Source organism: Cornus florida, unplaced genomic scaffold (genome assembly GCF_030987335.1).
Source record: "Cornus florida cultivar Cherokee Brave unplaced genomic scaffold, ASM3098733v1 CherokeeBrave_3.0.0_Hap2_Chr09, whole genome shotgun sequence".
Classification (NCBI taxonomy): domain Eukaryota; kingdom Viridiplantae; phylum Streptophyta; class Magnoliopsida; order Cornales; family Cornaceae; genus Cornus; species Cornus florida.
The window spans coordinates 90,822,340-90,966,518 of record NW_026775579.1 but is presented as its reverse complement, the minus strand read 5'-3'; the positions used below and the strand labels follow the sequence as shown (position 1 = coordinate 90,966,518).

Here is a 144,179-nt window from a genome sequence, read left to right as displayed (position 1 = left end):
CTCCACCACCCTCTCAAACTGTATCAGACTCCACCCAACCTAAACAATAGTCACAAAACAATACCCTCCCGTCCTACACAAGAAAAAGTTGTCACCTATCTCAAAACCCTTAATACAGCCAAACCACCACTTCCACCCACAAAAAATATTGTGGACAAGAAAAATTCCTCCAACACATCAAGACATAATTATCCTAATCACCTACTTCCACGTTCACCTTCAGTTACAGGATTTATGAAAAAAAAGGTTAGGCGTGCATTGCAAAATGACAGGCTCTTAAACCCCTCTGGGCTTGAAGTTAGCAATGTGGTCCTACTTCCTGATGGCATTGATACGGCGGTTATGGATGCTGAAAAAATTGAGCTCATTGAAGAAATTGCAAGGCTCAAGTCTCTTCTTCAAGAAAAGGAACTGGAGCTGGTGAAGGTCCAAGGTATGTTAAAGGAGGCTTCTAGGTTCTTGACTCTGTTCCTTGAGCTGAAAAAGATAGTCGCTGAACTTAGGCAACCACGGGCTGGTGAGGATAGAGTAACCAAGCTTTTTACCGAGAATGAACCTCACGCACTAAATAACCCAACCCTCGGCGATCAAATCGTCACTACAAACCACATCACCTCCCCTCATGATGATGAATCCTTTCATCCACCTCCTCTACCGGAACAGCAGCAGCAAAACTGCACAACCCTCCACCACTACCCCAACCACCACGTCAGTCACACACCTCCACATGCAAATTCAAATTTGAATCAGAATTCAAACTCACCCACATGTCCCCCCATGTCACAGGTACATCATAGCCTCACCCTTATTGTATGCTCTGACAACTTACCAACTCACCAAAAGATTATTTGTTCTAACCCAAATGGCTGTTTAGTCAAAAGTATTGACTGTGACACTATCATTCCTACAGTGGCCCCCACAGTGAACCCCTCACCACATCTACCAACTCCCCATCACCATTACCACTGTTGCCTCTATCCACCAATTTAACAAAGCCTGGGTGGATATTGTTAGAACTCACAGTCCCATAGATGTAATGTCCCTTGAATTTATTGCACCCCCCTCAGTAGGTTACGTTGATCCTCCGCTGGAGATTGTGTAAGAAGGAAATTTCTTTTGGTCTTCCTACCATATTGTTGGTATATACCCCCACAAAAGACTCCCATTCAAAGCTATGCAAGCTGCAACACAAAGGCTCTGGAGCTGTAATACCCCTAATTTAAAAGGATAGACCTGGAAATTTATTTAATTGTTTAAGTTGAGTTTTATTTGTTTAAATGATGAATTGGTTGGCATTAATTAATTGTGATTTAATTGTAACTCTGTTTTATTTGTTTTGATTGTTTTTTTATTTATTTATTGTTTAACTGTTTGTTTGCAATTTGACTGGTTAATTGTTTAGTTATGGGAATTATTTGCTTTAATTGTTATTATTTGTTTCATTTGAATTAATTGATAGTTTTCATTATTAGTTTAAATTAGTTTCTGTTTTTAACGTGGCTGTAGGGAAGGTTGCATATGGATGGTTATAAATTAGAATCATAGCTCACAACCGACAGTGCATTTAACCTAATTTTCTCTATGGGCCGAGCAAATCCACTTAGGGTTTAAGAGAGTCTAGGATTAATGTGGCCTATAAATACTCCTCTAGGGTGTCTGCCTAGGGTTTTTAGAAGGATATTATGCCACAGTAAGATACAAAGAGTTTAGAGACGGCTGGGAGGAAAACAGAAAGTAAACAGAGGATTCGGTCGGACGATTTGGACGAACGTCGGTGTAAGGCAAGTTCTATCCTCACTCTCTCCCTTAGGTTTCATGTTCTTTGCATTCTTAAATAATTTTAGGATTAATCAGATCAATTAAAACATTCTTTGTTTGTGCTTAAACCGAAACTGGTCTACAAGTTTTCACGCTTTGTAAAACTGTTAAGAACCTGTTGTTTGCTTGCATGAATCTCTGTTTAAAGCAATGTGTGTAATGTTAACTGGACTTAAGCACGAACTGGGATGTACTGGGAGTGGGTTACAGTTTCCGAAAATCATGGCGTGAGGTAGCAAAGGCGTAAAAACGAAGATAGAGGGCGAAGAAACGAGACAAAGAGGGAGAGAGCCGGCTCTCCGTTGGAGAGATCCGGCTCCCTTTTTAGGTGGAGGCGGCTCCAAAAAGTGGAGCCGGCTCCAAGGTCTAAAGGAGGCGGCTCCACTTTTCGGAGACGTCTCCTTTGGTGAATTTTTATTTTTTTCCTTTGTTCTCCAGTAAGTTTTGCATGCAGTAGTTGTTTTTGGAGTATTCAATTGAATACAGGGTGATTATGGAGGGTTTAATTGATGTATATGGTTAGATTAAAGCTTCTGTTGTGGTGTTAATTAAGTCTGCTTACTTAGATTAGCTTGGACAGTAGGGACTTAATCAGGTATTTAAACTATGTTTAAATCTGTGAAGCTAGGAGTGTTTAACTCTCTCTGCAATAGAAATCTTGTGAGACGGATGATATAACTGGAACTTGTTAAACTCTATAACATGAGCATGTATCTGAATTATACTCTTCTGGGATGTGTTAGAGTTGAATGAGATTAAGTCTTAAACTTGGCACTAAAGGAAATTTTGTAAAACAACTTAAATTAAGCATGTTTATGTACATACTGTGGTTTCTGCTGTTGATGCTTATCTTACCACTGCTAGTATCACTTGTTGGAGGAATGGACATAGCTAATGGTTATCTTAACTGACTGTAATACCAACTGCTGGATGTTGGATACTAATAAGATTTAAACTTAGCACTAAATCAGATTTTGTGGAACACTATAAACTGAGCATGTGTAGAAAATATTTTGACTGTGCTTAATTGAGAGTATCAGTAATGGATATAAAACTGAGCCTGTTTATGGATATGGTTGACTGTGTTATTGATGCTTCCAATATGACTATTAGTATCAGAAAGGGAGATATGGATTGAGTTGATATTTATGGTAGTTGTCTGTATTATCAACTGCTGGATGATTGGATAATATACACCGGTATGGGACGGTGATATACTAGGGATGGTTTGGTTTCAAAATACCAAAACCAATCTACTCTGGATTAAGAATTGGATTAACTAAAAGTTAAGTCATATTAATTGTAGTGTCATGGCAACGACTAGTTGAGCGGCACTACCAGGATTCGGGATGGACTTTAAATATATTGTTATGGTACCTCGATATGAGCTTGAGTCTCAGGATCGACGGTTAGGAAGCGTATATGCATTGGGATGCATAGCTGGATATGATGGTTAGAGGTGTACCCTGTTTAGGTATAGGTACATATGCCAACTTCATATGCATTTTAGCATGTTACCTCTATTCAGGTTGAGACCGGCCTGTAGTCCAGTGAGAGTCCTTTAGTGCGACTATATATATATTTACGGACAATTAGCTATTGTTAAATTGTTTAGGATATACATGCGTATCGGGCCTCTGTTTGGATTGTAGTAGTATAGAACTTGCGCGTGGGCCTGATCCACTTCTATTTTTCAGGTACACGACAGTTCCAGGCTTAGACGTGTTTGTGTTGTGCAGAGGTCCCTATTCACTCTTCCGACGATGTAGGACTCACTCCATAGTTTATTTCTGGATGTTTATTACAGTTGCTTTATTTTCCGTTTGGATGTTTAATAGGGGTCCACTAGAGATGGATTCTCGAGTTGTAAACTGATGGAGTTTTGGAGTTTGGGTTTGATGGATTTTAATAATTATATTATTTTGCTGATTCTATTTTTAGCTTCCTTTCAGCTTTAATTTCATTTCTTAATTCGTTTTGTATTCCGTGTTCATTATAAAATATTAATTGTTTGATATTCCCTCAGGCTCGGGCCTGGGCCTGATCAACCCGTGTCTCGGATCCGAGGGGTATCACAGTTGGTATCAGAGCACTCCAGGTTCAAGTGTCTTTAGGATGTTTTCGCATTAAGTCTTCCGCGTAGTGTTCTCTTGAATAGAGCTTAAGTTAGGATTCATTGTATTCCTTATGGTTCGTATAGAAATGGTACTGACGTCTGTTTTTTCGTGTTAACAGATGGTTAACGCTAAAAATGGACAGAACATGCAAGGAACTAGGAAGGAAAGGAGAGCGGCACGTTGGCAACAATATCTCCTACGGCGTCAGCAAATGGAGGAAGAGCAGCAAAGGCTTAGGTTTCAAGATGACATGGATCAGTTTCAAGAGGAACAGGAGAATGTTCAACAGACTCTGGACCAGGTCAGAGATCCAGAGATTCCTCCTCACCTCAATGACCTCGTTGCTCGGGCTATAGAAGCTGGGGTAACAGCTGCACTTCGGAATCAACCTCAGGTACAGCCGGCACGGCTACCAGCACCGATTGTTCAGACGGATTCTTGGGGAAAAGCTAGGAGCTCTTTCACAAAGGGGAGTCCACCTGTGTTCTCAGGCTCAACCGATGCGAGAGCAGCTCACCAGTGGAAACAGGACATTGAGCGTCATCTTCGTTTGGTTCAGTGCACGGAGGTTCAGAAGCAGATGCTTACTACTTTCAAGTTAGTTGGGGATGCACTACGGTGGTGAGAGTCAGTTACCACCTCAGAGGAGAGGATGACAATGACTTATGATGAGTTTAGTGCTCGCTTTGACCAGAAATATTTTCCCTATGCGGTCAGGGCAACTATGAAGATCGAGTTTCTAAGTCTGTAGCAGGGAAATATGACAGTGGCGGAATATGAGCAGCAGTTCACACGCTTGTCTCTCTTTGCACCGGAGGAGGTGGATACAGAGGAGAAGAAGCGCAATAGTTTCGTCAAGGGACTGATGTAGTCTATCAAGAGAGCTATTACAGGTAGTCCAGCCTATACTACCTATGCTCAGGTGGTAGACGCCGCTCTACAACAGTATCAGTTGACTGTGGACATCAGACAGGCTCGTGGTGAGAAGCGGGGTGATAAAGACTCTACTAATCAGTCAGCTGAAAAGGGGAACGGCAATGGTCACCAGCAGAATGACAAAGGCAAGTTCCAGGGATAAGAGCCTTGGAAGAAGCACAAGGGTGGTTCAGATGCTCATCGGAATGGGGCACCTATTCAGAGACAACAGAATGGGGGACCACAGGCAGGACAGGGTCAGCCACAGGCTAACCGACAGAGGAGGCCATTTGGTACTTTCCAGGGTAATTGTTACACTTGTGGAGAGTATGGTCATAGCACCAGGCAGTGTCCTAAAGCAGGACAAGGACAGGGACAGAGACAGTATGTGCAGCAGGGACAGAAGGCGTCAGTGCCTCTACTAGCTCCACAGGTTCCACGGATTCAGGGACAGACATATCTGGCTTTACCGGCACCGCCGCAGACTCAGGGACAGGCACCATAGCAGTTGCACTATGGCAGGGTGTATAACCCCATGCCACAAGATGTTCAGGCACCTCAGACTATTGAGGGTAAGTTTCCTATTCATGGTTTGCATAGACGTGTTTTATTTGATACAGGTGCTACACACTCATTTGTAACTAGGACTTTTATTATTTTATCTGGGATGAGGACGAGGGTATGCACTAGACTTCAGGGTATTTCTACACCATTGAGTGATACAGCTATTATACATGAGAGTGATGGGCCTGTGACACTAGATATTGGCAGACTCAGATTTCTAGCCAATCTATTGGTCCTGGACATGCACACTTATGATGTGATACTTGGGATGGATTGGTTGTCTCACTACCATGCCCAAGTTGATTGTTTTGATAGATCTATTATTTTTACCATACCTGATCAAGATATGTATGTAGTAGCTATGCCACGTTCTAAAGGGGGCGGTAGTACCTATTTGTTCCATGTGGAGGAGGAAAATGAGGAGGGGATTACTGTGCCATTGGATAATATACCGATTGTACAGGATTTTCCGGATGTATTTCAGGAGATTCCAGGGTTGCCACCTAGTCGAAAGATTGATTTTGTGATAGACTTAGCTCCAGGCACTGCACCTATTGCTAGGGCACCCTATAGGATGGCACCGTTGGAGATGAGAGAGCTGAGGGATCAGATTCAGCAGTTACTCAGCCAGGGTTTTATTCGTAGAAGTACATCACCTTGGGGAGCACCGGTGCTATTTGTGAAGAAGAAGGATGGTTCGCTTCGTCTGTGTATAGATTACAGGGAGTTGAACAAGGTTACGATTCGTAACAAGTATCCTTTGCCCAGGATTGATGACTTGTTAGATCAGTTAAGGGGAGCCACATACTTCTCCAAGATTGATCTGCGTTCTGGGTATCATCAGCTGAGGGTTAGGGAGCAGGATGTTCCTAAGACAGCATTTCTCACGAGATATGGTTCTTATGAGTTTCGTGTTATGCCGTTTGGGACGACTGATGCACCTGCAGTATTCATGGACTTAATGAATAGAGTCTTCCGGGCTTATTTGGATCAGTTTGTTATTGTCTTTATTGATGACATCTTGATTTATTCTCGGTCGGAGGACGATCATGCTAGACATCTTCGCATAGTCTTGCAGATGCTTCGTGAGCACCAGTTATATGCCAAATTCGAGAAGTGTGAATTTTGGCAGCGAGAGATGAAATTTCTGGGTCACGTGGTGTCAGAAAAGGGGATAGCAGTGGATCCGACCAAGGTTTCAGCGGTGGTTGAGTGGGGACAGCCTACATCACCTACTGAGATTCGGAGTTTTCTCGGTCTGGCAGGATATTACAGGAGATTCATCCAGGGGTTCTCCAAGATAGCAGGACCACTCACTCATCTGACCAAGAAGGGTGTACAGTTCGTGTAGGATGAACACTGTCAGCAAGCTTTTGATGAGCTGAAAAGGAAGCTGACTTCTGTACAGGTTCTGGCTACTCCGCAGAGCGGGATAGAGTATCTTGTTTACACGGATGCTTCGTTGCAGGGTCTTGGATGTGTATTGATGCAGGAGGAGCGGCCGATTTCTTATGGATCTCGAAAACTTAAGCCTCATGAGCTTAATTATCAAACACATGATTTGGAGTTGACAGCAGTGGTCTTTGCCTTGCGTATTTGGAGGCATTATCTGTTGGGTGAGTCCTTCAGATTATTCAGTGATCACAAGAGTCTGCAGTACTTGTTCACTCAGCGGGAGCTGAATATGAAACAGCGTAGGTGGTTGGAGTTTGTAAAAGACTATCATTTTTCTATACAGTACCATCCAGGGAAAGCGAATGTAGTGGCGGATGCACTCAGTCGCCGACCTGTTGGTAGTCTTTCTGCTCTATTCACTACTAAGTGGAATGCTGTGAAGAATGTAGATGAGTTGTCGAATGCTTTTATGGCTTCTGCTTATTCAGGTTAAAGTTCAAAAGAGTTATTGATAATATCCTTGCTTATGGCCCATGGTCCATAGCAGGCAAGCCTCTCATTCTCAGAAAAACGGATCAATCTTCACCCTCTACTCTATCCTCTAACCCCAACACAACTTTACCAATATGGGTCAAGTTCTATAATATCCCAAAGAATTACTAGATTGGTAAAGGGCTCAGTATCATTGCAAGCAATATTGGCATCCCCCTTTATGCTGACAGAGCAATTAAAGATAGGGAAAAGCTAAAATTTCCACGAATTTGCATTGAAGTCAACATGGCTCAACCGTTGCCAAGCACTGTCAAGCTCAAGATGGACTGCAACTCCTTTATTGCCATTGGTGTTGAATATCAGTGGCTTCCTAAGTTCTGTAGGACCTGCAATACCCTTTTCCACAATGAGTCAACCTGCCATGCTACTACTCTGTACAATCCAAGCTCCACAGCACCAATCTTACCCAATAATCATCATGATAATTAGGAAATTGTTTATAAAAAGATGAAGGGGAAAACAATCACTTCTGATCCCTCCCCATCCAATGACTCACCGTCACACTCCATCCCACCATCTCCCTAACAAAACTCACTTCCCACCTCACCATTAAAACTCCTCACAAGGCCTCAAACACCACTCTCAACTCCCCTTTGGACCACTCCCATGGGGAAAACAAGATTATAATTGATCTCTCCTCCTTTAACATCCAAGTTATCACTAACCAAACCAATAACAAACAAGAAACCAGCATCCCAAATCCCACTGATTCAACCTTTGCTGCATTCAGGAATATGTTTTCTCCGCTCTAAAATGGATGCATGATTAAAGAAGCTGTGTCCACAGATAATTCACCTCCCTCCAGTGTTCAGGATGAGAATGTACCCCCAGGAAATCTAAATGAGGCAACACTTCGGCATGATGAACCTGCAGCTACAACAAAAAAAAAATGAACTATAGAAATTCAAAAGCAAAAAAGTTAAGTTCATCCAAGAGTAACCTTCCAGCTCCAATGGTCTAAGGTACCTGAGAGGTAACACTAAACCCCCTTCCCAATGATTTCCATCCTTAGTTGGAATATTAGAGGTCTAAATGGCTTATTAAAACAGTTGGAGATCAAAAAATTGATATCTGAGCACAAGATTGACATTCTCTCCATTATTGAAACCAAGGTTGCCTTGGCAAAAATCAATTCCATTCACAACATAATTGTTGCACACTGGTGAATCATTCACAACTATACTCACTCCCACTTAAGAAGGATATGGGTAATGTGGAATCCAAATTAGATCAATCTTATTGTTCTCTCTGAGTCAAGATAAGTTATTCATTGCACCACTTCCATCATTGGCTCATCTATCTCATTTAACATCTCATTTGTTTATGGCTCCAACTGTGCAATTGAAAGAAGGGCTCTTTGGCTGGACCTCACTTCACACTCCACCTTCTCCTCTTCATCCCCATGGCTTGTAATAGGGGATTTCAACACCATTACCAATACCAATGAGAAAAATGGAGGCTCCAACAGAATCATACCTGCAATAGCTGAATTCAGAGACTGCCTTATTGATGCCGAGCTTGAAGATCTGAGATACAAGGGAATCTTCTTCACATAGAATAACCAAAGTCATGGTGATGCCTACATTGCCAAAAAGTTTAACAAGGTGTTTATTAACCCCCTATGGCACATTATGTTTCCCCAATCAGAATGTACCTTTCTCCCACAAGGGGCTCATACCACTGCCCCACCATTGCACAAAACTTTCACAAAGCAATCCCATTTAAATTCTTCAATGCATGGTGCTCCCATCCCTTTTTTCCCCCCATTGTTGACAGAAAATGGAAGGTCTTCATTCATGGCACCTCAATGTTCCAAGCTGTCCAAAAACTTAAATCCTTAAAACAGCCTCTAAGAGAAGTATGTAGAGAAAAATTCACAAACCTACAGAAGGAATCTCCAAGATCAAGGTGGAACTTGACTACTGCCAATCAGAGCTTGACCACAATCCCTCAGATATAGTCCTCAGGAACCTTGAAAAAGCCCTCTCATTAGAACATTCCAAACTTCTGTTAGCTGAGGAAGATGTAATCAGACAAAAGTAAAAGGTCACTTGGCTGGAACTTGGCGATTCCAATACTAACAAAAACAGATCCTGAGTCTCACCTCAACCACTGGTGACCCTATAACCACTCAAGAAGGCATTAAAAATGAAGCACTCAATTACTTCAAGCACCTCCTAGGTGATAATGCACCTATTCACCATGGCCAAGAAGTCCTCAGACCATTCATAACCAAAACCATCCCTCCCCAGCACATCCCACTCCTTGAATCAATTCCCACAGACCTTGAAATTAAGCAATGCATCTTCTCTATCAGTAAAGACAAAGCACCTGGTCCAGATGGCTTTAATGCCTATTTTTTCCACAAAGCCTGGCCAATTATTGGTGGTATTATCACCAAGGCAGTCAAGGAGTTCTTTCAAAATGGTAAGCTTCTTAAAGAATACAATTCTACCTACTTATCCCTGGTTCCCAAGTGCCAAAATCCAACCACTCTCCATGACTTCAGACCAATCAGCTATTGCAATGTTATTTATAAATATATTGCAAAACTCATTGTAATGAAAATGCATCCATCTTTCCCATATATAATTAAGCCAACACAAACTGCCTTTGTCTAGGGAAGGAAAATCACAGATTTTGTTCTCCTTGCTCAATAACTGATGAGGGGATATCATGCCTCTACACCATCCCCTAGATGTGCTTGGAAAGTTGATCTTATGAAAGCATTTGACACAGTCAGTTGGAACTTCATCCTTGATTCCCTTACACTGTTTGGCTTCCCAGCCAAAACTATACAATGGATTAAGGCTGTATCACAACTCCTTCCTTTACCATAGCCATCAATGGAGAATTCCATGGTCACTTTAATAGTGTTAAGGGCTTAAGGTAAGGAGATCCATCGTCCCCTACACTGTTTTGTCATCTTCATGGAAATTCTTTCAGGTATCCTGATCAGTTGGTCAATTATACATCAACCTTCTTAATAGCACGAATCATTGTAAAATAGGGCTATTGGTCGGGTAAGTCGAACCACTGGGACTGTGCTAGTCTAAGGCAACCTAAATGTCTAGAATCGTTCTTAGAATGATGAAGGGGAAATAAGGAGTTGTTTGTTTGTCACTAAATTGAATATATGAAATGCATGAAATAGAAACTTGCAAGAATTGAAGCGAGATAAGATACGAGTAAGAAAAACTAAGGAAGTGAATCCGTCTCCATCCCTATACACATGCTAGGCAAAATTTAAATTCGGGAAATCAACATAAACGATGGTCATGATACATAACAACCCTTGGTTGCTATAATATCCTTAAGAGGTTCATTGAATCAAAAACAAGAATAATCCATCAAAGAAATACATGCTTAAACTACCTAAACTAGGGTGTAGTCTTCAACATGCTCCATAAGCCAAAGATTATCAAGCCCTTAATTGAATGATGAAAGCACATAAAGTTAGGAATCAAGAATAGACCATCAAAGGGGGAACCTAAGCAATGGACTATCAAAGTTCTCCAACTTCATGCCATTAAAACTATTCCATGATCTCACTACCATTGTCACCATGAGAGTGCAAGCACTATGATTAAAAGAATAAACCATCTAAGATAGATAATTAATTCAACAATAATCATTAAAATACATGAAGATCCATTACAAGAAGCAAAATGCTCTAGACCATGAAAAGACCATAGGTTATACATTGAAATCCCAAAATAAAATCTATACTAGAACATGCTTACAAGGGATGGACTTCATCACCTTTCTAGAAGAAGAGTTAGTTACCCATTGGAGCCTTAGAATGAAGAAGAAGCTTGAACTCCATCTCCAATTTTCGAGCTCCCTCCTTTAAGCTTTAAGAACATCTTCTTTTCTTGCTCTCTTCTCTCTACTCTATCTTGCAAAATGTAGCTTAATGATATGTGTGGCCTTGCTTCCCTTTATTAGATATCTTATCCACTCCAAGAGGCTACCAACCAACATCTCCAACCACTTCATTAAAGAGGAAAACAAAATGAAGAAACCAAGGTGCAAGTGGGCTGAAATGAACCATTTCTGAAGTGCAATCTGCCTGAATTTCGAGTGCTCAAAATAGGGCCTCGAGCACTCGAAAATGGAGCAAATTGCTCCATGCTTGCTTTGCTTCGCCCGGACCTACTTTGGTAAAACAGCCATAACTTTACGCTCCAAACTCCGAATGATAAACCGTTTGAAGATTTGGAAAACTGATTCAGAGCTCTAAATCTTTCATGTTATGAGGGAAGTCCAGTTCTCGAGTTTGGTAGGTCAAAAATGGTGAGCAAATCCGGATTTCACTACTGCCAGAATTCAGCATTGCACCTTCCTATGTTCAAAACTCCACAAAGCATCATTTTTTGCTTCCTTTTGCAATTTAACCTGAAAATGTGCAAAAATATACAATTGGAGATAATCTATATAAAATACACAAATAAAGAACTTAACTAATGCAATTTAGGGCGCTTGAATACAATATTCGGCGCTTATCACACCCCCAAACTTACATTTTGCTAGTCCCTTAGCAAAACCAAAATGCAAAACTCAATGGAATGACAAACATGGGACTGCTACTACAAAAATATCTACCATGGTAAAATAAAATAGATACATAGCTCAAATACAACTTGAAATAGACAAAAACTGGAGATGGGGTCATTGGGAAAACTACCTTGCATATATGAAGTATTGATACAAAAATTGGCTAAATACATTTCCACATACATGCATCAACATCAAAGTCTATATAAATAACTCAATTATCATCTCTTGAATGGAAATCAACTCTAGCTTCAATGAAAGTGAATTGGATTCTCAACATGCGGCTTTTACTTTCTTTTCCAATTCCAAAGCACAAGTTTTCAAATCATTGAATTCCCCTTTAAATGAGGTCCCTAAGGCATGATTTTATTTACAAGACAACTTTTGTTGCTTGTTGACAATTTATTGTAACTCATAAGCGAAACATAGAATGGTTGTGCAATGCTGAAGTTCCTTAAGCTTTCTAACCAACCTATGTAGCAAGTGTTAGGCCAACAACTCCCAAACCAGATGGCTTTAGGGTGTTAAGTATAGAGACACTCCATAGGGCTTAATAGCTCAAGTTGGAAAGGCTACGAACTCCAACGAACCATGTTTATTACCAGTTTATTTTTTGAATGACCGTGCAATGTTTAAGTCCCTTAAGCTTTCTAACCAACCCCTGTAGCAAACGTTTGGCCAACAACTCCCAAACCAGACGGTTTTAGGGTGCTAAGTGTAGAGACACTCCTAGGGCTTAATAACTCGAGTTGTGTGATACCCCTCGGATCCGAGACACGGGTTGATCAGGCCCAGGCCCAAACCCGAAGGAATATCAAACAATTAAAGTATTTTAAAACGAACACAGATGACAAAACCAATAAAGATAGAATAAAACTGAAAGAAATAATAATAGTAAAATTCTCCAAGTAACTGAAAATTTAAAACTCCAATCCTCCAAAACTTCAAAGTTACAAATTAGGAATCCACTGATGGACCCCTAACTAAAAATTCAACTGAAACTGAAACTGAAAATAGATAATACTAGAAACATCGGGGGAAGTCCTACGTAATCCGATGAAAGTGAGACTGTCCTCGACAAGCACGATCAAGCTCTAAGGCTGGAACCGTCCTGTACCTGAAAAGAATAATAAAGGAGTGGGTCAGACCCACGAGCAAGTTCTAATCTAACTGCAATCCATACAGTGACCCGATACGCAGATACACCGTAGACACCTCACAATATCTATCTAGTCCACACGTATAAATATATCCACACTAAGGGACATTCACTAGTCTATAATAGGGGTCTCAACCTGAATAGAAGGCAACATGCGAATACGCACCCAAAGGTGGGCATGAGTACCTAGACCTAACAGGGTACACCTCAACCTATTATAACCAGCTACGCATCCACTGCATATACGCACCCTAACCAACGAGTCTGAGACTCAAGCTTAACTCGTGGTACCATAAACATATATATAAAGTCCGTCCAAATCCAGGGTAAGCAGTTCAACTATTTATTAAACTGACCTACAATAAACCAACTAGTTAGTCACTCAACTTATTCAGTTGATATGACTTAACTACCATCCGTTAAACCAGGAAGTCATCCAACTTAGTTACAGCTGATCTGACTTAGTCACAATTAGGATTCGATATCTTACAATCCATTCCATTAATCCATTAGGTTAGGTCTTAGCGTTTTGAAGTTAAACCATCCCTAGTATGCCACCGTCCCATACCAGTGCATATAATCCTCCATATCAATGCCAATTACAATATAGAAATCATAATTTAGTAAATTACATTCCAAAACATTATCCAAATAATTGCAGGAAGATATTTGATGTTCTAGCAATTAAAAATCCAAACGATAATCCATATCATTGCAGAAAGTATTTACTATTTCAACAATTAGCCTCCAAAGCATGCGTAGGTCAACTTCAATACATCAATGACCCTATAATGTATTTAGAACAATTTATAAACATATTAGATCCCACTGGAATGCTCAAAAATAAGCTTGAGCAATTAAGTCTTCTTCCATCCCTTAATCGTGTACAATGTGCATAAATTTTATACAGTTTGTTCCATAATTTAGAGGTAAACTTTAATCAATTAAAAGTCCTATTAATACCCAAAGTTAACTTTTTAATCACTATGGTAAGTCCCAATATTTTTTTTAAAACAGTTCAAACACACAACAGCTTCAAACAGTGCATTAAACACCTTTCGGAAGCAAACTGAGCGAGAACAGGTTATGAACAAAGGTGGAGCCGGCTCCAATTTTTATTGGAGCCTGCTCTACTTAGGTAGAGCCGGTTCTACACCTCCTAGAGCCGGCTCTACACTAGGGGGGAGCCGGCTCCCTCCTCCATGGAGCCGGCTCTCTCCCTCTCTGAGAGCCGTCTGTCCGTATGTGACTTCTGCAACCTTCTTCTTCAACGCCGGCCGCTTCCCACCCATTCTATTTAGTTTTAGACTGTTCCCAAGGGTCCTAACTATGTCCAGTATAATCCCCATGGAGTGTTTACAACAGTTGAAATCAAAAACAAAAACTACAAGTTTCACAGACAAATCATGCTAAAAAAATAACTACTGTAATGAACTTTCAAAAACCCATCACCGAATTTATTCAAGGCAAAGATAAGGTTAAATTGACATATAAAAACATGCTTAATTCAATTATTGATCCATTAAAACCCTAGAGCATGTCTAGGTGCACAGAACACAGGCCAACGGGAAGGAGGAAGAAAAGAACTTGCCTGAAGTTTTAGACTCAAAACTTGTCGCCGTCTTCCCAACGTCCGGTAACCACTGCAACACTGTCTAGCCTCCTAATACCTCTGCCCTTCCCTTCTCCTAGGTCCAACCCTGAAATCCCCGTCGAATCCCACACCAAACAAAATCTGTTCTCTCAAAACCTCACTCTGTATCTCCCTGTTTTTATGTTACGCGAGTAGAGTCTTTTTTTTTTTTTCCAATCCTTAATACCAAGAAGCATGTATATATATATAGGCATACAAATCCCAAACCCTAATCCTTGTTTAATAGAGACAGAGCCCTCCTTGGCCCATAAACTGACCTATGATATATACATTGCCGGCTATAAACTGAAACCCTAATATAACTATATGTGTCCCATACAGTCCCGTGAAAACCAAATTAAACAAAACAAATAAATTTACCACTTAAATAATTAACTATAATTAAATAAATTAAATCAAAACAATTAACTCAATTAAATTAAAACAATTAAATCAATTTACTAATTACAACACTTAAACAATTAAATAATCAAATTAATTCAACTAATCACACATAATCAAATAAAATGCAATTAACTACTAAATTAAAATCCCCGGGATATCCTTTTTAAAATTAGGGGTATTATAAGTTGGAAAGGCTACGAACGTCAACTGATCATTATTTTCTTTCTTTCTCAGTTTTTTTTTTTTTTTTTTTAGATTCATGCCAAAAGTATTCATCCATTAGGTTCATCAAATCAGATTAACTAGGCCAAGGTCAAGGTCAATCAAGTTGCATGCCTCACAGTTAAGTTTCTAATATGCATCTGTGCATTGTGAAGCTTAAAAGAGTGTCAAATCCAGCGAGAATTTAATTGAGACATTTATACAGACTAATTTGAATCTACATGATCATTTCAACTCAAATTTTCTTTATTTTCAAAAATATCAGTTGCTTCTATACACAAAGTTTTAAACATATGCTTTCATCTCCAACAGGTTTCAAATTCCATTATCATTGCTTAGCAAAAATGTAAAACCAAAAATGCATAAATGCACCCCGAAACTTGCATGTCACATTGTCCTCAATGTGAGAAGACAAGTAAATCAAAATAAGCGCAAAAAGGGTAAAAGAACAATAATACCAAGTGGAGTGACGACGACGTAGATGTTCAGCTATGTGAGTGCGCAACGGCGTCCCCCAAACTTGGATATGAAGACCTATCCAAACACAACTAATGTACACAGGTAAAAGCACAGGTCTTTTAAGAAAAATCAAAATATAAATAAGAATACAAACATGAATGTTAATGTAAGATAGAGATCTATACAATTTCTTCTTCTTCTTTTTTTTTTTTTTTTTTTTTTGAAGCATGCATGAGGGTGGTTTGGTTCCGAGGGGGTTAGAGGAAGAGGGTGGTTTGTATTCTTTTTTTTTTTGATTCATGGTTTGCATGGCATGAGAGTGAGAGAGAGATGCCGAGAGGTGATGGTGTTGGTGGGTTTATGGGCATGCAGGGTGTGGGTTGAGGAGAGAAAGAGAGAAGGTGGTGGTTGGGTGAAGGGGTGGGAATGGGTGAAGCCAAGATGGTGGGGGTGTGTGGGGTTGGTGGGTGGCATGGTGAGGTGGGTTGGAGGTTGAGGAGATAGGTTGGTTAAGTGGTTGACATGGTGCATGGTGTGCATGGTTGCCGAGAGGAGGTGTGGTGTGCATGGTTGCAGGAGGTGAGGTTGTTTGGTTGGAGCCGAGAGGATGAGGAGTGGGACTTGAAGTGGTTCGAGCACTCGAGCTAGGCGCGACGTGTGCTCGAAAAACAAGCAAAGGGCTCGGCTGTTGGGTGATGGTGTTGGTTTGCATGGTGTTGGCATGGTTGTTGGGTTGATGAGTTGGGTTGGTTAAGTGGTTGGCATGGTTGGTTTGAGAGGGGTAAGAGGGGCATGCATGGGGTGGTGCCGAGAGGTAAGTTGGTTGTGAGATTGGGTTGTTGGTTTTGAGGTGGTTTGTGGGTTTGTGTTGCATGGGGGTGGTAGCCTAGGTTGGTGCCGAGAGTGGGTGAATGGGGGTGAGTTGCATGCAAGGTGGTGAGTGTGCAGAGAGAGGGGAGAAATGCCGAGAGCTAAAGAAGGTTGGTGCATGGAGTGAGTTTGCTTGGGTTAGGATGGTTTGGTTTTGTAAGTTACCGAGAGATAGAGAAAGGTTGGTTTGGTTGATTGCATGGTGGACATTTAGGTGTGGGTTTGCAGGTGGAGGGGTGGTTTGCTTGGATTTGCCGAGATGGGTGTGGTGATGGTGGTTGATTGTGGTGGTTGTTGGCTTGGGTGAGAAAGAGAGAGAGCATGGTGGAGGTTGGGGAGGTTAAAGGTGATGGAAGGTAATTGGGTTGGGTTGGTGAGATTCTGTGCATGGCTGTGGAGGTTGTGAGTTGGTATGGTGTGGCCGAGAGTGGGCATGCACGCAGGGAGTTGATGGATGAGAGTGTTGGTAGCAGATTCGAGTGCTCGAACTGAGCCGGCGAGCACTCGAATTGAAGGCAGTGGGTTTGCTTCGAAGTAGAGGTGTTGGGTTGAGGTGCTTCGAGCACTCGCAAGGGGGAGGTCGAGTGCTTGACATTGAGACAGTAGGCTCGGAATTTTGGTGTTGAATCTTGATTGCAGCTGCAAGGAATTTCGAGCACTCCACATGGAAATTGGATTGCTCGAAATTGAGGCAGTGAGCTTGGATTGATGCTTTGAAAGCTGCGAGCACTCAAATTGGAAATGTGATTGCTCAAAATGAAGACAATGAGCATAGCAATGAAGTTGTTCATCATGGAAATTGAATGTTTGCAATATGAAGGCAATGAGCTTGCATAGATGGCAGTGAGCTTGCATGGATGGATGGATGGGGAAATGTTTAAATTGCACAACATTACAAATGCATGGAAATTCATGGAAAAAATTTCATGGAAAATTTCATGGAAAATGTTTAAATTGCACAACATTACAAAAATTTCATGGAAAATTTTTCATGGAAATTTTTTTTTTTCTGTAATGATGCATGCATAAATTTCAATTGCATGGAAAAATTTCCAACTGTTACAACATCACACAGGGCATGGATAAATGAAATTTCTGGAGAAATTTTTTTTAACTTTGCAAATTCATTCTATTCCAATGCATGGGAAATTTTTCAAACTTTTGAACTTCAATCCATTCTAATGCAAGGAGGGAAAATTGTCAAACTTTACACTTCATTGCAATGCATGGAAAATTTAGGAAATTTTTCAAATTGTGCAAATTTTTTTTCAATGAGTGCATGGATGATTTCAAGAAGATTTCCCAACTTTTGCAACCTCACACAATGCATGGATGATTTTGAGAAAATTTTTAAACCTTGGAACATCTCTTCAATGCATGGATGGGATTTGGTCTCTTCAAATGCATGGATGAATGTAGGAATTTTTTTTTTAAACCTTGCACTTCATCTCCAATGTATGGAAAATTTTGGGGAACCATGATCCAACAATGCATTGAAAATGAGAGGTTGTGCACATGAGTTGCATGCCAAAGATCCTATGAAATTGCTAAAAAGCGATGGAAATTTTCAGGAATGAAAATTAGAGCTGAGAAGGTTTGAGGCCGGTCTAAAATTGCGGAACACAACTGAAGACCATTTTAGAAAAATCAAATTTTTGGCTTTTCTAAACCATTTCCCAGAAAATTTCAAGGCACGAGCAATTTGAGAAGGCATGGAAGCTTGGAACATCGAAAGAATTTCTTCCCTTACTTTGCTAAATTTAATGTCGATAGCTAGACGAACCAGGATCGAGATCCATTGGAGAGATGGATCCTTAACGCTCCGTATGCAACTTGCCTCCTTCATATGGTCTCAAACTTGGATCAATGAATGGTGAGGGATATTGATCCTTCCGAAGAGAAACAAGTTTGGCCTTAGAGGATTTGAGCATCGCTTTTAATCTCACTTCTTTTATTTTCAGATTTAAGCAAAGGTGTTGCTTGTTCGAGATTATGGAGGCTCGTTGAATGTCATTGTCTTGACTAACAATGGGAGGATCATGACCTTTCATATTTGCAATCTCCAAGTCATATACCTCATTGTACTTCAATGGTTTGTTCATAGGTTGAGTATCATGGACAATGATTCTAGATTGGGCCGGAATGATTGGAAGAATTTCCAGCAACTTGTCAACATTCTCCTTACCAAAATGTTAAGGTAACTCCGGTGAAGAAATGGAAGGAGATGGACATTCCCAAGATAGAGATGGGTTTGGTGCTACCCATAAAGGAGAGGAAAATGGTGATGGAATATCAAGTAAGGAGTTGACTTTCCGAATGGATTTTTCCTCATCAAAATCCTCAAAATCAGAGTGGACCAAGCAAGCTTATAGGGGATCCTCCGTTGAAGGAGATGGAATTGGATTTTCAATGAGTTCATCAGCAATAGTGATTGCAAAACACTCACTCTCATCCAGAGAAAGATGCACAACATTGAAAATATTGAGCTTAACATTCATATTCCCAAAAGAGATATCCATCAATCCGGTTCTACAGTTAATAGAAGCATTAGCTGTAGCTAGAAAAGGACGTCCGAGAATTATGGGAATGTGTTTTCTTGGGTCGTGGACTGGTTCCGTATTAAGAACCACGAAGTCTACCGGGAAGTAGAACCTATCCACCTTTATGGTAACATCTTCAATGATTCCCCGTGGTTGCTTAATAGATCTATCAGCAAGTTGCAATACTATCGGAATTGGTTTAAAATCTCCCAAACCAAGTTGTAGGTAAACCGAATATGGAATCAAATTCACACTAGCTCCTAAGTCAAGGAGGGCCCTCTCGATTTTGTTGTCACCGATGACACAAGAGATTGTGGGGGCACCCGGATCCTTATACTTCGGAGGAGTGCTGTACTGAATGATCGCACTAACATTTTCGGTTAACCTCACTTTCTTTGGTAAATGACTTCTGGAAGTGCGCTTTTGAGTGCACAAATCCTTAAGGAATTTTGCATAGGGAGGAATTTGCTTGATAGCATCCAGGAGAGGAAGATTGATCTTTACTTGCCTAAAGACCTCCCACATGTCTTGAATTTTGCAATTCTTATTCCCAAAATGTGTCGACTCTTGAAGACGTTGAGGGAATGGAGCTTTTGGCTCATAAGTAGTTTCCACATTTGGGGTGACATGCGTGGGATTTCCATGAATGGTATTTGGACAAGAAGAACTTGGATTTGGATTGGAAGAGCTTGAATTTGGATTTTTCAAAGGAGGATTTTGTTCACTTTTGTCTCCATCGACCTTGTTGTCAACCACTTTACCACTCCGAAGGGTGGTGATAGCTTGAACATGCTCAAGACTCGACCCACTCGGAAGAGGGGTTTCATTAATTGCATGTATCCCTCTAGGATTTTCAAATGGTTGAGCGGGAAGCTTAACCTTGTCTTTTTGAAGAAGTTGGTTCACTTGGTTAGCTATTTGTCCCATTTGATTTTTGAGCCTAGCTATGGATTGAGTATAGGAGTGAACCATTTAGAGAGTAGGTTGCAAGGATGTCAAGAGATGCTTGTTGGAATCCATGATTTGTTTGTTTAATGATTCCATCATTTGCACATTTAATGATTCCATCATTTGCTTGTTTGCAGCCACTATCTCATCAATTGGATTCACAGGAGGTTGAGTGGAGACATTTGGATTGTATGGAGGTTGGTAGCTTGAAGAGGCTTGGAAAGGCCTACCTTGATATTGAGAAGAGGGCTGATTTTGAGGCCCTTGATTTTGAAGTTGGGAATTTTGTGGGGCTTGTTGCCTCCACGAAAAATTCGGACGGTCCCTCCAACTTGGATTATATGTATTGGAATACGGGTTATGCTCGGGCCTTGAGAACATGGCATTAGCTTGCTCTTGGTTGGGATTGGGAAATTGCTCCGGTGTGGGGCAATCTTCCGAGAGATGGAATGGACTAGTACATGAAGCACAAACTGAACTTGCCGAATTTTGAGACAATGAAGGGGGAAGATGTGGTGCCATCAATTGGTAGAATTTATGAGCAATGGTATCCACTTGAGATGATTCCTCCCTTATTGATTTTTGTTGACAAGGATTGGTGTTCTTTGGAGTGATTGAGGTCGGAGCCCTACGAGAATTGTGTTGAAGTGAATTTTCACTCAAATTCTCAAGTAAGGTCCAAGCCTCATCCGCATTCTTGGACATGAACATCCCACCACAAGAAGAGTCAACCATGAATCTATGGGTGTCGGTCAAGCCGGCATAGAAAGCCTGCACTAATTGCCATTTTGGGATCAAATGATGAGGACACTTCCGAAGAAGATCTTGTAACCTTTCCCAAGTCTCGTGGAGTTGTTCTCCATCAACTTGAAAAAAGCTTAGAATGGAACGCCTCATTTGGTTGGTTTTACTCACCGGATAATACTTCTTAAGAAATTCTTGTTGCAGTTGAGCCCAAGAAGTAATAGAGTTGGGAGCGAGGGAGTTCAACCAATATTTTGCCCTATCATTTAGGGAGAATGGGAAAAGATGTAAGTGGAGTGCATTTTCAGGAAATCCTCTCAACCGGATGGTCGAACAGATTTCAAGGAACTCATCGAGATGCTTATATGGATCTTCATTATCAAAACCATGAAAAGATGGAAGCATTCGGACGGTACTAGATTTGATCTCATATTGAGCTGCATCGATGTTTGGCATCACTATGCAAGATGGAGAAGCATAGGTGGTAGGGATGAAATGATCTCTAAGAGTCATTGGCTCGATATTAGGAATTTCAGCCCTTTCATTCCCCGGATTTCCTATATTATCCCCCATTGTATTAAATTTAGTTTCAAGATCCCGTGTAAGAGTAGGTTCCCTAGGGTTCCGTCTAAGAGTTCTTTCAAGAGAGTTAATATCAATGGGATAATCGATTGTGGGTAAGGAAAGTGACCTACGACCGAACATCAACAACAAAGCATATACTCAACAAAGCAATTCATCAACCACAACTCCACATACGATATTCCCTTTCTCCTCAATTATCAAGACAGAAAATAAATGGCCACGATAAGGACCGATGCTTGAACACAAAATTAAAACAATAATATAGCCTCAACAAGGGCTTGCAAATAAATTAACTACTTCTAAGCTTAACACATGCACAAAATATAACAATGCGAAACTAAAAGGTCAAGAAGCTTACCTAGGGTCCTCTAGACTTACACTTTGCTAGCGTTCCCACGGCGAGAGTCGAGTCCCTAGAATCTTACAACATAAAAATGGTTAAACCACACGAGAAATATGCACAAAACACAATATTAACAATCACACTAAGTTTAACCCTAAAACTTTGGTTGCTAAACCGTATGCAAGTCTCCGGCAACGGCGCCAAAAATTGGTCGGTTGGTCAATTATACATCAACCTTCGCAACAGCATGAATCATTGTAAAATAGGGCTATTGGTCGGGTAAGTCGAACCACTGGGACTGCGCTAGTCTAAGGCAACCTAAATGTCTAGAATCGTTCTTAGAATGATGAAGGGGAAATAAGGAGTTGTTTGTTTGTCACTAAATTGAATATGTAAAGTGCATGAAATAGAAACTTGCAAGAATTGAAGCGAGATAAGATACGAGTAAGAAAAACTAAGGAAGTGAATTCGTCTCCATCCCTATGCACATGCTAGGCAAAATTTAAATTCGGGAAATCAACATAAACGATGGTCATGATACATAACAACCCTTGGTTGCTATAATATCCTCAAGAGGTTCATTGAATCAAAAACAAGAATAATCCATCAAAGAAATACATGCTTAAACTACCTAAACTAGGGTGTAGTCTTCAACATGCTCCCTAAGCCAAAGATTATCAAGCCCTTAATTGAATGATGAAAGTACATAAAGTTAGGAATAAAGAATAGACCATTAAAGGGGGAACCTAAGCAATGGACTATCAAAGTTCTCCAACTTCATGCCATTAAAACTATTCCATGATCTCACTACCATTGTCACCATGAGAGTGCAAGCACTATGATTAAAAGAATAAACCATCTAAGATAGATAATTAATTCAACAATAATCATTAAAATACATGAAGATCCATTACAAGAAGCAAAATGCTCTAGACCATGAAAAGACCATAGGTTATACATTGAAATCCCAAAATAAAATCTACACTAGAACATGCTTACAAGGGAGGGACTTCATCACCTCCCTAGAAGAAGAGTTAGTTACCCATTGGAGCCTTAGAATGAAGAAGAAGCTTGAACTCCATCTCCAATTTTCGAGCTCCCTCCTTTAAGCTTTAAGAACACCTTCTTTTCTTACTCTCTTCTCTCTCCTCTATCTTGCAAAATGTAGCTTAATGATATGTGTGGCCTTGCTTCCCTTTATTAGATATCTTATCCACTCCAAGAGGCTACCAACCAACATCTCCAACCACTTCATTAAAGAGGAAAACAAAATGAAGAAACCAAGGTGCAAGTGGGCTGAAATGAGCCATTTCCGAAGTGCAATCTGCCTGAATTTCGAGTGCTCGAAATAGGGCCTCGAGCACTCGAAAATGGAGCAGATTGCTCCATGCTTGCTTTGCTTCGCCCGGACCTACTTTGGTAAAACAGCCATAACTTTGCGCTCCAAACTCCGAATGATGAACCGTTTAAAGATTTGGAAAACTGATTCAGAGCTCTAAATCTTTCATGTTATGAGGGAAGTCCAATTATCGAGTTTGGTAGGTCAAAAATGATAAGAAAATCTAGATTTCACTGCTGCCAGAATTCAGCATTGCACCTTCCTATGTTCAAAACTCCACAAAGCATCATTTTTTGCTTCCTTTTTGCAATTTAACCTGAAAATGTGCAAAAACATACAATTGGAGATAATCTATATAAAATACACAAATAAAGAACTTAACTAATGCAATTTAGGGCGCTTGAATATACAATATTCGGCGCTTATCATATCCTCAAAAAGATTATCTCCCAAGCACCAAGATTCAAATACCATTGGAGATGTAAGGAGGTTAGAATCACACGTCTTACATTTGCCGATGACCTTCGTGTAATACCCCTAATTTCAAAAGAATAGTCCTGGTATTTATTTTGTTGGTTAAATTGCATTTGTTTTCTTTGGTGTGGTTTAATTGTGTTAAATTGTTTTAGTATATTTAATTACTTACTTGCTTTAATTTAATTATTTAATTGGTTTAATTGTTTTGGTACTTGAATTTAATTGATGGGCTTAATTGTTTCTATTTGGTGTAATTACTTATTTGAATTCTTTCACTGAGTTAAATTAAATTAATTGCTTATTATTGTGTCATTTGTTTGACTCACCTTAATTGGTTAACTAGGTTATTTAGTTTTTCACGGTGTAGTTATTTAATTTATCTGAATTTAGGGTTTTATGTTTTCAGTTTAGCCGACACTGTTTTAAACTTAGGTTGTTCAATGGGCCAAGTTATTTATGGATTAGGGTTAATGTTAAGTTTATAAATACATACACGTACTGGGGTTTAGGGTTTTAGACAAACATAAGGTTACGTCTGTAACACAAGGGGCTGCTAAGAAACAGAGCGTGAACTTGGGAAATTGGTAGAGCAGTTCAAGGGAGAATACAGAAACTGTGGAATTAGAGTTTCAAAGTCTGAAACTCAAGGCAAGTTCTGTTCTGCTCTATCTCTTTAATCTATGTTCTGTGCGTGTTTAGGAAGACTCCAGGAATTAAACTAAGGCTTAATTATAACCTTTATGCATGTTTAATCAATGTTTCAATTCATGGAATAAACCTGTTCTTGGTTGGTTTAAAAAGATAGTAATAAAAACTGTAACTTTGTAACCTTGCTCCGTTAGGTAACAATTTGTTTTTCAATTCAAGTCTTGATTAAATATCATTGTATATCCTTATTTTATAATAAATCTAGAATTGGAATAGACCTTAAAAACATGTAATAAAAGTACTACAGAGAACTTGTACTCACAGGAATCGGAGAAGACGAAGTTTAAACGGACAGAAGGCTGCTAAGGGAGGAAGAACTAGCTTCCAAAACCCTTAGAGCCGGCTCCCAAAGAGGAGGAGCCGGCTCTTGGTGTACTAGAGTAGGCTCTAAAAAGTCTAGAGCCGGCTCTAGATGGAAAGAGCAGGCTCAAATTTTTTCTAGAGCCTGCTCTCTTTTTACTTGCCCAAAACTTTGATTTTAAGGTCCGTTTGGACTGAAAATTGGTTTTCTAAAGTTGTTTAAAAGCTACTGGAGAGTGTAAATCATTGCCAAAGATTTATAAAAATGTTTGGAAGCATGGTTACAAGTAGGTATTGAGGATGGAATTAACTTTAGTTTAAACAGAGAATCGTAGGAGGATGATTGAAGAATTAATTTTCTTTTGTCTACTATCTTTGAAATTTTGATTTCTATGTATAATCTTAAACTGCTAGTTATATATTTTTTGTTATGGTATAAGCATATAGTAGTATAACTAGATGTAAATATGGATGGAATTAACTGATGATTAAAACTGAATATAAATTTCATCAGTTATGGCACTGTTTGGAGAAGTAAATTGTATACTTTTGTTTTGTCATTTAACGGACTGAAATTAGGATTTTTGTTTAATACTGTTTTAATTATATTTAGACAGTTTTATAAGCATAGTAAATTCTTGGAATTATCTATGTGTGGTTGGAAGTAAATTGATATAACAGTTCAGTTAATTTTATCAATTAGTGGATTTGATGCATGATGTAAATGCTATGTTTCATAATTAGCAAATTTAATGGTTGGAATATAATTTCTAGGCCTGAACTGAATGCCTAAGTATTATATTTATGGATTAATTTGGTTTGTGCATATTTTGGGAGTTGGGTTGATGACTATCTAGTATTGTTTTATCAACTCTGTTAACTGGAGGATGGTATGTACCGGTATGGGACGGTGACATACTAGGTATGGACTAGTTCAGACACTAGGCCTACCTAAATTTGGATTAAGGTATGGATTAATCATAAAGGTTAAGTCCATCACCTACATGTGTCATATCAATTGTGAATTGAATAACCTACTATGTTTCAGGATGGATTTGTTATACATATATCAGACCACTTCACAGATGGATGGTATACTGTATTAGGAGGAGTACGGACTTTATATATATATTATATGGTGCCGTGGTATGAGCTTGAGTCTCATGACCATGGTTAGAGCGCGTATATCGCCTGAGATGGATAACTGGACATAGGTGTGTTCCCTGGTAGGTCTAGGTACTCATGCCCACCTTAGGGTGCGTATTCGCATGTTGCCTTCTATTCAGGCTGAGACAGACCTACTGGACTAGCGAACGTCCTATAGGGTGTACTATATACTTATATGGACTACTCTAGATATTGTTGAGTCTTCTTATGATGTATCTGCATATCAGATTACTATTTGGATTGTAGTAGATCAGGACTTGCATGTGGGCCTGACCCACTTCTTTATTTTTCAGATGTTCGTTAGTTCCAGGGTTAGAGCTTGGACATGTAGAGCAGATACAGATATTCATTCCTTCGACTATGTAAGAATCTTCTTTATGTTAACTTTAGACTTTATTTCTATTATTTCAGTTTTGGTTTAAGAATCTTTAATAAGGGGTCCAATGGATGGATTCCCAAGTTGTAAACCTACGGAGTTTGGATTTAACGGATTTCAATAATTATATTATTTTGAGGATTTTCAATTAGCATTCTTTCAGCTTATTATTATTTTTTCTTATTTTATCTTGTATTTTGTGTTCGGTTACATATAAATTATTTGATATCCCTCGGGTTTGGGCCTGGGCCTGATCAACCCGTGTCTCGGATCCGAGGGGTATCACACTTCGTCTCTTTTGCCATGCTGATATCACATCCATATCCATCCTCAAGTTAGCCCTGGATCTTTTCTCCTCACTTTCTGGACTAACCATAAACCCAACAAAAAGTTCAGTCTTCTTTTCAGGCATTGACCACACAAATGAGCTTTTCTACTCTAATTTTCTTGGTGTTGGAATTGGCTTTCTCCCCATAAAGCACCTTGGTGTTCCTCTCATTTTTACAAGACTCAAAGTTGCAGATTGTAACATTTTGATTAAGAAAATCACAGCAAGAATTCACCATTGGTCCTATAAAAGCCTCTCATATGCTGGAAGACTTGTTCTCATCAAATCTGTGCTTGTATCCACATAACTGTGCTTGTATCCACACAACTGTACTGGTCTAGTATCTTCATACTGCCACAGAAGGTAATTAACGAGCTCACTGCACTACTTAGAAGATTTATATGGACTGGTCCAGACCTTAAGAAGACTGGTGCTAGGGTAAAATGGTGCAATGTTTATAAGTCTGTCACCAATGGAGGTCTAGGTCTTCCCAACCTTGAAGCCGCAAACAGAGCTGCAATCCTTAAACACATTTGGGAGCTTAAAACAGGTAGCAATCAAAGAATTTGGATTCTCTGGTGCAAGACTTATCTTATCAAGGATCAATGTTTTTGGGCACTCAAAATTCCACAATTATGCTCTTAGAGTTGGAGGAAGATACTACAACTGAGACCACTTACAAGGAAACTAATCAAGCACATGGTAGGCAATGGAGAATCCACCCACTCCTGGTATGATTTTTGGCTTGACAGGGGTCCCCTCTCCCTAAACTATCCCTCCTCCATCATCCAATTAGCAGATATCTCATCCAATGCAATGGTAGGAGACTTTATCAATGGTACTTCATGGAGCTTCCCTCCCACACTCAACTCCACCCTCCCTAAACTAAACAACATCCAACCTCCTAATCCCTTAACACCAGACCAATTCATTTGGACAACATGACCCACAGGGAAATACAGCCTTAAACATAACATAGCAACCATTTCCCAATCCCATAACCCAGCACCTTGGTCCAGGTTAGTTTGGAACTCCATTGCCATTCCTAAGCAAAAACTGATTTTGTGGATTACAGTCCAATCTAAACTTCCCACTCTAGACTCCAAATGCATGTCTTACCTTGAATCACCCAATGTATGCCATCTTTGCTCATCCCTTCCTGAATCACATTCCCATCTATTCTTTAATTGTGAATTCGTCTCCACTATTTGGAGGTTTATTCAAGACAAGTGCATGTTTTACACAAGAAGCAGTAATTGGCCGCAATTTGTTACTTGGGCTACGCATCACTGGAATCAATCTAATCCCAGAACCCATATGTGTCGACTAGCCTTAGCCTCTATGGTGTATCATATTTGGTAGGAAAATGAACAACAGGGTATTTAGAACTTCCTCTTCTTCACAATCATCAGTCTTGAAGCTCATATGTAATTCAATTGCAGATGCCTTTAGATCCCACAATAATGAAAACTTCTCTCAATTAGCTATAAAATGGGTCTACTCTCCAGCTGCAGTTTGTCCGCCACTTCCCCCTGACTTGTAGGAAGAGGCCAAGTCTCAGTTTAGCTGTAACCAGTCTTGTTACCAGAATTTGTTGTTGTTGGATTTGTTCGGACATCCATTCCTGACAGCTACAGTTGTTATCAATGGCTGTCTCTCTCAATTTGTTGGGCTTTTTCTAGCTCTTGATTTCTCCAATGCTCAGTTTGGGTTTGGGTTTGTGCTGCATCTTTTTTTCGGGCCTTTCTTAGGCCCATCTGTATATCTTATTTTTAATCAATATATTTGCTTTATCGTTCAAGGAAAAAAAAAAAAAAAAAAAAAGGAATACATGAAGGTCCTATATATATATATATATAAGAAAATTTGGAGACTAGGTATGTGGAGGTATACATGAGACTGGGTAGGTGTTGGTACAGGTGTGTAAACATTCATTTGTAAGTAAAAGATATTATAGTATTTATATATATATATATATAATTTTTTTTTTATTTAAAAAAATCCTATGAAACCAACTTAAGTTTGAAAATGAAATCATAAAAACAACGGTGGAGTGTAAAGACTACATGAGGCACATTAAACTGCGGTGGCGTATGGGTGACGAATTTGTAAAGATTCACCACGATGATAATGCTTTGGGAAAGGCACGATGACCACTGATGGCGTCGTCACGCGGTGACAGAGTTGTGAAGATCCGATACATTAAGGAACGCGTGAGTGCGTGATGACCATTGATGGCGCGTAACGGCGCCGTGAGGGAGCTGATCAGACATGTTAAGGTGTAGGATTACTGTTGTTGCGCGTGGAAGGAAAAATGCAATTACCATTTGAGGTGCATGGTGACGCGGTGACGGAGCTATGAAGATCTGGCACATTGAGGCGCGTGTGAGCGCATAATGACCAGTGATGGCGCGTGGCGCGTAGTGAGGGATTACCGCTATTGCTTGTGGAAACATACGGAAGAGCGGGATTACTATTTGAGGTGCATGATGTGCGGTGACGAAGCTGATTCGAAACATTTAGCATCTCTGAACGAGACATCTCGTTGGGTTCCTAAACAACGAGGCTTCCTTATACAAGGCATCCTTAGGTGGGGCTTCTCTAAACGAGGTAACTCATTGGTTCCCTAGAGGAATAATTAAACAATGAGGCTTCCTGGACGGGGCATATGAAGGCGTGTAGAAGCGTGAGTTTGCCAGTTGACTGCCGCGGGGGATGGGGTTGATGGTGTCATCCCCGCGGTGAAACTAATAAACTGTTTACCAGCGCTGGGATGGGCTTGATGGTGTCATAATTGATAAACTGTTTACAACAAATACCATGTTATATGTGGTAAATAGGTATGTGGAGTATACATGGTAACTGAGTAGTTGTGTAAACCTTAATTTATAAGTAAGAGATATTATAATATTTTTATAATCTAACAAATTAAATGAGCAAAAAAATAAAGCTCAAACTTTCCTTGTTTATTTGATATACAAAATTGTCTATACACTCTTGAGCCCCATAAAAAAACTAAAAAAAAAGCTTCAAATGTTTATTTCTAATGTGTTTTCAAAATAAGTTGTACGTATTTATTTCAACATTTAAAAAATTGCTCTTCGTTTCAAAAATGTTTACTCCCTCCGTCCCACATTAAAAGTCCATTTATAGAAATTGGAGTTTTTAAGGGGACATGCATTTAATGCATTGTCCCCTTTTAATATTACCAACTTGTCTCTTCTAATTTAAATATATATAGTTACAAAATTTGAAATTTTTTAAAATGATAAAAAGACAATAATAGAAATATAGAATTTAATTGTTTTGACCTTTTAAAGGGACAATAAATTTGAAATATGTAAAAAAAATTATTGAATTATTAATATGGGACAAAGGAATACTATTTTTTATTTTTGTTTGTGTGCGCGCGTGTGCGTGTGTTGTGGTTTTTGTTGAATAGGGCAAGCACATGCAAAGTGATACGAGAATGTCCTTAAATTGAAGTCCCAAGTGAACGCTTATTCTGGTGGCAAAATACCCTCCGTCTCCATCAACGTGATAATAGCGCCGTTGCTGAAACCCTAGTTCTTCTAAAACAATAGAGAGGATGGCCGGAGGCAACCATCACAAGGGCTCATCCCATAAGCCTTCTTCTTCTTCATCTCATCGGAAATCCCGGTGGGAGTCTGGCAATAATACTCCTGCCGACGAAAAACCCTCCGCCGGCAGCGATTCCAAGCCACCACCCAAATCCTCCTCAAACCCTAAAGCCAACCCAACCTCCAAACCTGGTCCCTCCCCTAGCCCCAGCCAACCCAAGCCGCCAGCCGATCCGGTTCCTCACCCAGGATTCGGCCCGACGTCTTCCGGATCTCCGTTCCGTTTCCCGTTCCCGGACGGTCTAGGGCCACCACCACCACCAGCATATGGGTTTCACATGCTCGAACGAAGGACCGTCGCCCTCGCTGACGGTAGCGTCAGATCTTACTTCGCTCTGCCGCCCGATTATCAAGACTTCACTCCTCCGACACGGCCGATGGACCCTTCCGGTCGAATGTTGCCTCACGGTCAGGAGTTAGGGTTCGATAAGCGATTTCCTCCTGCTGGGCCGATGAGTCCCGAATTCCGCGATCGTGAGCGCGAGGATCTATTCATGCGCGCTCGAAACCAAGATTATTGGAATTCTCTCGGCCCTGAAAATTTGCTAAAGAGGAAGTTTGGAGAGGAGGGTGAAAGGGGTCGGAGAGAAGAGAGGGAAGCAAAGGACGATTTTGTGAGACAACGGCAGCAGCTTTTGCAGTATGGGAATGCAGGCTTGAATCCGAGTGGGTTTCCTGGCGAAAGGGGTGATTTTATGGCGGGAACAAGTAGGGACTTGGCAGATATGGCTAGGGGTGACGAATTGAGAGCAGCGAAGTCTATGAGAATTGGTGGTGATTATGACAGTTTTCGCAGGCAAGGTGGTGTTGGTGGTGACAACGTGGGTCTGAAGCATAGTGCGGTTGATCAGGGTGCCTTGAAGAAGGCATTTTTGCATTTTGCGAAGTTGGTTAATGAGAGTGCGAATCAGAGGCGGAACTACTTGGAGGATGGAAAGCTGGGACCTCTTCAATGTGTTGCCTGCGGCAGGTTTGATAAAATTGGGTCAGACATGCATGTTTCTTTAGATACACATATATACACACTTACATATAGAATTTTGTTTGCCCTCGGGATTGTGTTGCTAATCATTTGCAATGCTACTTGGACTTTAAGTTATAAATACTGGGTTTGTGTCTAGGTGCTGATGTTTGACACAAACTTTTAGGGGACACTATTTTATTTATTTATTTTTTTGAAAAGTTTTAGGACACAGAGACGCTGAGCTGAAACTTTGAAGTTCGAGGTTTTGATACTCTGCTTCTTGGATAAAAATAAAGTTTCTACCTAAGATATCATGTTTGATATTAGTACATTATTCCTAAAAAAATAGAGAAGCTTTTTAGGCAATTTCTTGTAAAGTAAGTGTTGAAGTCAGGTTCCAGATAGATTATGAGTTAGTTTTACATCTGTTAGGAGTACATAGAGAAGGGTCTGAGTGGAGGCAAGCTAGCACAGAGGACACGCTCCTTAGGTAGGGGAGATAGGAAGAGAAGACAAGCTTGCTTAATACCCTTATAGTGAGTTCGAGTGTCTTTTTCTCTTCACTTCTTGTGCTTAATTACTAGGTATCAAGCTTTCTCCCTCCTTTGTGTAGCTCCTGGGCGTTGCCCTTGGCACCGATGACATCAACGGTGACCTCCCTTTGGGCAATTCTTGGAACTCAGCCAACCACCCAATACCTCTCAGACTCCTGAATTTGTAGTAAAGGGGGATGGGTAATTGGCCAGACCTTGCCTTCTGTGGTCCCAGTCATTCAAATCCCCTCCCCTCGATCGAGCTTCCCCGGTGGTCACTCGTCATTGTTATGGGCTTAATCCGTAGGGAGGAATTTCCCGAGCATCTTAAACACTTCAGGGCTTATCTGCAGAGAGGAGTATCTTGAAGGAGCGCAGAGCCACAGAAGGAGGCCCAGACAATGGCATAGGGGCCTCTATGCAAGAGTTGAGTAGTGTAATGAGGTTTTTTGTTAGAGAGGAGGCCCTTGACTTATAATGATACTATGGTGATAGGGGGCGCCCAACGTTGCACAACCCTCTACGGTTATCATATCTGACAATTATGTGTTGTTATAAAAAATTCCAGTGGACAAGGTAGATCCCTAGATGCTTCTTTCTTCCTTTTCTGACATTACCAGAACATTCTGGATAGGTGTTCAAGTACCTTGTCACTTGTGTCCTTTGTATTCAATTAGTCAGACTTAGAGATCTTTAGAAGTGTGTTATGATGTAGTTTGTATAGTGACTTTAGGAAGGTATGCGTATAAAGATGCTTTTGCTCTAAAGCTTTTTAGTAATAGTCCTAAAGAATTCCCGAGGGTCTTGAAGTAGAGACAAACATATTAGTCCATAGGTGGGTATAAAGTGGGGGGAATACTGATAAGAGATTCAGAGTTGATGAGGTATTACCAAGTTTGAATTGCAATATATTTGAAACCTGATCATTTTGATTTTATTGAATTTAAACACTGTATGTTAGTAGTTTTTATTTCTTAGTCAAAGCGCAAAGCTGATCTAGAAATACTCGGTTTGATGACGATGATCAAATTCTATTATAGTACCGTGAAACTTGGTTGATGTTTTCCTTTTTTTTTTTATTTTATATATATGCCGAGGAGCAATTATCGAGTAACATTTCATTTTCTTCTCAACGAGGCAGAAATTGTGCTGAGTTTTACATTTTATGCAAGTGCAATAAATAGCAAAAAGATTTTTTTTTGGAGGGTGGAGGGGGTGGCGTGGAATTGTTGAAGGTTTCCTTTACCAAAATAGATGGTGCCTTCCATTCACTTCTATTTTATTTGCTGATTTGGAGTCTTGTTTTTTCCGGGTTGCAAGGTCGGTAGGTTACTATTCTCAATAAAGCTCTTTTAGTTCCGCTTTTCCAAATTAGGTGCAACCACCGTGTGTGGTGATCTTAGCTTTATTTATGGATGGTGGCACCATATGTAATTGCAGATTGAGTGGCTGTATACTATGTTATGTGGACTGGGTATGTGTATATAGTATGGGTATGTATTCATGCATTAGACGTGTTGAATCTCTAAACAAAGGGACACACGGACACTGCTAAATATTCATTTGATTTTCTAGAGTAAAGTAATGTTTTTATCTAATATAGTGTTCAATATAATATAGGCTTTTAACTCATTTTAAAGTAATAATACAATATAATTGAATGATTGGATATGCTTTTTAAGTACATGTCCAAGTAAAAGTGTGGGACACATACTTATCAAAAAAAAAAAAAGTGTCGGACACATACTTATCAAAAAAAAAAGTGTCGGATACATATCCCATACCCACGTCCAAGCAATATGTGTCCGACATGGGTACTTCACGATTTTTGAAGAGTCCATGTAACATAGGCTGTAGACATAGAATAATGGCATACATGTTAAGCTTTCTGCAAGCGTATTTTAATATTAAACTAGTTACACGGCTCATGTTGTGTACGTGTTTAATAATAAACTGCTCATGATTGGGTTGACATGTATATCAGAATACACTTGTCTCAACACTGGCACGACCTGTTAACATGATTTTCCATCCTTACATACAGTTTGGAAATTGTAATGAACATGCAAATATAGTAACTGTAGTGAACCTGGCTTTAGTTGCAGTATCACTTGAAATTGAATGGATATATTGTGGGTTTTATAAATATTATTATGTACCACTATAGATGCACCTTTCTTTATTGGACCATTACATTGAAACATGCTGCATGTTCACTATCATTACACCTCTAGACATTATGAAGATGAAAGAGGAAATGAATTGATAGAAATTATCAACTACTTTACATGTACACCTTTATTTGATTGGATGATTATTTAGTTGTTGCTTTCCATTTATGATCTGCCCTTACATCTATTGAACTTCTCATAGCTGTGAGGAGGAATGAATGTATTACAAAATTTATTGAACATGGGTTTTTTTTAATCATGTTTTGAAATTAGAATTTGCAATCTAAATTTTAAGATATTGGGATTTGTTTGGTGAAAGATTGAAGGAGGATTTCCTTTATGAGAGTAACCATGTACATGCATATGGTTGCTTACATGTGCATTTGCTATAGATGCAATTTGATTAGAGGAACTCTTGAGCGTCCCTTGAAAATATGGCGCCTGCTGCTTACTCATAAAGGGGAAGATGAACTAATTTGATTGGTTTTGATTGATGAGATTATTCCCATTGAGGTTGTCAAAATTACGGTAAATGATTGTGTGCAAATTTTAGAAGAAGGGTTTCCATTTTCTATCATAGTATAACGTGCTCTAAGATTATTGCTAAATTTCATACAAACTTTGTTTTTGAGCCATTCATTTAATGTTTTTGTCATGTGGAAGGTGATTGCTAGGAAGTATTCATTATAGTTGCTCAACTTGCTCCCATCTGTCTTTGTGGTGCAGCTTTTCCCCGTAAGCAGGTGTCACGCCATGTCATTGATTTACAGTAAATTTTGTTAAGCTCTTGTTTGTGTAGGGAGAAGGAAGATTACACAAGAAAGATAGAAGGATTCAGAAGATGGAGCAAATGATTTTTTAAAATAGATCTTCCACGAATTATGAGTATTAGGCATCATCCTTGACCTTGGGAAGTGGAATAATCTAGGGTATTTTATGCTGGAAGAATATGAGTTAGTTAACCAGTTGTGGATGCAGTTGTTCAAGAGTGGTGAACAAAATGCAATTTGGTGACACTGGGCTGGCACAGCGTTAACCTGTGTATGCGCAATTGTATTCTATATTACATTGAGTCCTTTAAATATGCACCTAACATGTATGGTAGAATATGCACCTAGCAAGCTCATCAAAATAACTCTCTTATTATGTTATTTTCCCCCCGGTTACATTATTGCTTGAAAACGAGTTAAGTGACACTTGATGTTTCGTATAATTATCATTTTACACCATGCAGTAAAAGAAGATTATAAAAAATGGAATATTTAGTTCTGTCGTTGAATTTGATGCTTAGATACATAAATCTGATGCTTAGATACATATACTTGGACCTGGCACTGATATATCCAAGTCCATGTAACCTAGGTTACTTGTATCATGTATGGTCAACTTGCAGAGATTTTTTTAAAGGTGTGTTGGTCTAGTGTTTTTCTTAGTGTTGCGGGACCAAATTGACCTGAAGGTCGAGTCTCTAAAATTTAGTTTGGTAATGAACAAAGCAGCTTTAATGAGCTTGGCTCAGGTAGATTGGCTGAGCACTAATGGGTCAATGGCTTTAGAAAGTAGTGGTTCTGTGTCCATTTACTGCTTCCTAAATCTTCTTTTGGTTTGTGTGCTCGATAGATGGATAATGGTTATCACCTATCTTTAGGTGCACTAGCCAAATTTTACAAATTGTCATGTGGCTAACTTTATAGAGGGGAAAGTTAATTTGACTAGAGAAGAAGACCAATTTTCTGTAAACCCACTTGTGATTCGCTTGGCCTTGAAGTTACCATTCTCCATGGACTGAATTTCGTTGGTTCCTTATGCTAGTGAGCTTGTACTTGGTTTTGTTTCAAGTAGTTGTCGCATTTTCTATTATATATATATATATATATGTATATATATATACGTTTTTTTTTCTCATCCATGGGCCATGACCTTATTTTTCTTTTTCTTATTCCTTTTTTATCTTTTTGGGAACAGTTGTCAGCTTGTGGATTGTGATATGAGATTCATGTATGCAATTGTAAAGTTTCATTTAAAACTTGGAATTTAATTAGTTTACCGTCATTCAGCTGATTAGGCTTATTGAGGATGATCTTGATTTGAATATCTTGCCAAAATTCATTCACTTCTGTTTGTAAATGCAATTCTGGTTGCGCACATACATTGTTTAGTATTTCTCTCTCCTATTCCTGGGCTTGTTGGACATAAGATGCACCCAACTATCCCGTATTTGTTTGGAAAATGTAATATGCTAACAATTCAGAAGAGCGATATATAGTTTTCTAACACCTTTGGTTTTTAGGATTGTTTGAAAGACTAAACTACCTTTCTAATCATGTGTTGGGTTTTGAAGTGAACTTGGTTGAGTTGACACTCTTAAATAATTATACTTTATGGCTTGCGTGTTGTAGTATCTTTTCTTGTGATCTGGATGTTTATCTTATATTGACGGGAGATTTAACTCATTCAATGCATGTTTAAGTTCTGCATCATTGTGCATACTGTTCCAGCCCAGTCAAATCTTTGTGGGTTCGGTTTGCATGGATGGTGGAACCATTCCAAGAGAACAAAATGAGACTTTTTATTGTGATAGAAACTTTACTGAGTAGCTGTTTTACCTTTAAATTATTGGTTTTCTTGAACTTTGTTTCTTCAATTTTGTTGCAATGTGTCCAATACAATGCAATTTGATGTTTTGGAAAGTTCTAACGCGTTGTCTTTTGTATTTAAGATAGTGATGGAATTTAAAGCAGAAGACACTATAAATTTGAAGGATTTTGGGCTATAATATACTTCTAAAAAAAAAAAAAAAAAGTAACTTGGGGGGTACATACATGTTACTTTAACCAGGGAGTTCCTCTACCAAAAAGCATTGGCCCACCGTTTGGTGTAATAGTATTAATGAAATGATAATAATTTGTTTTGTATATTCTTTTGCACAAGACCTTATGTTCATATTGGATGATATCACCTTTTGTATTATGTGTAAGCTCTGATATTGGTACTAGTCAACTCACGTGATGAGTTGGGTTGTTACTTGGTTGCAATTCTAATTTAGTATGACACAAATTTTTCTGAAGTATTTACCTTGATCCAAAGAAAATCCCTCTGTTACGTATGTAACTTGATTGTTTGTTAATTTGATTTGGCTAAACAAACATAAATGGAACGTGAAATTCTTGCGTAGTCTACTTCCCTTCTAATAATGGATCCCCTTAATCAAATTTAGAATACCTTAATTAAAAGGTGTATAAACAAGGTTCAAGACTACCGGTCTATTAGGATTGCCTCAGCTGCATACGTCACTGCACTTCCACTTCACACCTAAAGTATTGAGATGTTTCAGTTTGCCAGGTTGTCCCTTACCTGCCCATGGATTCAGCTGCAATTTGAAAGGTTGATCTATTCAAGAATCTCCGGATCTATGTAAAGAGGAAGACACTAGAAATTTGAAGGATTTTGGCCTATAGCTAGGGGTATATACTTATTTTTTTTTTTAAAAAAAAAAAAAAAAAAACCTTGTGGGTATATAAATGTTACTTGAACCAGGGAATTCCTTGACTGAAAGCATTGGCCCACCGTTTGGCGTTATGGTATTAATGAAATGTTACATGTTAATTGAACCGGGGAGTTCCTTGACCGAAAAGCGTTGGCCCACCGTTTGGTGTTATAGTATTAATGAAATGATAATAATTTGTTTTGTATATTCTTCCGCACAATACCTTATGTTCAATCGGATGGATGATATCACCTTTTGTATTGTGTGTCCCATATTGGTACTAGTCAACTTGCGTGATGAGTTGGGTAGTTACTTCGTTGCAAATCTAATTTAGTATGACATGATTTTCTCATTCGTTCCATTTCCTTGGCATGTATGCTATTTTTTTTTCTCTGTTAGCTTGCTTTTTTTTTTTTTGTGTGGATGAGATTCGTTCCGCTAATGTTTGTTTCATCATAATTAAGTTTGCAAATCATTTGCAAAAGCTAACCTTCAGCTTGCAACAGAAGGGAGTGGTGGCCCTTCTGTTGGTAGCGTTATTGTGCATTGGTTCAATTTCTTGTTTGATCCTTATTTATGTTTTAAATTTTTATAGATTTATTAGTTTGGCAACTATGATAAGGTCATACATAATTATGCCAGTCAGATACTACGTAGAAATTACTTGTCAAAAAAAAAAAAAAAAAGATACTACGTAGAAATTACTAAATAGAGAGATTTTTGTTTTTTTAAAATATTCTTTCACATTGTTTAGTACCATACTTATTCTTTATGCCAAAGTGGTTGTCTTATAACCATTTTTGTCAGGCTCTTTGAGTTCCTGTTACTTACACCTTTTTGCTGGTTACTTTTTTTATCAGCTTGTTCTCATGCATGCAGAGCTGCTTTGACTTACGACATATCTATGTTAGGCATCTGTTGTTGCTTTTGTCTTGTTAATCATAGTTTCTCCCTCTTTTGTTATAATTTTGTTTTTAATTATGTATTGCATTAATGGCAAAAAATAGATCCATTAACAAATTATAATATAAAGAACTTCCCTATCCAATTCGTTTTGTGACCGAAATATGATATACAAGATTCGGGTACTTTTTTAAGTTCGTATAATTGGTAAGATTGTTAGTTTCTAAAAGTTTTTGAGTTAGACGAGAGTGTATCTTTGTACAGTTTTTTTGTATATTTTGTGAATGCATGGGTTTACTTGCTTATGGATTTCTGATGCAATTTTTACTTTAAAAGAGAAGGATTAACCATACTCAATCATGTGAATGCATGGGTTTACTTGGTTATGGATTTCTGATGCAAGTTTTACTTTAAAAGAGACGGATTAACCATACTCAATCATGGGTTGTCAAATTCCTCAATATGACTGATTTCTTTTGTGTTTTAGTCTAGAATTTCAATCCCATTTAGGTTTTGGTTCTGATTTTAGGGTTCATTAGATATCGCTTTTTGCATGTAGGTATATTTGGCTGAAAATGTTCTGGTTATATGGTACTGGCAATATCATTTCTTTCTCTCTCTCTTCTTTGTTTTTCTTCTATGGGGAGTGGTTGGAATGCTAAACACCACATATTAGCATGAACTGATGCGAATTGGGATAGTGTAATCCGTTTGCATGGTCTTCGTAGGAAGTAGCTCATAAGCCTCATATGCTTTACCCGGGTATACTCTGATTCTGACATGATTTGTTGAAGCCCTCTTGATCATCATCATCATCCTTTCCTTTATACCGACAAACGGGGTCGGCCTCATGGATTCTCTTTTTCCACTATTTTCTATCATAAGCCATATCTTCCACTAGATTTAATTTTTTTTAATAATTTCTTATCACTTTATTCCATTTTAGTTTTGGTTGACCTCCTTTGTCTTTACCCTCTATGTAAATCAATCTTCCTCTCCTCACGGGTGCATCTGTAGGCTTTGTTATTGAAGCCCTCTTGACAATGGTTAGTTATTGTAGTAAGGTTTACTTCTGCCTTTAGCTATTGTTGTAAGGTTTACTACTTTTACTTTTTTCTTTAAGATGAAGGAGAAGGCCATTAAAGCACTTTGTTGGCTCAATGCCCTCCACCAGTACTATGTATTAGCTCAAACCAGTAGTTCATTAGCTTGAACAGCTGTTTGAGTAACACTGACAGCAGCTTTCCCTTGTCAGCAGCTCCTACAGAACCATTCGGTTGTCTCACTCTGCGAACCATTGTTCTGAATGGTGATAATGATAATAGTTCCTTTGATATTGGAAATGAACTCCTATTGTAGTAGAATGCTCCTTAGTTTTTATGTCAACCCATTGTTGCTTGTTGGGTTCGAAATTTTGTTTTGAGTGTGTTGGATGTCCTACAGTCTTTTACCATAAATTTAATGTTTCTTGCTGTATTATTAAAATGCCCGAACTGCCAAGCATGATAATGTGATTACAAGTACAGGAGCAGTCACTTATGAACAAATAATGTTATATATATGTCTATACCCAGTTCACCCTCCTAGCCCTCCCATCAATGGGATCAATACTGAACAAATGGCCTTTATCCATAAATTTGGAAGGCGAAATTGATCCTTATTGGAATGAAGCTGTTAGCCTGTTACTGGATATTGGGGCCATTTCAATAAGCTGTTTGCTTGTTTCTGGATATTGGGGCCAAAGCAAACTACTGATGGATGCTGTTTTGGAACAACTATAAAGAGTCTGATCCTCCATGTGCAATGAAAATAAATCTATTAAAGTAATGCCTCAGAAATTAATATGCCTTGCTTCAAGAATTGTTTAATGATGTTCAGACATCTGTTTTCTTGGTTTTTAAGTTGACGCTGCTATATAGGTTGATGAAACTGGATGATTGTGATTATGTACACAATATTTTTATTCCTGTCTAAATATGGTTTAAATTCCTTCTTAAACTGGTAATCTGTTGTTTCTGATACCCATTTTGTAAATCAATGGTGGCGCCTCCAATATAAACCTGAATTATTCAATCCTTTGATAAAATTACAGGTCTTCTAAAGATTTTCGAGATATGCATGATCTTATCATGCACACTTACTACTCTGATAGTGTTGACATGCGTGCGGATCACTTGGGCTTACACAAAGCATTATGTGTTCTGATGGGCTGGAACTATTCAAAGCCTCCTGACAACTCAAAGGCATATCAGTTATTATCTTCTGATGAAGCAGCAGCTAACCTGGACGATCTGATTTTATGGCCGCCTGTGGTGGTCATTCATAATACAATTACAGGAAAGGGTAGAGAGGGGCGCATGGAGGGGTTGGGGAACAAGGCAATGGATATTAAACTTAGAGGTATCATGTGCCCCTTCATTCTGTCATTTTTCATGCTATGCATTTGTCCCGTGTTATTCCCCTGCTGCCCTTTTTATTTATTTATTATTATTTTTAATATATATATATACACACACACACACTAGTAAGTGCTTTAATACTTTTGTTCATGCACTGGTTTTATTAAATTATTGTTGTATACTGTTGAACATCTCATAGAGGCATTCTCTATTCTCTTTATGACCTTTGATTCAATTTTAGGTATTTTTCATTCTCAATATCTTGAATATTTTCATTAGGAGTTTTCCTCGCATTGCAAGAGCAATTGGTTTCTTAATGGAGGAAGTTCTTTTTTTGCCCTTCTTCCCATGTTGTGTTACCTCTTTGGCGTTGGACACAAACTTGTTATTGTACTGTCATTTTGGTCATATGCTGCCTATATCTCGATTCTTTCACTATCTACAGTTAATTCACTGTATCGTCGTCGTCTTCTTTTGCCCTTCTTCCCATGTTGTATCGCCTTCTTGGCCTTGGACACCACTCTCATTTTGGTCATATGCTGCCTATATCTTGATTCTCTCACCATCTACAGTTAATTCACTGCATCGTCTTCTTTCGTCAATGAATTTCGTTTTCTCGAGAATTTCTGTACAATTCCTTCCTGGTTTATTATGGCTAATGTTTTTTTCGGTGGTTGTAAGACTCCTACTTGTACAATTTATGAAATGGAGTTATTTAATCTGCCCTTCCCCAGTCATCGTTTATTCTTTTCTAGTTTAGGAAGTTGCTGCTTTCTCAACTCATTGATACTTCGAACATTGGTGTGTGCAATCATGATCCACCCTTGAGTCACGAGTGAGTTGAATTGTCATAGCATTCGGAAGGAGAGTATAGGACCACTATCAACATTGTTTTTCTGAACAAGAACTCTCTTGCTCAATCCTGTTGGTATTCGTTAGAGGATTCACTGACCAGTTCGGAAGGTCCCCAATACGGCTGGCATAAAGTTAACCAATGGCTCCCTGGAAGAAAAACCTAATGGTTTTCATGAGCATTACATCTTTTATCCATACTGTGACATGCAGTCAACTAGTCCTGGTTACCCCAACAATGGGCTCCATGAATGAGAAACTGTTAATACATGCCTCTTGAATACTTTCTTTTTTCCCCTTTGGAATGTGGCCTCCTGAATACCCATAGTGTGCCTTGAACTTTCATATACTTTCTGCCCTTATAGCTAATGATGTAATAGATTTGTATAGACATTGAGTTCATTTGTTGAACTGAACTTTTTTGTAGGTTAGAGAAATGGATTCATATGACTATCATTAGTGATGAATTAGATAATAGTTTTTTGTCCTTTCAAGAGAAACATCATAATGAGGCTTTTGCAGAGGAGTTTTCATGTTTTCATAGTTTCTGCTCCATTCCCCTTTTCCTTTTTTCTTTCTTTATTTATTCTCTTAGTAAAAAGATTCACCATTTGTCTTGCAAAACTAACTTGTCATAATCAATATTGGTTTTCAAGACTGGCTGAAAAATATCTGGCTGTTTATATCTCAACTGCTGTTTTTCATAAATGAAAGCTTGCATTTCCCTTGGCACAATTCTACACCTTTTTGGACCATTGCTATCTATTTATGAAACTTACTGGGTCCATCTTAACCCCCAGTAAATATCATTTTCCAAGTGTGCTGATTATTAAGTGTTTTATGTTTCTTTTTAAAACTATTTATTAACTTATTTATACATTATTATTATTTACATGGTTGCAACTTGCGATTTGGGTGGGCAAGCTAAACTCTAGAGTTGATGAACCTGCCTCCTGCTTAACATGACTCTTAGTTAGATTTCAAGTGATTGGCCAACTTAACTTAAGGTGATTAAGTTTGGATTAGGTTGGGTTGGTTGGATTTTTCTTAGGTGAAGTAGAATGATTTTTGTTTGTGCCTTGTGCACTTTCGCTAAGCATCATCACCACCATCATAATTAGTGTTGTTACGTTACTGTCATTATTGTGGTTATTCTTAATGCTTATGTTATAAATCTTGATGTTTACGGGTAAGATGATAACCTAAAGGTGACTCAAGAAGTCATCTCTTATCTTGGATCTGAAATGTGTTGTACATAGATCAGGCTACATGTAAAAAAAGAACTGTAATGATATTAATTGTCGTGTTATATCACATAGATCAACTTACACCTCATAAAAAGAATGGCAACTATATTAATATTGGGGCTTCTAACTGTACTTGTCATGCAGCAGTAAGTATTGATGGCTTCTATTGAGTGTATTCATTGAGATATTTCAAAAAAATATTGATTTGAAGAAATATTCTACATGGGTTTGCTTTAGTTGCCAAATCTGTTGTTGCGAGTATGAGAGTATATTACATGGATGGGCACTGCATGGAATTTGACAAGTGAAGCGTGATAATATTCGAGACTATACAACCATGGGTTGCCCATAATTGTCGTTCAAAATTTTGTTTTTTCTACAACATTTTCAGTTGAGTACTTTAAAACTTTATTAATTAATATATTATTTTACTCATTCTATTTTTTACTGCTGCTCTGTTGTATATGATTTGCAATTAACTCATTTTGAGTTCTGATCCCAGAGATTCTCATAGAGGTTAAATTATAAGTATGAAAATATTGTACTTCGCCCATCTCGAGCCTGCTGTGTTGACGTTTCTTGTCTGATTTGTATAATAGACCAATATTTTGCTTAATTGCGAAAGTACCAATTTAGAAGATTTTAGATCCATTTATGTATTTCGACGAGAGTATTTGTCATAAATCTTATTGGCAGTGTAAGTTGCATTTCTATTTGGGATTATTTTCGCCTAAACAGCTATTGTTTCTACATAAATGGTTGTTGAAAGTTCTTCGACCGTTGTTATTGAAAGTAACATGCTCCCTTAAGGTTGCTTGGATTTGTGGTGTAAATTCATTACTGTGTAAGCTTTGTTAAGTTTCTGTTAAAGTGATGGAGAGACTTGTGTGAAATTGGGTTTATTTAATTTATTCATTTGCTCACCTACCTTTTGGTCATTTGCCAACATATTTTCTGTCATTTGTGTAGTTTTACCATTTGGTATTTAAATAGTTCCCTTATGTTATTGAAGTATGAATTATTAATTAATTATTTTTTTTAAACAACTTAGGCCATTGTTTCTGTACTTTCTACTCAGTTGTCTCTATGGAATTTGTTATACTGCTTATCATTGCTCTTATCGTTACTGAGTTTTTATTTTTATTTTTTCAACAAAGGATTAACCGATTGTTTAGGGATATAGAATAGTGTGTCCACTGTGTGAATTAACACATATGTTTCTTTGCGCGGTTGAATACAAGTTTATTTGGATATATCACTTTTCCGCTCTTTAAGTAGTTTTTCTTATTGCTAAATTTTGTCTATAGCATCTTTGGGAACATAGCTTTTGAGAGTCATAGTGATATAGTATGAAAACTTTTGGTACTTCCTCTAAACATCTTGTTGATAACATAGATTGGAGCCTCAGAAATTTTAGTAGTGTCGAGTGGCTCGATAGATCCTTCAAGGAGAATAAATCCAAGATGTAAAATTGAGATGGATAAGGATATAGCGCACCGACCTGGTAAGTTACGGTTTTTAGGACTAATGGAAAGTGGTGATGCCTGATCCAGCCAAGCTTAAGGAAAATTTTCAAAAAAAAAAGTGGAAATAGTAGTGAAATGCCACTTTCATAGCTTTAATCTGTAAGAAACAGAAATCCTATCCATTTAAGATGTCTCTTTCCATCATTAGTCTGGTGATTAATTTTATCAGATCATAGTTGCTAATAATTATTGCTAACATCCTCAGAGGGATCTGAAAAATTTCAATGAGACCACTTGCTAATAATTATTGCTAGCAGTATTGATTGCTAATTTTAACTCGAATTGGATAGTTTTACTTGGGGGTTGGAACTGTTAGTATACTGATATGGTGTTTCCTGAACGGGTCTTAAACCATAAAGGATTTGGCATCAGGTGAAGGATGGGGTTCAAGTTATGGGTGGAATCTACTATGTTGTAGTACTGGTTGATTGTAGAAAGATTGGGTTGAGACAAGTGAATCCATTATCACCTTTTGTTCTTTTCGATTGTTGTTATTCATGGTAGGTGGCTTGCTGAAGCAAAAAGTTTTGGGCATTGTTGAGTGGTTTGGGGCTTGTAGTGATGGATTAAAGTTGTCTTTGTTCCATTTTGGAGATACAGAATCTTTTCCGAGGGTGGACAATTTTATGTTTTTATCTAATTCTTTTCATTGTTTTTAAGCATTTATGAATTCTCTTTTTGTTGCACCACGTCCAAGCCTGACTATAGCAGGCAATTTCAACATTGAAGAGGTTAAGTTTAGTACTTTGATTGTACTTGGGTATGATAGCCTATACATGCATTTGCCTTCCTTCCTGGAGCCCCTAGAGGTATTGGAAGGAGATTGAAGTTTAATGTCAAGGCATTATCTAAAAAACAATAACACTAAGTACTGCATTGAGTTTTTTTTTTATTGTCAAAAATTCTGGAAGTGTCTTGCATGACTACTTTAGGTGGAGAATTCCTTGCGCAAAAAAAACAATGGGTGGTGAATTTTAATTATTTCATTGATTTTTTCTGGTTTTTGAAATTGCCATTAGTTTTTTGTTCGTTTCCTTTAATGGTATGGTTGTGTTTAAGATTCTATAATTTAGGACTATAGTTGCAACAGGGGGGGTTTTGTTTTGGCGGGTGTCGGTTGTTTGTTCAAGTGGATTCTTTGAAATGATGGGAATTTGTAGTCTGTCTGCTTTATGTTCAGTGTTTTGGTCCTTCTTTGTTGTACTTAACTTTTTCCCTGTGATTCTTGTCTCTCTGGTTAAATACTCAGTTCCTCGTGTTTGCAATGCTGTTTTCTATTCAGTGCAGTGTCCTTAAATTGCAGAATACAATTTTTTTTTTTTCAATTTATACAAGGTTCCAGCATGTGTTGATTGATTCTTGCTTGACCTGTATTAGAAATGGTTTGTACACTATTCGACTCTCATGGAAGACCTTGTATAAACTTTTTTTTTTTTGGGAGTTTTTGTTGGTAAAAAGCATTGGGCCAGTCTGGGATTTCTGCTTCGCAGGATCCAATGTTGTGATTTGGTGATTTTTAAGCTGCCGGGTTGGCTACCGTCAGACACAAATATTACAAAAACAAAAATGGACAGGTGGAACCAGAGATGATATGTTCCCACCATGATGTTTGTTTGACTTCCCTGTGCCACCACTATTTGATCCTTAAATTCTTACACATGTTTTTGCATCTCTTTTCTGACTCTCGCCTTTTTAGATCTTGGATTCGGTGGTGGCAAGTCGAAGTCCCTATATGGAAGAGATGGTCATCTGGGCGTTACTTTGGTTAAGTTTGCAGCTGACCAATCAGGACTGAAAGAGGCTGTGCGGCTGGCAGAATATTTTGAGAAAGACAATCATGGGCGTAGAGGTTGGACCCGCGTACAGTCCTTGACATCAGGAAAGGATGATGACAATAATCCAAACCTTGTTAAGGTGGATGAGAGGACCGGGGAAAAGAAGAGGGTCTTTTACGGTCATCTAGGAACTGTTTCTGATCTTGACATGGTTGACTCTGACACTAGGAAGAAGGTTTTGGTTGAGAGCAGAAGAGAATACAAGCCATCCAAGTAGGGTGTATGCTGGTGCATATTTTATTTATTATTGCCGTTTGGTCTGTGAAACACTTGCCCCTTCTTTTTCTTTTTCTTTTTATTTTTATTAATAGAAACTCAAAGTTGTTTCCTGAAATTTGATTGCTGGTAGCTTCTTATGCAAAGGAGTGGGCAGCACATCTGAATGCACGTTGTGATTATTGGGCATTTAATGATGTGTCTGGAATTTGATTTTAGGTTTTTGTCAGCTGAATTCTGTTCAATGAAGGTCAGATCAATTAGATATTCCTAATTTACTTTATTAGTCCTTGTTCTTCAACCACCGTACCTTCACCAAAATTAGGGCTATTGCTTAAATGACTGTTGCAGAGAAAAGTCTTACAGATGTAACCATTCTTGTAGCTGAAAATTCGTTTTGCATGATCCTTACAAGTTCTTCGGTGCTTTTCAGTAACAAGTACATCAAATGAGAAGGTATAATTTGTATTTTGTTTGGTTCCCTTTAGTTTAGAAGTTTAGAAGTATTTTGTGCAATGTCTTGGCGTGTCTCTGTGCTACATTAGGGTGGTAATATGTGGGAAGAGATGAAAATAAGTTTTTACTTAGGAGAGGCTTGAAGCGTATTTGAGGTTAAGCATTGTAGGTTCTAAGATTATTTGTGGATACCTTTCTTTGCAGTTTTGCCTGGGTAATTATTGAAGATTAGAAGCACTGCCGCCGCCTTAGATATTTTTGCCTGGGTAATTATTGAGTTCTTTTTCAAGTTTTTTTAGGAAGAGATTTTAATCATTTGAAATTCCCATCCTACTGCTTTCAAGTTGTTTTGGCACATTGTTTCCTGAGAGGGAAAATGGAAAAGTTATCTCTCACTCAGGTTTTGAAGATGTGGATGTGGATCCGGAGTTCGAAGGCAATTCTACCACTTCACATCAGAATTTTATTTTTCCTGCACGGTAGAAGTGAAAAATGGTGGAATGTTGGGGGTTTTAGTGTGTTGTTAACAACCAAAAGAATTTGGCTGTGGTTTGAAACTTAATGAAACTAATTTTTTTTAGTTTAGAGTATGTGAAATACTACTTAGGATTCCAACTTTTAAGTAACATTTAAATTGTTATCTGTTAGTTTTTTATTTTTTATTTTATTTTATAAATGTGCTATTGAAAATATTAAATTCTTTTTGTTTAGGGTTATAATTTAGCTGGGTACAAAGCTTAGCAAGAAATGGAGTACAATGAAATATCAATGAAGGCTTACCAAATTGTAATTATTATTTTTTTATTTTAATATCTTCAGTCGTTAATGTTGATGTTATTTGTGGGCTGCTTTTTTGAGCTATTGTGTAATCTTATCGCCTCCTTACATATTTCAATTTATATTTTTTTATACATTTTCAGAATTTCGTTTCATAAAAATTCGATACTCTTTTATCATAAATTTGGCCATATAATATTTTTAGAACTTTAGCTCGAAGCAAAGCTAGTTTAAAGATTGGAAGCAGGTTGTTGGATCAAATTAACAAGGCCGATTTCCAAAAACCAAAATTGTAATAAATGGACTGAGTTTTTGTAATTTATGCCATTTTCTTTTCTTGTATTTGTTGCAAGTATACTAATTTGATACAAATACGCTCGACTCACTACTTACCCCAAAAAAAAAAAAACTAAGTGACGGAGAGAAACTTATGATCATTCTTTGAGCAGTGATAGGAAAAGAAATGTTTTTTTAGTTAAATAGGAAAAGAAATGTTAAACTATAGGAAATCATATTTGGCAAGAAATTTTTTTCATAACAAATCACAAAATTTTTAGGGCCTGCGATGTGTTTTAAGTCGTTTTGTTACAGTGGTGTTTTGGATAAAAATTAGAATCATGTTATGATAACAAAAATTTGTTTTAGTTTTTCCGTTATAATATCAAAATGCACGATATCATTAATTAATATGAATTTTAAGTCCAAAAAAAAGAAAAAAAAAATTATAAAATATTCCAAACAAATATGTCTCAAATATGATATGGGTTTAAATTTAAATATTAATTTTAAAAAAACAATATAATAAATTTTTAGGTTAATTTTATTGATATCTCTTACTAAATATCACTCTTAAATATATTTTTTACAAACTTTCACACCCTAACGATTAATTGAGTAGTTTGGACACGTTATAAAATGACTTAAATATTTTTTAATTTTGTTAAAATAACTCTTTTGTCTAAATGATTAGATTAAAAGACTAAAATATTCCTAAAACTTTAAAAATTTACAAATTATATATATATATATATATATATATATATATATGTGTGTATATTCACACACACACATATATATATATATATATATACTCCTCTCTCTCTCCACCACCACCATTCTCTCTCTCCACAACAACAACCGCCACCACCATCACTATTCCTCTCCCTCCACCACAACCACCACCACCATCATTGTTCCTCTCTCTCCGCCGCCGAGATAGGTTTTGCTTGGAGGCCTTTAACGGTTAAAAGCACCTATTCTGCCGCTGCAATCGGTTTTGCTTTGACGGCCGGTCGGTGCGTCCTTCAGATTTCGGCGAAGGCAGCGTTTTCCCTGTGCTGAGAAATCCGCCTGAAAGCTTCCTCACTGTGCTCATCATGGAATCCCTAGCCACATCTACCTCGTCCACAATGGCAATCACTGGCAATAACACTCAAAGTTTGATGAACTATTAAAATCTATGAGCAATTGCTATATATACAAACATATTGAGCCACAAAAATCAAGAAGATAAAGCGTGAAGCTTCGTCTGATGTAAAAAATAGGGACAAGGAATTGGTATTTATATGTGCAATTAATGGAGCTTCATCTGATGTAAGAAATGGGTACAAGGTGTAAGATTATTTATTTAATTGTGGCCCACATGATTTGGACATGTAACATATTACTTGGTGGGTAAGTAAATAGATATCAATTAATATTATTTATTTTTGGTCAACTTATAATTACCTTTTTTGGTAATTACTTATTGGAGAAGTGTTTTCCTTTCTTATTCCTTACTTTGATGGAAAGTAGAATTATGTTACTATAAGAAAAACTGGTCCTCTCTCTGCTTTTATAAAAGTGCATATACTCCATGAATTATGTACAATTAATGATACAACACATAAAAGTTTTATGTGTGCAAAAGGTCAAGAGAGAGAAACCAGTTTTCATATTTGCCTGTTGATCAGAGTTGCAGATTAGTTCGTGGTTAAAGGATGTAGAAGTTGGATTTAATCTCAACAAGGTTTGATATCATGAATCCAGGTATTTATATCTAACTAGTATTTATTTATGCATTATAGATATGTGAAAATCATGAAGTTCTAAGATATGGGATTCATGTAAATTTGTGATTAATGGCTTAACACGAATTATTATAGTTTACATGTGGTATCAGAGCTAACGGTTTAGGAACTCATTATTTTTCATTAAAGTTGTATAAATAATATGTATAATTTTAAAATTAAATGATTGTATAATCCATTCTTTTAGAATCGTATTTTTAGATCAGTCCGTGTGGTTTTTGGGTTTAGGTACCTCAATTTCTGAGCCAAAATTGAATTATGAAAGTTGGTTACTGATACATAGTTTACATATGTGTAATAGTACAAATGTATGCATAATGTGTGTAAGACAAACAACTTCAATGCTTTAGGTTACTGATTTTCGTGCATGACTAATAAAAAACATTGAATTAAAATAATAATAATAATAATAACATTTGTCTTGCTATTGTTTTATAGAAACAATAAGTTGTGAAAGGATTAGAAAGACTCATTATTATTATTATTTAAAAATTAATAAATACATAAAGTTTGTGTATTTATTTATTTTATTAAAGAGGTTTAAATTATTGTTATAAGTATTTGTCCAATGATTTGAAGATTCTGATTTTAATTTAAAATAAATTAAAATTAAAGTTATTGAATACATAAAATAAATGTATTGATTTATTTATTTTAGGAATTTGAATTTCTAGAATAATTTGTGAGTTTAGAAATTTAATCTAATAAATTAGACATGTAAATAACTTATTGTTTCGTACCCAAACATACATACATATTGTAGAATCAATTTTAAATTGATTCAATTATGATCTTTAAGTCCGAAAATAAAATAATATATTTTATTATGTATATAAAATAAAAAGATATTTTTTATGAAATTTCGGACTATTAAGTTTTTGAGATCGAAGTTGCTTAAACTTTAATCGACAATTATTAGTATGTGTGTATAATGTTAAATGGGTAAATTAATAATTAATTAATTACTAGTTAATTTAATATTCATATTATGTGTGGGTTAGTAGCTACCAAAGTGGCCTAACCATAATGGTCGATGAATATTAATTTTAGTAGTAAATATAACTTAATGATGAATTAATTACTGTCTAATTTAATATTCATATTATGTGAAGATTGGTAGCTACTAAAGTGGCTCAATCATAATGATTGATGAATATTAATTTTTGTAATAGACATAATTAATCATAAATTAGTTATTATCTAATTTAATATTCATATTATGTAAAGGTTGGTAGCTACCAAAGTGGCCTAACCATAATAGTTGATGAATATTAATTTTAGTAGTAAACATAATTGCAATATTTCATGAATTATGATGCTTATAATTTTTTGTGATATTCATGAATATTGATTTTATTTAATTATGAGAAATAATTCCTCAAAGGGAATTGATTTTCAAGTGATTAAATAAAAATTAAAGGGTCGTATGTATTTTTTTTTTTATTAGGTAAATATAGGATATCCAAAGGTAACTTATTTGTTTAATTAAATAATGCATCACCAATAAAGGTATACATATAAATACATATAAGCATCATTATTAGTATTTTATAGTTGTCACCCAAAGGGGCACTATAGTTATATCTGTTCTGATTCTAAATATAACTAACTTCTCATAATGGAATGAGTAAGTTGAGTTCAAAATTTAGATATGTTAAATCTTGATTTAGCATTTTAAATTGAGAAACTTACCGTTATTACTGATAAAAACAGTGAGGAAGAAAAGATTCTCCATAAAGCTTGGGAGAGATCGAACAGATTAAGTATTATGGTTATGCGAATAATTGTTCCTCATAGTGATAGTGCTAAGGAATATTTGATTATAAGAATATTTTCGTGTTGTAGATAAATATCTAAAATGAAAATTATTAATTGATATAACTACTATGGATTTTTTGTTGTACTCGTACCATGTATGATCGTATTTTTAGATGACTAATGTTGCTGCAAAATTGAGAACCTTATGGATGATTGTGAATGGGAATTTTCTTATTCAATTTATTCTAAATTTCTTGTCTATTTAGTATGGGTCATTTCGAATTAACAGTATTAAGACAAGTGGAAAGTAATTTAATTGACCATTATGTTAATTTATGAGGAGACAAAACTTAAGTAGCAAGGTAATTATTATGTTCATCTGACGACTCAAGAAGTTAGAAAGAAATTTGGGAATAAGTCAGAAAAGGCAATAAGTGAGCAACACCCAAAATTAAAAGATTTAGGTCAATCTACTAAAAGAAAGTAATGTAATAATGAAAAAGTGTCATTAATGTATTGAACACTTTAAGAAAGATTACATGATATATAAAGAATGATTCGAAAAAGAAAAGTACGCTTTTGGCTTTTGTATATTGCGAATTACTTGTTGAAATTCTTTTTAATACATGATAGGTTAACTTAAGTACTAATATTTATGTTTCTAATATATGCAAGAATTTTTTATGGCCTAAACCACAAATTCAAATAAGAATTTCTTATTTATGATAAATGGGAAAAAGTTTTGTTGAAACCATTGTGACACTATGTTTAATGTTAGACAATGAATTTTATTTAAATTATTTTAAAATTTTTATATTTATTCAATTTCCCATAATTTGATTTTATTTCAAAAACTTTATGTTAATGGTTTTTCATTTAAATTTGGTAATGATATTTATTTAAGAAATTTTTATTTGTGAGTTATGGCATTATTGTTGATGATTTCTGTAAATTCAAATTTGATGGTTTATTTACTAAAATCCTTTTGATCTTGTATCATAATGTTAGAATTAAGCGTAACTCAATTAATAGAAAATTTATCTTTGGCATAAAAGACTAGGTCAATATCTAGTGAAATGTTAGGAAAATTAGTAAAGGATGTGATTCTTCTGAATCTAAACTTTACTGATTTTGATGTGTGTGTAGATTGTATTAAGGGCAGACAAACTAAACGCACAAAGAAATGAGCCACAATAAGTACATAGTTTCTTGAAATTATTTGTAGACCTTCTGATATTCCATCTTTTGGAGGAGAAAAATATTTTATTGCCTTTATAGTTAATTTTTCACGTTATGGATTTATCTATTTGTTGTATGAAAAATCTCAAACAGTGGGTACTCTTGAAGTATACATAAATGAGGTTGAAAAACAACTAGATAGAAAGTGAAAATCATAAGGTCATATAGAAGTGGTGAATATTATGTAAAGTATGATGAAACAGGTTAATACTCTAACCGTTTGTTAAACTCCTTGAAATGTATGCCATTTGTGTTCAATATACTTTGTTATACATGTCACAGCAGAAGCGTGTAACTGTAAGGCGTAATCGTACTCTTATGGAATTGGTTAGGAGTATTATAATACCCCGTATTTTTGGAAGTGATTATTTAAATTAATGTTATAATGTGTAGGTTTATTCTTCTTTTAATGTTAGATTATTAAATTAATTATTTGTGCGTGAAATGTTGATTATGTGCACTACGTATTATAATGCTAATTTTTATATTTTATTTATTTGTGTTTTATAATAATATAAAGTAAGAATAATAAATAATAAAATAATATTTTATCGTGCTCTGTATATTACGTTTTTATGTGCTCTACCTATCCTAAGGTTAGTATTTATATTTTATGGATTATGTTTTATAAAAAAATTAGAATATAAGAATAATAATAATATAATAATAATTAGAATATAATAAGAATATAATAATATTGTAGAAATAATAATTATAATATTATTAAGCCAAAGTCATGATATATGTTTGAAATGAAACTTTCATTTATGTGAAATAGAGGACTTTGGGGCATTAGGCTTAATGGATTATAGGTGAGAGGATGGGGAGGTTAAGGAAGTAATGATAAGTAGATATTTGTAATATTTAAATTATATAAATTAGTTATATATAGAAGTTAGCTATCTTTGGGTTGAGGATTCACGGAGGAAGAAGAGAAATAAGTAATTGTGAGTTACTTGATAAGAGTGAAAGGAAGAGAGAGAAAGAAGGGAGCCTGTACCGGTGTAGGCGATTTTACCCGATTACGCGCAACCGGCGGATTTATTTTAAATCCTAAAGGCAAGTTATTATCTACTTTTCCCCTTTGAATTAATAAATTAATTGTTTAGTTTATTTATATGCATAGAGACCAGGTTAGGAGGTTAATAAATTATTAATTTTAGTTTATTAAATTAATAAAATTTTAATTTTATGGGATGGTATATATTTATTTATTATCCTATGAAATTATTAAAGGCTGAAAATAATTAAATAAGTCTTTAGGGATTTTTTTAGAATTTTCTAGATTTTTTCGGGGCTTTTCTGCAATTTCCGGCGAGACTCTGGCGAGGTTTCCGGCCGCCGGATGTGGGGGAGATGACCGGAGTGATCCGGTGTGATGCGGCGTACTTTAGGGTGCGTGCGCGCACATCTTGGGCCTTAGATGAATCTGATTGATCCGGTGCATCGCGGTCCATGTTATCGCGGTACACCCGGATCGTTGACCCTTGGATTAGGTGAGATGAGATGAACTGATCCTATGTAGCGCACCCACAGCAAGTCAATACAGCCAACCAACCAGGAGGTGCCACGCCTGCAGGAGACTTAAACGCGCACGTGGGAGCGCGTGCGCGCGCGTAGCTGATGCCAGACGTGCGTGAAGGCGCGTGCAAGCGCGTGGGAGAGTGGGGAAGGTTGGGCTGCGCGTGGGGGATCTTAGGGTGGCGCGTGGGGGCACGTGAGGGGCCCTGTCAGCTGCTGGAAATTACCAGAATACCCCTAGGGTCTGTTTTGTCAATTCCAGAACCTTAAACTTGGAGTTTTAGGGCCTGTGTTGGTAGTTACGGGTTTAACGGGCAACGAAATTATTATTTTATTACCCGTTAAGTATTATTATGGCCGATTAATCTGTTCTAAACATTTATTGGCGCGTTCCAGTACGGATATGACTGTGATTCATTTAACGACATTGTTAAATATAGATGGTGTTATTATTTTATTAAATGGTATTAATCATTGCTTTTAAATTAAATAATGCCATAGTTTTAGTCATATAAATTATCCATTTTATATTATGGGATGTTTATACTGTTAATCATATATAAATCATGATTATTATGCTGTATGCATTTCAGAGAATAAATGGACTGTTTAAATTATGTCACATTTATATTATATGGATGTGTTGCCATATAGAACCATGTGAGCTGGCTAATAAGTTGAGACTCATTTATACCTTATGCATTCGTTGCGATAGACAGATGTGTGGCTGTCGGGGTATGTGGTTTAATATTATTGGCATGTGTTGCCTAATTGACATACTCAGTATATTTATTCATATTATTGGCATGTGTTGCCTATTTGATATGCTCAGTATATTCATTAGTACATTGAGATGTATTATCACTGTGTAGTTCTTTACAGTCTGTGTTGTCAGTACCGTGCACCATGTATAATAGCTGATTTCCCGGGTAGGGAAAGGCGACACTTAACCACCTAGCGTGAGTCTAAGTGATCACCGTCTATTCTGGTTAAGGTCATGTTATACATTGGATAGTTCCATTAGGATGTATACAGATATAGTACTCCTCCGGATATAAATGATTAATTTATTTGATTCTCTGATTTGGGTCATAGTAGAGAGGACTTGCTCGTGGGGTTGACCCACCATTGTTGTTATTTCAGGATACGGTCAGTACCCGTTCCAAGGTTGAGGCTAGCAGTGTGGGACCACCATCCGAATTCATCCACTCTTACGATCCAGTTCAGGGTAGAAGTTTTATGTATTGCTTCAGTTTCAGTTCAGGGTAGACGTTGAACTCTCAGGATTTATATTTAGGGATCCTTGACATAGGATTTCCAAGTTGTAACGGAGTACTGTATTAAATAAAGGATGGATGGATGTTTTATTATTTAGTGTTCCTTTCCTGTCTAAATTCTTTTATTATTATCATTTTGTATTCCATGCTTGTATATTGCCAATTGTTTTTGATGTCCCTCGTTTTTCGTGTATAAGCCTGATCAACTTATGCGTGGAAAATGTTGGGGGTGTTACAAGTATGTTAAGTAATTCCTCGTTACCCATAATGTTGTGGATATTAAGTAATCTAAAGGGTACAAGTTTTACTATCCGAAACATAGTACGATAATTATTGAAACCGGTAATGTCAGATTCATTAAGAATGGTAAAATCAGTGGGAGTGATAAAAAATAAGAATTTGATAATTTCAGAAGTTAGGGTACAAATATCTTTATCCATAACTTATAAAGAAATAATTGCTCCTTCAGTTGTTGAACCGTATAACAACAAAGAATAATTAAATGATCAACAACTCTATAATAAGATTGTCACCAATGTATAGATTGTAGAAAAATCATAAGGAATAACATTAAGACGATCTCAAAGAGAAAGAAGATCTGTTATTCCAGATGACTATGTGATATATCTGCAAGAATCTGATTTTGATATATAGTGAGATATATACGGATCCGGTTACATATTCACAAGCCATTAACAGTAATGATTTTACTAAATGGATTAGTGTCATGAATGAAGAGATTATAAAGAAACCTTCTCTCTAGTATTTAAGAAGGAATCTTTTAAAATACCATGGCATTAGTAGCTTATTATGATTTAGAGTTACATCAAATGGATGTAAATACAATTTTTATGAATAGGAGTTTATAAGAGGAAGTCCATATGGAACAATTTGAAGACTTCATATTAGAGGGTAAAGAATTCATGGTCCGTAAACTTAAGATGTCAATATATGGATTTAAACAAGCTTCCTAACAATAGTATATTAAGTTTAATAATACCATTATTTCTTTTGGTTTTAAGAAAAATACTGTTGATCAGTGTATATACTAGAAGGTTAGTGGGAGTAAGTTTATATTTCTGATTCTATATATTGATGATATTTTATTTGTTAGTAGTGATCTTAGTTTATTATATGAAACTAAAAGTTATCTCTAAAAACTTTGAAATGAAATATATGAATGAAGCATCCTATGTGATAGGAAGAGAAATATTTCATTATAGATCACATTGATTTGTTTTTAGAATTATCTCATAAAGCATATATTAAAAGAGTTCTAGAATATTTGGTTGGAGGAACAATATTATAAAAAAGTGCAAAGTAATTTATGATTACTTTGTCTATTATGAAATTTTAATTTGTAGCATGCTTTGAGGCTATAATTTATGGTTGCAGAATTTATTTCAGAACTTGGAGTTTTGGGTACCGTTTTCAGATTGTTGAAAATTTATGCTGCAATTGTTGATCTTCTTGTATGAAAAATGATAGGTATTCTAAAATTGAAATACTTTATCATTAAAGAAGATATTTAGAAACAACGAATGTCTATTGAAATTATAAGCACACAACTTATGATTGCAATCCATTAATGAATGGACTACCATCCAAGACATTTATGGAACATGTTGAAATAATGGGTCTTAAATGTAGTCAATGATGATTATTTTTAATTTTGGATTGCTTAAATAGTGCTTATATATATTTGACATTTTGCGCTGATTAAATGTGTTTATGATATTCCCTATTAATTAATGTACATGTACGTATTGCTTTAATAAGTGGTAATAGGAATAGTCTTGGAAAAGACATTATTGTTAGATCATTATTGATATTTCTCATTTATAGACTATGTTGAATAGATTACTAGTGTTGTGGTACATGGAAGGGACTGTGTCATTTAAGGATATATAACCGCCATGACTCGCATTGGTAATTTATTTACCATGGTATTTATGATGACCAATTTAATAAGTTAATCTGATTTATGGTGCACATTAATGACTATTTTACTAAACCACTACAGAAATTATTATATGTGCCAAGTGGGAGAATGTAAGATTATTTATTTAATTGTGGCCCACATGATTTGGACATGTGACATATTACTTGGTGGGTAAGTAAATAAATATCAATTAATATTATTTATTTTTGGTCAACTTATAATTACCTTTTTGGTAATTACTTATTGGAGAAGTGTTTTCCTTTCTTATTCCTTATTTTGATGGAAAGTAGAATTATGTTACTATAAGGAAAACTGGTCCTCTCTCTGCCTTTATAAAAGTGCATATACTCTATCAATTATGTACAATTAATGATACAATACATAAAAGTTTTATGTGTGCAAAATGTCAAGAGAGAGAAACCAGTTTCTATATTTGCCTGTTGATCAGAGTTGCAGATTAGTTCGTGATTAAAGGATCTAGAAGTTGGATTTAATCTCAACAAGGTTTGATATCATGAATCGAGGTATTTATATCTAACTAGTATTTATTTATGCATTATAAATATGTGAAAATCATGAAGTTCTAAGATATGGGATTCATGTAAATTTGTGATTAATGGCTTAACACGAATTATTATAGTATTTTATATGTGCAATTAATGGAGCTTCATGATGTAAAAAAATGGGGACAAGGAATTGGTATTTTATATGTGCAATTAATGGAGCTTCATCTGATGTAAAAAAAAAATGGGGACAAGGAATTGGTATTTATATGTGCAATTAATGAAATTATCAGTGCGATTTTGTTTTAGATGATTCCAATGTGATATGGTGAGCTCTGTTCGTCGCCATTGGTGGTAGTGGAGGTGGGATGACAATGGTGGTTGTGGAGGTGGAGATGAGGGTCTAATGGTCATTAAAGAAATATGATATTTGGTGACAAATGAGAGTAAAAAATTAGGGTTAATTACAACGACACTCCCTGAGGTTTGTCGTATTGACAACCATATACAACTTACCCCTTTTTTAGACAAAGACAACCCTTAAGTTTGCAAACTTGAACAATGACACCCCAAACATGATGAAAGTACATGTTTACCCTTTGACCACGTAAAATGACCAAATTACCCTCATCCAAAAAATCTTTTATTCTTTCGATTTTTGGATCTTCCCCGCAAAAAAAAAAAAAAAAAAAAAAATTCATTATACACAACCACTACACCGGCACCACCACCGCAACCTCCACAACCACCATCTTCTCCCCCGTTCCACCACCATCACACAAACCCAACACTTCAAAATTACATACATTTATCTATATATACATATATATATATATATATATATATATATATATACATACAACGCCTTGCCCGCCGTCCGTGCTTTCTGCAGCTGTAATACCCCGTAATTAATTAAAGAGTTTAGTGTATTTAAATTCAATTATGTGTGGATTCCGGTACCTATTATTGTGCATGCTTCATTGTTATATTAAGTTCATTTAATGGTGCATGTAAATTAATTGTGTATGTTAAAATAGTAAATTTATTCATTTAATTGTGCATGTATTATTATAATTAATTTTATTTGTTGATTATGTTTAATTAAGCAATATTAGTTAATTAGAATATTATATTTGTGTTATAAAGTATTATGATGATATAATATATTATTTTGTAAATAACAATAATAATAATTATATTAGTTTAATAATAATAATAATAATAATATAATAATAATAATAATAAAAGTTTATTAATAATAATATTAGTTATAATAATAATAATAGTATTAAACCAATGTCATGATGAAATTAGAGATTAGGATAGGATTGCATCAATGTTTATGGGTGGAATTGAAGCCTTATGGTTGGGAGGATGGTTAGTAGATGAAAAAATAAGATATTTGTAATATTTATATTATATATTTTGTATATAAATTAACTAGCTTACCTTAGAAGAAAATAAAGGGAGTTAGAAGCAAAGTATAATTTCTAGTGAGCTATTTTATAAGAGTGAAAGGAAAAGAGAAAGAGAAAGAAGCTTGGACCGGTGTAGGCGATTTTACCCGAATACGCGCAGACCGGCGGATTTATTTTAAATCCAAAAAGGCAAGTTATTATCTACTTTTCCCCTTTGAATTAATAAATTAATTGTTTAGCTTATTTTTATGCATAGAGCCAAGGGTTGGAGGTTAATAAATTATTAATTTTATTTTTATTAAATTAATGGAATTTTAATTATATAGGATGGTATATATTTATTTAATGTCCTATGAAATTAATAATGGCTAAAAATAATTAAATAGGACTTTAGGGATTTTTCTAGAATTTTCTAGATTTTTCCGGGCATTTTCTGCAATTTCCGGCGACCTTCCGGCGAGTTTTCCGGTCGCCGGCAATGGGGGAGACGACCGGAGTGATCCGGTGTGATGCGGCGCACCATAGGAGGGTATGCGCGCGCATCTGGACCATTAAATAGCAGCGATTGATCCGGTGCACCGCGGTCCATGTTACCGCGGTACACCCGGATCAGGGAACGTTGGATGGAGGAGATGCAGGTGGATTGATCCGGTGTGGCGCGCATGCAGGAAAGCTGATGCAGCCAACCAACCGGAGGACGCCGCGTCAGCAAGGCACCCTTAGTGCGCGCGTGGCAGCGCGTGCGCGCGCGTGGGACTCTCCAGACGCGCGTGGGAGCGCGTGCGGGCGCGTGGCTGATGCCAGATGCGCGTGGAGGCGCGTGGGAGAGTGGGAAAGCTTGGCTGCGCGTGGGGAGGCTCTGGGAGGCGCGTGAGGGCGCGTGTGGGGTCCCTACAGCTGCTGGAAATTACCAGAATACCCCTAGGGCCTGTTTTGTAAATTCCAGAATCTTAAACTTGGATTTTTAGGTACTGTGTTGGTATTTACGGGTTTAACGGGCCACGAAATTATTATTTTAACACCCGTTACTTATTCTTATGACCGATTAATCTTTTCTAAGCATTTATTGGCTCGTTCACAGCACGGATACTAATGTGATTTATTTAACGACATTGTTAAAAGTAAATAGTGTTATTATCGTATTAAATGATATCAAACATTACTGTTAAATTAAATAAGGCCATGGTTTTAGTCAGATAAATTATCCAGAATATCTTATGGGATGTTTATACTGTTAATTGATATATAAACCATGATTATTATGTTGTGTGCATTTCAGGGAATAAATGGACTGTTTATTATGTCGCATTTATATTGTATGGATGTGTTGCCATATAGAACCATGTGAGCTGGCTAATAAGTTTAGACTCATTTATACCTTATGCATTCGTTGCGATAGACAGATGTGTGGCTGTCGGGGTATGTGGTTTAATATTATTGGCATGTGTTGCCTAATTGACATACTCGGTATATTTCTTAATATTGTTGGCATGTGTTGCCTAATTTATATGCTCAGTATATTCATCAGTACTTTGCGAGGTGTTATCACTGTGTAGTTCGTTATAGTCTGTGTTGTCAGTACCGTGCACCATGTATAATAGCTGATTTCCCGGGTAGGGAAAGGCGACACTTAACCACCTAGTGTGAGTCTAAGTGATCACCGTCTATTCTGGTTGAGGTCATGTTATACATCGGATAGTTCCCGTAGGATGTATACAGATATAGTACTCATCCGATTCATAATGATTAATTTATTTGATTCTCTGATTTGGGTCATAGTAGAGAGGACTTGCTCGTGGGGTTGACCCACCATTGTTGTTATTTCAGGATACGGTCAGTATCCGTTTCAAGGCTGAGGTTAGCAGTGTGGGACCATCATCCGAACTCATCTACTCTTACGATCCAGTGCAGGGTAGAAGTTTTATGTAATACTTCAGTTTCAGTTTTTATTTACTTTTGACGTTGAACTCTCAGGGTTATATTTAGGGATCCCTGACATAGGATTTCCAAGTTGTAAAGAAGTACTGTATTAAATAAAGGATGGATGGATGTTGTATTATTTAATGTTTCTTTCCTGTCTAAATTCTTTTAATTCCATCATTTTGTATTCCATGCTTGTATATTGCCAATTGTTTTTGATATCCCTCGTTTTTCGTGTATAAGCCTGATCAACTTATGCGTGAAAAATGTGGGGGTGTTACAGCAGCCGGCTACCTATCTCATCCGAGCTTCCCCCTTGCTCGTCGGCAGCCGTTTCGAAGCTCTCTGCCCACCTCTATCACGGCTGAGTTCAGTCCACATTCCACAGCCGCGCGAACTCATCACAGAAATCCACATCGCTGATGTGGTTGAATCGCAGTGGGCTTGCGGCGCTACACCGGCAGGAGGTGGTGACAAGGACGGTTCGCGGTAGAGACAAGGTGGATGGTGGGTTTGCAAGGCGGCTCAGTGGGATCTCACGGCGAGTAAGGAGAAGCCCTCACCACTCACCAGCCGCCACAAGTCCTCCATGGCCGAGCCATCCACAGTCGAGGCCGAGTTCATCCCAAACGGCGAGAGACATGCCGAACAAGCAAGGACTGAAAACACGAAGGCCAATAAAATTTCTCCGGCGGCTGTGGGATATGGCATTAATGGAGGACCGAATTGGAACAGTGGCCACGGTTGAAGGCCATATTGCCTCAAGATTGGCGAAATCGACGGCAGTAGATAATTTGCTTTTTTGATTGAATCGGAGAGCAAAAAGGACTGCACGGCGAGGATGACGGTGACTACAATAAATTTGATGAGGACGATGGCGACCAAGGATTTTAACTGCACTGTTCTTACTGGCGATGCAAGGATGTGTGACGAGGGTCTATTCTTAGCTAAGAGAAGTGCGTCTGAACTAAACGGCGGTGAAGAGGATTTAATGGAGATGCATTGTCTCTTACGGACGAGGACGACGGCGACCTGAAATGGTGGGGTTCTGATCGGCAAGCACATTATCCATAGCCAGCGACAGACAATTTTATCTTTTATGGGTTTTGAGGGCTGTTGAAAGAGAGAGGTGAGAGAGTAAAGTTGTGTACAGGAATGAAAGAGAGAGATAGGGGTAGTTTGGTCATTTTAGGTTAGGATTAAAATATATCTAAGGGCATATTAGACATTTCATGTCACTTAAGGCTGTGTTTGGCTCCGTTTTTAAAAAATGGGGTGTCATTATTCAAGTTTGCAAACCTAAGGGATGTCTTTGTCCAAAAAAAGGCTAAGTTATATATGGCTATCAATATGACAAACCTCAGGGGGTGTCGTTGTAATTAATCCAAAAAATTAAGAGTAAAATTATTTTTTTACATATTTTTAACGGAAATTAAAAAGATGTCAGTGAAATTAAACTTATTTATTATTTTTTTTATATGCAGTTTGTACCACGTCAATTCTATTCTTCTTAATTCCTCTTTCATTATGAGAAATCTCTCATGAATCCAATTTTCATTTTATTCCCAAAAAAAAAAAAAAAAAAATTATCTTTTTATAACAATTTTTTGTCATTTGATCCAAACCAAGTCACCTAACTGTTCTGCGTGTGTTTCACTATCATTATATGTGTCTTCTTTTTATGTGTGTGACTTTTATTTTAAAAATATGATTTATGCATAAAATAAAAATACATGTATATACATCATGTATACATTTATTATGTAATATATAATATCTTTAACATATAATACGTTATAATAAAACAAAATGTTAAATGATATATCTTAATAAAATATATAATGAATTATAATATTATTAATTATTAATTATTAATTATTTATAGTTTATAATTTAATATTTACATATAATATAATATAGATCTAACATATAATATCTATTGATTGAATATATTAAAAATCATAAATATTTGTGTCAAAAAATAATTTATTCTACGTATTATATATATATAAATAATATATTTTTTGTTATTTTAGTTTGCGAGTGAACAGTATTATTGGACTCATAGGCCTGTACATTCTTAAAAACAGTCTAACCCCTTCTCTAAGCTCAGTCTATCAGGCCCTTCAAGCCACACTCTCTCTCTCTCTCCCTTTCCAACGCCTCGCCGAAGTCACGATTTAGCTAGCGGCCATCGACGATCATCGATCACGTTATCCCACTTTCCGGTGAGTTTTCTCCTCTATTTTTTTTTCTCTCTATATAAATTGTATCTTTCAGATTTTTCGTTTTAAATTAGGGTTTTATTATTATTTTTTCTTCCTGCTCCATGGTAAATCGGTATCCTTTCCCTCTCTGGAAACCCTAATTTTTATTGCCCTTGAAGTTTTCTAGTCTCCCCAACTAACTGGATGCAGAAGAGGGAACTAGGCCTCGATTTGAAAATTTCTGTCACTATGTTACCATGAAGTATATAAACCATTTTGTGCTAAAAGGTCGATTAACAACTGCAGATCAGGTTTAAAAGTTCGGATTATTTAGTAACGAATCAATAGTTGGGGACTTTTGTGCCAATTTTCTTTTTTGTCTTTTGGGTGTATTCTGTGTTCTGCAATCTATATTCTGTTGGAATCATTTGAGAATATTGGCTACATTCCTAAAAGGATTGGAATGGCACGTTGTTCTCCTCCAATAGGGTGTTCTGACCATTGTCACAATCCTTGTTTCTTGATCCGTTTTTCTCATGTACCTATATATATATTTTTTCCTTTCGTTGCTATGTATAAGTTGAGTAAATAGATCATATAACGGAGCGGTGTTAAATGATTATTCTTTAGCTTTTATTGGGTGGTTAAAATTCAATACATGATTGATCAATGGAAAGCTCTTGGTTTGTTGATAAACAATAGCGCAGGCTCTGCATTTCATTTTAGTTTGCTTTCCCCTTACATACCAATTTTTAATGAACTTGCATTAAAAACTTTGCCATTTTTAAGAAACCGTTCCATTGGATTGATATTCTACCTCATTAAAGAAAATTTTCCTGCAAATTTCAGTTTCCTTTTCTTCTCTTATTTCTCTCCCTTTTATTTTTTGGTGGGATTATCATGATTCATATAGAAAATTAAGTTAGTGTAATTTATTTTCAAACTACTATACACCAAAGGATTATGATAGGTCATAGAGAGAGTTGGCCATTAAGGGTTTAGAGCATTCATTACTGGATTATCAGTCTTGAGCTCAAGCTTGTTTCGTTAAGTCAAATGAGCTAATTTAACCCAGCTTGAGCTTCCTCAACTATAGAGAAGCCGAGAGCAAACACAGTTGCTGCACATTGGAGCCAAGCTCAAAAAAGATTATAATGCCATCTCGGCTTGACTCGTTTGCAGCCGTACTCCTGGTGTTTTGGTCCCTTTTTGCTAAGGCTATTCTAGTGGTGTATGTTTCCTTTTTCCTTCTTTGCAGCCTCCGTGCTTACTTTCTTAGTTCTCCCAAAAAAAAGAAAGGTGGTAAAATCATCGACCAGAATTGATAAATTTGTTTTCTATTCAGAATAGTGCAATAATCTTCTCATTGAATAGAAACCTTACTTACCCTGATGGAACCTTAACTCATTACAAACTCATTATCTGGTTGAAAGCAAGATAAACTTTTACAGATAGTTTGTGTATGTACATTTACGCATCACTCGAACGTCTTTCATATTAGCAAATTCTTGTTGAGTAATCTGATTTACGGATTGCACAAAGAATCTGCAAGCAGCCATCTGTTGATCCATTCATAGCATGTAAGCATTACATTATTGATTGATTTATCTTCATCTTTTCTTCATTTGATCAGAGTTATGGCTGGCCAAGCTGAAGGTGGTGGTAAGGAGCCAAAAAATGAGCAAGCTGTGGCCAACATATATGGTTCCATGAGGTCTGAAATCAGTCAAATTTACTCAAAAATAACTGAACTGGAGATTGAAGTGAGTGAGCACTCATTGGTGATCAATGCCATTCAACCACTTGATCCTTCAAGGAAGTGTTACCGGATGATTGGAGGAGTGCTAGTGGAGAGAACCATTAAAGAGGTCATGCCAGCTGTTCAGCGCAACAAGGAGGGGCTTGAGGAGGTAATTGCTCGGCTTCATGAAGCCTTGGACAAGAAGAAGAAGGAAATTGTCGACTTTGAGGCTAAATACAAAATCAGGATTAGAAAAGCTGATGAGGTGAATGATGAGAGTAGCAGGAAGGCTGGCTCTGCACAGGGTGTTCTTGTAGGTCCTGCAAACGAATAGAGTGGTCTCCTGTTTCTCATATTCCTAGTAATGTTATTTTCCTGGATGCTGTTTTCAAGAATATTTAGCTTGTTTTATGTATCAGGATGTTTAGACCCTGAGCGTTTGGTCAATCAGGTTAATTGAGTGTAACAGATATGAATATGGGATTTTGTTTTCAAATTAGTTGGAAGATCATTGGCATTTGCTTTTCTTGTTTGGGCTGGCGCAGTTTTGAGCATCTATTGAGAACTGACTGTTACTAGGGTAACAAAAAAATTAGATTCTTACTTAATTCCTATAAATGTTAAATACGAATAAAACTGACATATTTACTTGCTTATGTCGAGTTATGGTTCTGTGGTTGGTTGGGGGGAACAGAGACCATATATAAATAGTACTACCTATGTTCCTAAATAGAAGTCCATGTTTAGAAATTGGAGTTTTTAAGGGGACATGTAATTAATGCATTGTTCCCTTTTAAAATTATCAAATTATCCTTTATAGTTTAAATATATATAATTACAAAGTTTGAAATTTTTAAAAAAGATAAAGAACAATGATGAAAATATAATTAAAAGATGTTTTGACTTTTCAAAGAGGACAGCTAATTTAGGACGTGTAAAAAAAAAAAAATAAACTACTAATTAGGGAAGGAAGGGAGTATATAAATTTTAACATATCAAAAGTTCCCCTCTCAATAAGGTGTCAATTAGCTTAGTTTGTAAAGTACGGCTGGTACTAGCAATTAAGGACAAACATAGAGTCACAAATTGTTTCCAATGAGACCGAAATGTGTACAAGGGCTTAAATAGTGTTCTTCGATGGAAAAATGTGAGAGCAGAGATCTATGTCAAACAAAATTACACACAAGAATGAATACTTGAAAAGCTTCTTGGCATTCAACACTAAAAGGGTGCCATGGGACCCACCCATTGTGGCCCACAAAATTGAGAAATTTCCCTTCCACTTGTCCTGATTTGAGTATCAAGAGTTGGGTGAGGAGGTAGAACCTCCCACACTAAATCACTCAATAGCCAATTCCTTATCTTCTTCTTCTCATCAACTAAAAGAAATCCTGAACCCCTCTTCCGGCGAAGACCCGATCGGAGAATTCGGCCAAAACGGCATTGAGAGTGAGCAAAACAACACTCGAGCCGGCGATGACACCGAGCACGACCCCAGTAATTCCCAAGACTTTCCCAAAAGCCGGCCACTCGATCTCTCTGACTTCCTCAGTGACTCCGCTCCAAAAGTCTCCATCTTTGCCCCGTCTCTGTTCTCTCTCCTTCATCGCTTTCTTGATCTCCGAACCCAATTCCGACAGACTATCCGGTTGTGGTGGATCAGTTGAAGCGCTCTGTTGGGCACTTGCAGTTTCGGATTCAGACTCGGATTCAGATTCGAGCTCGTTGTTGTCGATGGCTTTGATGAAGAACAAGGATTTTCTCCTCCTAATCGTGATTGTTGTGGATTTGATGAATTGGGTACAAATGGGAGTGGGCTTGATTTGTGCAGAGAGATTTGATTGAGTGGTTTTGGGTGATGTTGGGAAGGCTGATACAGGAATTGGAAAGGAGAGCCCAACTGCCATTTTTATCTATGTATGTGAGAGAACTATGACTATGAGAGTCTCTAACAAATTGGGAATTTGGTGTTCCGGCTAATGGTAGTCTTCTCACAAACGGATGGCTCAGATTTACTTCACTTTACACACAGTTGGAAAATAATTTATTTCCTAAAAAAAAATTAAAATGAAAATAAAAAAAGAAAAAGAAATTTCTTTAGAATAAATTATACCTTCTCATAGATGATTAGAAATTTTTTATTTTTCAATAATTTAGATTTTTTATTTTTTTTTCTTCTTTTCCTTCTTCTTCTTATTAAAAGTTAAATTAGTAAATTAAAATTCGACAAAAAAAAAAATTAATTTATTACTAACTCATTGAACTATGGAACCTCTACAATAATTTAGAATCAAATATAAAAGTCATATTTTTTTATTCTATTCTATTTAAGTTCATAAATTTGGTAAAATCAATAATGTCATCTCGTGCTTTTCTTTTAATTCTATTCTCATTAATTTTGATCTTTCACCCCTTCTTTATGATTACTGTTATTCTTCCTAATTCGTGCACTTACATGTTAAAACATTCTATAATGAATTTTCTCTCATTTAATCTCTCCTCTGCTATTTTAACCACCAATCATCCTAGCCCACCAGCCCTGGGAACAAACAACATGGTCCCAGCAGAATAAATTGATAAAATAGGGTGGAAAAGTCCAATTATTGAAGTTAGCACCAAATGAGGCATGACCATGGTTCTTGGCCATCCAAATTTTGTTGGCCCAATTTCACAACAGGCTTTAACCAACAAAACCAAAGGGCTTGGAGCTCCCACCTCCACTAAAACAAAACCAATTAGAAGATTTGACAGTAACAATGACCCAAGACAAACATGGATTGGTTACTCAAAGAAAGGGAAGACACACAATCGAATAATATTGTATGGGAAGTGTAGGCACAGTAACGGAACTAAACGTTATTGAGATGGAAACAATAAAATCCATTCCCGAGAAAGAAACTGAACAAGCCAATTATGAAAAGTGTGGAGATACCATTCTGTCTTCTTTTTGAATGAACTGAATTCCAAAATTCGAACTACACAAACTTGGGCTTGCATGTGTGTACATGTACTGCTTTGTTCCATCACTGTTTACACACACTAGTACGTGGATATATATGACAAACTATGTGTACAGAAATGGGGTCCATATAAGAGATCCATAAGTCCAACAGATCAGCTTTGAGTTGATTGAGATGACACATCTATTAACTGGCACCAGTTTATTGACAAGATGCTTATATATATATATATATATATATATATATGCCTTTCTATTCCCTCTTTATTCAAATTCTCAACCAGCTGGTTGGTTCTCTTCTCATACGAAGTATCATTCATTCCTGATTAGAAAGACAATTTAAAAACAAGAGGGAAGGTAAAAAATAAAAACAAAAACATGGCCTCGTGATAAAAAAGAATAAAAAAAGAAGAGCATTCTTTTCTCTTCAAGTGTCTATTTATTATTGTTCGATAATTTTTATCTACAGACCAGTTAATTTTTATTATTATTATTTTTAAATGATTGTAATATATATACACACACAATTTTTGAATTATATATCAACTACTGTGCATCTCTGTATTATTACTACTTCCTGTACAACATCATGAATCCTCTACTGATCTAAGGCCTATTAATGGTTGTTAATAGTAATAAATAGTAGACATGCGTGACTAAAGAAAGTCTCTTTCCAGGTGAGTATTAGGTTTGATTAAACGCCCACACGCAGTCACAGGTCTCTTTCCAGGGGAGTGTTAGGTTTGATTAAGCGAGCACACGCAGTCACTTCTTCACAAGTTACAATGAAAAGGAGCTCCTAAATCTTAAGTCATTGTCATTAAGATATGGAACAATACAATTGTAATTTCTATCAGATTTCAAATACGTGTAACTTAGTTGCCACCAACAACCAAAATTATTGTGTCATGTCCGAAACAAAAACAACCAAAATTAATTTGTCACCACCTTCTATTTTTGCATATTGCAATGCATTGATGTCTAAAGTTTCTGTTGCAAAATTAAACGAAAAATACGGAAAAGAGATCAGCCACACAGATTTTTTATTTGGTTCATTCAAAAAATTAAGATTATGTAGAAGGGTTGTAGCGATTTTACTATGATGATCAAAACAATATCAATATAGAGAATTCAGAATGAATAAATACTCTTGTACTTTGACAATATAGTAAGTGTAAAAATTATCAAAATACCCCCAAATTAGATCCGTAAAAATAGGCCTTAGTGTACAGTATTTATCAGACTCCACACTATCCACACAGATAATAGATACAAGTAAAGGATACACTTAGTATTCGACACTTTTGTTATTGTAAAGTTTTGAGAGTCTACAAAGAACCTATTTCTCTGTTTCGAATCCACAACCTCCCTCACAATGAAACCACTTTATTTATTGTTGTGCAAAATTTGCCTTCAAACTATAGATACAAGTCTTACACTCAATTTCTGAAAAAACACACACAGACATATATACATGCACATATATATAAGTCTTGTGTTAGAGTATCGATCTAATGGTTAAGTTTTCTGCGAGCACTCAAATTAGGGTCTTCTTGTCACATGCGCTCAATAATTAAGTGAAAAGATAAGCATGGACATAATCAAGATTCCTTTATCTTGTGTTACATATTTGGGCCTACTTGTTTATATCTATTTATGTGTCCAACTCGTGCAAAATCGGGACTTGTCTGGATATATTTCTTTAACCAAAAGTAATGTATAATTTGGCTACTCTTTTCATATGGTAGGTAGCTGACTAGCAGACCACCACAATGTAAAGCGCAACAAACCAGTCAAGTCCATCCAATTGCAAAATTAGGCCATAAACAAAATGTTAACCTTGGATTTACAACCCCTTATATTAATGAAATATCATATCTTCACAGTAAAGAGACTTAATTAGTTACACAAGGTAGGTATCTTTGCCTTACCTAAACCTACTAGTCTATAAGAATAGTCCTTCTTTATGTATATGCATAATACAAGAGCATCCTATTCTTTGGGTTGTAGTTGTTGACATAGTTCTTGGATCCTCTTTGTTTGTCCCCTGCAAGTCAATTAAATTAGTAAATCAATAAGGGCAATGCCAAACACGCCCTCTGTTCCTTAATACCATTCCAAAACCTGCTGTTCTCAATGCAAATTCTTTCATTTTCTTTGTTCTTCTTGTGTTTCAATACATCATAATATAAGAAATGATATACTAGTATAAACACTTTCCTGTTGAATATTTAAATGTGTCAAAATCTCATTAATTATACTGAGATGACAATATATATATATATTTGGATTGAATCAATCATGTCACCAAATATTACATTGTACTTGATATATTAATACACCCAGAGAGAATCTTCTCTCGTGCACAATACTCATGCACTGGTAGTCTATCTAAGACGGCTGCAATGGATTAATTTAGTAGTAGGTCTTGAACTCTTGATCTATGTCGTCCCTCTAGTGCAAGAGAATTTGTGTACCTGATACATTGAATTTATAGGCTGAATCAATCAACCAAATATGATATACAATTTTGGTTCACTTTTCCATCAATCACTATATATATATATACTCAGAGACACACATTGGGAAGAGTATCTACATGATTCGTAGTCACAGTATCGATTGCGATTAGTGTAAATTAATGTGGTGTATAGATTGACGAACCATGTCACACTTAAGAATTGGAGGTATTTTGACAACTGAAACGTAAGTAATGTGGATCCTCGGATAGTGTACTAACATCTTAACCACACATATTACAGGAGTGTTAGTCTGATCTTGGACCACTATGATGCGCTCATTTTGGTGACACCACAAGATCAGACGGATACATTAAAGTAGCCTCAATTGCTGATGCAGCAACATAGGCTCGTACTAATTGGACACTCCAATCCATGACTTACGCCTAACCCACCATTAGGCAATAGGGACCTCCTGATCAAGTACGTGTTTGTGCTTCCTCTTCATAATGGGAGCAAAAATACCCAACAATTTAAAACTCAATACCCAAAACTTGTCCGATTGTCTCCAAAATTAATTTCACATTTGTTAATATATCAACCAAACAGCATCGAAAACACGAAACATCATTTTCCCGAGAAAATCCAACAAAGAAAATAATTCTTTACTAACACCACATTTTACACATAACACGTTAGAAAAACTACATGCACCGAGGCATTAACATCCCACGCTTGTGCTTACAATACAATTTTTCTTTTGTCTTCATGAAAGAAACACTTTTCTCTCACAATGCAAAGACAAACTACCATTCCATGAAAAACTCAAAAATTACAAGATTTAAGATTCTCAAACAGAGCATCCATGGCAGCTTTTGGGTTTCCGGCGACTGTCATTATCTGTCGACGACAAAAGAGAGATGATGAGATCCGCGAAAGCGCCGATAATGAACTTGTGGGTGTGTTCAGCGTTTAAAGTAAGGTAACATAAGAGAAGCTCATGGAGGTATTCCCAATTGGCATTTACGTCGAACAATTCGCGTGCTTCGATCATCTCCTGCATTGATCTTCTGAAATCGGAAAATGGGTCCGGCGAGTACGTCTGAATGGCGACGCCTCCGGTGACGAGTGCGTCATGTTGTTCTTCGGGTGGGGACTGGTCCGGGGACTCGAAGATGGACTTGGAGCGGCCGGGGGAGGAGAAGAAGAAGCGTTGGGAGGCGAAGACGGTGGCGAAGTCAGGAGGGGATTCGGTGTCGGAGTCGTCGGAAGAGGAGAGGAAGTCGTCGGCGGAGGAGGTGAGGGACTTGGAGGTGGAGTCAGATGTGAGATCATAGAGGGAATTGAAGTTCTTGATTAGGGTTGATGTGGTGAAATGGATGGGTGATGGACGGTCATGATCTTCTTGTTTTGAGGGTGAGGGTGGGGGTAGAGCTTCTGGTGTACATTTGAGCTTTGAGAAGCAAAGGTAGATGTTCTTCCAGAAGATGGTGGACATTTCCCTTTGTGCAGAGAGAGAAGAGAGAGAGAGCGCTCTTTTATGTGTTTTTATGGACTAGAGTAGTAGGAAGGTAAAAGAGAGGACCGTGACTCTATATATATATATATATATATATATATGCTGAGGCAGTGTAAATGCAATTGTAATATTTTAATGGTTTGGTTTAGTATTTATTTTAAAAGCTATCATTTTGGATTGTGCATGTAAAAATAGAAACGTGAAGGAAGAAGATATTGAAATGAGTTATTTTTATTATTTATTTATTTATAATTTTTTACGTCTGATTTTTAGAGCAAGTTACAATTCACCACCAACATATCTAATCCTGTTTCACATGCACCAAAAAATTGTTGAAAAAATTGCATGAGATTTTTATGACTTAGGTTGCGCCATGCAGTGACACAAAAGTGTTAAAGAAGACTTTTTATGACTCATGGTTGAGAGAAGTGAAGTACTAAATTCTTTCATATTAATGTGAAAATTATATAAATATGTACTTTTAAAAAGAAGAATTTAAAAAATAAAAAGTAGAAGTAGAGAAAGGAAAAAAGAAAAAAGAAAAAAGAAAAATGAGAGAGTTTTAAAACGAAAAAATTCAGAGTTTTAGTTGAGAAACAAAAATTTGACTTTTTTTTAAAAAGAAATTTAAGGAATTTGAAGTTTAAAAGAGAAATAAAGAAATAATTTTAGAAACTACAGAATTTTGGGGCAATGTATAAATATTTTATATATATGGAAAAAATAAAAAAACTACCACATATATTGTAGAGTGGACCGGAGCCACGTGCCCCCCATGCCTTCATTGGCCTCGTCGCTGATTTTGTGACCAGGTATATATGGAAAAGTGCAATAAGTCAATAAGTAAATAAAGAGCAACTATACATATCTCTAAAGAATATCTGATATTTAGACCAACTTGTTAAATTTATTCATCAAAATGAAATAATTAAGTATACTTGTTAGACGAATTCTAATGGTCTAAAGTAGGGTCTAAACCGGAATCCCAACTCAAACCATCAATTAAATCAAAAGCCCTATTTTATCACGCCCCTATTTTTTCATATTGAGACATTTTTATCATTTAGTTATGTACATTCACTAATTGACATATAGAAAGAAAGAAAAAAATCACTATTGGATTAATTAAAGTTAATTGAAATGTTTTAGTCTAATTAGCCAATCGAGGATAATTGACAGGCATTTATGTAATCACACTATGTCTTTCATTTTTATTTTTGTTTTCGTTTTTATATGTATAAATGAGAGAAATTCAGATTTTAATGAGAAATTTCAACTTCAGTTATTTCTATGCTGAGTTTTCTTGTCCTAAACCACGCCAATATTTTAATATAAATATCATTTTGATAAATGAAATGTGTCCATCTATATCAAATCCACTATATATATATATATATATATATAATTAAATCCAACCAAAAAATTGGCCTGTCTCATCGGAGACTCTCACCGTTAAAGAATTTAGAAAGAGTTGTAACTATCAGGTGTACTAATTCTGCCATATGGGTGAACCAAAAGCATCCTCTCTTTATTATATACAGACATACAGAAAAAGAATGTATCACTGTTGAACATACATATGTATATAGTATATACACAATTACACACAGTTTGTTTATTAAACTGTATATATATTATACAGTTGCGTAGATATATATACATAGTACTATATCTATGCAACTGTAGAGATAGAGAAGAACAATCATAAACGCTTTAGCTGCTACAGTGGTTGCAAGTCACCTTCACACAACAGTGGCTCACGAGGGAACTGTCCTTCCTCTTCCAAGAACCAAACAGATGACCTAGCTAGCTTCTTCTGACTCTTAACTTTATTTCAAGCATGTTCTATATAATAGGGTTAAAAACCATGACTTAGCTTTTACATATCAATCACAATCATGCAAGTATAGACAACCGTATTGAACTCACAATTTGTAGGACCCATTAATGTTTTTGGCTTTTGCCTATCTACAATTGGGTGGATCTTAATTTGGTCCACTGTTCTTATGATCGCTTGTATTTTGTTTTTATCAGACATCATGTGAATTGTATTTCTCATCAACTGGGATGATGTTTCAACGGTTAAAACTATGGTTTTTTTTGTGTTGGATTAATTCTGAAATTAACATCATATTACATTGGTAAGGCTATACGTTCATTAACCTGCTAAAAATTGAGTGAAATTCTAAACATAATGATAGAAATTAACTGATTAAACTATAATAATTTATGGTGCTTGCTTCCTGTGGATTTCTAGCTAGACATTAATAAATCGATTAGGTTTGTATAAGTTCTTTTTAATTTATTTTTATTTGTTTCAAAGATAGACACGTTGTTATGAGTTGACTCATTGGAGATTCGAACTCCCAACCTCTAAAGTTGTAATAAATTAAAATTAAAGGTTTGTGAACTTTGTGTGGGCTTATTAACGTTCAAACCAAGCCGGGTCTCTCTCTTTGTAGATCCCCAGTTTTCGCGCCAATTGTCCCAATTGGTTTTCATCTTCAAAACTGATCAACTGTTCTCCCTCTCTCTCTCCCTCTCTCGGCTATCCGTTTCTCTCCCTAACTGGGAGGGCCTGATTCAGAGAGAGGGGTCTGAAAGACTATATATATATATATATATGTTATAATGGAATATTCAGTGAATATAAACAGCGTGCTAATACCACCATCTGGTGGTCGGAACAAGCATGAGGCAGAGGCAAAGACAGAGGAAGTGTTGTGTTGTCGTCTCCGAGAGGGAATCTCAGGACTGCTCTCTCAATGGAATGCCCTTCAAATGGCTGTTCAAAACCAGTGGGGCGGCTCCGATTCCCTCCACAAATCCCACCAACTTGCCGCCGATATCCTCACTTGGTTTTCTCAATCCAAGAGTAATCCCTCCTCATAAATTTAATTATTTAAAATAATTTTTAAATTAATGAGACAATAATATTGTTTAAGAATTTTCACCAATGGTATGTGTGTATATATGATCTTCTTGTGATTTATATATAGCACCGGTCTCTATGGAAGATTTAGAGAGTCTGCTGCATGAGAAGTTGCTATTCACTTTCAAAACAGATATTGAGGATGGCAGCATAGAGGAAGTATGTTTTCTCTCGTACCCATTTTCGTAAAGACTCGTTATTTCTTAAATTTAGGATTTTAATCCATATTACTAGCAGCTTAGTAACATATGCTTCTTATAATCACATATTAGACATAAGAAACAAAATGATCATCCTAATTTTTCTTAGGGGTAAAATGAAAACTCAGCAATAGTAACTCTGAACCATTCTTGTTACATAAGCAGGTAGCAGAGCAATTGATGATAATGCATGAAGAATACTTGCGAGGAAATCATTAACCAGCAAAAGAATGTAACGGAAATTTGAGTCCATGGTGCAGAAGCTTATGCTCATAGTTGACCGGTTAACGACAGTTCAAGCCTCTGGCCCTAGATCTCACACTTAATATATTGGCAGACTAACGATAATCGGAGACACAGAGAAGGAACACTCTCAACATATCAACATGTTGTGCATCATGAACACATCATGCCTTCTTCTGTTTCATCAACCATCTACCCTAGTAATTAATGTGATACTCACTACAGTGTGAATTCAGAAATTGCATGAATTTTTAGTGTCAATCTAAATATGAGATAGATGTTGGTCCTTGCATCTACCTTCGATTAGTTGTAAACAGTCGCATAAAGAAAAGGAAGAGAACGGAAACTGCATGAATGTTCTTTATGCTCATCTCTAGTTGACAAGAAATTGAGATTGCATGATGCAAAAGACTCCAGAAGAAAATTTTCATTTTCTTGTTTCAGACTTTTATAAAACTAAAACTCAGAGCTTTCAGAGACTTGTCCGAAGATGAAAACAAGATCAACCCAATCAAAATATTAACTAAAAGAGATCCTATCATTGTAAGTATCTCAGATGATTTGATGATAGTTCCCTAGTCTCACGGTAAGTTGTGAATGTCGTAATGCAGACAATATGAATTCAAGAAAATCTTGAAATGAAAAGAAGAATGTGAAACAGAGAATTCATAAAACTCACTTCAATTTAACACTGCAAACTCCATGTAATAGTATGCTGTTGATGAGATGAAGTTTCAAGTCATGCCACTTAAGAATCCCAACTCTTCATGCAGATGATTCATTGATCACCTTGATTCAAGAAAATTCAAACTGGATGCCATTGGACTAGAACGCAAGCAACAGTTTCAGCATTATAAAAAAAAAAAAAAAAAAATGCAGAGACCATGCGGCGGACTTTATTTCGTGGAAGAAAGTTCATTAATGGCGTCTTAACATGTATTAAGCTGTATGCAAGGTAATGCCATAAGATGTGAAATCAAGGATGGTGTGGAAGTAATGAATCCTGGATCATGCTAGATTTATATATATATATATATATATATATATATGAGCAGTAAAAAGGTTAAAAGAATGGAAATTAAAATATAGTGTAGGGAATGTGGCATCTTTAAATTACTCTTTTGGCTGATCTCATTTTTTACTTCCAATGAGTCTGGTGGTGCTTTTTATGAGATTGTTAGGAACTTAACCAACAAATTACTGGACTCTACCCATTCTTGAACTCTTACACAAGATTGATAGAATCCATCTATCTAATTTTGAAGTTCAGCTCATGAAATATAGCTCGTCTCATTAATTAAACCTCTTCCACCAATTTTTTCCACTGTACAGTGTACAACATTCTACTCTCGAAAGTGCTATTCCTGGTAGTAAATAGAACAATCTCAATAATTTAAAATAGAAAAAAAAATATATATATATCATTAGTACGATGTAACTACTTTCAGATGGTGGGAGCAGCACTAACAAGAATCATGTGTGGAGCTTAAAGCAAACCTATTATATGTACTCTAAGCACCAACTAGTATATCTGGGGTTGAGTATTAAAAGAATCTGAACAAAAATACCATTTGTATAAAAAATAAAGGAAGCACAGAATATGCTAGAGGAAAGCTTTGAATCAATAGCAAAGAGAAACATTTCAAAGGTCAATAAGACGGCCAATGATATTTGCACTATACTTTGCTCCACTGGTATTCCATAATGTTGTTTGTACTATATGGTTCATTGGTTCCAAACATATATCAATTTATGTTTCTTAAATAAGATAGTATATATCAATTTATATTTCTTAAATAAGGAGTGTTAGAAGAACAAATACTTGGTATTCAAATATCAACTTATACTTTAGGCCAGAGTTCCTAAACAAAGCTTCTAGGTCGGGAAAAAGGAAAAAACATAGACCAAAGGTTGATGTAGGTTGCAAACCAAATCAACAAATTAATCACTGCCAAGAAATTCTGATTGTAAATATAAGGGTGTTCAAAGAAATCCATTGCAATATTGATGAACCATCACCAAAGAAAAGCATCAACTTCAGTTTTAATCGAAATTAAAGCATCAATTTAAAGCCAATGGAGTTGCGATGATGGCAGTGAAACATTCGAAAAAATCCTAGAACTTCGTTTTGCTGAAAATAAAATAGCAGAAAATAAAGAAAAGAAAATACCTTTTTTTTATTTATTTTTTTTAACCTTCAGCAAATTAATCACTGAGGAGAAATTCCTAGAGAAAATATAAGGGTGTGCAAAGAAATCCATTTTTTTTTTCTTCTGAATATTGATGAACCATCAGTGCATCACCATCAAAAAGCATCAACTCCATTCAAAAAGCACCTAGAACTTAATTTTGCTGAAGATAAAATAGAAGGAAATAAATTTTCTTTTCTTTTATGTTTTTAATACATAGGGTCCTAAAAATTGATAACTCAAAATTTCAATATTTCCCTCAATCTCCTCCTGAGCAATGAAAGTATACTTAACTAACTTTTGAAGAAATGAGATAAAAGAAAACAACAAAGCACAAAAAGCCCTCAAACACCAAATTGGATCAATTTACTCTCCAATAGAAGACTAAATATAAATCTTCTAAGAAATGAAGAAGAACTATACAATTACTCTAAACAGAAATACCATATTCGTTGCAATCAAATATCAATTAATAAAACAGAAAAATATCACTTTTGAAAGGCATTAAACATCTATAGATAACTAAACACAAGAAAAGCATTAGAAACCAATTCAAGCGTTTCAATAAAACAGAGTTCAAAAACATAAAAATGCAAAATATAAAAAAACCACATATCAGGCAATAAAAAAGGAAGTTAAATATGATGATTACTGTACAAGGACGAGCCGGCCCAATCCTCCCCAACCCTCTCCTCCGTCTCCAATTTCCCTTCCGTCCTTGGGCACCGTCACGACGAGCTCGCCGTTGGCACTGACCGCGCTGGCCAACTCCGGCCTCGCGGACGCCGGAAGCCGATACCTCCACGCATCCACCACCAGCTCATCCAACAACAATTCGACCCCGTTGCCACCACCTCTGACCACAATCTTGGTCACGCCGGGGTGAATTTCGACGGCGTGGGCCCTCACGCCGTCGCCAAAGGCGTCGTCGGTTTGGGCGACGAAGCGCAAGCAGTCGGAGCGCTCTTCGACGTTGACGTCGGCGTCCGAGCCGAACGGGAGCTCGAGGACTTTGCTAAAGATGTGGGGTAGACGCCGGAGCTTCTTCTGGGCACCGCCGTCCATGTAGGTCTGCGATGTCGTCGTCGCAGGGATGGTCTGAGAATCGACGCTGTATAGGATTTGGATGTTTCGCTTCGTGGTCAATGGATGTACCTTCATGGTTTTTGTGGGTTGAATGGATTGGAATCCGAATAATATCAAAGATAAGAGAATCGAAACCTTAATAAGGTCGGAAATGGAAAAAGGTGGAATCATCTATTGAATAATTGACATTGAATGAAATCTTGCTATTCAAGATGTACGAACCCTAATCCTTATATATATATATATATATATATATAAATGATCCTCTGTGAGTAGTCTGTAAATGGTTATGAGAGAGAATAGAGATTGAGGCACACAGAAGCTGTTGATGAAATCTACATTCTACTGTATTTTTCTATTTTTGGGTAGAGAGAGTGAGGATAAAAAAAAGAAAAAAAAAAAGAAAAAGGATTTGTTTTGTTTTTGAGTTTAATTTTGAGCATGGGTGAATATTTAGTTATTTACAACTTATAAAAACAGAAATAATTATCATTATTACCCTCATAAACACCATCATCATTCCTTTTTATTGGACGAAAATGATGGTGTCTTGATTGATTTAACTGGCATTAATAATGTACTATCCCTCTTCATAAAAAGTAAAATAATAAGGTATTAGTGTTTGCTTAGTCATGATCTCTTTCTTTATTTTATTGATAAATGTAAGGATAGATTGTGCAAACATAATCTGGTAATAAATAAAATTAAAGTGATGTTTGGAAGTGTAAAATTGGCATCTCACAGTTAGAATTGTCAATGTTTATTCAATTTAATTCCAAGATATTGAATCTATTCTCCAAACACAGCCTAAGAACAATTATGCTCGCCATATACCTCAACTTACCACTAAAGAGAATATACCATCTTTAAACATTTAAATTTGAATTTATTTGAAAAACATCGTCATTATTATTAGCCAGCCTTCATCTTACCTATAAATCCCTACCTTCTTGTAGTTTTTATTGCCAAGTCATTTGTCCTTTTTTATTTATTTTATAAGTCATATATTATTACTTTATAGTTTTAAAATATATATATATATCTATATATATATATAAAATTATAAAACTTGTCACTACTACTGTATATTATATGCTATTCAAGAATGTTACTTCTTCCGTCCACAAAAAGTGTCACTTTTAAAAAATCGTGACTCTCACAAATTAAACTGATACGGTTCCTAAACATGACACTATTTTTTGGACGGAGGTAGTATTGAATAAACAAATAAAAAGCTACACTTTTTTGTTTTAAAATCAATGTCCAGCATCCACATTTGTGAGGGTAATTTATCAGGAATGTGGAACTTTCACACGACAATTTTCTACACATTCCACATTCTCTCAGCTGCAACTTCAGTCGGTGTACTCTGATCGACATTTATATCATTAAAAGGAAACATAATTTACAAATAAGAAATTTTTTTTAAAAATGGCATAATTAATGTTAATGTAACTGGAAGTATACAAATCCTTGAAGATAGTTCTCCACCTCCCAAATGTCAAACTAAAAATTCGCCATAATCAGTCAATTTATAAGCCTAAGCATGTTCAGAATCTGAAGAAACTTCCTGATGGCGCATTCGACGTCTACGGTGGGCCTTTTTGTGGCTGCGGCCATGTCTTTTGGGAGACGCAGTGGAGGTAGTAGCGTGAGGAATCTCCTCAACCCTTCCCGGGAGACCTAAAACACAGTCAAAAGGGTTTGCCATTGCATCCACGCTTTGATTCGTCTGCAAAAAATAGATGGTTAAAATAGAGGAAACATATGAAGCAGAGAGAAATGAAATCATTCATTAACTCTTCCGTAACATTTCAAAGTACAAAATTTATAACAATAGTCACAAAAAACCATTTAGAGTTGTATTTCAAAAATGGGTTAATAAGTAGTCATCAAAACAACGGTAAAATATATTAAATCATACCATTTTGCCAAGATGTGATCCCATACAATTAAATCCCCCATCGGTGACAAACATACAGTCCCAGAAACGAGTTATTTAATTAACAAATCATATTTTGTTTAATTTCCCAGCGATTCCAAAAATTATCAACAGAAGAGCACTGAAATAAGGTTTGATGGGATGAAAAAGGTAGGCAGGTACACTTACAAGATGTTGCTTGTGCTCCAAACTGGTCTTCTCCACATCATTCTTCACTGAATCAGTCTTGTCATTGTAAGAGTCATCGTCATGTGTCTGCTGAGAATGAACAACATTATCACCAAAAAAATTCCGATAACGCCATCTTAGTTTTGGCTGATCTGAGGATGAATCATCGAAAACCTTCTCTGAATAGAAATGCTTGGAGACAAGCTGCATGGTCCGTGGATCATTCCGATACTTTTTCAGTATTCTGAAATGTGAAAATACTGCCTCACTTGATCAACTAAAAATACACATTTTATGCTAACAGAGACACCAACAATGAAATGGAAGAGAAAACAGTCAGGAAAAAATTATTTTCTGGCTAGTAAAAAATTGACTGAGTATCACTCAGTTCGATATCAACCAATGTAAGAGATCAGGTTTGACTCGGGTGCAACCATTGCGACTGAACTGAGTGGTCCAAATTGCCCTGAGTTTTAGAACACTGGGAAAAATGTAAACTGCAGTGAACACAAAATTTGTAATATTGTCACCAATTGTTTATCTTTAGTTACACAAGACTGTAGGTGAATGACCAAAGCAAATTTATTGAATTTATTTGCCAAGCATTAAGCATAAGGTACAACAGGTGGGGGATTCAAATCTTTTCCCATTCTCTTACAATCAGTGCAACAACTTCACCACAATAATTAAACTCGCTCTTATAATTTCTTCACTTCTCAATCCCTATTTTGCTCATTCTGTTAAGTGTTGACCCAAATGTCATTTTTGAGCAATGATCCAACTAGCTGTTTCATTAACCTCATATCGTTTAACCTTTTCATTTTACTGGTAGAAGCTTAATCAACTAAGGAGACAGTGATTGCTTTCAAGTAATGTTCTACACTGTTGATGCTTACTGAATTGAAGGGTTGATGGGCTTAAAGAAAATCTTTAGAAAATCAGCAAAACATGGATTTCCTATGAGTACTCGGTGTTTGAACAGTAGCTCTGAGCCCTACAGTCCATCGCTTCATCCTAATAATGTAATTTCTGGGTTTAGATGAGGCATTGATGAACTTCTATTCGCAAAGGCCTCAACCATCTACAGTAATTTGCATAAATTGGAAATTATCATGGCAGGATAGCAGGTGGAATAGAGAATTTACATATTTGCTAACTCCTTTTGCATCTGGCTTCCATCCAGGGCAAGGATATGCTCAACGCATGAATCTAGCGACTTACCGAATCTCCACAATCCAGAAAATGCAGCAGCTCCTGAAAACAGGCGGACATAGTGAATTGTGCCAAAAAAAAAAAAAAATAACAGTTCTGGTATTTGCAATAACGATCCTTACTAACAATGTAGAATTATATATATATGACCATGAAGAACACTAGTGAGAGATCTATATATATGACCATGAAGAACAGTAGTGAGAGATCTATATATATATATGACCATGAAGAACAGTAGTGAGAGATCCATCAATGATGGCCCCTACAATATTAAAAGTTCTATAGTAAATTTATCATAGACATTGTACCACCAAAACCTTTTCTTTGACAGATAACTGTTGCATCAAGACTCCAATATATAGTTACAATGCATGGTTTAATGTCCTCCACTTACGGGAATTCTCAAAATGAGCAGAGTTTTGCAATTACTGTTTCGAATAATGTCTCTATATGTATTCAGCTGGCACACGTATCTTATGTATTTTTGATAATCAGATTTACAAACTTACCACTTACTCCAACTCATGGTTGTCTATCAGAATGTCATTTAGTTTCATATGTCCAAAAGAAAGCAATTTTTTTTTAGAATTTTAGCATCTGCTGAAATGCTTGTATGATTCCAGAATAAAGAAAAGAGTTTAAATTGAATAGTAAGATCCAATTGTATAATGTGGCAACATTTACCTACCAAATAAAGTAATGTTGTAAACTTCGGGGAAAGAAGAAGAAACATTGCAAGTTTCATTTTATGAGAGAGAGAGAGCATCTGTTACCTCCTGAAAGGTTGATCCGAAGTAAATTACTTAGCCTTCGGGTTGCTGCCAAAAAATAAATTGATATTAAAAAATAAAAATAAAAAATAGAAGTGAATCACTAAACCTCTGTAGTGCAGCCAGGAAGAAGAAGAATGACGACAGACATTATATACCATAAACTTATAATAACTTTGGGGGAACCGATCAACAATAACCTCTAATAAAATATATAACATTGCCAGTGACTTCTAATCTATGTTTTAAGGACTCTTCTAAATTTATGATCTGTGCTAGATACATGACACTTGGACCCTCTAAAATGCATATTCATCTTCAGAAGCTTGTTAGATATGAATGTCTATGAAAGGCCGATTAACAAACCAATAAGTTGTAAGGACAAACATATTCATTGCTACAACTTTAAGGAACCCAAAGAAACTGCATTTCCTCTAACACCCGTGGTACCACAAACTGTCTGGTAATTACTGGCTTACTGCACACATAAACTCTACTAATCAAGCATACACATTTGGCAAAGGAAATTTAATCCAAGCATATATACCTAAATATGCATACTGAAGTACAAGAACTAAGCAATCCTGAGTGTATTTTTCCTAATTTAACAATAACGTGAAAGAAAAACAAAATAATAGAAACATTATTGATAGAATAGATTTTGTTGCATCTGGAGAATTTCAGGCAACAAAGACCAACTAAGCCCATTAAAATCTTGCCCTGGGGGGGGGGGGGGGGGGGGGGGGGGGGTGTGGAAGAATTTATTTGGACAAAGGGATTTGGGGGAAAGAGAAGGAAAGGAAAACGGAGGGCTCAAGGAGCAAAGGAAAAGAAAATGAGAGAAATGGAGGGTGCCTTTAATCCTCATGACACCTCTTTTCTTTTTCGTCCAAAAGTGAAAGGCAACAGAGAGGAAGGACAAGGAGATAGTGATTAACTCATTTGCACCTAATTTAGTTATAAGTGATTTGATATTTTACCTCTTCTGCACCCATATCCTTTCAGTCCACCTTAACAGAAGAAGAGGAATGGTTATCATATTCATTTTCCTTTTTTATCTCCCTAGTTTTCCAAAAATGGAAGAGGTCACACAATTCTCTCTTTTTCATTTTTTCACCTAACTAATGCTATCCTTTCATGTCCTTTCCTTTCCCTCATGATTATCCAAACATAGAATGAGGGCTTCGAAAATAAGCATATGCAACCAAATATGAAGGGAACAAAAACAAAATTCTTCAATAAGGCCTCCAAGTATATAAATTAAACCCATAGTTCTTACAACATAAGAGAAACATTGAAAAAAAAGATATGAGAATAATTCCATGGTTCTACTAATGATATGAATCACAATGATAGGCAAGTTTTAACCCATGAAAACATAAATAAAACTAGATGAGAAAAACAAAGCAACACCCAACTACCCAAACATGTGTATGTCACTTACTCAGGCAAACCCTGATAGATAGACATAACACTTCATTTTTTTTTTTTATATTTTTTATTATTATTAATTTTTAAGATCCTCTTTTTGGGTCTGTATAATGACAAGGGTATAATCATGTAAAACACACTAGTAAAATCTGCAGATAAAAATTCAAACAGGGTTTAGATTCAGAATTGCAGTGTAGGAGAGTACCTAGCCACACTATACCGGCACCAGCACCAGCCCCAATGGTAAAATCCTTGAGGGCATTTGCTTTGCAAGTCATAAGCACAATTGATTCTTGACTAGTCAAATTCCCCTGCCCAGTTAATCACAGTCAAAACACACACACACTTCTCTTAAAGATTGTAGTTTTAAACGCTTCAAAATTTGCATATTAGCTAGCAAAGCAACCGATAATGATCAAACCCAATAAAATCCACAATATAAAAATTAATAATTCAGAAATGCAGCTCCAGTAGGAATAGTTTACATGCTTATTTTCTCGGAAAATAGTGACAAGAAAACGAAGAAAAAATAAGAAATTTTGGGTCTGGGACAGAAGAAGTAGGGCATTGTCATCACCAGGTGGTACCAAGACTTTGTTTTACCAATCAAATGGACGTGAAAATGAAGGAAAAACCCTAGAAATACCTGTTTAGATCGAAGAATTTGTTCAAGTTCGAATAGAGCCTCTCCCATTTTGTCCCACTCAGATTGCAGGTTTTAGGGCTTCAACAACCCCCTCTTGTATATATCTGTAGACTGAATAATTCTTTAAAACAGAGAGAAAAACAAATGCCCGTTTGTGGTACGTGTAAGCTCCCCCATACGGTGATACACTAATGATATTATTATTAATTATTTTTAAAGTAAAAATAAAATTTAAAAAACACACACCTATTATCCGATAAAATCTATTCAGTGGCATAGAGTTTCTTTGATAATGAGAGATTATAAAAGAGTTTAAGTTTTATTAAATTTTTATTTATTTTTTGCCAAATACAAATTCTCTTTTTTCTCTTTCAACCCTCTCATCTAGGTGGTAGTGGCTATTATTGCCATATAATTTATCCTATATAATTTAACGTCAAACCTTTTTGCTGGATTAATGTCAAACCTTGCATTATTTAATTTACCCTATATAATTTAACTGCAAAAAGATAGGATGGTTTTTAAATTACCACTTATAAACAACTTATCTTTTGTTGTGTAGATGTTGTGTGCATGATTCCTTCACTTGTAGATGAGCAATTAATCAAAATGGCACAAGTTATTTTTTAAATTTAAAATATATTAAAAGAAAATAAAACAATCTTAATTTTTATCTCTCATATATTTAAAATCTAAACGGCCATTATGTAACTGTGTCATGTGTGTTGACACACTATTGCAACTTCAATTCAAAGGCTACAATGATACGAGTTTGACATGGGAGCAGATCAAGAGCCAGATACAATAGAGACACTAATCTTCTCTTCAGTAAGGAGAGGTCAGTACTTCAGCAGCTCATTAAAAAGATATATTTATATTTAAATCAATCAATTGTTTGGCAAAAACACATATTCTTGTCTCTCTCTTTCAACCCTCTCATCAAGATGGTGGCGGCAGTAGCTATTATTGCTATATAATTTACCATATATAATTTAATGTCAAACCTTACATGATTTAAAGACCCTATATAATTTAACTACAAAAAGATAGGATGTTTAATTTACCCTATATAATTTAACGGATGTAGGATAATTACATGGACATAGGGTGGGGGTGTTACTGTCCAAAAATTGACTTTGGCAAACCCATTTCACCCACAACCTGACTTCGGCGAACCTATTTTAGCCACAACCTTTGCCGCCACCACCCGACCACCGCATCTGCACCCACGACCATTGCCGCCACCACCCGACCACCGCATCTGCACCCACGACCTTTGCTACCACCACCCGACTACCACATCTTCACCTACAACTTTCGCAGCTACCACCTAGATGAGAGGGCTGGAAGAGAGAAACGAGAATATGTGTTTGGCAAAAATAGGATTGAAAAGAGAAAGATAAGGAGAGGGTAGTTTGGTCATTTTATGAGAGAATTAAAATATATCTTAGGGCATATTAGACATTTTATGTCAATTAAGGATGTGTTTGACTCCTTTTTTATAGCATGGGGTGTCATTGTTCAAGTTTGCAAACCCGGGAAGTGTCATTGTCCAAAAATGACCTAAGTTGTATCTACCTGTCTTTTAGACAAACTTCGGGGAGTGTCACTGCAATTTATCCAAAATTATAAAATAGTCCAAAGTCCGAACTAATAAAAGTAATCAAGTTAATTCATTTTCGTGATGAAATGATAAAATTGACTTTATTATTTAATTTAAATTAATAATTTCTATTTTTTAATAACATATTTATAATTGTTATTTTAAATTTATGAATTTAACCTCTATGAAGTACATTCTAATTGAAAGCAAAGACTCATTGTCGATGGCACAAAACAACCACGCGTGTAAAGAAATTTCAATAATAATTATTAGCATTTTAATTTAACATTAAAAGCAGTTTTATGATTTTAATCCAAAAAAAATGACCATACAAAAAAAAAAAAAAATAGACATGACATTAGAAAGTTTAATTTTTAATTGTAATAAATAAAATAAATAATAATAATAATAATGTGAAATGAAGTTATGATTATAAATTAAAACATAATAGAGGAAATGACTATTAGTAAAAGAGATAATGTAAAAAGATAATTTACTATGGTCCGATTATTTTTTAATTTTTCAAAGTGAATGATGAAAGTTTAATTTCCAAATGAATAAAATGGATATGGATTTAACCATTAAAATCTTATATCAATAACATATGGATAAATCTTTTTCAATTATAAAATAAAAAAATAAAAGTAAATATAATACTGATAAATGTATCATGATAATGGACGAGTATCTATTTATTATTGGTCTAAAGCAGTGTTGAGGGAGAGACTTTTTAACCTACTATCAATGTACAACATTTTGAAAATAGGGGATGAGTAAATAACAAAAAGGTTGACTGTAAATCCCTCCATGTCTGGTGTATTTCCCTCCTTTTCTCTCTCCAAAAATTCCACACAATCATTCAACAAAATATCCCTAGTACATGCCATGGCATTGGCCACCATGAGCCAACCCATCTTAACATTTCCTTCCCACCCAAGCTCCACCACCCTCCACCACCCCCACCACCACCACCTCCACACATCTCTCACAGCAGCCACCTCCCTCACCCACATCAAACAAATCCACGCCCAAATCCTCCGGTCCGGTCTCGACCGCTCTAACTCCCTCCTCCTCAAACTCATCGTCTCTTCTTGCGCTCTCTCTTCCGGCCTCGACTATGCTCTCTCCGTTTTCAACCAAATGTCCAGCCCCGAAACCCATATCTGTAATCGTCTATTGCGCGAACTGTCGCGCAGTGTCCAACCAGAGAAGACCCTTTTGCTGTATGGGAAATTGAGGGGAGATGGGTTGGGTATTGACACGTTTAGCTTCCCTCCGCTATTGAAGGCGGCGTCTAAATTTTCGGCGTACATTGAAGGGATGGAGATTCATGGGTTGGCTTCCAAGTTGGGTTTTGACACGGACCCATTTGTTCAGACGGCTTTGGTTGGAATGTACGCTGCGTGTGGTCAAATTTTGGATGCACGGTTGGTGTTCGATAAAATGTCTCATCGAGATGCCATAACATGGAACATTATGATTGATGGGTATGATATGGTTTTTACAATAATAGATTGAATTGCTAGTATGGTCGTATAAATATTGTGCTTTTGGTATTGTTCGTTTTGAAGTAATGTCATCATTGGAAGAATGCTTAAAAAAATTTTCTGATCAAATTGACTTTCATTTCTCATTCATCTGAATACTTTTTAATTTGCTAATTCTCTCAATTATAACTTGTAACACAGTTACTGTCGGAATGGGCTCTTTGACGATGTCTTGACACTATTTGAAGAGATGAAGATCTCCAATGTGGAACCAGATGGGATAATTCTTTCAACTGTTCTTTCTGCATGTGGCCGTGCTAGAAATTTAATTTATGGGAAAGCAATCCATCAATTCATTACTGAGAAGAATATTGTGGTCGACTCTTACTTGCAGAGTGCTCTTGTCAACATGTATGCAAATTGTGGCTGCATGGATTTGGCTCGGGATTTGTTTGATAAGTCACCGAAAAACATTGTTGTCTCCACTGCCATGGTTTCTGGGTATTGCAAAGTGGGACAGGTTGATGCTGCTCGAGTGATTTTCAATAAAATAGTTGAGAAGGATTTGGTCTGTTGGAGTGCAATGATCGCTGGTTATGCAGAGAGTGATTGGCCTGAACAAGCTCTAAAATTGTTCAATGACATGGAAATTTTGAGAATAAAACCTGACCAAGTCACCATGTTGAGTGTTATCTCAGCTTGTGCTCATCTTGGCGCGTTGAATAAAGCCAATTGGATCCATATGTATGTTAATAAAAATGGGTTTGGAGAAGCTTTGCTTGTTAATAATGCTCTTATTGATATGTATGCTAAATGTGGGAGTTTGGAAAGAGCAAGAGGAATCTTCAATAGAATGCGTAGAAAGAATGTGATATCTTGGACCAGTATAATCAATGCATTTGCCGTGCATGGGGATGCAACTACTGCCTTGAAGCTTTTCTATCAAATGAAAAATGAAAATATAGAGCCCAATTGGGTAACTTTTGTGGGGGTGCTTTATGCTTGTAGCCATGCAGGATTGGTTGAGGAGGGCCGGAAAATTTTTGCTTCAATGGTGAATGAATACAACATCAAACCCAAACATGAGCACTATGGATGCATGGTAGACCTCTTTGGCCGTGCTAGTCTACTTAGAGAAGCTCTTGAGGTTGTAGAGACAATGCCTTTGGCACCTAATGTTGTGATATGGGGATCTCTAATGTCTGCTTGCCAGGTTCATGGTGAATTAGAATTAGGTGAATACGCTGCAAAACGGCTTCTTGAGTTGGATCCGGATCATGATGGGGCCCATATAATCTTATCGAACATATATGCTAAAGAAAGGAGATGGGAAGATGTTGGAGAGGTGAGAAAATTGATGAAACATCGAGGCATATCCAAGGAGCGGGGATGTAGCAGGATTGAATTGAACAATGAGTTACATGAGTTTTTTATGGCAGATAGAAATCATAAACAAACAGATGAGATCTATGCCAAGTTAGAAGAGGTAGTTAGTGAGTTGAAGCTGGCTGGTTATGCTCCAAATACCTGTAGTGTTTTGGTTGATTTGGAGGAAGATGAAAAGAAGGAAGTTGTTTTATGGCACAGTGAGAAGTTAGCACTTTGTTATGGGCTGATGAGAGGAGAGAAAGGGTCTCCCATTCGTATTGTTAAGAATCTTAGGATTTGTGAAGACTGTCATACATTTATGAAGTTGGTATCTAAGGTATATGAGAGACAAATTGTTGTGAGAGATAGGACTAGGTTTCACCATTATAAAGATGGTGTCTGTTCTTGTAAAGATTACTGGTGACACTTTCATTTATGTAATTACATTTTATTCCCAGTTAAAAAAAAAAAAACTTTCATTTAAATGATAAAATAACTAATAGTTGTGTATGCTTAAGTTGCTAATATTTCTCCATGTGATTGTGCAGTTGCATTTAGGAAAAAACAACCAGCAAGAACACACAAACAAACCAGTTGATTTCTGCAAATGAGTGATTTTGGATCATAAACAGACATCTTTGCATCATTTTTTTGTGTATACCCATGAATTATTTGCCTCTTGAATAGAATATCTGACCCTACCATCAGACCATTCTCAAGTAAAATCATGAACACATTTAAGCCAATGGCATAAATTTATTATCTTGTTAGCATGAAAATGAGTTTGGAATCACTTTTCACAAGGATTTCATTACAAAAACTTAGTAAAACTTAACAGCAAATACTTGCGTGATTGTATTTATACAAAGAAGAAAACAAACACCCCTTAATCGACCACCAAGGACTGTAGATTAATGGTATCTCTTGCATGATTGTATTTATGCAAAGAAAACAAACGTCTCTTAATTGAACACCAAATATTGTACACTAATGAGAGGCTTTTAGTCCCGCTAGGAATGGAAAGGAAAGGAAAGGAAAGAAGGGTTGGGATGTGGGTTTTCTTTTCTTGCCATGGTTAAATAAATGGGGTAAATTAAATACGACAATTAAACATAGCATTCAATTGCTTTCACAAAGCATATATCTGACTTGATTGTCCGTAGGGTCCTTGGCTGGCACAGCACCAATCAAGGTTGTTCTTGTGTCCTCGGCTAGCATCGCACCGGTGCCAATCTAGATGACATCATTCGTATTGTAGGAAATGCTATCATTTTTAGTCAGCATCAAACCTGTCCATGAATCTTGGCTCCTCATATACAAAAAAGTTAGTAAGCCAAAATACTAAGCTGATGAAATAATAAAAAAGAAAAGTAACCACAAATACATTCAGGTGAATATTACGTGTGTCTATTGATCATTCACGTGAATATATCTATTGGTTACTTTTCTTTTAGTTCCCACTATATTTTTGTCAATATTGGGACTCGAACACTCAACCTCCCAAGAAGAAAGGAGAGCTTATACCATCTAGGCTAGAGCCTATTGGTGATATTCAGTTTTTGCTTCTTCTTCTTCTTTCTTTCTTTTCTTTGTGTGTGTGTGTGTTTTCAAAAGCATTTTCTTATCACATATACTCAAACTTCTTTTCTGAATTATTTAAAATTTGCTTAAAGCACTACATATATGTTTAACATTATTTGTTCAGCATTCTTGAAAATGTTTGTTTCTACTAGAGCTTTTTCCTTGTTTGATCTTTAACACTAGGCAATTTAAGTGCACACTTTAATTAGCTTTTGAGTTCTAGAAAGTGGTCAGTACAACAATTGATCATCTCAAAGGGTAAAAAATCAGACTAAGGTTCTGCCAATGAAACTTGAGACATGCATGCTTAGGTCATTACATTGACAAGCTTCTCTTTGTTTATATTCAAGTACTTTGTTGTTGATCATGTAGATATCATCCTCACTAGCTACCAAAGTTGGACAGGAAAGAGTCTTGCTCCTAATATCTGTTATATATTTTTGTCTGATGAACACATTTTATTTAATGATCTCATATCTGCTGCAATTCCTTTCTTTGGATGATGGTCATACACTGTAAAGCCTTTCATTTGAAATACAATTGTACAAGAAGCTTTTATAGTACTACTTTTTTTTAAATGTTGCAAGTTGATAAATTGTTAGAATGTGGAAGACATAATCAAAAAAATGGATTGTTGAAAAAGAGGAGCCACTTCCCTTAAAATTTGAAACTATTTTGAAATCCAAATATGGAAAGGGAAGATTTCTTAGAGAGGTTCTGACTAATCAAATTGCCTTTTTATCTCCCTTTTTGGTCTATCCTTAATTGATAGGGCTACAATTTTTGTGATATTCTCTTATCATCATATCTTCTTCTTATTCTTATTCTGGGAAGTCAAGGGTGAAAATCTCAGTCCTACTAGTCTATTAATTCTCCTCCATCAATTATTGTTACCATGTTCCATGAATTCCATTGAAGTAGAACATTTCAAATCAGCCACTTGTCTACAACTTATGGCGGGGCATAAAAAAATCCTCACATTTGAAAATATATATATATATATATATATATATATATATATATATATATATATATATTGTTTTGTAATTATAATCTTAGGAGGATGATAGGGTGGACATTGGTTCAACGATAAGGTTACTCCATTAGTACAGAGGTAAGACAACGTACATTTGACTCTCCCTATACTCTATAATGATAGGAGCCTCGTGCACTGGGCTAGCCCTTTTAGTGGAGCATCAGACATCTCTTAAATTAATCTATGGAAGTGGAACAGATGCTACCTATCACCAGTTCATTGATATTCCCAGTAGACACATATGCCTGAAGTAGTCAAAGGTGTGTGAAATGGCAACCATAATCAACCTACTCCTATTTCATAAGTATATCTTTTTAGTAAGGGAGTGAGCATGGTTTGGTAATATGAAAGTGGAGAATAGTTAGTTGTTGTACCAAATATCTCACTGGCTTATGCACAGCTGGTACCTCCAAAACTTATGGACCGCAATGGTAAAAACATAACCCTTGGGATGTTTTCCTTTCACCCTCTAACATGCCTTACAAACTTCCAAAAGTCAGGTGGTGTGTATTTATTTAAGAACCACTTCACCCAAAAATCACTCTTTTACTGATCTGATGGATAATATTGACCAACTTGAGCTTGATACACTAGCATCAAAATTAAAATTTTACCCAAAGCCATTCCATTTGAAGTCGAAACAACACCTCCTCATAGATGCTGTTAAAAAAGTAAAAAAAAAAATTGCTACATTGTTTCTCATGCATATTATATTGCATTCTCTGTTTGACTAGACTATACGAAATGTCCCAACTTGAGATGCCGCGCCATAATTTGTGGTGAAGCATTGTTGTCACCTAAATAGTTGTGACAGCAACAACTTCAACCTATTGTCATTTATGTTGCCTGCTCGAGATATTGTCAATGTTGTGTATCTGTCATCATTTAACATTTTTAGACTATATGGATATTTTTTTTTTCTCTTTCAACAAATACTATTCGAGAAACAATGGAAAATTGACGTACCATTAAAGAAACATGGCGAAATTTGTTGTGTATAATCCTGTTTTATTGATGTTGATCACTTAAATGAAATTTATACGCTGTCGGGACTATCTTTTTCTCCTGAATTGATTTATTTGGCTGGTTTCTTTGGAAGGGATATATATTACTGATATCATGACAGTAAGTTTTGATTATTTGAGTTTCATATTTAGTTTTGTTTTGTTTATTGACCAAGTAGGTGAAGTGGTTCATTATTTTCAGCAGAAAAGGAGCATTGTTTGGCTTCTTATTTATTTATTTTTTTGCTGGCACCGGAACTCTCCTGGGTAGGGCCCCTTAGGAACCCCCAGACTACAAACCGGGGATGCTGTCGATGGCACCACACCTCAGCAACAATTTTAATCGCGGTAATAAAGGAGGGGGAAGTTTGGCTTCTTATTTAAGGACATGAAACAGATGGTCGGTCAATAGGCTGATGATCATCCAAAGATTTAGTGATTTCTTCTGAATCATGTACAAGTTTAATATTCTCGAATCCACTTTATCATTATGAGGCCGTAGATATTCAGACAAATTATTTGATCCCCTTTTTCAACCATTTATCTTAGTGGATGATTAAAAAATTACTCTCTTTTTTAGCTCAACAATTGAAGCATATAGAATAATGCTTAATTAGTCTTTCAAGTGTAAATTATTTAATCCCTTTTTTCAACCATTTATCTCAGTGGGTGATTAAAAAACTATTACCTTTTTTACTCAACGATTTAAGCATTTAGAATAATGCTTAATTAGTCCTTCAAGTGTAGTAGGAGGTTGACCCATGCTGATGTATTTTTTATATGCATACAGCAGTTTTGATTTGTCGGTCTTAATTGTTTATCATTATTATTTTTTTTTCCTGGGATTTGAAACTGAAGCAAACCAAAACAGGGACTATGAATGCATAAAAGGTAGGAGAAATATCTTCTGCAAAATGAGACCTATATTTTCAGAATTCAAAATTTATTTTTTTTTTTCTCCTTTCAACCCAAATATAATATTTGAATCTTTGTAACATCCCAGGTTTGTGAATTACAAAGTACACTTGATACTTTAAACTTCAGTAAAAACAGGAAAGGAAGAGAAAGACAGAGAGTGACTTTTCCCTTCCATCATGTAAATTCAAGTTCATTGTCAAACAATTATCAAATGAATAATATTGTGATTTTCATTAAAAATAGAAGGAAAAAAAAATGAGAAAAATTCAACTTTACCTGCCAGGGATTGAAATTCTTTTTCTTGGAAAAACAGGCAGGAATTGAAATGCAAAAGGCCTAATGTCTACATTTGGGGAAAAAAAAAAAATTAAAAGGTATGATTTATTTTTCAAATACCATTTGACTTATTTTGGGTAAAGTGAAGATAGGAAAACAAAGTATGAACATATATATTAATTTCAAGAACAAAACAAAACTAGGAAGAAGCCTTCATTGAGATAACATCTCCTGTACAAGACAAAGATGAAATTTAGCCATGAAAGACAAGCTGTCAAACCTTATTGGAACAAAAAGTGAGGGCCTCGTTAATTTGTTAACATTATAAACTAGTAATAAGAGAAGGAAGAATTGTCTCCGACTTGTGACGTGCTCACTGATCTTGAGTACTTCTTGGAAGAAGAAGAAGATGGTGAGGACGACGTATCACCTGACCTTCTCCTCAGCATCTGCCTCATCCCATCAGCAACTCGAATGGCAGGGTTCGATTTATATTTACGACAAAATGACATGTGAGCCTTCACAGCTTCTTCCATCTCAAATGGCTTCTTTCCTCTGTTTACTTCATCTCTAACAGCTTCAGAGCACAGCCCACATAGCCATTTCCCATCGAATTTCGCCTTCACTTCGCTTATGTACTCTTGGGTGCAATCCTCTTTCAGTCCACAACAATCACACTTTGCCAATTCAATATCCATCTCTCTTTTTTCTTCTTCACTAGCGAAAAAATCTCACAACTACAAAGATTTTCAAGAAAAGTGACTGCGGAATTTTCGCGAATAATGTCTACTTTTCTACTAGGATATGTTATGGCTTAAAAAAAAAAGTGCTAATAAAGTGGACTTGTTTCTTTATCTTTTTTTTCCTCTCTTTTTGGCTATGGTTTCTCAGTTGGGATTGATGGCTTTGTTGGCATAAGAACTAAGAAGTGTTTGGTGTTGTTAAAGAGGTTTTGAGGTTGGCATATAGTATGGAAAGAGAGAGAGAGGGGGAGAGAAAGATAGAGACAGAGGGGAGGAACTTATAGCAGGGAAAGCTGCCATAATTTCCTCCATGTTCTAAGGGACATGAGGCAGTGGAAAATGAGACAATGTGGTCTTGGGGACCTCATGTTTGGCCCTTTCTAGAATTTAAAACTAAATTGAGAGGCTAATGAATTGGATTGGATGCTCTCTGGTCTTTGTCATTTTCTTTTGTATTCTTTCTTTCCATTGTTACCTTGGAGGTAGTTTTTTTTTACTTAATTTATTATGGTTGATTGACAGTTACTTTCGGTTGAGATGGTTGAATGGCTTGGTTTTTGGCTTCACTTGATGAATTGGTGGCTCTTCACTAGCTACACTTCTGGCTTGTGCTTGTTTTGTTTGGCTGTCTTGATTGTATGCATTTGTTGACCACTTCACTTTCTTATTATTTAATAGCCTAGCTAACACTAGGGACAACATCACAACCATACTCCATTGACCAATGATTGTTCTAATGGATTGGAACTGTGGATATTAATTGTATCTTGTTACATGACTAAAAATGTTTTATTTTTGTAGATCTTATCACTACATTGACATTATTTAATAATAAGTTGATGATACTATGTCATCAGTACAATCGGTTCATTTAAGTTTTTCTCGTGAGATATGCACTTTGGAGGAGGATGTCCTGAGTTCGACACTTAGAAGGCACATTGAAAGTAGAACTCTTATTGGATTGCCAGTGACTTATTCGGGAATTGGTGATAGGTTTGCGCTAGTTCAATCGTGATTTAACTGCTAGGTGTGCGTCTAAAGGTCATGCCTTAGAGGGGTTCAATGGTTAAATAAAAAAAATAAAAAAATGATGAAGAAGAATGGAGAATAAGATCATACAAAGAAATCTATGTAAAGTATTTAACAAATATAGAAGGAAAAGGGAAAAAAAAAAATGTACAACAACAATATTTTAGGACCTACTAACTTTTTGAAGAATTCAGAAAATAGAAAATTATTTTTAAAAACATGTTTCTTGAATTTTTTTTTTTTTTTTAGAAAACTATAGTTAAATAAGTTTTTGTACAATTTTAATTTTTAGTTATTAAAAACAAAAAACTATTATTAGTGATGGAAAAAAAATGACCCTATATTTGCCTAGCTGCTTTGATCATACTGTTCCCTTCGACTTCGTGAAAAAGTTACCATAATGATGAGGCTTCATCATTCAGTTGACAAAGATAGGGGGGGGGGGCTCAGTTAAAAAAGATAAACTGAATCTTCCTAATCGACATCTATATAACCATCTGGATTCCGATGCAACCATAAATATGGTTGATGGCCACCAAACAAGGTACAAGAATGTTTTTTAAATATTTAATACATAATTATTTTTTTATTATACGATCGAAAGCATTGACTTGATTGTTGAAAAGTCCTCGGCCAGCACTCTATTAGTGCCATTCGAGGTGACGTAATTTATATTATTTTGCTTGAAACATTTATCTCCGAATCAGAGTAGGAGTGGATTTATCCAAGCCTTTCCGGCGAGGACTCAAAATCCAGCACGAGGGCATTAAGACATGGACGAAGTTTAAATATGAACGCCTCTCGTCCCTTTGTTATTATTGTGGTAGAGTTGGCCAAGAGGTACGTTCATGTCTGGGAAAAACGGCTGAGCCTATTGATGAGCGGTAATTTAGTGACTGGTTAAGGGCATCAGGCAAGTCTGGCAAACTTATGAAAATCCAAAGCGGTTCAAGCTTTTCTCCGTCCATGAGCTCTCATCTACAGATTCAGTTTTTTCGACGACGGGTCCTTTGATCGGTGACACAAGCAGCGGCAACAGAGACTCCATTAATTCCCTATGTGATTACAATCTAATTTCTACCTACCCTACGACTTTTGGGGTTCGGTCTCTCCACGCGGATGGAAAAGTGGTGGCCAATAATGTATCCACGCACTTGAACCCGCAGAAGACTCTGACATCAGATGGCGGGGGTGGGGCTCAAGATTTTACAGCTGTTAGTCTAGTTTCTTTTGGTATGATTAATACGGGTCATACAATGATTGGGCCTCTTAGTACAGGTCAATCTCATATTTCTTCCACTACAGCCCCACTCCATAACCCATGTCCTAAAGACTAACTCATACCAGGCCCAATGTTTCCTCTTGATCCAGGTGACAGTCCAAGTACAAATAACACCCAATTAAATTGCACTTCTATGTATCTAGATGAGATGGATCCTTATGGGTTAGACCCGATGGTTACCTTTAATCATCATTCGTTTCTGTCTTCGTGTTTGGAGGAATCTGCTGGGCACCGATCGTGGAAAAGGAAAGCGAGGAAGATTTCTGGGACTCATTTTGTGGAGGCATCTCCTCAGCTCAAAAGAAAGTCAGATGGCATCAGCGAGCCTAAATCGTCAGATCCAAAGAAAACAAAAATGATGGTGCCCTGTTTAGTAAGTGCGCCGTCCGCTGTTACCAATTCTCCCATGTCTTCCAAATTGGTGGTGGTATCCAACCTCGAATGGCCTCAACCCCCTCAATGAGGGTTCTGGTGTAAAATTGTCAGGGTTTGGGGAACCCCCTGACAGTTTCCTAGTTGAGAAGGTTAGTTCACCTTCATAACCCTCTTCTGATTTTTCTTTATGAAACTAAGAACGTTGGGGATCGTGTGGAAAAAATTAGAGTTTTCCTGGAAACGTACGAATCCTTTGAGGTGCCATCTGTTGGTCGAGCTGGTGATTTGGCTCTGTTATTTTCGAAGGCTTAGCAGATTACTATCATTGATTTTATTGAATTTCAAATTACATGCAAGATTGTAGGGGAAAAAGGTAATTGTCTATGGTTTTTCAGAGGGGTGTATGGTGCTTGTATTGAGAGGGAACGGTTTTCTCAGTTGAGCTATATTCATAGCTTATCTTTTCAGTTAGGGCCCAAATGGATTTTGATGGGAGACTTCAACGCTTTGTTTCATAAAGATGAAAAGCGAGGAGGCCTTATGAAATAAGGTTGGATGCTTAAGGAATTCAAGCAGTTTGTTGATGACTGAACCTTATGATCTACGGTTCAAGGGTTTTCCCTTTACCTGGCGAAATAAGAGACAAACACACTGTGACGTTTCTGATTTTCTACACTTTTCATTTTTCTGGAATTTCGTCGAAGTAAGGGTATTTCTGTCTTTTCACGTTTTGCGTGTGGGATTGTGGTTGGGTCCAATTGCATTTGGTGCATCTTAATTTATATGATAGTGTGACATTTAAATGGTGATGCATTTTATATGGTGTAAAATTTCAAGTAAAAGATAAACAGAAAAGAAATAAAATACGTGAGGCCCACCACTATATCAAAAGTGGTTTAGAGACCACAATTCTGCCTTCTCATTTCTCTCTCCCGTAAGTTCCTCTCACTCACTCTTGTTCTTGCTTTTTCTTTTTCATTTTACTTCAAATCTTTGAAACTTGATTCCATCTTCAATCCTTGGAGTTTTTGAGTGCTGTTTGAGGTAAAACGAAGAGCACGACGAGCTCTACGCGTGTATAACAGAAATTCCAGCTTTGAGCCTTCCTAGGGACTTTAAAAATTTGAACTCATTTTAAGGGTTTTGTTTAAAATTAAGGTAGGGGTTCTTAATCCATGAAGTCTTGTGCTTTAGTGAATTAATCCCTCTTGAATTAATCCATTTTAAGGGTCTTGTGCATGATCAATTTGTTTAAAACTTTAGTAAATTGTTGGTTGTTATGTGTATACATTAATTGTGCAACTATGTGTGGTAAATGAGTTATGTAAAGAGCATGTTTATGGGATGATTTATATATGTTCATCTTGCTAAAATTATATGGTATAAAAGTATGTTGTAATTTCTTTAGAATCCTTGTGAAACTATGCTTCGATTACTAAAGTTGAATTGGTTATGGAATAATGGACATGTACATGGTATTGATGCATCCGTGCACTTGTATTAGGCATGAAGTGGGAGAATTTTTCCTTTGAAATAAAAAGTGGAATTTTGGGAAAGAGTTTTTATGAAATAGTTTTATGAAAACCTGGTCGCTGCGGAATCACCAACGGGCCGGTAGGTTAATGTAACCTAGAGGGAACTAGGGAGATTGCCCTAGCGTGGTTGAGCTATCTGGGCCCTACGATGACGTTGTGGAGTCACCAATGGTCTAGGGACAGTAGCCAATCCTTCTCTCGGCGCTGAGGGGGTACCAAAGGGGGTTACATTAACAGTTTGAAAGTGATGGTTTCGAATGTTGGAAATGGGAAATGACATCGGTATGCATTGCATTCCATGGCATTGCATTGATTGTATTTGAATTTGGTTAGCATGTTATATTGTCCTGGCATTATATGATCCCCATTCCTATCGTTCTATGCTTTGTTTTGGATTTACGAGGACACAAGAGACGTGTCTTAAGTACTACCTACTGAGCGATTCGTTCACCCTATTATAATTATCATTTTTTCATGTCATGGAAAAGAAGTAGCTGACGGTAATCCACCTCAGCCTTAGCTTGGAGTAGAGAAATGTCTCTTTTGTTATCTTTTGTAAATGGACCTAATTTTTTGTAAAGTACTAACTCAAGATGTATTATTTTTGCAACGTGTGGTGTATTGAGGTTCATTTTGTATATGGCTATTGAGAAATTGTAATTAAGTTTTACTCACTCTAAATCAGTTTGTGTATTTTAAGTAATGTGTGGCAAATTACGTTAACAACGTGGTTGGTTTTATTGTATTAGATGTTGTAATGTGTTTAATTTCGTACGTGAGTGCAGTGGCGTGGGTGGTTAATCATCAAATGTTGGTGTATATGGGTGCATACTGGACAGTGGGAAGTGGAAGTGAGAATTACCCAGAACCGGTCGATGTATAGGTTCCCATACGTCGACCGGTATCTTGACAGTATGGGTCATTGTTGCACACGATGTAAACCAGTCGACGTATGGCTTCCCATACGTCGACCGGTATCCTGACCCCAAACCAGTCGACTTAAAAATTCCATACGTCAACCGGTATCTTGGCAATGGGTTTTCCACTGTTCGTAACCCAGACCAGTCGATGTATAATGTGCATACGTCGACCGGCTCACGTTCCACATATGAATTCTATTTAGTTTCCCAAATTATATTTTGGTACCCAATTTATGTTACAAGTATTTATTTTATGACCCAATAAAATGCAATAATTATATTTTAACCAACGAAAAGACCACGTTACCCGAGACTTTATTTTATTTATTATGTGATACAAGTAAAAGACATTTATGTCCTTTGGTAGGGCTGCAAATGAACCGAGCTGTTCATGAACAGCTCGGGCTCGGCTCGTTAAGGGCTCGGCTCAGGCTCGTTCATTAAGCAAACGAGCCGAGCTCGAACCCAATTTCTAGGCTCGTTTACTAAACGAGCCGAGCCTAAGCAATGTTGGGCTCGGCTCGTATAGGCTCGTGAACATGGGCTCGTTAATACTCGTTAAGGCTCGTGAACAAAGCTCGTATAAGGCTCGTTATATATATCAGGCCTATTCTATATATATCAGGCCCATTTGTTTTTATTGTACATTTAAAATGTTTAGTCCATATTATTTTTAAGTTTGGCCCAGCTCATATTTTTCATTAATATGGCCCAAGCATTATAACTCACTAGGCCAAAGAAAATCCACCATAGATCCATAGCACAAATAAGATTTCGTCTCACCCATTAAATTAGAACCCATCTCATCCGTTGATTTTGTAAGATATCAAAAAACCCTAAAACTACACCCCACCATTCAGATTTGCCTCTTTTTCACAACATCGTCAGTCTCTCTCTCTCTATCACTCACTCATGAGTTACGAATCAACTCCACCGGCGACGATAACCCTTCCATCTACACAACTACCTCTCTGTCTCTCTCTAATCAACTCAATCGCCATAACTCTCTCTCTCAGATCTGAACGCATCGTCTGTTATCGTCATCATCGGCCGTGGTCCTCTGTCTTCGCCATAGACGTTGTCCGTTTCCCGCCGTCGTCTGTGCCTCTGTCCCTCCATCCTCGTCATCATCGTTGGCCATCCTCTGTCCTCGCCATCAATTAGGTACTGCATCAATTAATTTTTTTGGCAAAACTTTATTTTCACTTTAATTCCATGGATCTGGACAACCTCAAAACATTCTTTAGGCAGTTGCAGACAATTTTGTTTAGCATTTTCTTTTGTTTCTTCTAAATTTATGGAGACTAATGCTCAATGGCCACAGGTAGCTAAATTAATTTATCTCCAACTTATTTTCCTCTATGATTTCTTTTTCTACTTAATATATACAATGTTTCAGTGGTTCTATAGATATTATTATCATGGGAATTTATAACTTTTTGATGTGTTGTATTTTCATAGAAAATGCATAATGCACTCATGCTCAATTTTGTCCTTTTTTCTTTTTTCGAAATTAACTCTTAATTTGTTCTTGAAACATAAAGCTTGCACTACTGCACCTTTTTTTTTGTTGCCCTTTTTCTTTTTGCTTATGTGATAATTGATAAAGCAATGGAAAAATGTATTGTGGCCTGTAGAATACTAATTAATTTTGAATTTTATTTTTATTTTTTTTTGTTAAACGAGCCGAGCCCGAGCTGAGTCCGAGCTTTTAAAATCAAGACAAGCCTGAGCCCGAGCTCAAATTTTTGAGCTCATCACAAGCTCAGCCCAAGCCCGAGCTGATCCCATAAACAAACGAGCCTAGCCCGAACAGCCTAAAGCTCGGCTCGGCTCGGCTCGGCTCATTTGTAGCCCTATCTTTTAGGTCTCAAACCATGTGAATAGTAGCAAATTACCATCTTGCCCTTTTTGGATGTTAATGTTTAAATTTAACGTAAAAGTACCGTATTACCCTCGGATGATTCTAGGTCAGGTAAGGACCCGTTTAATGATCCGGATCCAGTATATTTGGGTCGTTACACACACAAATTTATTATGGAAAGACTAGATAAAGCGTTGTGTTCTATCAACTGGCTTCAGTTTTTCCCTCGGTGTATGCTTCATCATCTTACTGTCCATGGTTCTGACCATAATGCCCTCTTGTTATGTCTTAATGATTCTATTTCTCATTATAAATGGAACTTTCATTTCAATGCGAGATGGGTCAACGATGAGGAGTTTAAGCCTCTGGTTTCTAAGGCTTGGGACCGTCCTTTGCATGCCTTTCCATTGATTTGCATCGACCAAAAATTGCAATAATGCAAAACTGATCTCAAACTTTAGCGTAAGGGTAAATGCAATAATTATTTTCTCAAAATTAAGGAACTGGAGAACAAGTTGTGTCTGCTCAAACAAAACTTTAACGGCTGTAATAATTTTGACTGTTTCAAGCTTGAACAAGAACTGGGTAATGCATGGAGGGAGGAAGAAATCTTTTGGTTATAGAAATGCAGAGTTGCATGGCTGAAGCATGGGGATAAAAACACGAAGTTTTTTCATCGAAAAGCTCAGATTCGGAGACGAAAAAATGAAATAATTGGTTTAGTTGATTCTAATGGCCAATGAAGAAATTCCAAGGATGATGTTAGAAGTGTTGCAAAGGATTATTTCCAGAATTTATTTGCTGCTATCCCAACTTAGGCGGATCCTGAATTTTGGCGGTTGATCAATCCAAAAGTCACTCTAGAGATGAACCATGATCTTCTTAAGGAGGGTACCGAAGTTGAATTACGGAGGAGAGTATGGGTCCATTTAAGGCCCCAGGCCCGGATGGCTTTACTCCGTTATTTTTTTCAATCAAATTGGGAGATGATGAAAACAGATTTATTATAGGGATTTAATTCATTTCTCCGAGGTGGTTTTCTTCCCCGAAATCTTAATTTGTCTATCCTAGTTTTAATTCTAAAGGTTTATCATCCCACTGATATGTCCAAGTTCAGACCCATCTCTCTTTGTAATGTGGTGTATAAACTTTATTCCAAAACCCTTGCTAACCGTTTTAAACCCTTTCTTCATCTTCTCATTTGCGAGAATCAGAGTGTTTTTGTACCTAATCGTCAAATTCATGATAACATTATTTTGGCTCATGAATTCCTTCATGTTCTTAAGTCTAAAAACATGGAAACTCTTATTCAATGACATTGAAGCTGGATATGGCCAAGGCACATGATCGAGTTAATTAGGATTTTCTGCATATCTTCATGGGTTATTTGGGTTTTGATGGGAGATGAGTGAGCCTTATCATGGAATGTGTAAGCTCCGTGTCGTACTCTGTGTTGATTAATGGTGAACGCGGTGATTGGTTTTCCCAGTCTAGAGGTCTCCGTCAGGGGGATCCTCTATCTCCGTACTTATTCCTTTTTTTGTACATAGGGGCTCTCATATTTGTTCCAGGAGAGTGGTAGACATCAAAGGATAATGGGCGGCAAGGGTTGTCCAGCTATATCTCACTTTCTTTTTGCGGACGACGCTCTTATTTTTTGTAAGGCCAAAGATCCAGAGGTTCGAAATGTTAAATCTATTCTGGACAGGTATGAAGCGCTTACTGGATAACTGATTAATTTAGAAAAATCGTGAATTTTTTTCTTTCCCAATACTCTTAGTTCTCAGAAGGAGTTTTGTAGATATGTTATGGGGATTCATAACGTGGATTGGCATAATCAGTATCTTGGCCTCCTATTTTTTTTGGGTCGTTCTAAAGTCGAGGCGCTTAATTTCATCTCGGCAAAAGTGTCAGCTAAAACACACTCTCTCAAGGGTAAATTGCTTTCCAAGGCTGGTAGGGAAGTTCTGGTTAAAACGGTTCTCTCTGCTCTCCTCATTTATGTAATGCAATGTTTTAAACTTCCAAAGAAAAATTATCAGACTCTTACCAGTAATTTTCTTAATTTTTGGTGGAGTGGGGTTTAGAAATCTTATAAAGTTAAATGGATCCACTGGAAATATCTCTGCAAAACCAAAGTGGAAGGGGGTATTGGATTCAAGAATGTCGAAACCTTTAATTTAGCCCTCTTGGCTAAACTTGCATGGCGAATGGAAATTGGGGATTAGTCTTTGTTATTTCGGGTGTTCAAAAAGAAATATTTTCAGCATTGTTGCTTTGTGGAAGCGCCAACAAAATCTAATGCTTCATGGGTGTGGAAGAGTATTCTCTCTACTCGGGAAGTAATCAAGCGGGAAATGAAATGGCGAATTGGGGATGGGTCGAAGGTTAATTGTTGGAATGATAATTGGTTACCTGATTCTTTGTGTTCCTCTGTTACTTCGCCGCAAGAGGATGCTCCATTCTCTACCGTGGGTGATTTAATCAATCATTCTACTCATTCACGGAACCAAGTGCTGATTTCTCACCATTTTAATCAAAAGGATCGTCATTTCATTCTTCAAATTCCAATCAGTTTGATGGGGCAGGTGGACCGTAAAACATGGGGTGCTTCTAAGGATGGTTTGTTTTCAGTTAAGAGTGCCTATCATGTAGCACTTTCATGTCTCAATTTACAGTCCAGTACTATCCCCGTTGAAGGCTGTAACTTTGATGCGGACAGTAGAAGTTTATGGCATAAGGTTTGGAAAACCAAAACTTATAGAAAAATCCAACTTTTTCTCTGGCAAAGTCTTCATGAAAGAATTCTGATGAATAAGGAGCTATTTTCTCGGTGAGTGTCCGAGACGCCTTGGTGCCATCTTTGTGAGTCTACTGTGGAGACCGTAGACCACTACTTATGCACATGTCCGCTTGCTACGCTTGTATGGAAGTTGAGTCCCCTTCGGCTTGAATTTTAGTCTTCATCCCCAACTTTTTGGCAAAAATGCTGGACTGACATTTGTGCTAGATGGTTCCAGACTAAGGGTGAAGATGTTTGTATTAGTTTGGTGGCATTTATTTGCTGGGCAATTTGGAAATGTCGAAATGATATGGTTTTTGAGAGAAAACGTTGGGATTTTTTTGAGGTTGCCCAATGGGCTTTCACTGATTTCCAGGAATACCAAAATGTTGTTCGGCAAAATGAGCAACTCTCTATGCATTTTTCTCTTCCTTCTCCAATGACAGCTAGGTGGTTGGTCCCAAAGAGCGGTTGTTTCAAGATTAACTTTGATGCTGCTTTTAATTTTGCTAAAATGGTTTGTGGTGGTGGTATTGTCCTTCGTAACCATTTGGGTCATCCCGTCAAAGTTGTTTCGATGTTTATGGCCAATGTTTGTAGCCTTTTGCTTGCCGAGGGTCTTATTTTGAGGCAGTCTTTGGTCCTCTTAAAATGTTGGGGCTATCATCATGTGGTGGTGGAAGGCGATTGCAAGTCTGTTATGCAGTTACAGGTCTGTCACGCTTCTCAGGCAATTGTTTTCATGGACGTCTTATCCCTTCTTAAGGAATGTTTAGGGTCCTCGCTTGCGTGGGTTCCTCGTGGAGGAAACAATGTGGCTCATTTACTAAGTAAAAAGGCTCTTGAAACCGAATATGGTGATTTAGAGTGGCGCGTATGGCCTAAGTGGTTGTTAAACGCTCTACTCCCTGAATGTATTCTCCCTCTTGTTTGAATGATATGGTTGGTTTTGGTATAAAAAAAAATTCAAATATGTTCTAGCATTATTACATTTTTCCAAAGCACAATCATTTGCTTATGCTATGTATGATGGCAAAAAAATTAATAATAGAAAGGAAGGAATTAATGTTTGTCTTGTATGCATGAATAGAGCATATTCTTTTGAAATGAAATTCATTCCACATCTCTAATGAATGATTACTTAGTTTTCTAAATAATTTTTTTTTTAAAAAAAAAAAAAAGAAAAAGAAAAATTCAAGTTTTCAAAAAGTCATCACATTCTAAGTTCAAAAACCACTACCATCACCTATCACCACCTCTACTGCCAGGGGCGAAGCCAGGATTTCATTTCACGGGGAGCGCATTGTACTGAATTAAATAAATAAAAAAAATTGACAAATATAGATTGTCTAAATCAAAAGGCAAATAAGAAAAGAAAAAATCATACATGAATAATGAAATTACACACATTGAGCTCATCAAATTATAACAATTAATTTAAATAAGGAGGAAAAAAAAAAAAAAAAAAAGGTCAAGGAAATTAAAGAAATTTAATAAGTAAAAGATAGAGGGGAAGAAAAAAGGTAAGACATAATTTTGATAATTGGGGTTTTTTTTTGGGGGGGGGGGGGGGGGAGATGGTAATAGAACAACATTAAAGGACTTAATACATAAGGGAAGGAATGGGGCTAGGGGGCATGTGTCCCTCCTGGGCATGCATTGGTTCCACCCTTATCTACTGCCTTTCACTTCCGACACTACTGTCGCTGCCTTCCACCTCAATCAGCTCCATTAGCACACAGTTGTCGCTTTCACCACCTCCACTGCCTTCGCCACCATCTTCACTGCTGCCATCACAGCCTTCCACCACCACCACTTTTTATCACCACCACCTCCACTACCTTCCGCCACTGCCACTTTCTTCCACCACTATCATACCACTGCCTTTCACCAACAGTGTATCACCTACACCATTGCCGCCTTACACCACCATTGCTAAGATCACCACCTTTCATTCAGGGGTGACTAGATGTACCTCCGGGATTTAGGTGAAAAATAAAAAGTGGTCTTTTCATATCATAATATGTAATATAGTAAGTATTAAATAATAATTAATTAAAAATCATCCTTCTTGCTTTTTGATATGCAAATTACAAATTAAATTCTTATATTCAAGTGTGGTTAAAATATCTTTTTCAATAGACAATATAGCCAATCCATTTAATCTTTTTTAATTTTTCTGACATAGTTGATCTTAGATATGATTTTATCAACTTTTTATTAGGTTTCGATTATTAGTTATAACAAATTTATCAATAGCTCCCTTTTAAGATTAAATTAGTTTATATATTCTTTTTCTTCTTTTTTTTAGTTTTTCAAATTGGATTCACACTTTCTAGCAGACATTCAACTGACAACAGTACAATATGGGTAAAAATAGTCACAACTCACAAACAAATATACAAATATATGAAAACATAGATATATACAAATTTATAATAACAAAAGTTAGTAAAACTAAAAAATAATTAAAGAAAAAGAATAATATAACCTAATTTAGAAAGCTCCAATTCAATGCTGCTGCAAAAATAAGAAATAAATAAATAAATAAAAACTAGAAAAAAAGAATATGAAAAGTTTTTTCACTTCCACATAGTACAGTTAACATCTTTAATATTTATTGCGGTGCAATTTACCGTATATATATATATATATATATATATATATACATAGTGCTGGTGTAAAAACAAAGTGTACAAGATAGAGAAAGAAAAAAAAAAATTATTTAAGAATATAAATATTTGGGCCCATATTAAGTGTGTGGTTAGGGTTTGCTAAACAACCATGAATGAGGAGGAGAGAAAGAAATTGAGAGAAAAAATGAGTTATTTTAGGAGATAAATTTGGTTAAAGTTTAATTAAAAATAGTCAATGATGATGAGGAGAGAGAAAACAAAAAACAAGAGAAGTTATTTTAGGAGATTTCACTAAAAACAAAGTATTACTCCCTCTATTTCAAAATAATTGTACACTTTGAGAGGACCAGAGTATTATTGATTGAGTGTACATCTGTAAAATAATAAAATTTGATTTGTTTGAATTTTGGACGACCCCAGGTTGTTTTTATAAAATATATATAAACATTAGCCCGCAATAATTGAGTAAAGGGGTTTCACCCAAAATAATAATAGTAATAATAACAATAATTGAGTAAAGTGGTGCAATTTCAGATTAATCACTGAGCGGCTTTGAGCCGATTAAAGTTTGATATTGTATTTATAATTCCCAATTTACGTTTTTCCAAATTTCTTACGCAAGAGTGACACTGTTGTAGCATCATTAAGATGGACCCAATGAATCAATTATTGAAGGATTGATGATCACCACATCTTACATTTTCCACATTATAATTTGTGGTTGGTTTAACGCTACTTTCTCCATGTGACTTAAGTTGCTTTCACTTAAACTGATTGTTTTTCATGTTGACTTGATTTGGGAAGTTCTTGCATTTGTACGAGTAGTTACCAATAATTGGCCCTTCAATATTTAGGTTAATTTTGTTATCAAGATTCTTTTATTTTCTTTCGTAACTTATATGGGAGTGTGATGGTTGAATCATTTAAATTTCTATAGCATAAAAAAAAATTAAAAAAAAACAACCAACCACAACTACCTTTTAAAAAGAAATCTAGTAATTTTTTTTTTAAAGGATTATTTAGACTGTTGAAAGGTCAAATTGAGAGCTAACATATTTTTTGGAGCAATTCTAATGAGATGAGAACCATGGAGACGCATTTTCAATCAAAATCAAGCCAAAATTTAATATTCATCATTTTTGGTTACTTGAATGTAACATATTTTTTTTAGTGGAATTTCATCGTTTAGGATTTCTTTTTTGTGTTTTTCAATGATATAGGATGTGAGCCGAATTCTTCGGAATCTCTGTTACTGGTCAAATTGGTTTAGGATTGATCTGATTTTTGGTATTAATACAGTGATTATGATTTATCTCATATATATATATATATATATATATATATATATATATTTGCGATTTTTTGAGATACGAGTAAATTCAAATTTCCATACCATAAATTATCCGTTATTTTTAGTGAAATTTCTTAAAAGCTCGCGAGGAGAAAGTAATTCATCCTTCCTCACAAATCAAACAAATGATTGAGACTTTTTGTTTTTAACACATGATAGAAGTAATTTATGGGAAGAAGTCTCTATCTATCATACCAACCTTTTAAAAAGAAAGGTAACGATTTTACTACTACCCCATTAATAAGTTCCCAGTTACAAGATTTGACAATTCCACGGTGATAGTTAACATGACAATATTCACCACACAAAACTCCTTACACTGTAATTCTATTATGATGGTTGACGTAGAATAGTTTGTTGATTATTGTGTGCATCTCATTACACATGTAATTCTATTCATGATTATAAGTTGACGTACAACGGGATGTTGATTACCATGAGAGGAATGCCATAAGGTCAAATGGAGAGTTTAATGTTTTTTTTTTTTTTTTTACTGTTCTGATGAGTTCGTTTTTGACTCGAGACACAATTTTTTTTTTTTTTTTAATTATCAAAATTAAACCAAAATTTAATAAGATAAGTACAAGAAACACCTCTGAGGTATACATTTCATAATATTTTTACTCCTTATTTAAAAAAGTATACAAAAAACACCCCTATTTTTTTTCAAATTGTGCAAAAACACCTCTCAATTAATATAATACCTATTTTACTCTTTCAAAAATGCCCCTACTTACTCTCTACTCCCAAAACAACCACCACTGGGCAAAGGGGTTCGTGAGATTGAAACAATGATGTGGAGTGCCGCACCACCGTTGACGACAATAACAACTCTTGAAGCACCACTGCCTACATGCTTGACTGGTCTGAAGGCTTCAATGAAAAAAGAGGGGTTCAATAGCTCTGTTTGAGTAAAGGATAGAGTGCTCAGGCACTCTCAAATAAGGCCCACGTACACTAAAGAAGAACCAATGAATGAATATTAGCTTATAAGTGTTTACACCCTTATTTTCCACTTTCCAGTAGGAGATTACCCAGGTCGATTTCAATGGAAAGGTACTGCGGCGTTCCAGTGGAAAGTCTTACGACACATGGCAGCCAAAGAAGCAAACGGTTACAAGTGGTTACATGCAAAGTCATGTGACACATGGCAGCCTAGAAAGTGAGTGGTTACATGCAAAGTCATGGGACACATTCTAGGAAATGGGTGGTTACAAGCGGTTACATGCAAAGTGGGACACATGGCAGCCTAGGAAGCTGGTCGATTCCAATGGAAAGTTACTACGACATTCCAGTGGAAAGTATTACGACATATGGCAGCCAAAGAAGCAAGCAGTTACATGCAAAGTGGGACACATGGCAGCCAAGGAAGTAAGCGGTTATAAACGGTTACATGCAAAGTGAGACACATGGCAACCAAGGAAGCAAGCGGTTATAAGCGCTTACATGCAAAGTGGGACACATGGAAGCTTATGAAGCAAGTAATTGCATGCAAGCTACCATTACTAAATTCTATAAATAGGGCATATGTTGTAACTTAGAAAGTCTGCTCAACGCCAATCAAACTACGTATTTCAATACTATCCTTACGTTTCATTGCAATGCACTTTCAATATGATTAGTTTCAGTCCTGCACTTTACATTAGATAATTTTACTTTCCAGTCAATTACTTTCATAAGTAATTTTACATTTCTTCCTAGCCAATTAACTTTCTCGAAGTCCTTTATCAAAGGCAAAAAGAACCCTGAGGTGTTCATTCCAGACCTCAACATAATCGCCTGGTCCCGCAGTTTTCCCTCTAGAATATTGTTTGGATTTCTCTTTAGAACTACTGCAGTTCCTGGCACGCCCATCCGGTTCCATCGGAATTGACGCAAGCTCTTTTCAGGCCAAACATAGTGGCACGCCCGGCGGGACATTCTGAACGGAGTGTTTCTATGGCAGGAGGAAAAAGACATGACAAATCTGTTCAAGATCCTGCCGAAATTGAAGAGGAACTGGCCATTGAACTTCTCGATGAAAGTTCGCGGGCCGTTCCTGAAGAAGGAGAAAAAATGATTGCAAAGTTCGTCAAAGCAATGACGAGCGGTCCAAACATGGATATGACACGATTAATTAGTCGTAATCATGACGAGATTATTCGAGCACAAGACAAATTGACCAGCAGACTGGAAGCTACGATTGAAAGGTCTTTTGCTGGTCTTCCTCAAAGCATGGCCAAACTTTCTCAAAGTGTGGCCAGTATTAATCAAAGCATGGTTAGTCTTTCTCAAAGCATGGCCGGCAGGCTAAGTAATTTGGAAGATTCTCAGCAATCGGCCGTTCCAGTAAATAGGCCAAATGCTTTTCTTGAAGGAAATCCTTCTCACCAACCTGTGCATTCTTTGTCACAGGCACAGACAATGCAAATTCCACCTGCACAAATGACGACCATTCCAGTGACCCAACAAGTTCATAATTCAGCTCTTGTGACTTTACCTCAACAGGTTTGTCATGATGTTTTTACTAATAATTGGCATCAATTTGGGTCTTCTTAAGGTACGGCTCAGGCTAGTCCACCAGGTAATCAGCCGTACTTTCCACTCAATACTACTCAACAATTAGCCGTTCCGGTGGACAGGCCAAGTACGTTTGTTGAGGGGAGTCCTTATTATCAGCCTGTGTATTCCATGCCATAAGCACAGACAGTGCATGTGCCACCTGTACAATCAATGTCCATTCCAGTGACCCAGCAAGTGCAGAATTCAACTTATGTGACTATGCCTCAACAGATTTGTCATAAAGTTTTTTATAACAATTTGCATCAATTTGGGTCTTCTCAGAGTACAACTCAGGTAGGTCAATTGGAAAATCAGTCGTATTTTCCACCCAATGTTGGCCAGCAGAATGTTCAGCCACCTCCTATCATTCCTCATAGACCACCTCAAGTTTTTTCTATGGCAGTTGGGGGGCAGAACGTACCAAGGGAGCTTCCTGAAGAAGGAGGCAATAGAGATTGCTGGAGGAATAACCTAGACCCAAACCCAATTCAGTGGTGTTTGGGGGGCATCCAATAGCCAACTTACCCAAAAGTTGGCCAGAAAATACAAACTCAATACCCCATGTAATACCCCTAATTTTAAAATGATAGTCTCGGTATTTATTTATTTATTTTTATTATATTTTTTTTTAATTATTTAATTGATTATTTGACTAATTGTTTATGTATTTAATTGAATTAAGTGTTACTTGATTAATTGGCTACTTATCTATGTGTTATTTGTATTTTGTCTAGGTGTTATTTGTATTATTTGTTTAATTAGATTGTGTGCTTAAATGATGTATTTGATTAATTATAATTAATTGTAAATTAAATGATTAAATATTTTATTTTATTTTATTTTATGGTTATGATTAGTGGTAATAGGCTAACTAATTGGGTCCCATGGACTACTTGGATAGGAGGTTGAATGGGTATGGATAATTACCCATGGATAATTGTATATGTATATATATAGATATATATGTATATACATATATATAAAAAGGAAAGTAATTTATTAATATTATAGTAACTTTAGTATTAATAAATAATCTGATATATATATTTTATATATTTATATAATAAGGATATACATATATTTTATACGTAACATGTTTTAAGTTAATTTTTTAATATTATGGTAACTTTAGTATAAATAAATAATCTGATGTATATATTTTATTTATTTAATGAGGATACAGATAGATTATATACGTAACATGTTTTAAGTTACTTTTTAATATTATGGTAATTTTAGTATCAATAAATAATCTGATGTATATATTTTATTTATTTAATGAGGATATAGATAGATTATATACGTAACATGTTTTAAGTTACCTTTTAATATTATGGTAACTTTAGTATTACTAAATAATCTAATGTATATATTTTATTTAATTAATAAGAATATACATAGATTATATACGTAACATATTTTAAGTTACCTTTTTAATATATATATATATATTTTTTCTTTATTAAGTTGACTTGGATTGGGAAAAGGAATATGGTTATTATTTAGCCTATAAATACACAACTATAGGTTGAAAAAGGAGTGAAAATATATCACGTAATATATTCTAGAGAGAGAGAGTTAGAGAGAGAAAGAGAAATAGGAAGGAAGGATGAGAAAACCCTTTAGAGAGAGATCAAGGAAGAAGAAGTTTAACTTTCAATCCGAAAGTTTAAGGCAAGTTCTTCTTCTATCTCTTTCCCTTTAATTCGTGTTTTTGTACATGCCTAGGAAATTCCAGGATTTATTAAACACATAAAATTAAATAATTATGCATATTTAATTGGATTAAAACATAGGTTTTTATAAAATTGGTTCATATCTGTTCTTGTGTTATGAATTAATAAAATGCATGATTTTGATTTGATTTCTTATTTGAATTTTTACATGTTTAAATTATGTATTTTTCATATCTGTGAAATGGTGGAATGTAGAAACATGCCTAAGATTCCTGAACATTAAATAGGGATTAGATTTGGGTTTTAATAAATTTAAATAGACTCAATCATAATGATGTTTGCTATTTAAATGTTTTAAATAAACGAATGGATTTAATCTTTTAAAATATTTTAGCAATTGAGATTAAATGTGTAGGATGAATTGGATATGGAGAATCCTTATTTAACGGTATAATAAAATATCATCATGTATAAGATTCAGTTTGTGTAGGACATATGATATAAGAAGTTTAAAGAAATAATAAGTCATTCCTCTTATGTGATAACTTGATATCATATTTATCATAGTTATTTATGGAATGTTTGATGTATTTCCTTAATTGTTACATCAATTGTTGGATTGTGTGGTTTAATGCACCGGTATGGGATGGTGGCATTCTAAGGATGGATTAACTTATTAGTTAAGTCCTACTTATTTTATACAAGGGAATGGATTAACTAAAATGTTAAGTTCTACTTATATTTAAGTCAGGTCAGCTGAACAAGTTGAATAACTTATGGATGATTAATTTATTATATAAGGGAATGGATTAACTAAAATGTTAAGTCCTACTTATATTCAAGTCAGGTCAGCTGAACAAGTTGAATGACTTATGGAGGATTAATTTATACTGGATATGATGGTTACTAAATTATATATATATAAGTATGGTGCCATGATATGAGCTTGAGCCTCAGGATCAATGGTTAGGGCGCGTATATCGCCAGGGATGTGTAGTTAGATATAGTGTAGTTGTGTACCCTGGTAGGTCTATGTAATAACCCTAATTTTAAAAAGGATATTCCTGGTATTTAATGGTATTTAATTTATTATTTAAGTGCATTTTATTTGATTATGTGTCATTATTTTTTTTATTAGGTGCTTAATTGTTTTCTTTTGTGGTGATTTAATTTATTTAAATGATATTTATTTTCAGTTATTTGATTGGAATTACTTGTTAGTGTTTTAATTATTTAATTGGCACTATGGTTTAAGTGTAATTGGTTTAGTAATTTGATTGGAATTACTTGTTAGTGTTTTAATTATTTAATTGGCATTAATGGTTTAAGTGTAATTGGTTTAATTATTCTATGTGTGTCTTATTTTATGTGTGTCTTATTTGGTTTAATTGGGTTTACTAATTATTATTTTGTTTAATTAGATTATTTGTTAAGTATTTAATGGTGAATAGGGTAATTAGGTAAATATATCTAACTAGGGTTTTAATTACAGTATAAATTAGGGTTTTATATTATAGCCGTCGTAGGTTTCTACGTTAATTGGATGGGCCGGTTAAGATTGTGAGTTGGACTTAAATGAACCTAGGGTTTAGGAAAACTCTATAAGTATAAGGTAGACGTCTGTGTAGGGTTTTTTTAAACAAAGCACACGTTTTGTGGAAGTGGAGAAGGAAAAATGCAGTTTTTCACATTCTGCCAAGGTTTGATCAAAGCTCCGATCCCGATTCGTCCGTGGTCCGATCGAGCTGAATTTTGGAGGAGAGGTTCAGGACTTAGTGACACACAATCTGAACGGTGGAGATCAGAGTTTGACCTCGTGAACAGTGATTCGTACTCGTGAACAGTAACTGGGTCGCACAGGTTTTTTCCATTCTGCCCAGATTTCATCAAACATCCGATCCTTCTTTGTCCGTGGTCCGATCGAGCTGAAATTTGGAGGAAAGGTTCATGACTCAGTGACGCACAATCTGAACGGTGGAGATCAGAGTTTGACCTCGGGAACAGAGGTCTCTATTCACTCTTCCGACGATGTAGGGCTCTCTCTATAGTTTTATTTCTGGACGTTTATTACATTTGTTCTATCTTCCGTTTGGATGTTTAATAGGGGTCCACTAGAGATGGATTCCCAAGTTGTAAACTGATGGAGTTTTGGAGTTTGGGTTTGATGGATTTTAATAATTATAATATTTTGCGAATTCTATTTTTAGTTCCTTCCAGCTTTAATTTCATTTCTTAATTTATTTGTATTCCGTGTTCATTATAAAATATTAATTGTTTGATATTCCCTCGGGTTTGGGCCTGGGCCTGATCAACCCGTGTCTCGGATTCGACGGGTATCACAATTGGTATCAGAGCACTCCAGGTTCAAGTGTCTCTAGGATGTTTTCGTATTAAGTCTTCCGTGTAGCGTTTTCTCTTGAATAGAGCTTAAGTTAGGATTCATTGTATTCCTTATGGTTCGTATAGAAAGGGTACTGACGTCTGTCTTTTCGTGTTAACAGATGGTTAACGCTAAAAATGGACAAAACATGCAAGGAACTAGGAAGGAAAGGAGAACGGCACGTAGGCAACAATATCTCCTACGGCGTCAGCAAATGGAGGAAGAGCAGCAAAGGCTTGGGTTTCAAGATGACATGGATCGATTTCAGGAGGAACATTAGAATGTTCAACAGACTCTGGACCAGGTCAGAGATTTAGAGATTCCTCCTCACCTCAATGACCTCGTTGCTCGGGCTATAGAGGCTGGGGTAACAGCTGTACTTCGGAATCAGCCTCAGGTACAGCCGGCACCTGTACCAACACTAGTGATTCAGACGGATTCTTGGGGAAAGGCTAGGAGCTCTTTCACAAAGGGGAGTCCACCTGTGTTCTCAGGCTCAACCGATGCGAGAGCAGCTCACCAGTAGAAACAGGACATTGAGCGTCATCTTCGTTTGGTTCAGTGCACGGAGGTTCAGAAGCAGATGCTTGCTACTTTCAAGCTAGTTGGGGATGCACTACAGTGGTGGGAGTCAGTTACCACCTCAGAGGAGAGGATGACATTGTCTTATGATGAGTTCAATACTCGCTTTGATGAGAAATATTTTCCCTATGCAGTCAGGGCAGCTATGAAGACCGAGTTTCTAAGTCTGCAGCAGGGAAACATGACAGTGGCGGAGTATAAGCAGCAGTTCACACGTTTGTCTCTCTTTGCACCGGAGGAGGTGGATACAGAGGAGAAGAAACGCAACAGTTTTGTCAAGGGACTGATGTGGTCTATCAAGAGAGCTATTACAGGTAGTCCAGCCTATACTACCTATGCTCAGGTGGTAGACGCCGCTCTACAACACTATCAGTTGACTGTGGACATCAGACAGGCTCGTGGTGAGAAGCGGGGAGATAAAGACTCTACTAATCAGTCAGCTGAAAAGGGGAATGGCAATGGTCACCGGCAGAATGACAAAGGCAAGTTCCGAGGACAACAGCCTTAGAAGAAGCACAAAGGTGGATCAGATGTTCACCGGAATGGGGCACCTATTCAGAGGCAACAGAATGGGGGACCACAGGCAGGACAGGGTCAGCCACAGGCTAACCGATAGAGGAGGCCATTTGGTACTTTCCAGGGTAGTTGTTACACTTGTGGAGAGTATGGTCATACCACCAGGCAGTGTCTTAAAGCAGGACAAGGACAGGGACAGAGACAGTATGTGCAGCAGGGACAGAGGGCGCCAGTGCCTCTACCAGCTCCACAGGTTCCACGGATTCAGGGACAGACACATTTGGCTTTACCGGCACCGCCGCAGACTCAGGGACAGGCACCACAGCAGTTGCATTATGGCAGGGTGTATAACCCCATGCCATAGGATGTTCAGGCACCTCAGACTATTGAGGGTAAGTTTCTTATTCATGGTTTGCATGGACGTGTTTTATTTGATACGGGTGCTACACACTCATTTGTAGCTAGGACTTTTGTTACTTTGTCTGGGATGAGGACGAGGGTATGCACTAGACCTCAGGGTATTTCTACACCATTAGGTGATACAGCTATTATACATGAGAGTGATGGGCCTGTGACACTAGATATTGGCAGACTCAGATTTATAGCCAATCTATTGGTCCTGGACATGCACACTTATGATGTGATACTTGGGATGGATTGGTTGTCTCACTACCCTGCCCAAGTTGTTTGTTTTGATAGATCTATTATTTTTACCATACCTGGTCAGGATATGTATGTAGTAGCTATGCCACGTTCTAAAGGGGGCGGTAGCACCTATTTGTTCCATGTGGAGGAGGAACATGAGGAGGGGATTACTGTGTCATTGGATAACATACCGATTGTACAGGATTTCCCGGATGTATTTCAGGAGATTCCAGGGTTCCACCTAGTCGTGAGATCGATTTTGTGATAGACTTAGCTCCAGGCACTGCGCCTATTGCTAGGGCACCCTATAGGATGGAACCGGTAGAGATGAGAGAACTGAGGGATTAGATTCAGCAGTTACTCAGCCAGGGTTTTATTCGTAGGAGTACATCACCTTGGGGAGCACCAGTTCTGTTTGTAAAGAAGAAGGATGGTTCGCTTCGTCTATGTATAGATTACAGGGAGTTGAACAAGGTTACGATTCATAACAAGTATCCTTTGCCCAGGATTGATGACTTGTTTGATCAGTTAGGGGGAGCCACATATTTTTCCAAGATTGATCTGCGTTCTGGGTATCATCAGCTGAGGGTCAGGGAGCAGGATGTTCCTAAGACAGCATTTCTCACGCGATATGGTTCTTATGAGTTTCGAGTTATGCCGTTTGGGACGACTAATGCACCTGCAGTATTCATGGACTTAATGAATAGAGTCTTCCGGGCTTATTTGGATCAGTTTGTTATTGTCTTTATTGATGACATCTTGATCTATTCTCGGTCGGAGGACGATCATGCTAGACATCTTCGCATAATCTTGCAGACGCTTCGTGAGCACCAGTTATATGCCAAGTTCGAGAAGTGTGAATTTTGGCAGCGGGAGGTGAAATTTCTGGGTCACGTGGTGTCAAAAAAGGGGATAGCAGTGGATCCGGCCAAGGTTTCAGCGGTGGTTGAGTGGGGACAGCCTACATCACCTACTGAGATTCGGAGTTTTCTCGGTCTGGCAGGATATTACAGGAGATTCATCCAGGGGTTCTCCAAGATAGCACGACCACTCACTCATCTGACCAAGAAGGGTGTACAGTTCGTGTGGGATGAACACTGTCAGCGAGCTTTTGATGAGCTGAAAAGGAAGCTGACTTCTGCACCGGTTCTGGCTACTCTGAAGAGCGGGATAAAGTATCTTGTTTACACGGATGCTTCGTTGCAGGGTCTTGGATGTGTATTGATGCAGGAGGAGCGACCGATTTCTTATGGATCTCGGAAACTTAAGCCTCATGAGCTTAATTATCCAACACATGATTTGGAGTTGGCAGCAGTGGTCTTTGCCTTGCGTATTTGGAGGCATTATCTGTTGGGTGAGTCCTTCAGATTATTCAATGATCACAAGAGTCTGCAGTACTTGTTCACTCAGCGGGAGCTAAATATGAGACAGCGCCGGTGGTTGGAGTTTGTAAAAGACTATCATTTTTCTATACAGTACCATCTAGGGAAAGCGAATGTAGTGGCGGATGCACTCAGTCACCGACCTGTTGGTAGTCTTTCTGCTCTATTCACTACTGAGTGGAATGCTTTAAAGAGTGTGGATGAGTTATCGGATGCTTTTATGGCTTACATAGTGGTTACACCTTCCATCATTCGCAAGGTTTTACAAGCACAACTCACCGATTAGCAGTGTGTCGACAAGGTCGCAGAGATAGCTTCCGGAGAGGTTCCATTCTACTATGTTGGGGCTGATGGAGGTTTAAGGTACAAGGGACGGTTAGTGGTACCTTCTGCTGATAATTTGATAAAGGATGTGATGACTGAGACTCATCACTCTGAGTTCTCTGTTCATCCAGGAGGCGATAAGATGTATCAAGATATGAAGCGGCAGTTTTGGTGGGCAGGTATGAAGAGGGACATTGCTCTTTTTGTTTCTCAATGTAGTACTTGTCAGATGGTTAAGATTGATCATCAGAGGCCGCCAGGAGCTCTACAGCCACTACCAATTTCGGAGTGGAAATGGGAGAGCATATCTATGGATTTTGTAGAAGGGTTGCCAAATTCTTTCAAGGGGCATAATTCCATATGGGTCATTGTGGATAGGTTGACCAAGTCAGCTCATTTCTTGCCTATTTGCACTGGCTACACTTCGGAGCAGTTGGCTAGGCTTTACATTTCAGAGATTGTGAAGCTACATGGCATTCCATTGTCTATTATATCGGACAGGGATTCGAGCTTTGTATTTGGATTTTGGAAGAGTTTACAGCAGGCTTTAGGTACGGAGTTACACCTTAATACTGCTTATCATCCTCAGACTGACGGACAGACTGAGAGGGTGAATCAGATTATGGAAGATATGCTTCGGTCGTGTGTTCTGGATTTCAAGGGCTACTGGGAGGAATATTTGCCACTTGTGGAGTTTGCTTATAACAATAGTTTCCAGAAGACTGTTGGTATGGCACCATTTGAGGCATTGTACGGTCGACCGTGTCGGTCACCTGTTTGTTGGATGGAGGTTGGAGAGAATCGATTCTTAGGTCCTGAGTTCATCAAGGATACCTCTGAAAAGATTGCTCTTATTCGAGATCGCATGCGTACTGCCTAAAGTAGGCAGAAGAGCTATGCTGATCGTCGTACTCGGGCTTTGGAGTTTCAGGTTGGGGATCAGGTTCTACTCAAAGTATCTCCTATGAAGGGTGTTATGCGCTTTGGGAAGAAAGGGAAGTTGTCACCACGATTTGTTGGTCCATTCATGATTACGGATCGCATTGGAGCTGTTGCTTATCGGTTGGCACTTCCGGATACTTTGGATTGCGTCCACAACGTATTTCATGTTTCCATGTTGTGGAAATTTCTTCGAGATGAGGATCGGTATCAGCATATCGATGTTGGGGAGATTGGGTTGCAGCCGGATGCAACTTATTTAGAGCCACCGTGTCGTATTGTCGACCGACGAGATCAGATTCTTCGTAATAAGGTTATTCCTTTGGTTCGTGTTCAGTGGAGTCATCACAATGAGTCTGAGTCCATTTGGGAACGAGAGGATGTCATTCGCTCACGGTTTCCTGAAATATTGGAAGAAGGTAAGAGTGAATTCCGAGGACGGAATTCCTTTTGTTAGGGGGGGAAGAATGTAATATCCCTAATTTTAAAAAGGATATTCCTGGTATTTAATGGTATTTAATTTATTATTTAAGTGTATTTTATTTGATTATGTGTCATTATTTTTTTTATTAGGTGCTTAATTGTTTTCTTTTGTGGTGATTTAATTTATTTAAATGATATTTATTTTTAGTTACTTGATTGGAATTACTTGTTAGTATTTTAATTATTTAATTGGCATTAATGGTTTAAGTGTAATTGGTTTAATTATTCTATGTGTGTCTTATTTTATGTGTGTCTTATTTGGTTTAATTGGGTTTACTAATTATTATTTTGTTCAATTAGATTATTTGTTAAGTATTTAATGGTGAATAGGGTAATTAGGTAAATACATCTAACTAGGGTTTTAATTACAGTATAAATTAGGGTTTTATATTATAGCCGTCGTAGGTTTCTACGTTAATTGGATGGGCCGGTTAGGATTGTGAGTTGGACTTAAATGAACCTAGGGTTTAGGAAAACTCTATAAGTATAAGGTAGACGTCTGTGTAGGGTTTTTTTAAACAAAGCACACGTTTTGTGGAAGTGGAGAAGGAAAAACGCAGTTTTTTACATTCTGCCAAGGTTTGATCAAAGCTCCGATCCAGCTTCGTCCGTGGTCCGATCGAGCTGAATTTTGGAGGAGAGGTTCAGGACTCAGTGACGCACAATCTGAATGGTGAAGATCAGAGTTTGACCTCGGGAACAGTGATTCGTACTCGTGAACAGTAAATGGGTCGCACAGGTTTTTTCCATTCTGCCCAGATTTCATCAAACATCCGATCCTGCTTCGTCCGTGGTCCGATTGAGCTGAAATTTGGAGGAAAGGTTCATGACTCAGTGACGCACAATCTGAATGGCGGAGATCAGAGTTTGACCTCGGGAACAGTGATTCGTACTCGTGAACAGTAACTGGGTCGCACAGGTTTTTTCCATTCTGCCCAGATTTCATCAAACATCCGAACCCGCTTCGTCCGTGGTCCGATCGAGCTAAAATTTGGAGGATAGGTTCATGACTCAGTGTCGCACAATCTGAACGGTGGAGATCAGATTTTGAGTTCGGGAATAGTGGTTCGTACCCGTGAACAGTAACCAGGTTTTGGAACTCGCTGGGATTTTTTAAGAAAACGACGTTGAAACTTTGAACAAAAGTTTCTGAGGCAAGATTCTATCCTTACTCTTTCCCTTAGGCTTCATACTCTTTGCACTCTTAAATGATTTCAGGATTAATGAAGATTAAACCAAACTAAAATGATATCTGTTTTGCTATGAAACTGGTAGTTACAGTAGTGTTGTATGCTTGTTCAACCTAGACTAAGCATGTTTGTGGATGCATTGTGGTTCTGTGGTTCACGTTTTTCCTTACCACTGCTAGTATAAATTATTGGAAGGATGGGTCTAGATGATAGCTATCTTAACTTCTGTAATAGCAACTGTTGGAACTTAAATACTAGGAGGATTTGAGTTTAACACTAGATCGGTTTTGTAGAACACTATAATTTGAGCATGTCTACATACATACTGTGAATATTGTTTTGATGCTTACATTATCACAGTTAGTATCAACTGTGGAGGTTAGGATTTTGTGATACATACCCTACATATCTGTATGTCATTTGTAAAGTGTTAAATGGAAGTTTTAATTAATTCTGTCTTTATATCAAACTAAAGGGAACAACTTAAATTGGGCATGTATATGTTGTTGTTGTGACCCTGTTTATCAATGCTTATTTTATCACTGCTAACATTGAATGTTGGAATTTAGTTGATATATACTTGATTTATTGGTATTATTGACTACTGGAGGATTGGAAAGTAGGCACCGGTATGGGACGGTGGCATACTAAGGATGGGTTTGGTTTTTAAATCAATACCATTACCCACCTACTTGGAATAAGAATGGGATTAACTAAAAGTTAAGTCCCGTGGATTTGTATTGTCATGGCAACTACTTGTTGAGCGGCAATACCAGGGATTTTGGATGGATTTTATATATGTACTGTTATGGTGCCTCAGTATGAGTTTGAGCCTCAGGACCGATGGCTAGGGAGCGTATATGCATCGGGATGTGTAGCTGGCTACGATAGTTGGAGGTGTACCCTATTTAGGTATAAGTACATATGCCCACTTCGTGTGCGTTTTAGCATATTACCTCTATTCAGGTTGAGACCGGCCTGTAGTCCAGTGAGAGTCCTTTAGTGTGACTATATATATATTTACGGACTATTAGCTATTGTTGAATTGTTTAGGATGTACATGCGTATCGGGCCTCTGTTTGGATTGTAGTAGTATAGAACTTGCGCGTGGGCCTGACCCACTTCTATTTTTCAGGTACACGACAGTTCCAGGCTTAGACGTGTTCGTGCTGAGCAGAGGTCTCTATTCACTCTTCCGACGATGTAGGGCTCTCTCTATATTTTTATTTCTGGACGTTTATTACATTTGTTCTATCTTCCGTTTGGATGTTTAATAGGGGTCCACTAGAGATGGATTCACAAGTTGTAAACTGATGGAGTTTTGGAGTTTGGGTTTGATGGATTTTAATAATTATAATATTTTGCGGATTCTATTTTTAGTTCCTTCCAGCTTTAATTTCATTTCTTAATTTATTTTGTATTCCTTCCAGCTTTAATTTCATTTCTTAATTTATTTTGTATTCAACCCGTGTCTCGGATCCGAGGGGTATCACAGTCTAGGTACTCATGCCCACTATATGTGCGTTTTGCATGTTGCCTACTATTCAGGTTGAGACAACCCTATAGTCTAGTGAAGTTCCTTTAGTGTGTATATATATATATACGGATTACTAGTTACTGTTGGATTGACTAGGATGTATACGTGTATCGGATCTCTACTTGGACTGTAGTAGAGTAGAACTTGTTTGTGGGCCTGACCCACCATTATTTTTCAGGTGTTCGTCACGAGTAGAGGTTGTTCGTGCTGAGCGGGGATCAGTCTACTTCATTCTTCCGATGTTACATAGGAGTTCCTTTATGATTCAGTTTCCTGTTTTAGATTACTGTCATTTGTTTAGTTTGGATTTTCTAGGGGTCCACACAGTATGGATTCCCGAGTTGTATTTTGGAGGATCAGTTGTATCAGAAGAGTTTATTAATTAATGAAAATATATTATGAGGTTTATTATTAGATTATCATTTTAGTTTCTTGTCAGCATTTTATTTATTCTTTTGTATTCTGTGTTCGTTTATTATCAATTTGTTTTGATATCCTCGGGTATTCGGGCGTGGGCCTGGCCAACCCGCATTCGAAAATTCGGGGGTATCACACCCCAACCTATGGTGTCGATTCCACCAGCAGTGAAGTTGATTCCGCCAGTAATGAAATCAATTCCACCAGTTGTGAAGTCGATTCCGCCAGTAGTGAAGTCGATTCCACTAACACTTCCATCGCAGATGCAGGTTCCACCTAAGGTGCAGAACCCTTCAGCAACAGTGAAGTCGATTCCACTTGCAGTAGCTCAACCACTTCAATCGCAGGTGCATGTTCCACTTGAGGTGCAGAACCCTCCACCAGCAGCAGTCCAGAAAGTTCAATTTCAGGTCCAACTGAATGTTCCATTTTCGAACATTCAACAGCCTAATAGCATACCACTAAGGACACTTATAGCCTTTCCAATGGCATTCGAAATTGAACGTCCTCCAAGGAAACCTCCTAATCAAGGAGTAAATCTAATCCATCGGAGGAATATTCCTTTGGCAGACCCAAACCCTATTCCAGTGGTGTTTGGGGGGCATCCAATGGCCAACCTACCCAAATGTTCGCCAGAAAATACAAGCCAACTTGCTAACTTCACCCAACAAGACTGTGGCTTAGTCATGAGAAAGGTCAACAAGACTTTCCATAGGAAGCCGTTATCACTTCTTCCATTGGAAGAAGATTTTCCACAGCAAGATTTTCCTTCAGAAACGGCATATGTTTCTCAATCGTTGTATATTCTTCCACATGAAGAATATAACGGCCATAGTATTTTTCTTCCAATTTTGGAAAAAAAATGCTATTATTTTATTTGTCCCAAATTCACATCTTGTGAATTTTGGGGGGTAAAACTTGGCCAATAAACTATGTATTTGGCCTGAAGATGTACAAATTCGTCCTCCTCGTAAACCTCCAAACACCGGGGGGCAATGAAATTGGACGTGAGGCTTCAAATCTTCGTTTTAGTTAAATAAAGCTGCTAAAAATTTTCGGCCCAAGGGTATATTCCGGCTGAAAAGTTTTAGTTATTTCAATTAGAATATCACATGGCAAATTCTCACTCACATCTAAAATTTGATATGCCTTACAATTCTTTAAGGAATATCAGGCACATCAAATTTGGGGGGCAATGTTTACACCCTTATTTTCCACTTTCCAGTAGGAGATTACCCAGGTCGATTTCAATGGAAAGGTACTGCGGCGTTCCAGTGGAAAGTCTTACGACACATGGCAGCCAAGGAAGTAAGCGGTTACCAGTGGTTACGTGCAAAGTCATGGGACACATGGCAGCCTAGAAAGTGAGCGGTTATAAGTGGTTACATGCAAAGTTATGGGACATATTCTAGGAAATGGGCGGTTACAAGCGGTTACATACAAAGTAGGACACATGGCAGCCTAGGAAGCTGGTCGATTCCAATGGAAAGTTATTATGACATTCCAGTGGAAAGTCTTACGACACATGGCAGCCAAAGAAGCAAGCGGTTACATGCAAAGTGGGACACATGGCAGCCAAGGAAGTAAGCGGTTACATGCAAAGTGGGACACATAGAAGCTTAGAAAGCAAGTAATTGCATGCAAGCTACCATTACTAAATTCTATAAATAGGGCATATGTTGTAACTTAGAAAGTCTACTCAACGCCAATCAAACTACGCATTTCAATACTATCCTTACTTTTCATTGCAATGCACTTTCAATATGATTAGTTTCAGTCCTGCACTTTACTTTACATTAGATAATCTTACTTTCCATTCAATTACTTTCCATTCAATTACTTTCATAAGTAATTTTACAGTTCTTCCTAGCCAATTAACTTTCCCGAAGTCCTTTATCAAAGGCAAAAAGAACTCTGAGGTGTTCATTGTAGACCTCAACACAATCACCTGGTCCCGCAGTCTTCCCTTTGGAATATTGTTTGGATTTCTCTTTGGAACTACTGCAGTTCCTGGCACGCCTATCCGGTTCCGATGGAACAGGCGCAAGCTCTTTTCAGGCCAAACAATAAGAGCAAGGTTCACTTCTATAATGAAAATTTGACTTACCTAGCTTGCGTAAAGGTGCATTGAGGGGGTCTTACTTGGAACCAGAAGGTGCTGTGTTAACATATTGGAACAGAGAACATGGCTGTGATGAGTCGGCGCAGAACCGGTGGGCAAGGAAAAGACGGGCTCGACTATGTTGAGGGGTGGCTTGACTGGCCACAGCTTAGTATAGTGCACGTCGCCATTACCATGCCCAGGTCCTTTTCACAGCCGACCGCAGTTCATCGCCGCGAGTTTACCGTCACAGCTGCTGTGAGTTCACCATCACAGCCTATTGCTCGCCGGCCGCCAATTCAATCCAATCCTCCACCAGCCGAGCTCTCTTTGTCGTTCTCCATCTCTTGCTCGCCACCGCCTCCATCATGGCCGAGCCACATCGCCGAGCTCTCTCTTGCTCGCCGCCGCCGCCTCTATCATAACCGAGCTTCGCCTCACCGTCCCTCACCACAACCGAGCCCATCTTTTCCTTCCTGCTGGTGTCGTGCCAACTCATCACAGCAAAGTCCTCCGGTGCCGCGTTGAACTCACAACCGAGAAGGTCACAGCAGAGCTTCTCCTTGCTCGCCTGTGCCGCGCCGTAAGGTCACAGCCGAATTGCAGAATGGGGATTTTCTTCATCTTCTGGCTCGTCCTCTACCCTTGCCTCCCTGAGTTCACGGTCGTCTTCACCACCATCTCCCCCATCAACGCCACAACCCTAATTGCATAATGGGGATTTTCTTCTTCATCAGTGTGCAATTGTCCTTTTTGGTCTTTTTACAAAATTTTATATTTTTATATATTTTATAAAATTATTGATTAAGGGTTTTTTTTTCGTTAAATTTGATTTTAAAAGTGTTAAAGGGACTTGATTGCACCAAATTGAAACTTGGGGGGTATTTTTTGCACCGAAGGAATGTGATATGCACTGTAAGCATAGTTGAGGGATGTTTTTTGTACTTGACCCAAAATTTAATACTTAACCGCTCGTGACATGCATATGCCATTTTCAATCGAATTCCACTCCTCAGAATTTCATTTTTGTGTTTTTTCAATGTTAGAGAAAGTCAATCAAACTTTTTCAGAATTTTTGTTAGTGCTTAAATCGAATTAGGATTAACCTGATTTTTTTTATTTAAAAAAAATTTAAATAAATAAATCAGCCACAACTACCTTTTAAAAAGAAAGCTAGTGATTTTATTACCATCCATCATAAAGCCCCGATTAGCAAGATTCGACAATTCCACTATCCAGTCTCTCCAAGGTAACTTGGCAATATTGAAAAGTTGATGTAAAACACGTTGTTGATAATTCTGAAGCCTCATTACAAATGTAATTCCATCCATGATTAAAAGTTGACCATGGACATATTGTGCTTACTTCAACGACCATTTGGATGCCCGAAGGCCAAATGGAGAGAGTTCACAACGTTTTTTTGAGCAGTTCTGGTGAGTTTGTTTTGACCGGAAAACATTTTCGATTAAAATTGAACTAAAATTTAATATTTATCAACTTTATTCGTAACATGCATATGTCATTTTTTTGCCAAATTTCATTGTTTAGAGTTTCATTTTTAGGTTTTTCAATGTTATAGGAAGCTAGTCGGTCGATTTTTCCAGGATTGAACTGAATTTTTATATTCTAATAGTTCACTAATTAAGCATCATAATACAATTATCAATAATATTGTAATTTTCTCTGAAACTTGATTGCCATTTGCGTTGGCATTAATCCACATTAGCTTCCCCATGCATCATAAAAAACGAGTCACGTTGAAAAAATCTTGTCAAGTCCGTACAAATTTTAGTCAGATAACTATCAACAACAGGACTTTAATTACAGATGACATGCCCTATGTCCACATGGCTAAGGCATCAATAACACAATAACTAACTAGACATTAAAAAAAAAAAACGTTGAAACTGCAGTGCAAGTATTGTCGTTTTAATGAAGGAAAAATGTACATTCAAAACTTTTAATCGAGGCCCACATAGACAAACCTTGGGCAAGCATGTGGGGTTGCTCAACCCTATAGAGAGCATGATCACCTGCGTAAGGTCAGCTGCAATCATCAACTGGCCTCCCAACATGTGAATACTTGTCCAGTTGGTGAAGGGCATTTTCCAGTGGCCACACAGTTGCTTTCCAGTTCAAGGGTCAAAAGCCGGTCCACACACGTCTGCTATATATCCTCACACACACACACACACACATATATAGTATTGAGATGCTTAATTAATTTCCTACTTTTAGGTACGCCCAACTAGTCATATCTATGTCTATAAATCGAGTTTGTTATTGAAACTAAGGGAATTTATTTATTGGAAAGTTATTTCCATTCCATAATGGAGTAGTTCCATCATTTGCATAATTGCATTCATTAGTTACAAGACGTACATGTATTGAGAACAAATGCATGTTAGAAAGTAAGTAATTTGTTTTAAATGCTATGTACGTAGAACCATATAATATAGTGCTTAGTGCATGTCCAATGGATATCCATTAGGGTTTTCAGAAAGCACATATATGTGTGTGTGTGTGTGTAGTATGAATCAATTCTAACCCCTATTATAACTTCTTATTTATATTGTTTACAAGTTTGGCTTCTCAGCTTAAAAGTTTGGCTTCTCAGCTTCACAAACTTGGCTCATAGAGAACATTCACACGTGCACTCGGCCAGTAATTAATTTAAGGTGAAAAAAGACAATTAATGGAGAGAGGGAGAGAGAGAGAGAGATTCACTATTTTGTTAACCTAATGGGGCTTAGGTAACCATATGATAGTTTTCTATTAATATATGTTTATAGGCTTCTTCAGAATAATCATTTATGTATTGGTTTTAGCTCTCTCTCTCTCTATATATATGTGTGTGTATATATATATATATATATTGTTCAGAGTTTCAATGATTTCTCACATGGGCTCTTGTTTGGTTCCTCCAATTATGTTATAAAAATTTAATGGGGGTTGGAAGGGAGTTTGTATTTAATGTCCTTCACATGGTATTCCTCATACATTATCCTGCAGTTAGCTTCCAACCAATAATCAATCACATATTTGGCACTTACAGTTCTACTTTACATATTTAATATATGAAAAATTGCCAACAAACCATATCTTTCACTTTTAAAGACCAATAAATCTTATATTTTTCCAGTGAGACTATATGAAATGTCTCAAACCACCATTTATATACCCTTCTTAAGTTGGAATTAACTAACTTTGTTTTTTTCTTTTTTCTTTTTTCTTTTCTTTTTTTTTTCTAACGTTGACTTTTTTTGTTTAACTATTAAATTAACTATATTAGAAAAATAATCAATTGTTTTTGAAATGAAAATTAATATTACTATTGGGGAATAAATTATTATTTATTGAAAATATGTATTACAAAATATAAATAATAAAGTTGGAATTTTGATAGATTTAGAAAGAAAAAAAATTTAATCAAAAAATAGAACTTGTGGTCGTATTTAAAATCGATAGAACTTCTTGATTATTAGAAAGAAAAGTAAGAATAATTGGTAGCATTTTTACTATTGAGAGAGAGAGAGAGGAAAGATAGAGTTATTAATTATCAATTATCAACATGTGAGGAAAACTTTAATATAATGCCTATTAGTTACAAAATAAGAGAAAATAGAATATCGACTTGTTGATGCACCCGATATAAAAGAAAGAGTAGTTTGCATGGACGCTGATAGAATTAAAGAAATAATTAAAAATAATTCTAAAATATTAAATATTAGAAAAGAAATATAATATAATAGAATGAAAAAAGATAAATCATGTGGCCTACGTACGTATCCCATTTGTTTGGGGAAAAAGGCAAAGTTAATTTTAAAATTAAAAATGAAAAATAGAATTTGTTGCCAAAAAGACCCTAATGTCCTTATTTTATGTTTTTGAATTTATTTTACAACATTTTTTTTTTTTTTGAATTATTAAATACTATATGAACATTGATAAGCATGCCATTACTATACTTTTTCTTGTCTCATTGATTTTATTTCCTGTACATAAGACATATAATAGGAGCATAATCAAGATTGCAAGCAAAACCTTTGGCCTTTTCTAAATAAGAGTAGATTATTGTTACGTTCAGCTTGAAACGTGATCGCTGAGAACAATTATGTATGTATAAATCAAAATTGAGTTTAGGGGGCTTCAAGAAGATTTTAGAGTGCCAAAGAATTGGAAGATTCTGTAATAATGAAGAATGTTGAAGAATCTGTAAAAGCTATTAGATTATTAAAAAAAAATTGTTTTGTAGAGTGTAAGTAATTAGAACTTTTACATATAAATGTTAGAATGAATATGAAATCTATAAATAAGGAGAGGACGTGGTTATTGGCAAACAAGAAGGTACGATTGAGAGTGAGAGGCTCCAAAAGTGACAAGTTTCATGGGTCAATCACCGTAACCCCATAACATATTCTCTTCAGTTTTTGCTTACTAAAGATGAATAAAGGAAAGAGGTAAGACAGATTACGAAAAAACAAATAAATTAAGTCTGACTAGATCAACACAAAAACATATATTATGCAATAAAAAAATGAAATAAATTTTAATTTCTAAAAAATAAGAATTATTAATATAACATTGACGTCTGGTATTGTTGGTGGTCCAAAAAATTATAACTCTGTAGATATAATAATCAATTAATTTAGCTAGAGAATTAGGTTGGTTACAATATTGACATTATTGGTTATTAATATATAGTTATAGGGATACTTTGTTATTTCCTAGACCATTTTGTATTAAAACAGCTTCAATCATTTGGGAAGTTTAACAACTATTTCACCTTCCAACCTCCTCCCACATGACAACAGTTTCTGGTAATGTTTGGCATCATCGTCAAAACAATGAAGAATCTAAATAGCAACTCTCAATCACCCATTCAAAAACTAATGGACAAAAACAATATCTAGCTCTACATGTATCAATGGATAAGAAGGGTAACTGTATTGAATGAATCAAATCAACTCTCGTTTTCAAAATTGAATTCAGTCCACTTGAGTTTTTGAAGTTTTCTTTAATTATTATTCATTTTTCTCTAGTTCATGCATGTCGGTGCAAAATACACAAACATGTCAGCACAACTACAATATATAGTAAAGACAAATTATAAAATAAATCAATCTTTTAAAATTCATCAATATATAGTAATTGTTTGGTGTGCATGAGACACCGAAAATGTGTCCCGTGGTGAGCTATATAGGGTGTTATGAAAGGACCGACACTACTATTATAGAAAAAAAATAATAATAATAATAAACTTATTTTGGGAATTTGATATTAGAAGAGTACGAGAAATGGAATACGAAAATATTTTATCCATGGATAATTAAATTTTTGCGACAAAGTTGAGAAATGTTTCGATTTGAGAATAATTAGGTTGAAAAGAAATGAGAACAAACAATTCATATAGCATTAAAATTAAACCTCTTTCACTTTGAAAGGTAGAATATACCTCAAATTTCACTTCATTGCAACATAGAAGAATGAAATGACAAATCATGTGGAAATAACAAACATATAATCGACTCACCCTCTAGAAAAAAAGAAATATATATATATATATATATATGGTGTGTTCTATCGTATAGAATTGAAACTTTGAAATTAAAATTTGAAAAAAAAACATATAAAAAAAAAATTATTACTTAACAAATAATCATAATCATACACCCAAGATAAATAATAATCCCACTTAAAATTGTAAACAAAAAGAGAGACAATCCTATCTTTTTCTTTTTAATTTTTTTTTTTTTTAATGTCGGCAACTTATTACTAGTTTTTTATCCATACACATAACAAATCCCAAAAATTAATATTATAACATTAGAGTTGTTGGGCAAGTGCAAATTTAAATTTTTTTTTTTTTTTTTTTTTTTTCGGAAGGTTAAATTTAAAATTTTTCCTTCTTAGGAATAGGTAGGCCAAGTCTGGGATCGGCAATAGGTGGCGTGCCCATGTGGCATATATGGTTAAGTACTTTTAAGTTAGATATGAAAACACATTTGGCAAACTTAGTGGGACCCACCACGTGAACCACACCGAGTATGCCACGTGATAGCCTTATAGGTGGCTTAGAAAGTGTCTGATATGGTGTGCGGCCATTGGTTTTCCATTAATCTCCTAAACTGCATACCATGTACCGATATTTACACAATCATTAAATATGTAGTATGATATTTTATTTTATTTATTTATTATTTTATTATTATTTTATTTATTTATATTTTTTTTGCAATATATATCGATTCGTGGATTCGAAATGATTGATGTCAAAAAAAAAAAAAAAAAAAAAATAGTCGAAACGATTGCAATTTGCCTGAACTTAAATCTTCAATCATTTATTATTTTAAAAGAGAGAATTATACCACAAGATTATAATTGGTAGATATATTCATTTACTTGAACGATTTTTTATTTTATTCTTTTATCTAATAATAATTATAACAGTATTTTTAAGAGACTTAAAATTTATTTTATTTTATTATTATTTTTTTTTTAAAAGGAAAAAAATCTATCACTCAGTTATATGTGTTACAGTTAAAGCCTTTAGATGGATTCAAAGCTGTTGCCTTTTTTTTTTTAGGAATAAAAAAACAATCAATATAAAATAATTACACAAAAACCACATTCGGATTTACATGGTGGAGCAAAATTCTTACATGCGCTCATGACAGGTGAATAAAAAAAATCACTATCAATAATATATGTTTATAACGAAAAGCTCTAACAAAGCCTTGACAAATTTGACTATCTCTCAAAATAACAATATACTCAACACCAAAAAATAAGAGAATTTAAATACAAAGAGCATTCAAAGGTATAAAATATAATTAACTCTCAATTGAAATTCGTAAAGTAGCAACATAAATTGAGCTTGTAATTCAAGCTTCACAACCTCAACAATTGTATTTTCGGTTCCTAAATCTCTCTGTCTCTCCCGAATTCCACTCAACATGATTAATTTTGAATTGATAATTTGAGTTAATTGCGTGCGGAGAGAGAAGAGGGGGAAAAGAAATGAAACAAATCAATGAAGTGGCAACAGATCCACATGCCAGTCAATGGAAGCCAAAAACCAGTCTCTTTAATTATGTTATATACATACAACCAGTAACGGACTCAGAAAATTTTGTGAAGGGGGCGACTTTTTAATTTGTAAGTACAAAATTATATGATGGGTTCATTTTTGTAATTTTAATAGAGTTTTTTTCAATAAGTTTTAAAAAAATTAAAGTATAAAATAAATAAATAAATAAATCAGTGGGGAAAATTATTATTCTAGTTGGGGCATCCTCATAAATTATCAAAATTTGAAGTAGCTGCATACAAGAACTAAATCCAGCAAATTTGTATATATAATTATGTACGCGTGCATGCATGTATATACTTATGTATCGAAATATTATTTTCAATGTCTGTCCCCATCACTCAATCTACATATATATATATATATATATATATATATATATATATCTTTTCAGTACTGTTGGATAAGAGAGAAAATGATGGAATAGATATGGTGGATGGTGATCTTTTGTGTGGGTTACTGAGATTGAATTGAGTTGGATTAGAGAAAATTTTCCACAGGTTAGTGTAGTCTTTTCTAGTTAATTGACCTTTGATTGAACAAGTATTTAAAATGTACGTGGATGTGGTGAGAGGTTTGGGTAGTTGTAGGAGTAGTAGAGTTTGAAGGGTTATTGTGGAAATATTGTACAATAATTTTTATTAGAGATGGTGTGATTAGTAATTAAGTAGAAAAAAATATTATTGATTTTATTTTGTCTTTAAAAATCATATTTTTTTTTTCCTACTTAATTACTAGTCATGGAAATTTTGCAAGCTATTTTTTCAATAATGTAATTGTCCAATAGGATTAATGCAACCTTTTGGAAGGAAGTTGAGAATTACCTTAGGATATGTAATTGAAATGCCATATATGAATAATTGAGTTTGCATATGGTTGGCATGAGATCTTGAAATGCCATTACATTAACTTTATGCCCTAGACTTATTCTTATTCCATATATGTGATTTGAGAATAATTGTGGACATTGGAAGGAAATATTCTCCATCCCTAATGGTGGGGGTTTACGCTTTAAAAAAAAAAAAAAGGGGGGGGAGAAAAATTGTCCACCAATTGAAAAAATTATACCCGCAAAGATAATTCTATAAGATATGGATTATGACTTTGTTTTTTATGTATGTACTTTAAATTTGAAATTGGAGCCTTTTATGAAATTTAATTAATTATTGAAAGCATCAAATTGCCCCCTTGGAAAAGGAATTGAATCCAACATGAAAAAGATTTGTGAAGTTGGAAATTACGTGAACGTTACTTGAAAGAAATTTTGAATACAATAGATTACAGACGTTTAAATGGGCACAGTTCATTCTTTTGGGCCTTGTCTTTATTTGGTAGGTACTTGGGCCACAGAAACAAATTTCTTGTTAACAAGTACTTCATTGATTGAAGCACTCCACATAAATCTTGAAACTTCGTGCTTTTGCTTTCACAAAACTGCTTATCAAGCCAAAAAGCATGACAGCGATGATATACTAGCCGAAGAGTCCAGCCTATTTATTGGATCGAAAGTGTCACGGCTCTTCATGACCTTAAATGAGTTTCATTTTATGAAAAAGACTACTCTACAGCTTTAATATCAATTGTATTATATCATTTTAGTGATTCCTATTATCAATTGATAATGTCATATCACTAATACAACCGACTCAATTATTGGCCTTTTCAGCCTTAAAATTATTTTCCCAATAATTATGGAGTTTGTCAACGCGGTCCTAGGTAAGCATATTTTTGTCATTATATTATACAATGGACATGTCTCTAGGCTTAGAGTCTTCTTGAAGTGAGACCCTAAAGAGTCCCACTGGCTTGCTAATGGTCCCAAGACTCTCTACTTATTTGCATGTCAGATTTCACCATTTGCCAGTAGCTGAGAGTTTTAAGGGGCAGGACCCCATTGTCTGCCTTCATTCGGCACATTTCTTGGATATATATATATATATATATACACATACATACATACATACACTCAACTACTACGTTCATTATGAGCATTAATTCTCACTAATACATACATACAAATGGCACTTGTCTTTCTGATATTGGACATAGACTATTTTGTTGCACATCCAACTCCATTATTGTAGTGTGATGACTATCCAAACTCAATTGTTGGATAAATTTTTAAGGTTAAAATGCAAAAAAAATTCCTAAATTATTAGTCTTTTGCAATAAATTCCCTTAACAAATTCCCTTCAACTATCACTTTGCAAGACATTTTGGTTAATTTCCGGTGAAGCAAATGCTAGAAGACACTTTTATCCCTAATCAAAACGACGTAGTTTGGGCAATTAGGGCCCCTTAAATGGATGATGTGGAGGGAAGAAGTCTCAACAACCAATCAACACGTGACAACTCAACTAACCTTTACCTTTTTTTGTCAGCACCCAACTTTACGCCTATACACACAGTAACATTCTTCATCTTCTTTCCTCACACCGAACTCCACAGTCAACTGCCATCGACACCATCTGGTTCTCCAGCTCCATTGCCTTTCCACCAACACTCTTCTCTCTCTCTCTCTAAACTATCTCTTTCACCCATTAAAGAGTATGTGGGCAAACAAAAAGAGGTAAAATAATTTATAAATCCACCGTACTCACTCACTATATATATATATATATTGTACTAGTAATTTCTTTCTGTATGTTGATCTATAATTTTTTATAGGAACTATAATGATTTTGTTTCCATTGGCAACCACCAATCGATTTCGTAGCCCTTGTTCGCATCAATCGATTTCATCATCGTCAATTTGAGAAATCCGGATCGTCCGATATAAGAACGACAAATATATAGGGTTCCAGGGGCCCTAGGCTCAGACGGCATTGCAACACCCCCCTTCAAAACTTATATATATATATATATATATATATATATATATATAGAGAGAGAGAGGTAGCTTAGAAACCATCATAATTTATAAAGTATACTTACAGTGCATATCACATTTAAAATTTCAATTAGGAACATATAGGACAATGTGAAAAGATTAAAGATGTTTTTTAAGATACTTTTCAAATAAGGGATAAAAATAATAGACAGACTATAGTTTAGAAATATTTTCTGCACTTATCTGATATATATACAAAACTAATATACAAAACTAATAGAAAATCATATACATTATCTTATATTGTGAATTTCATATAAGATGACATTTTGATTTTTGATTTTTTTTCTTTCTAGTTGGTGCATTACATTTGTCTCTTTTGAGACTTGAACTCCTAACTTCTCTTTGGGAAATAAGAAGTTGATACCGTTAAACCACTTGTCTCTATTGATATTTTTTATTAGTTATATATATATATATATATATATATATATATAAGGGGGGTTTAGGAAAGGATAGATGGTGTTTGGTTTGGGTGTATCTCAATTATAAGTAGTTGGATGTTTGGATTAAAGGTTATAAAGGGGGCATTATTGTCTTTTCATGTTTATAAGGGCATTATGGTCCTTAAATTATAAATTTTGTGTCTGAGATCCAACCCGCGTAGTGTTGGAAGGGGCTATTTGCAATAAAATTATATATAGGGACGGAGCCAAGATTGCAAAGTGAACTGAATTGCATTTGAACTGAGCTAAAATGAAGAGTAGTATTACATATGGACTGGATTCTGAATTGGTGTATAGTAATACTATTTTTTTTTTTTTTTTTTATCTATATTATAGCTTAAGTTAGCCCTTCAGTAACTCCGCCCCTAATTGTATAGTTTAGAATTTTTTTGTAATTTTTGTAGTTCAATGAAATTTGTTACTAATAAGCTAATAGTTCAATAATTTTTTGTTTTGTTATTTTTATTTTTTATTTTTGGCATTTTACCCAATTATTAATGAGACTCGACCATTGAATGGAAGGTTCTCAGTGGTGCCTCGTTTGATGGATGGACACAAGTCTTTCGGATGAGATTGCACTGTCAGCATTCCTCTCCACCTATTTTAATTTTTCAATTTCCCCAGGCAGCTAACAAGTATCACTTCATATGGACTCTTTTGAAAATGATTTTGAATTAGTTTGTGGCCTACTAGAAGTATTAAGGCACTTTCCAAGTGTCCCAGTGTAACGTGTATGCGTTTATTTATTTATCAAAAAAATTTAATTATTTGATATTTTAATTATTTGATAGTGTTACATAGTTATTTATTTATACTTATTTCACTTTTCATTTAAATCTGATATGGAATAATTATTCCTTGTAACATTCTCTCCTACCTGAACTCGCACCCGGACACTTTGAGTGATACCGAATCAAGAATAGAGTCTGATTCTGATACCAACTGTAACAGATGGATGCTTGCTCATTTATTCAAAAACTTAAGTTATTAAGTAGTATTACATACTCACCCATTTATACGCATTTCACTTTCCATCCGGATTCGATGTGGGATAATTACTCCTTATAACACCTAGCTACTTTGAACTATTTGATTTTTACATATATAAGAATTTACATTGAACTATGCTATGGCAATTTGTCCCATAGGGACGGGTACCCGCAGCAACCTGCCCTTTTTATAACGGTTTTGGAAGACCGTTTAACTTATTTGAAAGGAGATGGTTTTTCTTAATGAAAACTCACGCGAGTTCTGGGCTAGAGCGAGAGGAGGTCACCCCGTCCTGTCCTGCCCCCATTTAGGTAAGTAAATTACTAAATCACCTTTATTTTATTAGTATTTATAATTAGCTCTAGAAATTCTACGTCACATTTACTCATTTTCTCAATTGTTCTAGAGAGCGACAGAATCTTACGAATTAAGAACGTTCATATCCTTAAATTTTATGTTAAATTATTGATTTTTCAATTTTTATGAATTTTTTTAATAGTTATATATATGGCCGCAACTCGGGCGGGTTGGGCGGATTTGAGGTCTAACTGAAGCCCAACCCACCATATGAAATGCTAAACCCAAACCCACCCTAATCCTATCTTCAACCCTAACTATTCAACTCGAGTCCAACCCATCTTTTTACTTTTAAATTCGGGCTTGCAACTCGGATTTAAATTTTGTATAAAAATTTTGGATTAATTCAAATTACTCAAATACCTAATCATCACACCAAAAATTTAATATGATCTTAAATTAGTTTTAGATTAAATTACTCTTAAACAAGAAAAAATTCAAAAACTTTTTGTAAACTTTTAATAAATTACAAATAATAAGTTAAGATTTAACAAAATAAGTTGAAAAGAAAAAAGATAATTATAGTTTAAATAATATATATAATGTATTTTAAAGTAAAAAAATATATATAAATAATATTATAATTCGGGTACGGGTTCGGGTTGGCTCGGGTTGCTAGCATGTCAACCCAAGCCCAATCCTAATTCAACTTGGGTTGAAAATTTTCAACCTAAGCCCAATCCTAATTATAAAAATGATTGCCCAAACTAGTGAAAAATCGGGCTGGAGTCGGGTTGGGTTCGGGTTCCCAACCCAAATTGCACTCCTTATATATAATTGTATTTGATGAAAAAAATTAAAAAAGAGAAAAAATTCTGAAACTAAATAGAACAGGACAGGTACCCATGGGGCAACAAAGTTAAACGGGGCGAGAGTAGAGCGAAAAGGTCTCGTATAGACGGTTTCGGACAGAAATGATCGAGAGTTTCTAACCAATTGCGGGGATGAGAGACGGTTCACTGGCCCAAAGCGGGGGCCATCCCTAGTTATTAAGTAATAAAGTGGACCAGCATAGTTGCTTTAGTGCAAGCTTTGACAAAATGGCCAAAAATGGACATGACGGACGAGAGAGGTAGCAAGGACAAACGTAACAAAGGAAAAGAATCTACTCAATTAAAGTCATTGGTCCAGTGGTCCTCTGATGTGTACATAATTATAGTCATTAGCATAAAAAAAAAAAAATAAAAAAAAAACAGAGATAATGCAAGCTTCAATCATACATAACATCACCAGCCAAAATTAAAAGCAACCACCTAGTTTTATCACTTTGAACAAAATTAAAAGTCTCCAATATCTCAGCCCTTTCAAGTCCTCTACAAATGGGAACATTAGGCTAGTAAAAACAAGAGAGAACATAAAATGAAACAACAAAACATATCAAATTATCCAACATAAACAAGCACCATCTTTGTCAGGATAATCTGGTTTTGATTGAATTTATGTATCTACACTTCTGTTGATTGCTCCATACCCATAGGTATAAAATTGATGATATAGATATTAGCCTAACAAGCAAGAGATAGATGTAGACAAGTACTATGAACAAGTCCCATGAACACCGGACACCAATTTCTCCATTCCCTCTTCCATCATCATCTCTTTGTATCGGCATTCACTGCTGCAGAAAGCTTTCTCACCCCTGAATAAGAAAAGATTGGTGAGATTGAGACTTTTGTCGCGTTTGGAGCACGAATCCATGTCTTAGAATTGGATAAGGAGAATATTTAGTGTAAATTTTGAACTAAATTATCTCCGATTCCAAATCTAATGGTGCATGCGATCACAGAAACATCAAAAAGAGATTCATCAATCAAATATGTGAAACCACTAGGGAGAGCTGAATTTAGAAACAACATTATAAGTACCATGACTACTTAAAATGCCTAACCAAGCTGAGATTAGAATATTATGAAGTTAGAGCTTTATCAAAAAGTCATTCTTGTTGATCAAATTGAATGGATGAATTATAAATTAAATGAATTATCTTGGTATGAATCTAATTCAAAAAAGTTGACTCCACATAGACCATTTGAACAATGTAAATAACTTAGTATTAAAAAAAAAAATAATGGCAATTTGAGCTAATACCTGTACATATAAATGTCTTTTCCATGGCCAAGATTCTTCTTGCAATTGTAACAGAAACTGAGAAAACTCTCAGATGGATAGCTCATCGGACGTCGATCGGCCAGAAACCCATTTTCTTTCCTGGAAGCAGCAGAGGACCCAACATCACCATAGAAGCTATCAATGATACAATCATCGAATATATGAGTAGTCCTCGGATTGGGACCACGAGAGATCACACAAGTATAATCCTCTGAAAGTTCCATCTCACTAGCAGAGAGACACCCACTGAAAACCCGTGGTGAATTCGGGTTTTCTAGGCCGGAATTCGCCGATCCAAACGGTGATTTCTTAGCTGCAGGGGAAGATAATGCCGGGGAGAAAGAACACGGCTGGGAATTCCTTGTCCTTCTACCGAAACCCGCCGGAGATTTCGGTGACTCGGAAGGGGAAAGAACAGAGGGAGGCAGAGGAGGGATTTGAATCTTCAATTGGGATCCAAACAGGACCATTCGGCTTTCGGGTTTGGATGGTTTTGAATCTGAAATTTCATCGATCAAAGCATCAACAATGCCAAGACCAACCTTTCTCGAATCCAATTTATCAAAATGGCTTCTACTTTCTGGTTTGGGAGCTTTGGTGGTGGTGTTTGAGTCAGACCTAAATGAGTTTCTCAAAGTAGAGAATGGCTTGCTATCAAGTATTGAAGTTGGGCTCATCATCAGAGATTCAGTGTCAGTGAAAACCTTTGTGGCAAAACTAGTGAACAAACTTGGAGAACTGAGGATTGATGAAGTGGGTTTTCTATATTTGTCTGTGGGTGATTGAATTGAGCCATAATCAGCCATTAGAGCTTGCTTACTAGTTGTTCTAGTTCTCTTCCTCAGCATAACTCTTCTCTGTTCAAATCAAACAATTATAAGTTCCAATCTATGTTGTGAAAAATCAACTACAACACACACACATATATATACATATCTTAAATGATCTGTGATTTTAGCCAGAAACCGCCATGGACTGGAACAGAGAAGAACAAAAAAAAACTCCAAAATTCAGAAGAAAAAGACGGGATTTTTGGGGTTTAAATCAGAGAAAGATGGAAAAAGAAGAGAAGCCATTTTTAACAAATCCAAGAACCAGAAAACCAAACAGACTCCATGAATTCTCTCTATCTCTCTCTCTATCTCAGAGGCTATCTATCTCTTCCATACCTCTGTGACCTCCATTTTCAGACACTGAGAAAAACAAGAAAATAAAAGCTCTCACTTTTTCCCCGACTTTCTCGGTCTTTGTTTCTCAGGAAGAAAATGGCTCATCTCTCAGAACCGACATAGAAACGAACCTTGGCAGTCATGATCAATACCTTACACAAACGCATGCAAACAAAAGAAACACAAAAGCTTTGTAATTTTTTCTACTATCTTCCTTTTTTCATTTTTGTTTGCTTTATACCCTTTGTTTGTGTCGTTCACTAGTAGAGTATTATCTCAATAAAAATGGTTTCTTCTAATAAAAAAGATTCAAGGCTTTAGATGCAGACAAAACCCATAAATCAAAAGGACCTGAACCTGAAAAAAGACTGGGATCACTGCATCTATTGCTTACTTTCTCTCTCTACATCTATCTATCCAACCTTTTTTTAGTAATAATGTTTAATTATTTGGGTTTATTTTCATCAGCCCCTGAAAAATCGCCAAGGCGATGCAGAGAGAGTGAGGGGTTGTTGGGTGATTTTAAAGAGTTGGAGTGAGTGAGTGCATGGGAATAAGTGGTTATGATGAAACTGAACCACTACTACTTCTTTTACCTGCCCTGAAATGGCAGTTTTTTCATGGCGGTTTTAGCCAGAAACTCCTCTCTTTCTCTCTCTACTGGCTACACTGCTCTCTCTGCTATCCGTGGAATTTTGCTCTATCTGTATCACTTCTCGTCATCCTGATGGAAATATAAAGCAGGTTTACTCACGCTACAAGTACTATTCCGGATTAGCCTCTGTCGAGTCTTATTAGGATCCCCCTCCACTCAGCTCAACTTCTCAACTCGGCTTAAATAAAACGGTAAATAATAAACAAAAAAACGATTATCAAGACTGAGTTATTCATAAATAGTTTAAACTCAGGTTAAAAAAAAAAAAAAAACACACTATAATTACCAAGTGGGAATAATCCATGACTCCGAATTGCAAATGTGTTTGTGAACAAACTCGATAAAAGGTTTATGAACATGGTTTATGAACATGGTTTGTTTAGGATGAATTGTTTTGATTTTATTATCATTTTTTACATTACAATCTTAATCACAAATTCGAGGTTAAATTCTGGCTTGAGATTGGGATTGAAATTGATCAAAGAAACAATTCACTTGAACACTTTAGCTTAACAAATAATGCCCGACTTGAACACTCGAGTTTGAACAATCAAAACCTCAAGCAAATTTAACTCAATTACAACTTTAAATTTAAGATCTCAACATATTCAAGTCACACGAATAATAATAATGATAATAATTATCCTCTAACTTGTACCATAATGTGGAGATTCTATAAAAAACAAGGTTAAGGGATCAAATTTTCATTAAATAAATGTGTCTTTTGAGTTTTTGCTTAGTCGCTTTTTAAAAAATAAATTAGAAGAAAAGGACAAATGTGAGTTTCTTTTTCTTTTATTTTTAGCATAATATTAATATTTTTGTATTATTTTTTGTTCAGGCAAATTAAAATGAAGAAAGATTTGAACAGAACGTTCTTCTCTGAATAATATCTAAATACTAATACAATTAACACAAACTAATTAGATGCTTTTATCCCATAAGAGGTAGCAGATTGTAAGAATATCTATCAAGATGAAAAAAAAAAAAAAATTCCCAAGCTAAGCTAAGCCGATAGTCGGGCCAGTCGGCTACAAGTAAATTACTTATCGGATGTGTGGGATAGGCAGAAGAAGGCGGGTGATGGGATCCAGTGGAGTGGAGTGCAGAGCAGCGGAGTGCAGTTGACAATTGGTGGGGTCCACATATATAGCTAACCAGATTCGCAGGAAGTTCACGGACGGTCCTGTTATAGAGCTGCTGCTGCTGCACCATCATTTTCAAGCCCTAACTCCTCGGTTGTCGCAAACCTCCTAAGATTGAGCCCCACGATACAACTTATTAAACCCCTTTTATATCAATTTTGGGGTAAAATTACCGGGACCTCCCCGTAAGGGTTTGAGCTTATTACCCATAAATTACATTACCGAAATTTTATTGTCAAATTCCCTTTGAGCTTGTTTGGTTGGCATGAAGTAGATAGATAAAAAATAAAAAATAAAAAAAATTTAAAAAGTTTGGTTAGCGTGAAATTTTTTTTTTTCAAGAAAGTAATTTTTTTATAACTATTTAATTTTTCTCAAAACAGGGAAATTTTACTTTTCCGTGAAAATGATGCATTCACATTTTAGTTTCTTATTATGCCCATGTCACTCTCCTCACTTTCTTCACAAACTTCTAAAATAAGTGAGTTTCATTATTTTGTAAATTGCTTATAAGATCATGTAAATACTAATTTAATTGTATATTAACTTCAACCTTTTATTCTCAAGAATTTTCCAATCAAAAATTTATTATTAATTAAACTTGTACCTAGAATCACATATATTTAATTATTAAATATCAGAAGACAAATACTATAATGTCCATTAATTTATCTTTGAACTTAAAATTTTAATTTTGTTCATAATCCTGGAAATATGATAGTATCTCAGAAGAGTACAAAGTAATCTTATAATTAAAAGTGTAGCTTTGGGAATTATAATCATCACTTTCATTCTTTCCAAACTCACAAAATAATATTTTCTCACAACTTTCTTGAAAATTTTCTTGCTAACCAAATACATAATAAAAACTTAATTTTCTTTCCCTTTCCTTTATTTTCTTTTACTTTCACTTTCCATCAAAAATTTCTATTTAACCAAACTACCATTGGTTTGGCAAAAAACACAAATTGCCCCTTAACAGTTAACCCTCTACCGGTATTACATCACTATTTTATGTTAAGAGAGATATTTTTGCACAATGTGAAAAGATTAGAGATATTTTTTGCACACTTTTTTAAATAGAGAATAAAAACAATATGTAGAGTATATTTTAGATATGTTTATGCAGTTGTCCCATCAAACTACCATATAATAAATTTTTGTCATGAGAATAATTTTAAGGGGGTTTGAGTTCAATTATTAAAAAAAAAAAAATTGTGTAAGTGTATTTTTTTATCAAGTTGGAAATATATATATTGTGGACAATTTGGTCATAGAAAAAAGTGAACTGCAAAAATTGTTACAATAATTTTTAATATTGTTCATCAACTAAAAGTAAATATATGGTCAACCAAGAAAAAATATATATATATATATGATCAAAGTTGCTATTTGTGTAAAATTGGCTCCACAACTTGTGTACTACTACAATGAAATTTTCCCTTTTAGGCATAACTGAAAGTTCTTAGAAGTCGTGTTGGAATGAATGTGTTAGGTAACAAAATATAATTTTATGGGGTTATGTGAAAGGACCCAACCCTTTTGCCTTCCCATTCCCTTTCATTTTTCGTTATAACATATATTCTATAAAGCATTTATAGATCCATGTTAGACAAACGAGACTATTTTCATACACAATTCAAGTTGAGTCAGCTCGCTGAGTATGAATTTATCATAATCTTGTAAGGTATTTTTTATTTATTTATAAAATTATCATTAATTGGACCATAACAGTTGAGATATATATTTAACTACATTTAATTTTGGCAAATAAAATCGACAACACTCAAATGAATAAAATAATTTTTTTTTTGTTAAAAATGAATAAAATAATTTGCTATTTGTAAAGGTGTCAACTGCCATGGGCCTACCGACACAAGCCCCCTTAGAAAAGTTTGGAAAAATTTATATAATAAATAGGTACCTTGTAAGACTTCAATTAT

General features: G+C 36.2%; 11 protein-coding genes across 14 annotated transcripts; 5 read left to right on the top strand and 6 right to left on the bottom strand.

Annotated features, from left to right (window-relative positions):
- The first annotated feature begins 29,979 nt into the window (after positions 1–29,979).
- Positions 29,980–48,389, top strand: LOC132275119 (uncharacterized). 3 transcript variants are annotated; one of them, XM_059776519.1, is made up of 3 exons: positions 29,980–31,147; positions 40,313–40,620; positions 47,463–48,389. In XM_059776519.1, the coding sequence occupies exons 1-3, from the start codon at positions 30,111–30,113 to the stop codon at positions 47,468–47,470; spliced, it is 1,353 nt and encodes a 450-aa protein (XP_059632502.1). In that variant the 5' UTR covers positions 29,980–30,110; the 3' UTR covers positions 47,471–48,389. The 3 variants fall into 3 exon arrangements, with proteins under 3 accessions (XP_059632502.1, XP_059632500.1, XP_059632501.1); XM_059776517.1 differs by lacking the exon at positions 47,463–48,389 and adding an exon at positions 45,941–46,569 and having other exon boundaries at positions 29,984–31,147; XM_059776518.1 differs by lacking the exon at positions 47,463–48,389 and adding an exon at positions 45,941–46,569 and having other exon boundaries at positions 29,986–31,132.
- A 14,863-nt stretch (positions 48,390–63,252) lies between these two features.
- On the top strand, positions 63,253–65,655 carry LOC132275117 (prefoldin subunit 2-like). The gene is made up of 2 exons (XM_059776516.1): positions 63,253–63,403; positions 65,016–65,655. The coding sequence occupies exon 2, from the start codon at positions 65,020–65,022 to the stop codon at positions 65,455–65,457; it is 438 nt and encodes a 145-aa protein (XP_059632499.1). The 5' UTR covers positions 63,253–63,403; positions 65,016–65,019; the 3' UTR covers positions 65,458–65,655.
- Positions 65,656–66,200: 545 nt separating this feature from the next.
- On the bottom strand, positions 66,201–67,123 carry LOC132275116 (preprotein translocase subunit SECE1-like). The gene has a single exon (XM_059776515.1). The coding sequence runs from the start codon at positions 67,028–67,030 to the stop codon at positions 66,503–66,505; it is 528 nt and encodes a 175-aa protein (XP_059632498.1). The 5' UTR covers positions 67,031–67,123; the 3' UTR covers positions 66,201–66,502.
- A 4,059-nt stretch (positions 67,124–71,182) lies between these two features.
- Positions 71,183–72,096, bottom strand: LOC132273478 (transcription repressor OFP12). The gene has a single exon (XM_059774437.1). It carries the CDS (start codon positions 72,037–72,039, stop codon positions 71,392–71,394), a length of 648 nt encoding a protein of 215 aa, XP_059630420.1. The 5' UTR covers positions 72,040–72,096; the 3' UTR covers positions 71,183–71,391.
- Positions 72,097–74,691: 2,595 nt separating this feature from the next.
- Positions 74,692–75,539, top strand: LOC132273138 (uncharacterized). The gene is made up of 3 exons (XM_059774163.1): positions 74,692–74,935; positions 75,060–75,151; positions 75,358–75,539. Exons 1-3 carry the CDS (start codon positions 74,692–74,694, stop codon positions 75,409–75,411), a joined length of 390 nt encoding a protein of 129 aa, XP_059630146.1. The 3' UTR covers positions 75,412–75,539.
- Positions 75,540–78,139: 2,600 nt separating this feature from the next.
- On the bottom strand, positions 78,140–79,150 carry LOC132275115 (uncharacterized). The gene has a single exon (XM_059776514.1). It carries the CDS (start codon positions 78,879–78,881, stop codon positions 78,273–78,275), a length of 609 nt encoding a protein of 202 aa, XP_059632497.1. The 5' UTR covers positions 78,882–79,150; the 3' UTR covers positions 78,140–78,272.
- A 919-nt stretch (positions 79,151–80,069) lies between these two features.
- Positions 80,070–85,028, bottom strand: LOC132275114 (uncharacterized). The gene is made up of 6 exons (XM_059776513.1): positions 84,883–85,028; positions 84,442–84,547; positions 82,809–82,853; positions 81,966–82,074; positions 80,821–81,064; positions 80,070–80,442 (listed from the first exon to the last, which is right to left on the bottom strand). Exons 1-6 carry the CDS (start codon positions 84,928–84,930, stop codon positions 80,251–80,253), a joined length of 744 nt encoding a protein of 247 aa, XP_059632496.1. The 5' UTR covers positions 84,931–85,028; the 3' UTR covers positions 80,070–80,250.
- A 2,194-nt stretch (positions 85,029–87,222) lies between these two features.
- LOC132275113 (pentatricopeptide repeat-containing protein At4g14820) lies at positions 87,223–89,931 on the top strand. Its single transcript, XM_059776512.1, has 2 exons — positions 87,223–87,972; positions 88,174–89,931. Exons 1-2 carry the CDS (start codon positions 87,293–87,295, stop codon positions 89,762–89,764), a joined length of 2,271 nt encoding a protein of 756 aa, XP_059632495.1. The 5' UTR covers positions 87,223–87,292; the 3' UTR covers positions 89,765–89,931.
- A 4,404-nt stretch (positions 89,932–94,335) lies between these two features.
- Positions 94,336–95,251, bottom strand: LOC132273477 (uncharacterized). The gene has a single exon (XM_059774436.1). The coding sequence runs from the start codon at positions 94,851–94,853 to the stop codon at positions 94,485–94,487; it is 369 nt and encodes a 122-aa protein (XP_059630419.1). The 5' UTR covers positions 94,854–95,251; the 3' UTR covers positions 94,336–94,484.
- A 9,009-nt stretch (positions 95,252–104,260) lies between these two features.
- Positions 104,261–105,619, top strand: LOC132273137 (uncharacterized). Its single transcript, XM_059774162.1, has 2 exons — positions 104,261–104,736; positions 104,914–105,619. Exons 1-2 carry the CDS (start codon positions 104,261–104,263, stop codon positions 105,617–105,619), a joined length of 1,182 nt encoding a protein of 393 aa, XP_059630145.1.
- A 32,778-nt stretch (positions 105,620–138,397) lies between these two features.
- Positions 138,398–141,186, bottom strand: LOC132275112 (FCS-Like Zinc finger 8). 2 transcript variants are annotated; one of them, XM_059776511.1, is made up of 3 exons: positions 141,033–141,186; positions 139,247–140,124; positions 138,398–138,797 (listed from the first exon to the last, which is right to left on the bottom strand). In XM_059776511.1, the coding sequence occupies exons 2-3, from the start codon at positions 140,113–140,115 to the stop codon at positions 138,695–138,697; spliced, it is 972 nt and encodes a 323-aa protein (XP_059632494.1). In that variant the 5' UTR covers positions 140,116–140,124; positions 141,033–141,186; the 3' UTR covers positions 138,398–138,694. The 2 variants fall into 2 exon arrangements, with proteins under 2 accessions (XP_059632494.1, XP_059632493.1); XM_059776510.1 differs by having other exon boundaries at positions 139,247–141,175.
- Positions 141,187–144,179: the final 2,993 nt, after the last annotated feature.

Excerpts from the sequence above, each read along its gene's own strand:
- LOC132275119 (XM_059776517.1), top strand. The coding sequence starts at position 30,111 with ATGGCCGGAGGCAACCATCACAAGGGCTCATCCCATAAGCCTTCTTCT. Across the intron at positions 31,148-40,312 it reads GGCAGGTTTGATAAAATTGG|GTCTTCTAAAGATTTTCGAG; the intron begins GTCAGACATGCA and ends ATAAAATTACAG. Across the intron at positions 40,621-45,940 it reads AATGGATATTAAACTTAGAG|ATCTTGGATTCGGTGGTGGC; the intron begins GTATCATGTGCC and ends TCGCCTTTTTAG.
- LOC132275117 (XM_059776516.1), top strand. The coding sequence starts at position 65,020 with ATGGCTGGCCAAGCTGAAGGTGGTGGTAAGGAGCCAAAAAATGAGCAA.
- LOC132275116 (XM_059776515.1), bottom strand. The coding sequence starts at position 67,030 with ATGGCAGTTGGGCTCTCCTTTCCAATTCCTGTATCAGCCTTCCCAACA.
- LOC132273478 (XM_059774437.1), bottom strand. The coding sequence starts at position 72,039 with ATGTCCACCATCTTCTGGAAGAACATCTACCTTTGCTTCTCAAAGCTC.
- LOC132273138 (XM_059774163.1), top strand. The coding sequence starts at position 74,692 with ATGGAATATTCAGTGAATATAAACAGCGTGCTAATACCACCATCTGGT. Across the intron at positions 74,936-75,059 it reads TTGGTTTTCTCAATCCAAGA|CACCGGTCTCTATGGAAGAT; the intron begins GTAATCCCTCCT and ends ATTTATATATAG. Across the intron at positions 75,152-75,357 it reads AGGATGGCAGCATAGAGGAA|GTAGCAGAGCAATTGATGAT; the intron begins GTATGTTTTCTC and ends TTACATAAGCAG.
- LOC132275115 (XM_059776514.1), bottom strand. The coding sequence starts at position 78,881 with ATGATTCCACCTTTTTCCATTTCCGACCTTATTAAGGTTTCGATTCTC.
- LOC132275114 (XM_059776513.1), bottom strand. The coding sequence starts at position 84,930 with ATGGGAGAGGCTCTATTCGAACTTGAACAAATTCTTCGATCTAAACAG. Across the intron at positions 82,075-82,808 it reads TCGGATCAACCTTTCAGGAG|GAGCTGCTGCATTTTCTGGA; the intron begins GTAACAGATGCT and ends GCCTGTTTTCAG. Across the intron at positions 80,443-80,820 it reads TGGAGCACAAGCAACATCTT|ACGAATCAAAGCGTGGATGC; the intron begins GTAAGTGTACCT and ends TATTTTTTGCAG.
- LOC132275113 (XM_059776512.1), top strand. The coding sequence starts at position 87,293 with ATGTCTGGTGTATTTCCCTCCTTTTCTCTCTCCAAAAATTCCACACAA. Across the intron at positions 87,973-88,173 it reads TGGAACATTATGATTGATGG|TTACTGTCGGAATGGGCTCT; the intron begins GTATGATATGGT and ends CTTGTAACACAG.
- LOC132273477 (XM_059774436.1), bottom strand. The coding sequence starts at position 94,853 with ATGGATATTGAATTGGCAAAGTGTGATTGTTGTGGACTGAAAGAGGAT.
- LOC132273137 (XM_059774162.1), top strand. The coding sequence starts at position 104,261 with ATGAAATGGCGAATTGGGGATGGGTCGAAGGTTAATTGTTGGAATGAT. Across the intron at positions 104,737-104,913 it reads AATAAGGAGCTATTTTCTCG|ATGGTTCCAGACTAAGGGTG; the intron begins GTGAGTGTCCGA and ends CATTTGTGCTAG.
- LOC132275112 (XM_059776511.1), bottom strand. The coding sequence starts at position 140,115 with ATGCTGAGGAAGAGAACTAGAACAACTAGTAAGCAAGCTCTAATGGCT. Across the intron at positions 138,798-139,246 it reads AAAGACATTTATATGTACAG|GGGTGAGAAAGCTTTCTGCA; the intron begins GTATTAGCTCAA and ends TTTCTTATTCAG.